Below are 144,179 nucleotides of genomic sequence, written 5' to 3' on the forward strand. Positions count from 1 at the left end.
TTCCTCAGTGCCTATTATAGTAAGACTTAAGTCGTTATTGAGTAGTTAATGGAGCGTTTTTGATAAGAGAAAGCAGAATTATCTTCAGGACTATGAACATGTATTGTTTGTATTTCCATGTTCCAGCATGTGCATACTAATATACTCAATTTTATTAAAGAAGTTTCTATAAATTTTGTAAAAATAAATGACACAGAAATGAATCACAAAATTATTAAAAGAAATACAGATGTCTATAGATATATATTTTATTTGGCAAAGAAGCTTGAAGGGGAACAAAAGAGAAAAAGTTTTCTGGATGAGAAAGGACTTTAGGTTGCAATTTAGTTTTGTCCTAAAAGTAAATGATTGTTTCAAAGTGGAAACAGCAGATAAGGACAAAACTAGAAGGTTAACATATGTCATATGAAGATTTGTAAAAGTTAAACCCGAAAGAAAGATGGTCTGGATTGACTGAGTTGGATGTAATGAAAGGTTATTCAAAATTCCTAAGGCCAAAATTCAACACACTGATGTAGAACTGAAGCCCAACTCTGTTTACAACAAGGCTCTTAAAGCACTGATCCTATCTTAGCAATGTTTGCAGAAAGAAAAGTTCCTTGAAGAACTAGGATTTAGTGTTTCATCTCTTCACCAAATGGACATTTAAGCCACAGCGATTGGCTTTTATCCAGGTGCAAGGGCTGTATGATTTCCCACTGGCTAAAGCTGCCAGCTCCTTACCAGTAAGGAGCTTTCTATTAGAAAAAAAAAATATTTCTACTTGGGCATTTCTTAAGGTTAAATAGTAATCATTAAACTTATTTTAGTAAATAAATATTTATTATATTTTTACTGACAAATTTTTAGTATATTACATCCTGATCACAACTTTCTCCTTCCATTTCCTCCTAAACCTTCATACCCTCCCACCCCTCCACCCCGCAATTCCATGCATTTTCTTTCCCTTTCTTTTAGAAAACAAACAGGCAAATAAAAAAATAAAAAAGATATAAGAACACAAGAAACACACAGACACACAAACACACACAGACACACAGTCACACACATACGCGGAAAACCCATAAAAATACAAAATCAGAAACCAGAATAGTAGTAGGGGGGGAAAGCCCCCAAAAATGATATGAGAGAAAATTATCTCCAAATGTACTATCAAGGTAATTTTTTAAAATAATACTTTTTTAATTAGGTATTTTCTTCATTTACATTTCCAGTGCTATCCCAAAAGTCTCCCATACCCCCCCCCCCACTCCCCCACCCACCCACTCCCACTTCTTGGCCCTGGTGTTCCCCTGTACTGAGGCATATAAAGTTTGCATGACCAATGGGCCTCTCTTTCCACTGATGGCCGACTAGACCATCTTCTGCTACATATGCAGCTAGAGACACGAGCTCTGGGGGGTACTGGTTAATTCATATTGTTGTTCCATCTATAGGGTTGCAGATCCCTTTTAGCTCCTTGGGTATTTTCTCTAGCTCCTCCACTGGGGGTCCTGTGGCCATCTAGACGTGGGGCCTGTCCTGAAGTCTGGTTTGTATATACCTTGAGACTCCATTGTAGAAAATTAATTTTTCTTTTGCAGGCAGTTGTGAATTGGTGATGGCTTCTTGATAGAGATGAGAGCTCAGGTCCACTGCCCCTCTAAGCACTGGGACCCCCATCTTGCTTGAACCTCTATAGGCCCCCTGCACATGTTGCCACAGTCTCTGTGAGTGCATATGTACACCAGTCCTGTTGTGTCTGGAAGACGGTTTCCTTGGCAGCAATCATTTCTGGCTTAAACAGTCTATCTGCCTTCTCTTCTATAGAATTCTTTAACTCCCGAGGGAAGGGGTTTAATGAAGACATTTCATTTAGGACTGAATGCTCCAAAATGTTCTCACTGTCTGGAAGTTGTCCAATAGTGAGTCTCTATATAAGTCTAATCTACTTCTAGACAAAGCTGCTCTAGAGGAATGAGTAAATCCTGATTTATGGCTATAGCAAAATGAACAGACAAATATTGAGCTCTGATTTAAAAATCTACCTTGTAATTCTATGAATTGGTGGTTAAATAATCAAATATTGCATACTTTTTAAAGTCACCAATAAATAAATGTTTGTTTCCTAAGCCAAACACAGTTGGATTGGTTTTTTCTAAATCTAAGATCCACCCCTTTTAGAAAAAAAATTATTTATGTTCGTATAATTACAGAGTATGCTAGGAAAATTGAGCAAGGTACTGTTGAAAACTCTCTGTTAAAAGAAAATATTACTTAAATAAGGATAACACTTATTTTTATTATTGAAAAAGTGATAATTAAAAATTCAGAATTGTTCTAGGATATTTCTGTAGTGGGCTCCTGGGAAGATGGACAAACAACACCTCAACCAAAAAAAAAACCAAACAGACAATAAAACAACACCCCCAATAAACAACAAAGCTAAACGAATAAATACTAAAACCAGGTGATTTTGCAATTAGAAAAGAAAATTAGGCCAAAGCTTCCTCTTGAACCCCATGCAAAGAACACTAGTACGTGCTTGTAAGAAACTTCTGTGCTGTGACTCTTCAGTAGGTAGAACCTTCCATCTGTATTTATCACTCTGAACTCATGCTGATGTCTGAGGATATGACCAAGTAGACTTTGGAAAATCTGGGCCATCCTCATCTTCAGTTACAGCTAAGGACCCCAAGTAACAAAACTCAAAGCCCTCTGCTAAAATGTCTACTTATTATCTCTCCTTTATGGGTTTAAAATCCTGTCAGATTTGGAAATGTAAAAACTGTTTGAGATACTGGGAATTTCATTGGGACATTTCCCATATAATGATGGTCTTGATTACAGTGAAACTCAAACAAAGATTGCATGATATCCTCTAACTAACCATGTTTTTATACTAACTGCTTACTTACTAGGTCTTTTACTTTACCTGGTAAAGTCTTCATGTTTAAGACAATTCAAATGTCAATATGCTCACAGGACAATTTTCTCATTATTTAGCATAATTTTGATAAAAATACTGGTTTAAATTGATGAAGACATATCTTACTTTACCCCAAAGGAAGTCTATTTGAGGGAAAGAGGGTTACCTCTACTTTAAGTTCAAATTCCCAGGGTACCAAAACAGTAAAACTTCTTCCTACCAAAAAAAAAATTAGCTGAATTAAATTAATTGAATTAATATACTGGTATTGGTATTGAACATGTTACTATATAGTATACTGGGCTTGCTCCTGATCCTGAAGCTCTTCAGCAGCCCACGACTTCACGTTCGCTGTCTCTCTCCACTGTAGAATGGGGCGGGTGCCGAGCATCCTGGAACTGTTGTATGATGGTGCTGTCCCTATACTCCTGGCTGGGCTTTGAGGTCCTATGCAGATACCAACACCTCTGGAATACAAGCTGCAGTTGCGGCCTGCTGTAATCATTGGGATCGTGAAAGACAGTGGAAACCAACCACCAGCTCTGGTTCCCCGAATAGGCCAGTGCATATTCAAAGAGATTCCTCTCCTGAAGCAGCTCTTTCAGGTTCTCATCAGCATACTCAAGAATTTCTTTGGTGAGAATGTTAAGAAGGGAAGTGTAAATGTCACGTGTTTCCTCGCCGCTGTGAGCGTGGAGCAACCAGAGATGCTGGGGAAGGTGTCCAGAGGGCTATGGATGCATGTTTGGTCTCGAGAATCACGGAGTCCCAGAACATTCTGGCTGCAGTAGAGAAGGCCGGGATATCCACAGCGCAAGCCCAACACTTTCTGGAGAAGATCTCCGCAGAGCAGGTAAAGAACAAACTCAGGGAGACCGCTGAGACAGCCTGCAAATATGGAGCCTTTGGGCTGCCCACATGGTTGCCCATGTGGATGGTAAAACCTACACGTCCTCATGTGGATCTGACCATATAGAGTTGCTAGCTTACCTCCTGGGAGAGAAATGGATGGGTCCTGTGCCCCCAACCCTGAATGCCAGACTTTAAGACTGCCTTAGAAAGTAATCTTTGATTTCTCCGTCTGATGTGGCCCTGGGAGCTGGAGCAAGATCACCTTTAGCTGTGGCTACTTTTACTTCTGTGCCTAACAAGTGCCTTTTGGAAAGCCTTAAGTTCTGTGTTCCCATAAAATGAACCTGATGCCACTAGAAAAAAAGAATACTATACATAGAGTATACTGAAGTTTCAGGGAAGCCTGCGACACACTTAGACCACGGGGTATCTGTGGCAGCTTTGACTCAATTGACTCTTTGGCTCTTTAAATTTCTTTCTTTCTTTCTTTCTTTCTTTCTTTCTTTCTTTCTTTCTTTCTTTCTTTCTTTCTTTCTTTCTTTCTTTCTTTCTTCTTTCTTTCTTTTTTTAAGAAGGAGTTTCCTGTTTTTGCAAAAATATTTATTTATTTATTTATTTATTTATTTATTTATTTAATATGATTACATTGTAGCTGTCTTCAGACAGACCAGAAGAGGGCATTGGATCCCATTACAGATGGTTGTGAGCTACCATGTGGTTGCTGGGATTTGAACTTAAGACCTCTGGAAGAGCAGTCAGTGCTCTTAACCACTGAGTCCTAGATTTACTATCCAGCCTCATCTCTTTAAATCTCAATCATATAAAACCAATACACTTCCAATGACAACACCAGTGACATTTGTTTTTAAAGAACCAGTGTTTCCTGGTTAAATATGATTTTAATTGTCAATCATTTCCTTTATGACTGCACTTCTGTCTCCTCAACTTTAGACCTTAAGAAGTCTATTGCTTACTGAGCGGCATACAATATTTGGCCTCCAAATGCACAAAAGATGATATTTGGCCAACAGAGAGAAATGTGGACTAGATTCCTGAAAACCACACCTACATTAAAGATTCTACAGGGCCACCCAAACACTTAGAACTTCACTAATTGCAGAGTTGGAATGTTACAGATCCAAAGATGAATTATCTTGTTCTGCCTTTGGTTTTTAAATAGCCATTCACTCCCACCCCTGTATCTATATCAGATACAGTCTTTCAGGATGATCTTAGAAGATCAGTAGCTTCCACCAGCCCAAAAACTAAGAATGCCATAAGCAAGAATAACATCAAAAATTCACAGCAGAAATTTCTGTTTGGTGAATCCTACCTATGTGGTATCCCCACCAAGATATCTAAAAAGTGCCTTAACTTATGAGTTCAGTTCTGTAACTATAAGTACACGAAGGTTGGTATTCTCATTGGAATTTGTTATTAGGGTAATCTGAATCTGTGTTCTTAGGCCAGGAGCAGGCATATTTCACTCAATAGAAGTTTTTGTGTTCCACTGCAGGTGAGCATTATGCGTCTTATTTGCTAATATCTAAATATTTGTGTTCAAATACAGGTGAGCTTTTTATCTATCCCTTAGAACAAAAGACTCTTCACCAGCGAGGCTTCTTGAAAATCTTGCAGTTCCAGTTGCAGCATAAATGCATATTTGTTTTATTGCAAAAGTAAAATACAATAGATATTTGTGAAAGCTATTAGCTAAAAAAAAAAACAATCTCTATTTGCATTTGCTTACTTAAATTCGTTCCCACGTTTGAAATTTTTTCAGACCTAGCTAGATCTGTGACCACAGTTCCAATGGTCTTCCAGATTGTGGTTTTACACATTAGCAACTTGTTGAGTTCCTAAGCATGAAGTCACATCTAGTCTTGTAGCTGCACTTGCAAGCTTGTGGGCTACATATTTGTTTTATGTGTTTTATGCACCCACTCACACGTTACAGACATTTACCCGAAGAGCCCAGATTTCAGGTTTGTAAGCATCAGAAAAGTCCGAGGAGTCACTGAATTAGTGTAGAGCATCCGGATCAGCGAGCAAATGAGGGACAGCAGATTCTCATCTGCTAGGCCTGGTTTAAGCTCAGGTAGAAGGTTTCCTCTGAAGCACCTTGGGGCATTGGAACCCCTAGGCAGCTGTCAGACCACTGAAATAGCTCTTGGCCCATTTCAGCCTGGTACAGCCACTGCTGGGGGTGATGCACCTTCACACCAGCTGGAAATCTTCCCAATACAAAACTGCTAAGTTAGAATCTCTGGGGTAGGGCACACTCACCTGCAGAGTAGCAAGTGTTCCTTGGGAATCTGGTTGAGAGCTACTGCAAGGCCACACTGCCAGGGACCTCTGTTCCTTATTCTAGTCTGTTTTCCCTTAACACCTCTCTTTTAACTTAACACTGTCATGTGCTTGACAATCCTTCCCTCAGGTCTTTCTTTCTTATTGACTTTCCTCTTTCTGGTAACATTCAAACCAAACAAACTAAACTTCAGCATTGCTGAGTTCTTGTAATTTTCCCCCTATAAAACTAGTTGTTTATTTAATGAAAAAAAGAACTGGTTACTGTCAACCTACAGTGTTCTGTTTTGATCTGGGTTTAAAGAACACATCAATGGACTGCTTTGGATCTGAGCTGTGTTTCTGCAGTTACTGAATGTGTACATTATGGTTAATGTGTACTCAATATACAATTTGATCTATCATGATTATTAATGTACTTTGTGCTCTGTGTTTGTCCTTGCTTAGTGGATTAGATTTCACTGCCTGAAATAAGCACTTGAGGTGGAAATGGGAGATGTTTTTCCCTCTGTTAGACAAGTTAGAGCTTGAATCTGGAGACCAGGGTGTCAGGGTAGATTCATAAAGTGGTTCCTTCCAATTTGCTGTCCCAGTATTTCTGAGGTACATTTGCCTCTCGGTCACTTGATAAGCAAAGGCTGCTACCGCTCTTCCTATCACATCAAGTAACACCGGATTCAAAATGGGGGTGGGGGAAGGGGGAGGGGAGATAGAGGAGGGGGGAGAAACATGATAAGAAAGGAATATGTTTGCTTGGAGGCTTTCCTGAAACTTGGAATTAGTTGACAAGAACCCACTCACATGTGCACATCTAAGTTCAAGGGAAAATTCAAACTGCCCACTTTCTTTAAGCTTCAGGTTCATACATGTGGAATTATCAAGGATAGCAGAAAGAGTGGTTATTGGAGAGGTAGCCATCAAGTTCCACATGTACTGATCCTATTTCATGCCTATGTCCTATGCATTCTCTCTCTCTCTCTGTCTCTCTCTTCCTGCCCCCTGCCTCTCTGCCATTCTTTGTCCCTCTGTCACTCTTCCTCCTTCTCCTGCCTCTGTGTGCATGTGCACACATACACACACAATTGTGTTGGTGATCTAGCCAATGGTTGTGCATGCAGAAGCCAGAGAAGGATAGGAACTGTCATTTCCTGCATGATTTCCATCTTTTTGGGTCTGCTTTTGCTACTAGAAAATATGCTTTAATTTAGTGTTCTAAACATTTAGCAAGCACATTAGAATGTTTGAATCTATCACTATTCCTTTCAAAGAGTCTAAAGGTTTTGAACCTTTCAGGTGGGTCCTTTTAAGCCCACTATGCATGGTAGAATCATCACTGTAAATTCTTGTTTCACTTTCAATCGTACTTTTCAGAATATTACAAATTATATCATTATTTATTTTATTACTATCTACTTTACTTATTCATTAAGGATGTCACACATGAATACTGTACTTAAACAATGTCCATTACTCTGTCACCTCTTTAAAACCTTTAATGTCCCTCCATTCCCTCTCAAATTCATGATTTCTTCTTATACATTATATATCTGTACTGCTTGTATGTACATTTGTTTAGGGTTGACTGCTTTGGATTAGATAACTCTCAGAGGGGCTTGTTGGTGGAGAACATAAATGGATCCTACCTCTCTTGGCAGTCATTAAGAGCCTTAGTTCTTCATCTAGCAGATGGAAATTTTCCCATTCCCTTTGGCATGTTGACTGATGTCATTTTGCAGTTCTTGTTTAGGTCTCCCTATTGTTGAGATTTCACCGGCACAGCTTTGCTGTCATGTGCAGAAGCAAATGTCCCAGTATTCCTGACCCCTATTCTATAATGTTGTCCGAGCTTGGGGTGTAGAGAATCCATTGTGAATGAACCAAATGGGGCTGTGTACCCAATTGCTTGTTGTTTTTCTCTTTTTAGACTAGTTTTAGATTTCTGTAAATGCACAGTTAAGCAGCTCTTGGTTTTTATAAATAGGACTCTATTTGCTCAGGAATTAAGGCAAGCCACTAAAACTGGGGCACCCTAAAGCTTAAAGATGATGTAAAACAGGGGAAACCACCAACCAAGTGCAAAGGAAGGCTGCTAAGTGAGAGAGAATCTTTTCCAGCTATACCATATGACAGGATTGATATTTTAATATCTCCAATATATAAAGAATTCAAAAACAGAACAAAAAAAAACCACTAAAAACTTAAATCACCCAATTTAAAAATTGCTACAGATCTAAACAGGGCTCTCAAAAGAAAAAATAGAAATGGCTAAGAAATGACTCAAAGTACTCATGCTTCTTAGCAATTATGAGAATGCAAATGAAACTGCTAAAAATTTCATCTCCTCTAGGTCAACAAAGCAACCATCAACACATCCTGGGAAGACTGGGGAAAGGGAGCCCCCATTCACTGTTGGTGAAATGCAAAATGGTGCAGCCACTCTGGAACTCATTAGAGAACCCTTACTAACTAAAGTAAATCCACCGCATGACCTATATGGTCTATCTCACTTTGGCACATGCTGAAGTGGGCATCCTATTTCACACATGCTTGTTCAGCTGTGTGCATTCATGCTTTATTCACACACAAGAGCTAGGAAATAGAAATAACTTAAACGTCCATCAACTGATAAATAGAAACTATTATTTTCCCCTCCAATTAAAGAATCCTGTTACTTTACTTCATTTCCTGATCCCATTGTCCAGAAAGTTCAGTGAAACAGTAAAGAGAATTGTTCAAGGCTAAAATAATCATGTTGTTTCTGATTATAGATAATGCCTTTAGTCTTTCACTGTTGCAATAGTGAGTGCTGGGTTTTTTTAAAAAAAAAATTAATTTTCCTCATTCTTTTGTTTTTATCATCTTTAATCTTTTTTTTTTTTTCAGCCCAGTCATTATCCCCGTCCTGTTCTGCTCTCTGGCAGTTTCTTATCCCATTCCCAAATGAATGACCTCACACACCACCAAGCCTCCCCGTTTTCTGGGGCCTCAAGTCTCTCAAGGTTTAGGTGCATCTTCTCTCAATGAGGCCATACCAGTTAGTCCCCTGCTGTATGTGTATCACTAGCCTCGGACCAGCTAGCGTATGCTGTCTGGTTGGTGGCTCAGTGTCTGAGAGATCTCTGGGGTCCAGGTTTGTTGAGACTGCAGGTTTTCCTATGGGGTCACCCTCCTCCTCAGCTTCTTCCAGCTATTCCCTATTCGACCACAGGGCTCTCCGATTTTAGACCATCAGTTAGGAGTAAATGTATGCTTCTGTCTCAGTCAGCTGCTTGTTGGGCCTCTTGGAGGGCAGCCATGCTAGGCTCTGTAAGAGCATCATAGCATTAGTAACAGTGTCAGGCCTTGGAGACTCCTCTTGAGGTGGGTCCCAATTTGGGCCAGTCACTGGACCTCTTTTCTCTCAGTCTCTTCTCCATTTTTATCTCTGCAGTTCTTTTAGACTAGAACAATTCTGGGTCAGAGTTTTTGACTGGGGCATGGTAACCCCATCCTTCCACTTGATGCCCTGTCTTTCTACTGGAAGTTGATTCTACAAGTTACCCCTCCCCTCTGTTGGGCATTTCATCTAAGGTCCCTCCCTTTGAGTCTTGATATTCTCTCACCTCCCTGATCTGGTACATTCTAGAGCCCCCTACCCCACCTCCCACATCCAGAGGTTATATATTTCCATTCATTCTGTTGGCCCTTGGGGCTAAACTCCTGGTTTCTCCTGATCATCTCCCCCTTTTCCCCTGTTCCTCCCTGTCCTCTCTCTTCCCCAGTTTCCTCCCTCCCTCTGCCCTCTTATTTCATTCGAGACTTAATTGTAAATATGTCCAAGTGTTTATCTTTCATATAGTTAAGTTATAGTGAATTACACTAATCCAAAGTCCTAGTAATCTTCCACTTCTAGGAAAAATTACTCTTTGTCATAAAGTAATAGCCATTATTGTACTTTAATAATTTGTTTGATGACATTTAATAAGGATTTCTACACATCATTTTAAAATGCCATGATTTTTCCATGCCAATGGCTTTGTCCAGGTGTGTTTTGCTTTCTCTTCCTTTCCTTTGAGCTTCCTTTGTTTTCTCCCTTTTCTGTTCCGACCATCTCCCATCTTTCTTGCTTCATGAGTAATGTATTCTAGCTTAGCAGCTACTTTGTTTGGAACATTGTATGTAACCTTCCCAGTGCCATCCTTTGCTACCCTCCTGGCATCAGCTGCCAAACCAATACTTGGTCTTTTAAAGGAATTTTGTCTACTGTGGTTTGTTCTTCTTATGGGTTTTTTCTATTCTCTTTCTTATGTCTTTAAAACAAACAAACAAACAAACAAACAAACAACAAACAAACAAACAAAGTTAACTGAGATATCCCTAAAATTGGATTTCCCATTTTTTTTCCGGTCTTGCTTCAAGGTCACAGCACCTCTTGAATCTTTCATTTGTCCACTCCTGTAGAAAAACATTCTCAGCTACAATTTCTGCACAATGACTCTGCTGCTTCTCGCATTTCTGTTTTGTCTTAGAATATGTCCCCGTGTTTTATTAGTCGTTCATCCTGTTCTCTCTATCTTTTGTTTATTTTTTCCTTCCCTAACTAGTTTATCAATTCTACTTCCTAAAGTGTTCACATTTTTATATATAAAAAAATTGAACACTGAAGTGTTTATAAGCTATCATTTTTAGTTTCCAAATGTTTCTATGTGTTTTCAACTCTCCAGGAATGGTCTCAAAGTTTGTCATTGTCTTTTTAACATTAGCATTTTAAGGGTTGTTTCTGATAATCCCAACCAGATGTGTTTGTATTTTCTATAGTTTACCCAAGGTTATGTTGATGTTTTCCTTTCCTCTTACTTTGCCAAAAAAAAAAAATATTAGAAATGGAGCTTAAAACTGTTTTAATGGAAGTAAGCAGAGACCTAAGATGGTGTGGTCTTCCTGTATTTGATGCTGTCAAAGCTTTTGGTGTCTCCAATCTTATCAAACAACTGTGAAACCTTATGTTTTGAAGTCAAATTCGGGGATACACTTTGGTGCTATCCTATACTATCTTCATGTTCTAGGCTAAGTACAAGGAGGTTGAGAACTTTACAGTGTGGCCTGACAGATGCTCAGCTATCAGAAAATGCCCCAAACCTGAAACTGCTCTTAACAGACCTATGCAGCTGCAGAATCTGGTCTGATTGTATGTCACTATCTAATTTGCAATTTATAGATCTAAGAGGTGTGTGTGTGTGTGTGTGTGTGTGTGTGTGTGTGTGTGTGCCTGTGTGCGCACGCACGCGAATGTATATGTGTTCTGCTTTTTCTAGTTGATTAGTTGTCCTTCAGTGAGGGAACCTGTCCAAACTTTTGGTTCTCTCACTATCAGAATCAGAAATTAAGGCAACCCTTTCTTTTATTCTGGAATTTTATCTAATAAAGGATTTGAGTAAAATGATAATCTTTCATATTGTTAGCTTGATTTTTTTTCTCAGTGATTTTCAAGTATTCCTTTTGTCTATGTTTTTCACCTTTTTTTTAACTTTTTAAAATTTTTTTTTTACTTTTTTGTCTTTTCTTCTCTTCTGTATTTATCTTGATACTTAGCTAAGTTTCATGAGCTTTGCTAGTTTTTCAGATTTCCAGTTTTTCTTTTCATTAGTTGTGGGGCCTTTTCAATTGAAACTCTTTCCTTCTATTGAAAACTCTCGTAAAACCTCTTGTCAGCCTGCCTCTTTTCTGTCTCCCGATGAAGTTCCCAAGTCTCTAGTTAACTCATCTTCATCTAGTCTCATCATCCTGCTGCTTAGCTCATCTGCTGAATTTTTTATTACAATGGTTTTTCTACACATGTTTTTATAGACCTTCAGTTATTTATAATGTTATATTTGCTACTGCTTTTAAATAAGATAAATAATGTGATTGTTTAACTAAAGGATTTGGGAGAACTATGGAATGTACTATATCTTTATGCATACATGGTAACGAAGAACGTCTAAAGTTCTCCTCTGGACCAACATTAATGAAAACTCCAAAGTGTCTGTTTAGACAGTGGAATTGGCAAAGCCCATGCCGGCTCATATGGAAGAGGATATGTTTCACAAGACAAAGCAATGACAACTTCTAAAGTCTGAATGCCTTTAAAAGGCTCATGTGTTTAAATAACACATCCAGAGATGTTTTAGGAAGCTGCACAGGACTATACAGATCCAGACAAACCTCCATGTGGGCAAGGAGATTGGAAAGGAGATTTTCAAGGTGTTCTTCACTTAGACTTTATCAGAGCAAAATTTAAGATATGGATTGTAGCTGCTGCTGGCGGGCTGCACAGGAAGAAGGAGAATTTCATCCTTAACTTCCTGGCATCGCTTTCTTGGCATTTGGGCTTTACCACAGTGTTGTCTGGAACACCAGGAACACTGACAAGGAAATTTGACTTTGTTTATCATATGTCAAGAAAGGAAGAGTCTTTTTCCACCAGTGTTGGCTGAAGCTGTGGCCACACCCCTATCCAATGGTTCAGAGAGTGTGTTTTCCTATTGCATTCTTCAGAGGGTGGAGGTCATGGAAAGCTGTGGATCTCAGACCTCCCTCTTCCCTAAGACTTCCAGGATCGCTTTGCTAGCTGCATAAACCTTGGTCCCTCCAGGCTGACAACCTGAAGGGAAGAAACAGCCTGAGTTTCCTCAAGATTTCATATCCTTCTGTTCCCCCTTGGCTTCTGGAGGGTTCTCAACCTTTCTCATTGGGCAAATTGCATATTTATCACTCTTACGTTGCATTTTTAATTTTACAATATTTGGTCTGAGTTGAATTTTCATGCCATCTAGCCTGCTATAATGAACGAAATGATTTTTTTTTTTAATTAGAAGAGGAAAATCACAGTCATTGAAAACCACTCAACTCGTGCATGGAATCGCAATGCTTTCATGATTTTCTTTTCATTTTTCAGTCTTACCCGTTTTAAGAAGCATTTTCTTACGAATAGCAATTAATTTCTTGGAATCTTTTTACTCTTCTCCTTTATGAATTGTTTAAAAACTCATGTTTGGAAATGTGTTTCCTGATTACAACCCATTTCCTCTCTCCCCTTTCCCTTTCATAGACTCTCTTGATTAACTTTATCTTAAAAGTTATTGCTTAATGCTATTTGCTTCCATATAAATTCTATGTTACTATGTAGACTTTCAAATTAAGCTAAATCAAGATAAAAATCCATGAGTGCTCAGACACCTCTGAATGTGTCTGAAGAAAATGAGTGCTATTCATCAGGAGCAGGTTGGCAAGAAGGCTTAAGACCTTGGCCAATAAGCTCTGTGAGTGCAAAGGGAAGCACCAGGTAAAGCTGTGTCAGGCGAAGCCTTTGTTCTCAGATGTAAAGGTTCAACCTGATCACTGACATTCACTCCTGACCTTTGCCTCTGACCCAGGCTCCTCCCCTTACACGTTGTCTTCAATCACACTGGCAGCGACAGTAAAATTAACTAGAGAAAAGTCCTTAATTAAGTTTCACTTTTTCACATGGCACAGAGCCATTCAAGGAGTACTTAATTTATCTTTGTTACCAACATGATACAGGCGAATGAAAAGGGACAGAGACAGACACATCACCTCACAGAGGCTTAGGGATATGAGCACCCTCAGGAGTGCAGAGTCATAGCTGTTATCTGAAGCTCAAGTTCATTGTATACCATGCTTATCTGCAGAGATAGAGCACAGCAAAGATACCTGATCAGGCTTTCAGGTCAATAAAAAAGCAGGAAGGCTGCAGACAGACACTGGCAGTTTAGCAAGGGAGATGGTGTTCTTAGCCCTAGAATACTTAATGGTGTTGGATAAGGCAGCAGAGAAACAGTTTCAGGTGAGGTCATGGGCAGCGACGGTACCTGTCAGAACAGTCACATTAAAGGAGAAGAATCAAAAATAAATAAATAAATAAATAAATAAATAAATAAATAAAAATAAAGGAGAAGAATCAAGAAAGGGGAAGAGGACATGAAGAGAAACTACATAGAGATGAGATTTACTTTGAGTTATAAGAAACATTTTCCAGCTAGATAAGGGTAGTGGTGGACCACTTTGTGAATATAGAAAATGTGTGTGAACGGATTGCACCAAAAATGTTTCAGTTTTATTCCTAAAAATTTACCATTTAGAATGTGCAGGGTTCATTGCAATAAACCATTTCTAAAATACAATGGGAGACACAAAGAAACCCATGTGTGACAATGCCTGAGATGTCAGATCTCATACAAACAATGGCTGGTTCTTTAACAGGTTAGCAGACTCTACCACATCAGGGATAGTTAAGGGCTAAGGAACATGCTCTATTTTACAAGTGAGTAATATGTTTTGATACTTTCAAGCTGAGCCAACAATAGATGCCCCGTGGAGATCTGAGTTTGACACTATTTGTGATGTTTTTCTACAGTGACCTCCTATTTCATCTGCGGTTCTTAGATGCTGTGACAGTACAAACAGCCACTGGCATGTGCTGGACAGCACATCAAAAAAGGTCCACATGGGCCAGCTTTTGTGTATTTTTCTTGTTGTTTCTGAACATTTCTGAAGCGACAGTTTCCTTCAAGTTTTCTTTTTATCAAAGATCAAACCCAAAGTGGGTGTGAATCCAAAATGGCTGTAAGCTATCCTGATTACTTATGAAAAAGGTTTGCACAGTGTCATCACTGTCAAAATTCATTTGTCCCTTTAGTGAGGTAACAATAGCTCACAACACAGAAACAGAAATTCAGCACATGGACTTTAAGCGTTTTTGAAACAAATGGTGTGTGAACATAGAAAACAGTTCCTCTCGGGAGATCACACTGTGTTTCTTCCTGGGCCCAGATTTCTTTTTTTTTTTTTTTTTTTTTTTTTTTGGTTTTTCAAGACAGGGTTTCTCTGTGTAGCCTTGGCTGTCCTGGAACTCACTCTGTAGACCAGGCTGGCCTCGAACTCAGAAATCCGCCTGCCTCTGCCTCCCGAGTGCTGGGATTAAAGGCGTGTGCCACCACGCCCAGCTTGGGCCCAGATTTCAAAGGCTGCTTCTCAACCAAGAGCAGTGGGTTTTACTAGGAAATAAAAGCCCCCAAATGCAGCAGTGTATCCACACATGTTTCTTCTTCATGTTGCCATGAAGACCAGTTCCTCAAATGCAGGGGTCATACATTTTAAAAGCACATACAGTCAAATAAAATACAACCTCTCAAAAGAAATTGGTTTCCACCTTTCAAAGTCTTCAAAGGACTCTGGCAAGTGCATTTAGCAATAGCATTTTTGGTTGTTGTGTTTTCTTTTCTCAAATATGAAGTAATCTCTGTAATTTGATCTCTCCAAACTAACAATTTCTAAGGAAGAGTTGATGCCTAAAATAGTCATATTGGGTCTTCAAAACTGTGCACATAGAACAATGATTCTCCAATGCAGGGCAATTGAAATGGACTTCCTCAAAATATCTTCTTTTAATGACCATTTGAGTCTGTTTAAAAAAAAAACAAAACAAAACTGAATCTCATAGAATCACTTTTTTACATGTTTGATTTTGGGGTTTTCTTTAATAGAGCCAAAAGAACATTTAAAATTCATTTATCTATATTACTTATTTATTTAAAATTTGGTCAGCACATAGAAAGAGGGTCTTTGAGGTCTCCTTCCATAAGGCCAACACAAAATTCAAAGACCAGAGTAAATAAAATTATTGTTGCTTAATATTGAAGTAAGGTCAGAAAATTTTGGTACCTTCTGATGTCTTTTAGCTTCTGGCATAGGAAATTCTTTTCCTTAGTAAGTGTGTGCTACATTCTGCATCCACACAAATGAAATGTCCAGCAGCTAAGATTCTAGTGCTGGTCGTCTATCATTGTTCTCAAATGTTAAAATATTGTTACTTGTTCAGATCAGACTTCTGAAGAATCGTGCTGAATGACAGAAATACAGCTGTAAAGATGCCAAGAGGGAGTTGTGGTTATTATGACCATGATTCTGCTCTAACACTAAAAAAAAAAAAAAAAATCTAACTGGGAACCACTTCTAGTTTCCTCATGTACCGAAGGAATTGATCAGATGTGATGAGGTCAGAGTCATCTCTGAGAATATTGCTGTCTGTCATTTTTGTTTGTTTTGTTTTGTTTTGTTTTGTTTTGTTTTGTTTTGTTTTGTTTTGTTTTGTTTTGTTTTGTTTTTGAGACAGGGTTTCTCTCTGTAGTCCTGGCTGGCCTGGAACTCACTTTGTAGACCAGGCTGGCCTCGAACTCAGAAATCTGCCTGCCTCTGCCTCCAGAGTGCTGGGATTAAAGGCCTGCGCCACCACACCCAGCTGCTGTCTGTCTTTTTAATGCTTCCCTGCATTTGAGATCTCTCTAAGTCATTTGAATTTCCTATAATCTATGGGTATTTTCTAATAGTACCCTGATCTCTAATGATCTGTCTTACTCAACCCCTGGCCAAATGAGATCCAGAGAGAAGAATATGTTTCTTGGCATACATTTTACATTTACTAAATGGTTAATAGTAATACTGAAAGAAAGAACCCAGCATCAAGTATCTTGTACTAACTGACTCTATTTTAACTTGACACACACTAGGGACATATGGGAAGAAGGAATTCTAATTGAGAAAACGCATCTACAGGATTGGCTTGTAGGCAAGTCTATAGAGCATTATGTTGATCATTGATTGATGTGGGAGGGCTCAATAAAATATGGGTGGCACCATTGCTTCACAGATGGTCCTGGATGGTATAAGAAAGCAAACTGAGCAAGCCACGGGAAAAATCCAGTGATCCTTAATGACCTTCACATCAGTCTCTGTTTCTAGGTTCCTTTCCTGTTTGAGTTCCTGTCTTGACTCCCCTTAGTGATGGACTGTGTAGTGTGGGAAAATAAGCTCAAATAAACCCTTTCCTCCTCAAATTCCTTTTAGATGTCGATTCACAGCAACAGAAACCCTAAGTAAGACATATGGATTGCTAATAGGCCATTGCTTCCAGACCCTTGGGTCATGGTTCAGTCTTAAGATGGCAAAGAAATAGCTCACACCGAAGAGACCCAGAATCTCCAGTAGAATGTCTAGCACAAGAATTATTAAAAAAAAAAAAAACTTACATTTACATTTTCCACAGCAAAGTACCCTAATCACAGATTTCCATCTTTCAACTTAGGGAGAAACCTGTGAAGGAAGAGAGTCCTGCTACTTTTTTTGGTTAATGTTTAAGGTCACTTCCCAGGAAATTTGCCTTGTGAAGTAGAGACACCAGACACATGATTTTGGTAGCATTATTATCTTGTTAGATGCTCAAATTTCTACGTAGTCTTTGTTGTTATTGTTGCTGTTGCCTTACGTTACTATTTCTGTGGTAATATGCCTTTCTCCTAATTTAGATGGAATTTCTCATATCCAAATAAATAAACACATAAAAGGCTCAGTGACTACAAAATATTACCTTCCTTCCTCTAATTCTGGGTGAAAGGGAAGGCTCTCTACATAATTCCTACAATTCAGTTTTAAAAGTAGAAAGCCATGAAGAATTTTGATGACTTTTTTCCCAAACACACATCTTGAATGTGTGAGTTTTTCATGTCTACATTTAGACATGAAATCTTTATATCATCTTTATATCTCTGTAAGGCTGGCAAAGGTGGTATCCTTCTGCTAGGTAGGCATCTGTAATCCCACAAGACGGAGAGCCTGTCCATCAGAACCCATCACAACCATCTTCCCTGACAGCAGCAGTGAGATCATGCATGGCTCTCAGCACACTTGCCTTGGAGTTCAGCTGGACACTGACTTAAAAACCCAAATATAGCATTTCCCTCTTCCCAGTTATGTTCTTACTTCACAAACAGTAGCATGAGTTTATGTCCATCTTTAGGTGTCTTCCAAAAAACGGGAACTTCCTTATATTTGTGAATTCAACTAACTGTATAAGTTTTATCTTATGGGGAAGGTGAAGTATATAATTTGACTGATTGCTTCACCCGACACCAGTATAACCATACATCTAGGTTCTCTTTTAAAAACTTGCCAAGCTTATCACTCACAGTTAAGGACTGATTTAGCTGAAATTGATTGTCATCCAGACAGCATATCTATAAGAGAACTCCTTTGGTCCATCATTCATAGTCAGAGACTCAATGCAAGCATTACCTTGTCTCCTTATTTGATTTAACTTAGTCCCTGTCTGAATGTATAGATATAAAGTCAGAAGCCAGACTGACCCTAGCCTTTCTCAGAGGCCTTGATAAAAGGACAAACGGAACTTTAGTTCTGTGTCCTTGTCCAGGAATAGACTTAGCAAGGTCAGTCTGAGGCTGGAGCCAGGGATTCGTAGCAGTCAAGGTCATGGCTTCTAGTGTTCCCCTGGATTTAAGCAGCTCAGGCAGCTGTGTCTGAGGTATCCTGTATTTTCTTTGCCAACATTGTCTAATTTAAGTCTCTAATGACTTGGGCCATTTTCTACCTTGATAATAGTATATATGATGCAGTACTTCTTAATAAACTTGCTTGGCATAAGTCATCAGCTTATGAAAGAAGTCATTGTTCCAGCTATTGCTTTTGTCTCCTTTTATTCTCATTTCTTTATTTCTTAACCTTTGTCTACATACTCAGCACCTCAATGTTCAGGAACTTTATATTTGTGAGTTCAGTTTGCATAATTTTTATATTTGTGTGTGTGTGTGTGTGTGTGTGTGTGCACATGCATGCTAAATATTGAACTTAGCGTATTTTGCATACTACCTTATCCATCTTGAGCCTTCCCCTGTTCCTCACACGTCATTCCAGGAGGAAAATCTGCCTGAACATTTAACTTGAAATGTTGTTCTTTTCTAGTTGCAGTCTCTGGCTCAGAGGCCCATTATGTCTACGAAGCTGCTGCCACTTGTACCTCTGTGAACTGCAGATTGAATTACTGTCATTCTCAGTGTTATTGGTAGAGATCATCCTTAAAGAGGAGGAATTAGATTTCATCTCATTCACAAGAGTGATGGGCACGGCAGCTAAGTATAGAGAATCCCCCTAACTTTACTGTGTTGCTAAGCTTGGCTAGCCTCAGTAGACAGTGTTTCACACTAGATAAAGGAACATCAAATTTCGACATGATGCCTATACATGGGCACTGCTCTTTCACACTGGCTATCCATCACCATATCAGAAACTAAAAGGGTGCATTTACTCACACATCTAATGAGGCACTAACTATATGGGGAATTGCAGGATGGTATCCAGTCGAGCTGATGTCTGAACCCCGATGGTCATAATTCACCTACATGACATGGTAGGTGTTCCCTTATTCTCCTGGAACTCTAGCCCCTGCCTAAGGTACCACCCACCATAGCCCCCACAAGAGAAGCATGGTCAGTAGTCACAGAAGCAAAGGCCCAAGCTTCTGACCTTCAGGCTAAACTCCTCCCCAGTTACCTAGCAACAGTGAAGACCATAAAAAGGGGTGCTCAGCCCCCACCAAGCTCTCTTACTCTCACTCCTTTGTCCCCTTACCTCTCACTTCTCTCTCCTCTTCCCTTTCTCTTTGTCTTCTCCTCTCTCTTTCTCTAGCCTCTGTCCTCTCCCCCCTCTCTTTCTCTCTTTCTACCTTCTCTCTTTCCCCTGCATTTCTATAATAAAGCTCTTAAACCATAGAGAGTCTCTGCTCCTTCAAGTTCTGCTTCACACTCTGGTCAATGTTGGGAACTTCTTCCCCTATCCCCTCTCTCCTGCAACCCTGGGGCTTTAGCAAGATAGCTCTGGGGGAAAGGAAGGGGGTCCCTGGTCGGGGACTGCCCCTTTCTCTATCTCCTGCCATGTGGGTCAGGTATGCTCACCTGGGGCCAAGTGGAAAAGCACCTGGCAGTCTCCCCACATCCATCTACCAGATTACAGGAACTCTGGCTGAATGTGGCATATTTTTCCTCCCCACTTTTTCCCAGGGCCCCCAGCCCCCCCCCCCCCTTTATTTTGTTCCAACAGCCCTAAGCCTTCATTACTATGGACACCACTGCCCTTTAGTTCCATTGTCACTCCTGAAGACTCCTCCAAAGGCCTTTAAGCATGCCCTCTTTGAATTTTTATTCCTTATCTTTTACATTTTATTTTTATGCTCTATCACAACATCTTTAGCAGCAAACACAAACCTCCCTGCAAAACATCTTAAGAAAACACCATAAAATGTAGAGAAATTATGGAATCAAGCATTTATAATATTTGTAGCTTGACTCAGAAGTTCAGATTACACCATTGAAATTCTGTCTTTTCCCATTGTCAGCTATGCTATTCTTTTATATAGACCTGGAAATCTTGTTTGTCATCTCATTCATGTTGATTTATAATGTGACAATATACCTGTTTCTTATCATATATTGGAACTAATCAAGGCTAGCCATCACTTCTTAGTCATCTTTATTTTCTTTTCTCCAGACTATACTGCCCCTGACTGAAGCCCCCCAAAATACAGTTATTGACTTAATTCATAGTGTGATATCAAGCCCCAGATTTTTGTATTAAAAGATTTTTTTTAAAATTACATCCCCATTCTCTGATTGAGTATAGTTTCTTAAAGAATAATTCATCCTGAAGAAATTCATCTAGTAATATAGCTGAACAGAATGGTAGAAACATACTGGCACAACTCTTTTATATGTGATGCAAGGACAGTTTGCAGTTTGGAACCATTTTCAATAGTGGAGGGGAAAGATTGCATAAGAATCCAAGAGATTAGAGACCCAAGAAATGAGTCATGTTTAACAGTCTTACCTTCTGGCACTTGGATATCCTGAATCCCATCCAAGACTGTGTTTCTATATACATAAATGTGAAGATTTACTTTGAATCTCAATTACTCATATTTTAGATAAACTGGGATAGAAGTTCTTGAAATAATAAATCTGTGATATAACAAGTTCTCAAAATAATACATCTCTTATGCCATTCTCATATGCGTTGTGATGTTTCCTTATCGTGAATATCCACAAATGATTCTTAATGAATGGAGGCATCTGTCATTATAAGACTTGGGCTATTACGATCAAATATACTCACAGCCACTTCACCAGGAGGCTTCTTCCAAGAACAAGACACGATTTGTCCTCCTCAAATCCTACTAAAGTCTGATAGTCTCTGGGACACCCAGTGGAAAGTGGTCCCTGTCAAAAAAAGCCAGGTTCTGTGTTATCTTCTGACAAACAATTAGAGCATGGATGGAAATGGAAATAAACACAGTTTATTAAGAAATGGATTCCACTTGCAAGCATCAGAATGAAACAGTGAGCTGAGGAAAAACTATGCATTCAAGAGAAGTAAGCCAGAGGCCTTGTTATGCAGCTTCTCTCTTCCATGTTGTATAGTGTGTGATTTTTACAGTCAAGCTTTGCTCTCGGCATGAAGCCTGGGTAGAGACCTTTCAGTGAGCTCCTGCTACTGGCTTTCTAATTGTGATGGAGCATTCTCCAGCTTCTATTCTTCTGCCACAAAAACAATCATTATTTCCATGAAGACCAGGACATTGGAGGCACAGAACTCAGAAGCTAGATTCACATGAGAGACACTGCGGCTACATATGTCATTCTTCTGTGTGTACTGGGTTTTGATGTGCATTAGTTAAGCTTGAATTAAAGTTGGTGTAAACAGCAACGCCTACCACAAAAATGCTCTTGTGGGCACTGCCACAGAAACCAAATACAAACAAGACTTCAGGTGTATACCCAGGGAGTATCCCATGTTATATAAGCCCAAACATAAGGGCCTTTCAGTTTTAAAGAGGTGGAAGGTTAAGAGAATATCATGAGAAATTATAAAACTGTAGATTTCAATTTCCTGGTTACTTAACAATAGATAAGACACTCAGTTTATATTTGCTCTCAGAAACCAAATTGCTGACTCACTGGGCAAGAAACAATGCTGACTCACTGGGCAAGAAACAATGCTGACTCACTGGGCAAGAAGTAATGCTAACTCCCTTTGAAAGAAATAAAAGCCAAATTCTAAATGGAGAGCAAATTCACATAGTGTCAGGAAAAAAAAGATGAATTAATTGACAGATGTATGAAACCATATACAAATTTGTCATGCTTTTTAAAACATATTTTCTTTTTACATGTAATGTGTATCTGTCTCTCAGTGTGTATGTGTAGGTATGTACTGATGCCTGTGGAGTATTCCCAAAAGGAAGTGGGGTTGTTTGGAGAAAAAGTTACAGGGATATGTGGCTAACCTTATGTAGGTGCTGGGAACTGAACTCTGTAGGACAAAGAAGTGGGTGTGAAAGCTGAGCCATTTCTCCAGCCTGTGGCTTTTATTTAACATGCTACATGAGCCACCCAGAGGGTAGAAACATTCAGAGCTCCGTACACTCCTTTGAGAAATAATACAGCTTTGTTTTTATAAAGATTTAAGGTTGAAAAGCACCTTTGAGATAATTCATTTTGTTTCTTTTTTTCGCATTAAAGTAGTAATAGAGAAATATTCAGTAGAATCACAAATCACACACTATACAACATGGAAGAGAGAAGCTGCATAACAAGGCCTCTGGCTTACTTCTCTTGAATGCATAGTTTTTCCTCAGCTCACTGTTTCATTCTGATGCTCGCAAGTGGGTTCCCTTTCTTAATAAACTGTGTTTATTTCCATTTCCATCCATGCTCTAGTTGTTTGTCAGAAGACAATGCAGAACCTGGCAGAATACCAGGGAAAACACCAAACAGTAATGATTTGTATGTATGTAATAATAAAGATAAAACTGTAGACCTTAGTTTTATGGGTAACAGTAGATAAGACTATCAGTTTATATTCTTTATCTGAACCCAAAGTATTGACTCACAGTGCAAGTAATGATAGCATTTGCTATTGGCAGCTGAGCCATTTCTGATTCTTATTGGTCACTCAGATGGTTGAAACATTTAATTTTCCATACAATTGTATCAGAAATGACAGTTCAGATGTGTTAACATATATACACACATACATATATCTTCAAATGTCTGGATTTATCCTTCCTAACGGCTTTGTTTTATAAAATGTTAAGGTTGAGAAGTGTCTTTGAGATCAGCCTTGGCACCAGCATTATTGGCTGCTAACTTAAATACATAAGTCAATAAAAATGGCTTCTCATTATACCCAGTTTGCCTAAACCGGTGAAGGTATCAGGGTTTGGATACAATTTTCAGAAAGTTTTCCTTTCTTATTTAGTAGTGTAAATTTTCTACGAAGATGTATAATTCTCAGAAAGGGTGAACAGCTGATCATCAGCCTGGCAATGCTGCTGTGAGAGAGCTGAAATGGTCTGCAGGTATCCAATAGACACAGAGCGTTTTGGCAGGGGTTCGCTTTTTTAGCTGCACGTGACTGGTTTTCTCTTCTTTTTCTCTCCACTTACTAGAAAGATACCTATCTGCTTACCATCAGCTTCATATCCTGAGTCAATCTGAAAGAAGAATCTAATCTATGTTGTTTAGCTCTTTAAATTACTAGATTTTTTTTTCTTTTTTGATACAGGTTCAAGTGTTGGTTCTTTGATCTTCTACCGGAGCCTGCTACACACAGAGTGTGTTATTGTGAGGGCTAGGTTTGGAGAGAAAGTGAGCTTTGAAAAACCTACTCTTGTACTGTACTGTTCAGATCATTATCTTACGTCCCTTAGTATTTTGTAAGTCCCTTTCAGCTGTTGCCAGTATTACTGGCTGCTAGCTTAGTATATAAAGGGGTATGTGTTTATGAATAATGAGGAGTGCCATTTGCTTTTAGCTTGTCATAGTGAATGACTTTAAAAAAAAATAATTAGCCTAAAATGTTTTTGGAAAGACATAGAAAGGAGCAAAATAAAGGGGAAAGGAGATGCCAATTCTGGACAAATCCAGAGCCTTGAAAAATGCATCACTAGCATCAGAGTCTCCCCAGAGAAATCCACTTTGATTCGAGGAACTGTAGATTTGTCTCTCCAAGTCCCCTTTCTACTAGGAATATGGAAGACCACTTTTCCCTCTCTGGCACTAATTCTTCCCATTTGTACAGGTTAGATTCGACAGAGAATTTTACATAGGAAGAATAAAGCGAAAATGATTAGACAAAACACCTGATGTATTTCTCCCAGGAAAAAAATTCATCCCGACTAGGAATAATAGTCTATTTCCCTAAAGCCCCAATGGTTAGGACAACCTTAACACTGTGCAAAGATTTTCAGGCAGGGTCAAGCATCAGGCTACTGACTGAGAGTATGGAATAATTGGATAATTCACCACATATACTTAAACAGGCAATTTGGCTTTTGATCTTGAAGTTATTAAACTCTAGGCTCCCAGCATTGCTAATTTCACAGGCTTCTTGTACTTTCTTGTCCAATAGTCCAAACCTTTGCTGAAGTGGAGACCACACCCTTTAGAAACTCTGACACTCCAGTTGCCTACTGATCATACTAGGCAATAATAAAAGGAGAAGACCCTGTAGTGCTGTTCAGTGAGGATTTGGGCTCCTGAGCTGGTGGCTGATCAGAGCATGTCCTCCTACAAACTGTTGTCATGTTATAGGCGAGTAATTTTAAATTGTCGAAGAATCTCTCTATTACTTCTCTAAAACTTGTTGACAAAATTCTGTTGCTTACAGGTTAAAGCCTCATATTTTTCAGATTTACCATTTCATAAAATATAATATACTTGATTCTTTATTTTTAATTTCAAAATCAAATAAACAATTCAAGTGATTACCAGAGAAAAATTTTCTATCAAAGGGTCAAGCCTTATAGGTTAAAATCATCACTTTGAAAACTAACATACAGTAGCATATAATATCCAGGTAAGCACTGCACGTACTATAGGTTAATATTATTTTATGAACTTTTCTTCAAATATACTTTGTGGTAAAATTATATGTGTTTCTATGTCATTATAAATATGTACTGTATTAAATTTGTCATACAATTATAACACCTCATACATTAGCTCAGTAAGTATTTGTTAGAAATAAAGTTTCTGGAAGTAATAGCTTTTGAAAATTGTCATGATGTTTGACATGACAGAGTATAATTTAGAAGAGAAATTATAGAATCCACTGAAAGGAATTAACTTCTAGGAAGGAATTTCAGGGCTCTGCAGTCAGGAACGTGTTTTGGAATGTTTTTAAGTCTTCAGTCATGGCAACAGGTGAGTAGCAATTTGTTGAGTCTACAAATCTCACAGTTAAAATATTTGATGTAGAGGATTATACTTCAATGTTGTGATCATCTAGGATCAGGCTGAGCTTCAGAATCAAAAGCTTCTTTTGTAGTTTCTCTACCAGGGTGATGCTGTAGAGCATCAGCATTCACAGGTGACTTTCCCAGGCTTCTGTGTGTTCTCAGGTACTGTACTATTGCTAATGAACTCAGGCTGGGTTTTGTTTGTTTTTCTTTTACGTTCTTTGAAAGAAATAGACATGTCTGATTTAGAATAGTCGTCCTTGACATAGTTTTCTTCTGCAGATTAAAAGAGTCTGCACAGAAAACCTCTGTTAATATTTCATTGGAATTACTAACCAATCAGATAATAGTGCACAAAAAATTATGCAAGAATAGCCGATGATTAAGAATTACTCTTAGAGCTTTTGTAAAAGTAAGGGTGAGTTGAGTTTACTGATCAGGGAATACAACTGTACTTCTGATAAATGGATACACACACTGTGGAAAGTTCACATTATTACTGAAACTGATAACCACACGAGCCATTACCAGTCAGGGTACCTTCTATAGAGGGTGATGGCCATAATAAGGGACCAGAATGCAAATGGTTTCCCTAGGTGTTTGATGATTTGTAGTTCTTGTGACTATGGTTCCTTTAATAATTTTATTTTCTGAAAGTTAATTAAAATATAAAGTGGCTACTGATTTTATGTTTATTTTTCTTTTAAATGTGAAAAAATAAAATTTGACCTTATGGATAACACAACATAGCACATCTACATAATTAATTACTTATGATTGAAATTATTGCATCTGTCACTGGATTCTGGAACTGAGATTCAATTGCATGCAGATAATGCAAACCATTAAGGAGATCAAAATACAGCAACAATTTGGGAGTGGGGTCTGTTATTTGGTTATTTCTACAATTTCTTGGAAAACATTTTTAGTATATATTCTTTCTTTGAACTTTTAAATTTTTCCTTCTACTAAAAATTTCTTTTTTTCTCATATTATGTATATGATTATAGCTTCCCTTCCATTTCCTCCTCTCAGTTGCTGTTCACCTCAAGCCCTATCTGGATCCACTTCCTTCTGTCTCAAATTAGAAAAGAATAGGCTTCTAAGGGATAATAATAAAATATAGTAGGTTGGGATAAACTAAAACTAATATCAAAATAGGACAAAAAACAAAAAGAAGAAGAAGAAGAAGAAGAAGAAGAAGAAGAAGAAGAAGAAGAAGGAGGAGGAGGAGGAGGAGGAGGAGGAGGAGGAGGAGGAGGAGGAGGAGGAGGAGGAGGAGGAGGAGGAGGAGGAAAAGAGCCCAGGAAAAGGTACATGAATCATATGCAGATCCAGATACCCATTTACTTGCACTTACACTCAGGAATCTTATAAAACTCTAAACTGAAAACCATAATATACACCCAAAGAACCTGTAAGACAAAAGGAGTGTGTGTGTGTGTGTGTGTGTGTGTGTGTGTGTGTGTGTGTGTGTGTGTATGGGGGGGAGTGTTTGAGGTCTTTAGGTTTTGAAATTTACAAAATCACATTACTTACAAATGAGAATAATGATCTGACTTCTTCCTTTTCTGTCAGAAACTCTTCATTGATTTCCCTAGTTGATGAGTTGATGATCCAGATAGGATTTCTAGTACTACCAAGTTGAGAAGAGTGGGAGTCTGTAGTTTTCTGTTTGATGTTTGATTTTATATTGAGAGAGAGAGAGAGAGAGAGAGAGAGAGAGAGAGAGAAGATAGGGGAGGAAGGGAGAATCTGGGAGTAGTTGTGGTAAGATTATAATAGAGTAGTTTAAATGGATATCAGATCTAATGGAAAAGATTCATTTGTCCTTTTTCTCTTTGTGTGATATTTTATGTGTACTGCTTGTGTATGTTGAAACATCACTGAAATTAGTAGTTCAAATCTCTGTATCAAGTGAATAGTATCTTGATACAAGTCAAACGCTAGTGTTCTTGTATGAACTGCCCCACAGCAGAAAATGTGGGGCTGGAAAAGTGACGGTTGGGACTACTTTATTGCTTTGTGCTTTCAGTTATACTCAGTCCTTCATGATGAGGCTCCTGTTTTTTTTATCTGCTCAATATTTGTTTCCACAGTGACATCACACGCTCAAAATGCTTAGTAGGTACTAATTTACATATAGTAATATACAGTAAGTAGACTTCAGTTATATTTTTAGAAATCCCAAATTAAACACTGATGTACACTTTTTCATCTGAAAAACAAAATGTCTTAAATGATTGTCAATGCAAAACGGTTTTAGCATCACAAGGGAACAAACCTTTGGTCCTGGCTCTGTGGGATTTCCTAGATTAGGGTAATTGATGTAGGACGATCCACTCTGAATGTTGATCACAGCATCCCATGGGCTGGGGTCCTAAAGCTGAATATAAAGGACAAAGAGTGAGTAGCAGCATTCCTCAGTCTGTATCCTGACTGTGGATATAGTGTGAGCAGCTGCATCAATCTTTTTCTGACATCATGTTTCCTCCACGATGAACTGTACCCTTGAACTACAAGCCAAAAAAAACCAACCAACCAAACAAACAAACAAAAAACCAACTTGTCCTAAGGTATTTTTTGCCATTTCCCCCCACAGCAATGAGTAAGTAACTAATACATGTCTAAATGCTTCCAATTCAATCAGTTCCCATATTTAATATGCTGCAGACAGCTGACCGAATCTGTATCTCCACCCCTGTATATTGTTTACCTCCTTCTTGCTTGTATTGTTAAAAATAATCGAAGTTAAGCACTTTTCAGCTTTTCATGAACAAAAGAATTAGGTAGCAGGTGGTTTTCACTTGCTGGTACTGTGGGCAGTGAATCTGGGGTTGAACCCTTCTGTGATTGGGCATCATGCCAGTGTGGTACTGTGAGATAGAAAATGACTGGGAAGCTGATTGACTCAAAGTCCTACTACCTGATAACAGGGTTGGTTGCTTAAGCGAAAACCTTGCTTTAGCATACCATGAAGTAATCTAGCACTCAAAGTGTCTTCAAATTGACTGGGGTCATGGTCGTTTGATGCTAAAGTCCACAGTTAAATAAAACAATATCTTTTCAAACACTCCCTTCTCCACTCCTTCTGAATGGATACTGATGGGATACAATTATATAACCAAAGTTCTTTTTTTTTTTTAATTTGCATTTAGTCTAAAAGAATACTAAAGATATTCAGAAATTTCCTAGCCTTGTATTGCTTTTTCATACTAGGCTAAAGAAGTTATTTAAAGCCATAGTTTCCTCAGATACTTCTTTAACACTTAACATGGAAGATATTTATAGGGACAAGAAGATGCAGTGACAGGTCAGTGAACATGCTCCTCATCTTCCCTCATTCAGTCTTTCTTCACAAAATGGAAGGAACTCTGTGAAGTGCAGATCCCTTGACGGTTCAATGGCTCAGACTGCTCGTTGGAAGATTGACAGTAAGTTTCTTGGTAGGCTATGTTCAGTCTGCTTGGTGGGAGTCCAGGCTCACCTCAGATTCATTTCTCTCCCTCTTCCTCTATAAATGCTGAGCTTCGGGTCACTTCAAGAAATATAAGTCTCTGTCTTGAGTACAAGAATTAGACTATGGTGTCTTCCTGTGTGTAAAACTTCCCATGCTTCTTCTCATTTCTTCCCTTCACCCTTCTCTTCCTCTCTCGATTCCTCTGTTCTCCCAGGGATTGTAGGAATGAGATCCCGTGCCCATTTCTTCCCTCCATCCTTCTCTTCCTCTCTCGATTCCTCTGTTCTCCCAGGGATTGTAGGAATGAGATCCCTCGCCCCACAGTGATCCCTAATCATTCCGATGGTTTTTGGTTTGGTTGTTTGGTTTGGTTTGGTTTTTGTCCACTTTTCTTTACCTTGTTAGTTACTACTTCCTATCTCAGTTTTGATATGACTTTAGTCCAGGAAATCTTTCAGAACCCCTTTCATCTGTGTTTTAGTCAATTCAGTCAATATGACGCCTTCAAGCTCTGACGGAATTGAATGATGCTGAACTATGGACATTGTCCACATTTGAGTGACTATGAACTATTACTTCAACTTAGCTGTTAGGTAACTGAGCCCCAGAAGCTAACAGAAGGTATGTAAACTCGACAGTAAAGAAATCCTAAACACATGAGTCCCATGCATCACAGTTCTAAGGAAGCACTGCCTTTTATGTACTGAGTTTACAACTCATTTTAAAGATGTTTCTTTATCCATTCCTTTGTTGAGGGGCATCTGGGTTCTTTCCAGCTTCTGGCTATTATAAATAAGGCTACTATGAACATAGTGGAGCATGTGTTCTTATTACCAGTTGGAACTTCTTCTGGGTATATGCCCAGGAGAGGTATTTCTGATCTTCCAGTAGTACTATGTCCAATTTTCTGAGGAACCGCTAGACTGATTTCCAGAGTGGTTGTACCAGCTTGCAATCCCACCAGCAATGGAGGAGAGTTCCTCTTTCTCCACATCCTAGCCAGCATCTGTTGTCACATGAATTTTTGGTCTTAGCCATTCTGACTGGTGTGAGGTGGAATCTCAGGGTTGTTTTGATTTGCATTTCCCTGATGATTAAGGATGTTGAACATTTTTTCAGGTGCTTCTCAGCCATTTGATAATCCTCAGTTGAGAATTCTTTGCTTAGCTCTGTGCCCCATTTTTAATGGGGTTATTTGATTTTCTGGAGTCCACCTTCTTGAGTACTTTATATATATTGGATATTAGGCCCTTATCTGATTTAGGATTGGTAAAGATCCTTTCTCAGTCTGTTGGTGGACTTTTTGTCTTATTGACAGTGTCTTTTGCCTTACAGAAGCTTTGCAATTTTATGAGGTCCTATTTGTCAATTCTTGCTCTTGCAGCACAAGCCATTGCCGTTCTATTCAGGAGATTTTCCCCTGTGCCCATATCTTCAAGGCTCTTCCCCACTTTCTCTTCTACAAGTTTCAGTGTCTCTGGTTTTATGTGGAGAAAATGTGGTACATTTACACAATGGAGTACTACTCAGCTATTAAAAACAATGAATTTATGAAATTCCTAGGCAAATGGATGGATCTGGAGGGTATCATCCTGAATGAGGTAGCTCAATCACAAAAGAAGTCACTTGATATGTACTCACTGATAAGTGGATATTAGCCCAGAAACTTAGAATACCCAAGGTACAATTTGCAAAACACATGAAATTCAAGAAGAATGAAGACCAAAGTGTGGACACTTTGCCCTTTCTTAGAATTGGGAACAAAACACCCATGGAAGGAGTTACAGAGGCAAAGTTTGGAGCTGAGATGAAAGGATGGACCATCCAGAGACTGCCCGGGGATCCATCCCATAATCAGCCACCAAATGAAGACACTATTGATTATGCCAGCAAGATTTTGCTGGAAGGACCCTGATATAGCTGTCTCTTGTGAGGCTATGCCAGTGCCTGGCAAACACAGAAATGGATGCTCAGAGTCAGCTATTGGATGGAACACAGGGCCCCCAATTGAGGAGTTAGAGAAAGTACCCAAGGAGCTTAAGGGGTCTGCAACCCTATAGGGGAAACAACAATACGAACCAACCAGTACCCCCAGAGCTCGTGTCTCTAGCTGTATATGTAGCAGAAGATGGCATAGTTGGCCATCATTGGGAAGAGAGGCTCCTTGGTCTTGCAAAGTTTATATGCTCCAGTACAGGGGAACACCAGGGCCAAGAAGTGGGATTGGGTGGGTAGGGGAGCAGGGATGGGGAGGGTATAGGGGATTTTTGGGATAGCATTTGAAATGTAAATGAAGAAAATACCTAGTAAAAATTGGAAAAGGAAAAAAAAGTCAAAGAAAACAGAAAAAAAAAAGATGTTTCTTATGAAGGCAGAGCACACGGAATGGTTAGTTATGATTTCAGACATCTAAAATGTGCATGAAGAGAACTGTGGGGCACCAAGATATAGTATAATATAGACTCCATGACAGTATCTTTGTCAATGTGAAGTTTATTTAAAATGACTGTAAATACTCATGAGGAATAGAGCTATAAAAAGGAACTGTGCTTCCATTTTTAGACACATCCCTTCATTGGTCTATGTGGCCCAAGCACATAGTGTCTCTTGCTTTGCAGCCTGGTTAGAGTTACATCCACTGCCTGGCATTTCATTCCCTTGAGTATTTATATAATCCTTCTGGCTGTGGCTATCAATTTACAGAGCAGGACTCCCATCATGAGTGCTTGACGGCACATACTTGGCTGCATCACAAATGAGTTTTACCTGGATTATTCCTGGCAGTGCAAGCCCCCAGGTGATTACAATTTCAGTGGACTAGATAGAGAATCCCCCTAGAGATGGTGGGGGTAGTCACCTCATATTTGGTGAAATCAAAATCTGCTAAGCAAAGGCCACTTTTGACAAGTTGCCTTCTTTCAACGACCTCTTTCTTTAGAAGGACATTTTAATATACAGAGCACTGATCATCACTGTCTAGAGCCAGAGAATGATCCCTGCACCAGCTCCTTTGAAATTTCACACTCTGAGAAACTGCCTTTCAGAGAAAAGATGGTACAGGTTTTTGTTTTTACCTTTGTATCAAAATGACAAAGATTACTGATATATTTTAAGCATGGTAGGAAAAGAAAGTACCATGGTAAGCTTTTTAATGTATCAAATAAAAATTCATGTTAGTTACTAGATGCAAATTATCGAACCAGTTAGTCTGTGAGCAGAGAGAATACAGCAAATCTTGACTGCAAGTAGTAAAACCATTATGATGTTGCTCATTCTTCATTCTGCATGTGTACATTTATAGGCTATAAAAACTAGAATATTGATGCCTATAATAATTTCAAGTGCCAAGAAACCTGCATATGGTTTTATCGGTGTTCTTAGCTGATATCAAAATGAAAAGAAGGGAGAAAACCATTTGAATACACCAGTGTCCTTCAGTGTTGATGTTGTCCTTCCAAAGAACTTTTTCTTTACTAACAGAAGCACTGAAGCCACTCACAAAGATTCTGCTCGGTGCTTTAGATATTCATATTTGCCATTTGTAGATGATTCACAGAAATGAAAACTAAGAAGATTCTGAGCGCCACTATCTACAAGTGAACCTCCATGCAGAGCCATATTTAAAGATATGTTTATTCATTTGTTAATTCTCATTTTTGTATCATCAAATCAGTCTTTCTGTGTTGGCACAAATTTCCTCAATTTAAGTAAACTTCTAGAGAAATTTTGTTTTCTGTATTATTCAAACAGTTAGGTACAATGCAAGAGGAGCCCAATATCCTCAAATCTTGGAAAACTGGTTTTAAGTGGGGAGTTGGGACACCATGTGTTCTCCACCAATTGTGCACTGGACTGTGTGATGTGAGGTAATTCTGCATTTGCGTTTGCTATGAGAGTAGTGCTCGAATTCGGCATTACTTGTTCACTTGGTAAAATACAAATTGCTGCTTTCTAAACCCTTTTTAATTTAGTAGGTCCTCGTAGAACAAAAGAATTTGACTTTCTAAAATGTTCCAAGATAGCATAGATTTTGTTATAGAATGTGTGAAAACGCAAAACACATATTTCTATCTCTGACTTTTTAATTAAGAGAGAAACAGAGAGATTATTAGCAGGAATCCAGCATAAGTATGTAGATTTTCTATGACAAGTTAAGGTACCTGGCTATTTTTATGGAAAGTCACAATGCTTCCTATGTCAGCAAAGGGAGAAGACTGAGTACTCATCTCAATTCAGTTTGCAATGAGAGAGGACTCAGTACTGCTCTGAACCACAGTTCAAATGGAAGGGATACAGATATCTCACTTGAACCAAGCTCCCAATTTTCCTAGGCAATTTTAGATAAAAAAATAGGTGAGGTATGCTTTGCTGTCTATGTAAAAGCACAAGGAATGCAGAGAACACGAACAATTATGTGAACTGCATAAAAGGTTCAAGCATATTTTTAGGTCTCCAGCTCTGTTCTTGACCATATAATATTCTAAACTCCCAAAGTCTGAAATAATACACAGATATAGAGAGAAAAAGCTGCCTTCCAGTTATGGAATTTATAGGGATACAAAGTTCGTAGACAAAGTGTCAGCATTCATTAGCTCTGTGCTCACAGGAGACCAAGGTTGAATAAAATTTTCAAATAATGGTGCAACAATGAGTAACTGTAATTATGTTTAATTATAACATGAGTTGACATGTTCTTTGGGATCCATATAAGCAAACATTCACATTTACATGGTTGGATATGGCATCATATACTTATAAAAAAATTTTCCAGTATGCATAATGAAATGTAAAAGTGAGAAAAAGTTATTTAGCTTATAACGTGGCAACAGAAATCAAAGGAGTTATTTTTTATATTCTGAATCACAAATCCCACTGTAAATGCTGTCATTAAATAAAACTATGTGCAACAATGATATTCTGTGCTTCCAATGTTGTATTTCATATTACACACAATAAAACTCTAGCACAAGATTATCAAGTGTATTAACAGGCTTCCTGAAATGGACTTTGTCTTCCAAGACCTATTCTCTTTTTAAAGCATGGTTCTGCATGCTTCTTTTATTACCACATCATTTTCTGCATAAAGCAATCCTTTATGATTGCAGTTTGCGGCCTCTTTTATCAAGTCACTGGATAATCCAGTTTGTTAAAAAAAAAAGTGCAAGGGTATGCTGTAATTTTCAATGGGAAATAGAATTTATGAATAAAGTAATCCCTGTGAGGTTATCTAAACTCACACCAAAAGCAGACACAAGGGCTTCCATACAGCACAAAGCAAACTTTGCAAACAGTGATTCAATAAGGAAGTCATCCAATTTTTGTGACTAGATTTCCCCACCTAGATTTCCCCACCTTCTCACTGCTTGGTCTTGGGTAAGGAAATTCATATAAAACATTTTGATAGTGAGAGCATTTAGTCTAATTTTATCTTTCAATGAGTGATTGAAAAATTGTAAATGTCTTTTATAAGTCATATGTGCTAATTTCCCTTAACATCAAAGTCTTAAACATAAGACAACGGCTTGGAGACATTGAGAATATTGGCATAGAGGACTTAATGTAATGAATTCAGAAATAATAAAAATATAAAATTTCTGAAATATTTTATAATGAATTAATGTAAAGTTTAAAGATAATTACTTATCCATTCATTTAGGAATATGTTGTTATATTCGGTTTTATTTGCCATTCAGTGATAATTAATGTTGTTTCAAATAACATAATCTCCTGTTATTATTATTTGTAATCAAGAACAGCTTATGTCTAAAGGAAAGTTATTCTGTAAAACAGATAAAAAGGTTAAAGAAGGAGAAAAGTAATGTAGTACAGCTTGAAGTAAGTATCGTGTTTTAAAAATGTTTAGTAGACCTTTCAACAACATGTTTTGTTTCCTTGGAACTAGAAAAGTAAGTGGTAGACTGTGAATATTTGATTATTTCATTTTCCAATTTGTAACTGTATAGAATGTACACACACATTCACACACACACACATACACAAACACACACCATCCAAGTTGTCTTCTACAAATTATTATTAACATCTAAATGAACTGACTTTTCCTCTTCTGCAAAATTCAAACATAAAGGTCAATATTAATGTTAATAATATATAACAAATAACATGTATTTGGGGGAGGTAATTGACCCTAACTTTTAGGAAGTAATTTTTCGTTATATTCAATTAAAACATATTTTTGTTAATAATACACAATATTTTCATACTATTTTTGAAGAATGTAAAACAACGTGGCTGCTGCTTCTGTGAATCACAGCTGTGAGGAAAATGTGTTTGGGATAAGTCCTTAATATCCCTCTTGAAAACATGTTTGTTGTTTCTTATTCAATGTAGATTTCTTAAGCAGCTGACATTTATTTTCTTTCCTACCACCTGATCTGGGTTCCTTAAAAATCTGTTTTCCATTTATTTTGCATTTATTCATGGGTCTAATGGCTCCCAGTGACTTTCAATTAGAAATTTTAAGGGGCGAACTTTAAGATTTTTTTAATGTAATTGTTGTTAATAATACTTATGCATTAACAAGCCTCTCTTTGCTGATTTCAATGACTCATTAATGTTGAGTCTTTATTTGTCCCTATTTTACACATTAAATTAGATTATATAGTTCACTAGATGACTACATGATGTTATAAAAGTAGTTATTATACCCAATAAACAATCTGTACACTGAAATTCAGAGCAGCCTACACAACATTAATTTTGAAGAATGAAATGTGTTCCTTTATTACAAAAGTTGATCTTGGAAACTCTATGCTCACAGCAAAGTTTGACTCTGGGCTACCAGCTTGGATTACAGCTTCTGGATTGTACAGGTTTTGAATGTTACAGAACCACAAAAATGTTGTTTTTCTTTTCTCATGATCATAAAATCATGGTGGTGGTGGTGACCCAAAGAGATCACTCAGACATGGATATCAGCCACATAGGATTATAGGGAGATTTTAATAAAACATGCCAGAAAGGAGTTTCAGCTAAAAGTACAAAGGAGTGTTCACCCCAAACAGTCCCCTGCTACTCATTCCTCAAGTCATGTAATAGGCTCTGTCATTTTGACATATAGCATGTTTCTTTTCCTCCATCACCTTCAAGTTAACTGGATTGTATGAGGAATGGGGAAAAAAATAAAAGGGATTGACAGGAGATTAGGATTTCCGGTGGCCTCTGCTACTGTTTGTATCATTGAAACATTTTGAAATCAGTAGATGTTAATTTAATAAGAGAAGTCCCACTGGCTTTGTGTCTCCTACAAACAATAAAAGGGTGTGCCTGCGTCTGTACCTCTCTTCGATCATTCTTGTACAACACAAAATGAGAACAAATGGCAAAGACCCCAATTAACTCAATTTAAACTAAGGAGAGCGATGAAAACATTCTGCAGCATGTTTAAAGCTTCAAAGACACCACGGACAACAAAGCAAATGTTAAAAGGACAAATTGGACTACAGCAAAAACAGCAGCCACCAGTCCATGGCTTTAATCCATGAACTGAGTGCTCCCAGCTTTTTATAAGAAAGCATTTTATCCTTTAATGCAAACCGAGGGTTTGGGATAGCCTTAAGCCTTTGCTATTGCTTGGTTCTCCATTTGCTGTTAGCTTAGAAATGGGGAGGATAGTGGATAAACCTATCGAAGTTACTTATGTAAAAATGTGTGCATGGGGAAAATATTTTATTTTAGTCATGAAAGCACCCAAAATATGGAAAGCCTTATGACAGCATTTTATCAAATATACTGTATAAAATATGTATATGAAAACTTTTACTGTTATTTTGTCATATAAGAAAACCAACTATTAAAAAAATCAACTCCTCATTCAAAGGCTTACATTTTGTATTTTCTCATGATTTGGTCCTCGAGGAATGATACAATGAGCTCTTAACTTCCACTTTGGCTTCTAATTCTCTCTACGTTTTGAACTTTCATATATTATGAAATTACACTTGTAAAGATCACTTCCAGGATTACTAAAATTACCCTACTGCAGGATTGCTATTTGAATTTGTTTATATTTCTAGCCCTTGTGGCTACATAAAACATGTGATATACCCAAATCTTTTATGATAAAATGAAGAGTAATTATCTAAATTTAAAAATAAAGACCTCATAAAGAAGAAAGATAGAGTTGAAGTCTTTTGGATTAGCCTCAAGGACATTTAATCGACATGAAAAATACATTGGAGTCTTCGAAGGTCAATGTAAAAGATCTACCTGACTCTCACTGACTAAGATGCAATGTCATTAGTTCCTGAAAAGAAGTGATGTTTGAAAAGGACGTTTTTGTTTTAACACACTCAATAAAAATGTCTTCAGAGTCTGTGGCTTGATATAGAAGGTTGCCACATTTACTAGGGCTATTTGAATTAGGAACAATAAAATAGAAGAATTTTGGTGTAATGACGTCACCGGGCTCTTGTGGTAAGTTCTGTCATCTCTACATTATAGCTGCTGAGAGCTCCGAGTTGCTTTCTCAACACACTAAGAGGAATGCTATGCAAAGCAACTTTTAGATACAACCCAACATGCATAACTCCTTCTAACCAAGTAGAAGAACATTCAACCTATGTATTATTTAATACCAGGTGAAATTCATGATCTCCGTAAGAATCCCGAGGCCTGCATGATGGTAGTCTTGAGGAAGGATTAGTAAACCATCTAGTCATAATAGGACAGTTTCCCATCACACCTGTGTCACGGGAATGATCATGAAGCTTAGGAATAAAGCACGTTTGGGCTGGTAATCAGAGCCTACCACATCAGGTCCTGACACCCTCTAGCAATGAGCACATGACTATTAACCTGTTAGTTTTGAAATCAGAACTGAAACATTAGAAGTCATTGTGGTGTTTATTTCTTAGTTCTGGGATGCTGATCAGGCTTTTTCAAATGCTTTTGACAAACCTCATAAAGATATTCCTTATTGGTATACTTCAAAAATTAACTTCTCTAGCTGTGGAATTAACTTACCTACCCACATACCATATGGCTCCTTACAGAAGCATTTAAAATAAATTGTAGAGAACATAGAGTTGTTATAATATATCTCTGAAATGATTTAACAGTGTCCCAAAATGTTTATATTAGCATTTCTCCCCAATATCTGCTATAAAAATATCTCCTATAAAAAACCAATTAATTTATAAAAATAAAAACACTCTTCTTTAAGTTCCTTATGCATAGAGTTTTAGGTTGAAAATTACTTGATTTTTTCCAAATTATGCTTAGATATTTTAGTTTGTAGACAGAAACTTTGAAATCTAGAATATGAAAGTGAGTAGTCTGTCATCACATTGAAGACTGAAGGGGCACCCTGTCCAGGACAGCATTCAGAGTTCCACAGCACTCCAAAGCTTCTGGTTGTTGTTGGGGCTTTGCAGCATGGATTGACTTTTTAAAATGTTTTATGCTTGTTTGTTTTTAAAGGCTGTCTGCCATGGCTCCAGGATAGTATGCAAGAGAAATGCACTTAAATTCCTTTACTTCATTCTCTCTTAATTTGTCAGTAAAACATTTTAAACATATTCAGTTAAACCACGTAGAAACAACTTAAAAGTTATGGACCAAATTGTTTACCTGTATATTAAGTACCATTTTTTTGTTTTTTTGTTTGGTTGGTTTTTTTGGTTTTTTAAATAGAGTTATGTGTTAGCCTGTGCTTCACTAAAATTATAAATGCTCAAAACATAATAAATTTATTCTGAAATATAAATGGAAAATCTTGTTTCCATCTGAAAATGGAACAGTGAGGACGGACATCTTCCAGGGCCTGGGGAGTTGCCTGGCAACAGAGTTAGCATCTCTAGGCTTTTCCTCTGCCTTAGATGCCATGGGTGAAGCCTTAGGTGCCATGCCAGCCTTCTGCTCTGAGCTTGTGTCCTTTCCTTCTCATCCCAGCTGACTAGGAATCCTCTGTTCTGCTTTTCATTGCTCATCTGTCATCTTATTATTGTGTCTTCTGCATGTCTAACTCCATGCTTCTCCCCCAAAGCCAAAACCTATGGAAAGTCAGAAGGCCACTGTTATTATTCCTTGTAGGTTCACTCCAAGAACAGCACTAGATATGAAGCAAATTCTTGTAAAAAATCTCTTTAAAATGGGAATGGATACCAGTGTGATGGGAAAAAAAAACATTACCATCTGTTTTTCAGGATTGTTGTGATGATGAAAACTACTAAGGTGTATCCATCAAGTCAAAGTATTAAAACAAATACCATGTTGTTTTTCTCAGCAACACAAGCTTTAATAAATGATTGAGAAATTGCACTGAGTCAAACATTTTAAAATTGTCATATATGTTGGTCTAAGACATGTAACTAGTAAATTCTGGCAATGCATAGAGTGACTCTAAATCTCCCTATCTATTAAGTTCTTGATTGGCCCAGGCCTTGATGGGGTTAATAAGACTGTGGGTATCTCAGACTAAGGAGACATGACAGGAAAAGCCCACAGTAACTGTTGTCTGCCTTGGGCTTTTTGTGATCTGAGCCTAACAAGGTAGGCCAGTCTCTGGGTTCTTTGGAGGTGAAATGAAGCGATGGGTGGATGCAGGGCATAGGAGTCTCGGGGTCCTGACAGGCTAAAGTGCGACCTGCTAAATCCTAACTGCTGCAGACATTTTAGGACAAGTGAGTGGCCAAGATAAGGAGCTATGTGCAGAGCCCACGGAGACAAGGGAAAGAAAGGGCAAGGGCGATTCCTGGTCATCTGGTCTCTCTGATCACAGGCAAGGCAAAACGGCAAACACAACAGCAAACACAACTCTGGGCATTATTTCTCCAAAGCGTATTTACCATGTGCCGACTTGCTTAGATCTGAAGACTCGGTTAAACATGAATTTGTAATAATGTTTCTCACTTTCTTACCTTCTGTTGTAACTCTTGCTGTTTCTGTACCTTCTTTTTTTATAACTTTTAAAAACTTATTACCTGCATTGACACTGTAACTCTGACTCTCAAGAAGAAATAAGGGGAAAGAGGAGAACACTTCATTTAAAAAAATAGAATTTTCAATGAAAAACAACTGAAACTAAGGATTTAATTATATAGTCAATGTATATTATTATGTGTAGCATGTTATTAAGTACAACACATAATTAGATATATATTAAATTTTATATGTACATATAATTATACATGTTATTCCTCATTTTAAAATACTATTTAGAAAAGATTAGGCAATTCTTTTAACTTAAGGCTTCTCTGGGGGCCTTTTATGAGACATGGTCTCAGTGTGTAGTCAAGATGGCCTAGGAGTCTCTTTGTAGGCAGGCTGATCCTGGTGGCACTGGCCTTTCCTTTACAAACAAAACAAAATAAAAACAGCAAGAATAACAAAAAGTGTCAGTAGTAAGGTTAAATTTTATTTTGTTTTGTGACTAAGGCATACAAACATTTATCATTTTACCTGATTATCAAGGAGTATTTAAAAGTTATTTTAAAAAAAAAATACACATGACATTTTATGTGGTTTTCTTGTAGCAATTTCTTTGCACTTTATTCCAGTTCTTTACCTGCATGGCTTTTGCCCCAGTTAAATAGGAATTGCAATTTGTTACCCTGTAAAGGTTCGATATGAGAGATATATTCGGGCCATAACAGATTCTTAAAGTTGTACTGTGACTTATACATGGAAACAGTTAGATACATTGCCCCTCTGCTGTGAACAACCTATGCCTTTCTGATGGGGATATTAAAGGTCCAGCCTTCCTAGTGGACTCCTCTGTTGCTAATTTAAATTCTGTCTAGCTGAGATTCATATTTGTGGAACCCTATTTTCAGGTGCATTTCTCATTCCCTGAGGGCAGTGATTCCTACAGCATTATCCAGTGTCTCTCTTGACAACTGATAATTTGTCTATGTACACAGTGCTTGAAATTAATACTATTTCCACTTTGAGAATAAATGATTGTCTCTTTCCTTCCAGAACCATTATCAAGTGTTAGCTCTGTGGCACCAGAATCCCCATACTTTCAGATTGATGGAAATGCAGGGCCAGTGAGTGCTTCCTCTCATTGAAATGCATGAATTTGTATGCTAAGCTTACTTGACTTTATTCCTCCACATAAGAATTCCCACAGACTGAGAGAAGGCTATGGAATATTAGATGGTAAAAGACAATGAAGGTCAAATACTTGAAACACCTCATATTCATCTCTAACTGAGTGATTAGCTGTTCATTTAAACAAATGGCTTGTTGGGTTAGGGAACACCCAGTTTACAAAGAATGGCTAGGTGCAAGGTCAGTGTGAGGGTCCAAGTGGGAGAATTCACTCTCAAATAAGGTCAAAAGGAAAAAAAGAAAGAAATAAGATATGCCAAATCTACATAGATTTGTCCCCAAACACTAATCTCCTGCCAATAGCAACTCAACAGTTTGTGGGATGATCTATTACCAGTGTTTACCGTAGGCTCTTGGGATCTTTGAGGGGAACTGTTCTAGATCCGCAGAGGGAAGAGCAGCCTTCTCAGCAGCCTGAATTTGCAGCAGAAAATTCTCCTCCTTTAAACTTCACTTGTCCTAGTTTGTGTCTCCATTGTTGTGATAAAACACTGACCCATAACAACTTGAGAGAGATGAGGATTTATCTGGCTTACAGGTTATAGTCCATCACCATGAGCACAAGGCTGGAACTGTATGCAGATATTGAAGCAGAGACCACAGGGGAACAGTTGCTTGCTGGCTTGCTCGAGGTGGCTTGCTCAGCTTGCTTTCTCATTGTACCCAGCCACACCTGTCCAGGGTTGGCACTGCAAACAATGGACCGGGCCTTCCTAAGTCAATTAGCAATTAAGAAAATGAGCCCCACCACATGCCCATAGGACAGTCTGATGGAGAAATTTCCTCAAATGAGGATCAACCTTTCCAGGGCTGTCAAGCAGTGTTGTTTGTATTGCCCTTCATGCTTTAATTTTGCCAAAATTACAATCTGTTCTGTGCATCTTTGTAACCAGTTGTTACATATGATCTAATATATTCTTACTCTCTTCCATAGATACATGCAAGTAAATTTTTTTTACTTCTTTCTTTTGAAAAATGTCTAATGCATTTGTTAACACATTAATAATATTGGGATACATATTTTAACTGAAAACTCTTCATAAAAACCTAACTTGCTAAATTTGGAAGTATATATTTTTAATATACACTTCACTCTTAGCAAGTTCTATTTGAATCTAATAGATATATACTCTATAAGGATATGTAGCATCTATATGAATTCTTTGGAAGTTAATGATTACCACATAGAGAAAGTAATTCTCTGAATGGCAGTTTAATTATGAATTCCTTCCCCCTTTTCCCTCTCCAGTTGCCTCCCCTCCACCTCCTTCTTTCCTTCCTTCCATTTTTCTCTGGTTCCCTCCCTCCCTTTCCATTTCCTCTTTTAATCTCTCATCTGCTGATGATCAAACAGGGGAACCACTGTACTAGAGCAGTAGCTCACCTGTGAGCAGCATTTCCTGCTTTGGCACAGAACCTGAGGGATTCTATTCCCACATCAGATGCTCAACAGACACCTGAGCCTCCAGCTCCATGTGATCTGATACCCTCCTCCTTCTTGCAACCCCATGCACATGTGGGGCATGCAGTAGGACACACATAAATAAAAATAAAAAATAAGTTATTACTTGTGTTTTATACATGTTTTGCAGGAGCAGACATTCTAACTAAATCATCAGTGGGGAGAGATTTCCTTGAGTATGGGTAGAGACATAAACATCTGGGCTAGAGTCTGAAGGAAATGGTGAGAATATTAACCTTCACAGTTGGAACTCTTGAGCACATACATAAGACATTAACTGAGAATTTCTTGGACTAGAAAAATAAATTGGAATTAAATATATTCTTTCTTAACAAATATCAAATGTAAAATCTTAAAACCATCTGTGGTTTTTTTTTTTTTTTTTCTGAAAATTTGAAAGTTTAAGTTAGGTACATCAAAAAAAAATGTCTAGCATATTATCCTGTTGCCAGGCAACACTGATAATCTGAGATCTCACAAGCAGGCACCAGAAAGATGTTGAATGCAATGAATGTATCCCCAAAGCGAGTGAGTCAGCAATAGTTATTTCAAGAGCTGGCTTGACGGAGCCACAAAAATCCCCAGTGAGCATGAGACTATATTCAGACTTTGTTGCTTATCTTTGGCAATGCAAACTCTCATACCTCCTCTCAGTGGTCTCCAAATGAGATATAGTCAAGGAGCCAAGATGTATTCCGTTCCCTCCTACCGAGGTACTAACAGCGAAGCCAGCGCATCATTTCAGTGTACAGAGACTGGAGGACCACACCCTTATCCCCAGGGCAGAAGGCCGTGGTCCATGTCTCCCAGCTGGGAAACAGGTGTCTCCTCTGGATCACTTCAGATTACAGAGCAGGAGGAGGAAGAGAAAGCATGCCTGTGTTCCTGTTCCTGGAAATGCTCCATTTAAATTCAAGCATCACATTCCCTTCTTATAAAAATGCCAGGCTGATCTGCAGTGAGTTCTGACTTGCTTTGTTCTTTTGGTTTGTCCTCAGAGAACTGCTTTGAAATGGAATCTATTCAAGACAAGAAGTTTTCTTTCTCGGTTTAACAAGAGCATGTAAACTCTTATGGATCATAACAAAACTGCACGAACTGTGATTTGTGCCTCTGCCTCACACATGAAGATATGTTTGTTAAAGGGACTAGAACCTCAAGACTTGATTCCCTACCAGGTTAAGATGGATGACTGAGAGTCAAATAACCCTAACACACATTCTCTGACATTGGACTTGGCAAGAGCGAAGCTGCGCAGGGATGATTATATGTATTCATATCTGTGCATTGATTGAAATGTATTTTTTATTTGGTTGAAATGGCTATAGCTTTTTGAGCAGTCATTGAAGATGTCAGAATCAGTCAATTTCTGGTTTAGAGAGTTTAGAAGGGACTGAGATCAAGCAGGAAAGATCTAATCTAAGAACTAAATTAAATATGGCAAATACTTCAGGGTTTAAATTTTTCAGAAGGTAGGACTCTCACATTTTAAATGACTTTTGTCCTTGATATAATGTCTATAGTTATTTTCTTTACGGTGAGCTATGTTATTTAGGCTAGGTAAAAATATAGATATGCATATTGCTAACTTAGGTGAGGGAAATTTTCTTGCTTTGTTATTGTAATCAACATTATATCAAATTCTAGGAGTAATTTAACAGTCTGGGGATAGGTTGTGTCTACTGGAGAGTATTTGGTATAGGTATTCCTCTTACAGAAATATTTAGGTAGAAATGCTGTAAGTTTGATATTTATGTTATTAGGAGCACAGAACAAATTTAATACATGGATAAGTACACTTGGTATTACAACAGTCATGCAGTTTTCAGGATGTTTAGTTATTATATTCTGCACTTGCTAACAATCACAAACAAATTATTCTTTTGTGTAGAATTTTATAACACTATGTAATTGTCTAAAAAATCAGTAACTGGTAGTGATAAAGAATAGGGACCCATTAGAAATACTTCATAAAATATGTTAAACATAAGTGATTAGCTTCTTTAAAGTTTGGATCCATTATAAAATATCCTTTTTTTCCCCTAGTAATCATTTTTATGTTGCTTGTATTTTAGACCATAATTATATATTTTAAAGACAAAATATTTGTAAAATTCCATATATAAAATATTATTTTAAAAACACATCAGCATACAAAATATCAATATATTTTTATATTACATATCTGACTAAAATACTAACCATTAAACTTAAAGAAGTAATTGTTTCCTTTCCTTAGATGATTCTGATAATACAGTAGTTATTTGATAGCAGAAAACTTTGTCTATCACTTTTGTCAACAGTGAATAACTGTGATTTTTGGTAGTATGTAATTTGTCCCCATATGAATGACTTCATTTTTAAAAAGATCTCTAAAGATAGGTCTTAGTAATGCACCACTCAGTTCAAGAGCAGTTTCTAAACATTTTATTTTCTTTGGAAAAATAATATTTTTGTCTCATAATATAGTTGTATTAAAAATATGGGAAAATTCCAAGTTTTGACACAGTGAAATTTTGCATTTGATTATCTCCTGTTTTTTCTTATAAATTCTGTAAACAACCTTCTTCAAAAAAACTAAGTCACTTCAAATTGGTTTAAAACATCTGATGAAGAAACGTATTGTCTGAAATCAAAAAACCATTTCAGATCTGGAAAATGTATTTTGTCAACTTATGCTTTTAAAAATGTAACAGCTCTTGGTCTTGCAAACTTTATATGCCTCAGTACAGGGGAACATCAGGGCCAAGAAATGGGAGGGAGGGTAGGGGAGTGGGAGGGGTGAGGTAAGGGGGACTTTTGGGATAGCATTTGAAATGTAAATAAAGAAAATACCTAATTAAAAAAATAAATAAATAAGTGTAACAGCTTTAAATTCATGGACATTTTAAACCAAAATTCAATTCTTATGTACAATGTATTAAAAGGAGAATGACTTAAAATAATATGATCATAATAAATTAATATAATAGTAATAAATTAATATAATAATACTAAAACAATATGATAAAATAGTATAATAAGTCAGAAAAGTTCTGGATCTCAGAGCCTATTTAAAATACGATCTTGGTTAAATAATCACTGTCCCCTAGAGATGAATGTGAGCTTCTGAGAGCTGTGCTTTCACTGGTCTATGTGTATAATTAACTGATTATTATTTACTAATACTTAAAGTTTTTGTCCTATTTGGATTGGTTGTGATAATAAACCTGAGACTTGGGGAGATAAGATGATTTGAAGGAAGAGTGTCAGTCCATGTCCCCTCACAGTGAACCTTTAGTGCAGGGGTCCTCAGCCTTCCTAATGTGGCAACCCTTTAATACAGGTTCGCATGCTGTGGTGACCCTCAACCATAAAATTCTTTCTCTGTTACCACAGAACCATAATTTTACTTCTGTTATGAATCATAATGTAAGTGTCTGACATTCAGTATATTCAATAGGCTACCCGAGTAAAAGGGTTGTTTGAGTCCAAAGAGGTCACAACTCACAGTCTAATAACTGCTGCTTTAATCAATTAGAAGCACTCTGTGAATGGTGCAGAAATTAGCATAAAAGTATAGAATTTGGATCAGACTGGTTCTGCCTTGGTTGTTCATAAGGTGTGGGATCCTGGAACAGTCACTGTTTCCCTTTGTGCTTTAACTTTTTCTCATATATAAAATGGAAATACCAGAACATTTCTTCTGGAATTAGATGAGTTTAAATATTGAAAGCACTGTGCAGTGTCTCTAATGCTGAGTGAGCCCTACGATGATATAAGCTGATATGCTCACTGCGCTTTACTTCACATATTCTAAGTGCATTTATAGGGATGATAAAAGCACCTTGAAACAGCTGTCAAGACACCACAGTGAGAAATGTACAGTGTTACTAGGCAATTTCTTTCAAGGTCATTTTGTTAGTATGGTATGGGTACATACTCATATTGTGTATATCTGTATTGCAAGCATGCCTGCACATGTGTGTAGAAACTAGAGATGGATGTCGCTGAATCTCCCTTCATCTGATCTTCTGAGACATGGCCCCTCGTGGAACCTGTCACTCGTTAATTGGTTAGCCTGGGTGAATCTCCACTTCACCTCCCCATCAGTCAGATCACAGGCATGAACTGCTGTGCCCAGATTTTCACATGGGTGCTAGGGATCTCACATGACTATGTGTCAAGTACTTTACCAACAAAACGCACTCTCCAACTTCTATGTTGACTTTGTTTTATATAAATATTCCATTATCAGTATGGTTATAGTTCTCTGTATCTTCCAATATACGATTAACAAATCTTTACTAAACTATAACTTTGGAAAGTAACTTAATTACTCTTTGACATAGTTTTCACATCTGTAAGGGGAGAAAATAGTAATAGAAACTATCACAGGATTATTATAAATAATTGTGTCCCATAAATAATGTCACTGCCATCATCATCATTGTTGTCATCATCATCATCATCATCTTTATGAGGTATAAAGTTTCAATTCAGTGGTAACAATTATACAATGAATGTAAAAATGAATTAGGTACTATAATGCAAAGAAGGCTACAAGCAAAAAGAGAAAAATATCTTCAAAAACCACATCAAATACTAAATGCTGTCTATGTTCAACAGTTGCTATCACAGGGTCTGTCTTAGTTAGGCTTTTATAAGGACAACATTTAATTGGGGCTGGCTTACGTGTTCAGAGATTCAGTCCATTATCATTAAGGCCAGAGCATGGCAGCATCCAGGCAGGCAAGGTGCAGGCAAAGCTGAGAGTTCAACATCTTGATCTGAAGGCTGCTAGTGGAAGACTGACTTCCAGGCAGCCAGGATGAGGGTCTTAAAACCCACTCCCAGTTGTGCCAGCACCATTTGTTGAAAATACTGTCTTTTTTCCACTGGATGGTTTTAGCTCCCTTGTCAAAGATCAAATGACCATAGGTGTGTGGGTTCATCTCTGGGTCTTCAATTCTGTTCCATTGGTCTACTTGTCTGTTGCTATACCATTACCATGCAGTTTTTATCACAATTGCTCTGTAGTACAGCTTTAGGTCAGGCATGGTGATTCCACCAGAGGTTCTTTTATCCTTGAGAAGAGTTTTTGCTATCCTAGGTTTTTTGTTATTCCAGATGAATTTGCAGATTGCTCTTTCTAATTCATTGAAGAATTGAGTGGGCCTAGCAAACACAGAAGTGGATACTCACAGTCAGCTATTGGATGGATCACAGGGCCCCCAATGGAGGAGCTAGAGAAAGTACCCAAGGAGGTCAAGGGATCTGCAACCCTATAGGTGGAACAACATTATGAACTAACCAGTACCCCTGAGCTCTTAACTCTAGCTGCATATGTATCAAAAGATGGCCTAGTCGGCCATCACTGGAAAGAGAGGCCCATTGAAATTGCAAACTTTATATGCCCCAGTACAGGGGAATGCCCGGGCCAAAAAGTGGGAGTGGGTGGGTAGGGGAGTGGGAGGGAGGGTATGGGGGACTTTTGGGATAGCATTGGAAATGTAAATGAAGAAAATACCTAATAAAAATATAAAAAAAAAACCCACTCCCACAGTGACATACCTACTCCAACAAGGCCACATCTCCAAATAGTGCCACTCTGTGGGCCAAGCCTATTCAAACATGACTGAGTCTAGTTATATCACTGATCAAGAAGAAAGAGTAACACAGGACACACAGAGAAATGCTGTTATAAGGAAAATCAGGTCGTCACTGAGAATAAGCAACTGCCCTTTAAACTAATAGTCAATATGACTATTTCAGACTATCAACCACAATTTGGAAAGTCTGAAAAGGAACAAAAGATTCAAACTCAGAGCATAGAGGTTTTCCATTGGGCTAAAGAGGTCCTTTCTAAAAAGGTGACATTTAAATCAGCGCCTAAATATAAGGCTTAGTAAGACTGATTTGTACATAAGGGGAGAAAGAAATGCCAGGCATGAGTGACAAAATGAGAAGACAGAAAAGCTTTCTATGAGGTTGAAACTTAACTACAATCCAGCTCACCAGCACCTTAATCTTGGATTCTTAACCTTCCGAACTGGAAAAATATTTGTCTGATGTCCTCTGAAAGGACAACGACAGTGGCTTCACACACACACACACACACACACACACACACACACACACACACACATTCACACACACATACACTTGCCCAGTAGTAAGATTTGCAAATTAAATAGAATCACAATAAAAGTGCTATTTATGTCTAGGATATGTGTATTTTACAGGCCTGGCTCCTTCAGTTGGGAGTTGTTACAAAGATAACATAGAAGGTATGTATGCCCCTCATTTAGATCTTGATTTTGGACCCTTTTGGAGAGATTGAAGAAAATTGGGCACTAACTAGAAATTATATCATACTTACTATATTAATTCTATTAGACCTGTAAAAATCTGTGTAGAAAATAGTTGCTTATGAAAACAATGAGATATTTCGGTGGGACAAGTGGGCCAGTGCTACCAGATAGGAGAACTGATAAGATTGAGTGAGTTCAAATACTGGAAATCTCAGAGACTTGAACGACTTCCTACTCATTTCTGTATCTGCTCTGGAACACATAACCACAACACCCCACTGGGAGGACCACAACACCCCACTGGAAGGACCACAACACCCCACTGGGAGGACCACAACACCCCACTGGGAGGACCACAACACCCCACTGGGAGGACCACAACACCCCACTGAGAGGACCACAACACCCCACTGGGAGGACCACAACACCCCACTGGGAGGACCACAACACCCCACTGGGAGGACCACAACACCCCACTGGGAGGACCATGGTGATTAGTCACTTACAGAAAAATATCTGTAGTCCTTCCCCATGCAAATAGAGCATTTCGGGGCCCTGGTTGTGTGGGAAGAGGGGTATGTATAGGAGAGAGTGCCCGGATCCCACCAGAGTTCCTGTGCTCTGGCGGGGCAGATGCGGGAGGACTGACGGACACTTTCCACGCGGCGGGTAATGGACAAGGGGCAGCCCCAGGTACCAGGCTTTCAGTCTCCGGCATCCCACATTAGATACTCAGAGGAGCAGAGAACAGAATAGAGGCCCCAGGGGTGACACTAGGCCCCTAAGATAAGGGAAGAGGGCAGAGGGAGAGGGAGTCACTGGGTGGTTTCCACACAGGCGAGAGTCATTAGTCTGGTCTATGGCTGTAGCATAGGAAGGCCTTCTGTCGGGAGATTAGACAGAGCTCGTTAGGAAAAAGCCTATCCCATCATTCAAGCACGGTGGCCGGCCTCGATGAACAGAGACAGTCTATGGTTTTAGAGCTTTATTGTAGAAAGGCAGGGGGAGAGAAGGTAGAAAGAGAGACTGGCCATGGCCAAAAGGAGAGTAGGGGAAAAGAGAGAGAGAAGAAAGGCTAGAGAGTAAGAGAGGTAAAAAAGCTTAAGAGTAAGAAAGGTGAAAGCTTAAGAGAGCGAGGAGGGGCCAAGCAGCCCCTCTTATAGTGGGATGCTATTTTGCTGTTGCTAGGTAACTATGGGAAGGAGTCTAGCCAGAATGCCAAAAGCTTGGGACATTGTCTACATGACTGTTAGCCACATACCTCTCTTGAGGGGGCTGTGGAGATGGTAACTTTGACAGGAGCCAGGGGTCCAGGAGACATGATCAAACGCCTTCTGTCCCATTAAGTGGAAATTATCACCCATTTGGGTCCAGGGTTCAAGACCTCAGCTCGACTGGAGACCAAGCTGTCTGTGCATTGCCCCCACAGAGCATCACTAACATCTCAAATTTAGCCAATAGGAATCACCTACCCCTAAATCCCATGCTACTCCTCAATGTTTAGAGTCCCTCTCCACATAGAATAATGTGCACAAGGTATTTTATAGAGGACCATCTGAGAGTGGCTGTTTTACTGAGCTGTAACACTTAGGGAAGAGTTCTTTCTCCTGAAACATTCATTTACTGCTGAACCTTGGACCCACCTAGCTGGCCAGGTTCATGCCTCTGCCAGATGCTGGAGTGGTTTTCATAGGGGGACCTCATGTACCTGCCCTGTGCAGGCTGCCCTAACCTCCTTACTTCTCTTCTAAGAGCTATATCACTTCCAGCTTTCCCAGCAGAACTGAGACATGTAAAACCTATTCATCCTTGTTTTGTTTGGCTTCACCATTCAGGCAGAGAGAGAATGACATGTCTATATTTGATATTTTATATACTTTAATTAATTTTTAGTATTTAAGTATACAGTGCATAGGAAAGACTAGAATCTGAATCTCTCCGGATTCTAAAAATATCTGCTAAGAACTTTGTAGGGAATGTTTGCAAATCCAGTCCAGCTGCTTTCTTCCCACTTGCTGTGACGAAACACCATGACTAAGGAAATGCTATTTGGAGGAAAGGTTATTTGGCTTATACTTCCATATTGCTGTTGATCATTGAAGGAAGTCAGGGCAGGAACTCACACAGGGCAGAAACCTGAAGCCAGGAGCTGGTGCAGAGGCCATGGGAGATGCTTACTCCTTACTGGCTTGCTCTCCATGGCTTGCTCAGCCTGTTTTTTTAGAGAGATCAAGACCTCCAGCCCAAGAATGGAACCACCAACAATTGGTTGGGCCTGCCCCCATCAATAACTAATTAAGAAAATGCTTTATAGTCAGATCTTATGGAGGCATTTTCTCAATTAAATCTCCTTCCATCCAGATAACTCTAGCTTGGGGGTCAAGTTGACATAAGACTAGCCAGCAATCTTCATATCCTCTCTTTGGTTGAGTACACACAAAAGGATCAAATGAAATCAAGAATTAAGTTAATAGTGACTTTAGACTAGTAATAAAGAAATGGAACTTCCTACATTTAACAGCTGTAGAGACTGGGTAAAATACAAGCTAGCACAGAGATCCTGCAGACGAAACCAGGCAGGTACTAGAAGTCATACATGGATTCGAAGAGCATGGGTAGAGTCTAGCACTCTAAATGTGCCAGGTGGCCTCTGCTGTATCAGTAGGTGAATGTGTCCCAGCTAAGATCCAAGAAAAAAGCAGGCTGGCTTTCATCCTAGAGGAATGGGAAAGAGATTACAGCAACTGGAGACACTAGAGAGGGCAAAGAAAATTACACAAACACAGTCAAAAGAGGTGGCATTCTGTGTAGAAACTTTGCCCAGGTTTCCCATTGTTCTGTGAGCTTTGCATGCCAGGAGAAGGCTGAAAGGAGGCCTAAGAAAGAACTGAGCTGTCACTCATCCCACTCAAAGGGAGACTTTGATATGCTTTCAGTCAAGGGAACTTTTTGGTATGCTATAAGAAGAATCAAGTCAAACCACATAGAAGTAGAGAGCACATTGCACACCACACAGCACCAAGAGAAATCTACAATGTTGTGTTTGCTTGCAAACCCCTCAGGATTTCATTGCTTCAGATCTGGTGTGGAATAAGTGCTTTGGGATAGAGTATTCCTAGTACTGTTCGTTATCTAAGACATCTAGTTGTTGTTTTATGTTTAACTCAAAAGTTTAGTTAAACTAGGGATTTAGGTAGTTCAATTCAAACTAGTTCATTCTAGTGTCTAGGGATTCAAGTTTTTATGTAAGCACAAATTTCTACCGGGAAAACCATTACTAGAATTTCTTGTTAATTGTACTTGATGTTTCACATGAGACCTTTAACGTTAATGTATGTGACCCTTTCTTTAATGCATGCTTTCATCCACACTGGTTTTCTTTGAGGTGAAAAACTGTTTTGCCCAGCAGAGCCAGACTCAGACATTGGAGTATGTGTTCTATAAAGCTGTAGTGATGTGTTTTGTTCTTAATTAATCTCCTTGAAAGAAAATATGCCTTTATGACCTAGTGATTATAATATCCTTTAATGCATTCTAAAATTCTATATAACAAAACAATCTTCTGTATTTAAATGGTGCAAAAAATCTTTTCCCTAGAGGAACTCAGGGACCTAGGGAACACACTGTACATTTTAAAAATTTGTTAGTTATTTTATTAATCAGTGGACATATTTGGATCGAGAACATTCTGTATCTTAGTCAAATAAATGGTTTTGTGGTTTGGCTTTGCCAGATCTTTATATAACTTAAGTTACTAAAGGGTTACTGACCTAAAGAATTGAATGTTACCAGCACAGAGGATTCTGAGCCAGGCATAGATCTCTCTCTCTCTCTCTCTCTCTCTCTCTCTCTCTCTCTCTCTCTCTCTCCCTCTTTCTCTCTCTGGAGTGTTTTGCCATCTTGATGTGGTTAGACACTAATTTAAAGTCACTCTGCTTTCTTTTTTTTTAATTTTTTTTATTTATTTTATTTATTTTTTTATTTTTTTCCAGGAATACAAACATTTTATTTATAGGAAGTTTCTCTTTTTTTTAATATTTTTTATTACATATTTTCCTCAATTACATTTCCAATGCTATCCCAAAAGTCCCCCATACCACCCCCCACTTCCCTACCCACCCATTCCCATTCTTTTGGCCCTGGAATTCCCCTATATTGGGGCATATAAAGTTTGCAAGTCCAATGGGCCTCTCTTTCCAGTGATGGCCGACTAGGCCATTTTTCGGTACATATGCAGCTAGAGACAAGAGCTCCGGGGTACTGGTTAGTTCATCATGTTCCAACTATAGGGTTGCAGATCCCTTTAGCTCCTTGGGTACTTTCTCTAGCTTCTCCATTGGGAGCCCTGTGATACATCCAATAGCTGACTGTGAGCATCCACTCCTGTGTTTGCTAGGCCCCGGCATAGTCTCACAAGAGACAGCTATATTTGGGTCCTCTCAGCAAAATCTTGCTAGTGTATGCAATGGTGTCAACGTTTGGAAGCTGATTATGGGATGGATCCCTGGATATGGCAGTCTCTAGATGATCCATCCTTTCATCACAGCTCGAAACTTTGTCTCTGTAACTTCTTCCATGGGTGTTTTGTTCCCAATTCTAAGAAGGGGCATATTGTCCACACTTTGGTCTTCATTCTTCTTGAGTTTCATGCGTTTAGCAAATTGTATCTTATATCTTGGGTATCCTGAGTTTTGGGCTAATATCCACTTATCAGTGAATACATATTGTGTGAGTTCCTTTGTGATTGTGTTACCTCACTCAAGATGATGCCCTCCAGGTCCATCCATTTGGCTAGGAATTTCATAAATTCATGAACACTCCTCCATTGTTGGTGGGATTGCAAGCTTGTACAACCACTCTGGAAATCAGTCTGGCGGTTCCTCAGAAAACTGGACATAGTACTACTGGAGGATCCAGCAATACCTCTCCTGGGCATATATCCAGAAGATGTCCCAACCGGTAAGAAGGACACATGCTCCACTATGTTCATAGCAGCCCTATTTATAATAGCCAGAAGCTGGAAAGAACCCAGATGCCCCTCAACAGAGGAATGGATACAGAAATTATGGTACATTTACACAATGGAGTACTACTCAGCTATTAAAAAGAATGAATTTATGAAATTCCACTTTGCTTTCTTAACTAGGAAAATCTACTGAAGTAAAACATTACTAACCACATGGTAAAAACTAAGCATAGTGATCCCTCCTCTGCTTATGAAACTTGTAGGAAATGTAAAAAAAAAAAAAAAAAAAGGATCATCTATTGAAGACAAGAACCTGTGTCCCGATGGCAAGCTATGGCCACCTGAGGACACATGCAGAAACTCAGACACTTTTGACTTTCTCTAATGAGTGCCCAGGCACTAGATCCCAGTATTTCTTTATCACTTCACACATCCTTATGGCTCCTAAGAAGGTTGGAGATGTTGCTTTAAGCCCCAGGTTATAAGTGTTGATGCTTCTCTTTTTCTAATCTAGCTGAACTCAGATCCAGGGGAGCTGTAGTGAGGGGAGCCACCGGTATTGACCAATGAACCAAATCTACCAATATTCTAAAAATGGGTTCCAGTGTTTGTCTTATTTTGAATTGTTTGAATTATTATTGAGTTCATCTTTCTTCATGTCGTTCTCTTTTTCCTCCCTCTTAAACTCATTACTCCCCAAATTACTAAGAACTCTGGTTTCTACAAGTAGTCTTACAGGAACCAGCATGATTTTTATATTGAAATCTTTTAACTCTCACTGATATTTAACTCAAGGATCAAAGTTCCAATAAATTTTATACTTTGTCCAATATGTTGACGTCATTAAAAACCAGGATTTGATATAATTTAGAATTTTCCTATTCCAGAGTTTGTTTCCCAAAATGTTTTTAAAGATGTTGGGGCTTGTAGAATATGTCAGAACTAAGGATTTTCCAGCTTGTTGTCATTGGAGATTCAGGGAGCAACAAGAACCGTTGTCAGAGATGAGTGGATTTTTCTGCTCCAGATGATCCACCTGGCAAAAAGTTCAGGCCACTTACAAGTACTAAAGGAAGGAGAACCTCTTCTCATTCACCTTTATTCTCTTGATATTTATAAACATCAGTGCCTTACTCAGCCATTGTTGGAGAAGCTTCCTCCTGCAGCAGATGAGAACCAATACAGAGACCCACAGCCACAGCCAGACATTCTGAGAGTGAGAACATTTGGAATGCTTAGCCCTAAATGGGATGTCTCCATCAAATCCCTCCCCTCAGAGCTCAAGGGACCATGGGAAGCAGAGTTGGAAAGATGGAAAGTGGGTAAGAGCCAGAACTGATGAAGGGTGTCAAAAGCAAAAACAAATGAAACGGAAGAAAACAAGGCTCTCTAAGTCAACATGATCAGCATGCGCACATGAACTCACAGAGACGAGGTAGCACAGGTTTGCATCAAGTTCCCTATGCTCAGATTAGGGATGCCAGTTTCGTATTTTGGTGGGATTTCTAAGTGTACAAACAAGTAGGCTCTGATTTTTGTGCCGTTTCCTGGGTTCTTTTCCTTCTGTTAGTTTGCCTTTTCTACCTTCAATGTGACATTTTTTGTTTTACCTTATATTTTACCTGGCTCTTTTGGGTTGTTACTTCTTAGAAGTCTGTTCTTTTCTAATGAGAGACAGAAAGAGAACGGATCTAGATGGGAGAGGTGGTGGGGAGAACTTGGAGGAGTAGAGGGAGGCAAAAATTATAATCAGGATATATTATGTGAGACAGAATCTATTTTCAATTCAAGGGAAAAAGAAAAGATATTTACTTGTTTGAAATACGAAGTGGTATTTAGACAGTTGCATACATTACAGAATGAGTCTATCTAGGAAATTAGCACATCTATCACCTTCTATGCTTTTATTTTGTACTAAGAGCATTAAAACATATTATTTAAGCAAATTAAAAACAGACAATGCATTATTGAGATGTCTATATTAAATCCCTCCCCTCATAACTCAGGGAACCCTGAACAAGGGGAGTTGGAATGAGTATAGGAGTCAGAGGAGATGGAGGACATTAATAAAAGGCAGTCTATATCACCATGATCAGAGCACACATGAACTCCCAGTGATAAGTAGCATTATTATTGACTATGCTTTCACTGGTATGCAACAAACCACCATAACCTTTCTAATCCCAAATAAAGGAGCTCTACAATGGCACTTTTCTCCTTATTTCAAGTTACTGGGATTTAGTAATCATAATTCTACTTCCAATTCATGGACATTTTTAGAATCTAGACTGTGAAGTATGTCTCTATTAGTATTTAGATTATTTCACTTAGCTGAGTGTTTTCTATATCAATTATATTATAAACAACAGAATCTTCATTGTTTTAAGGTTAAATAGTACTCCATTTTGGATATGTATTGTTTTTTTTTAAAGTTAAGATCTCACTATATAGCCTAGGATAGCCTAAAGGTTTTTATGTAGTGCAGTGTTGTACACCTATTTACTCTGAATTGAAACACTCCTTGAAGGTTGGCACTTGAAGGATCAGAATGCACACCAAGCAAATATGAACAAACTCTCACAATTCTCAGGAAGTTCCTGAAGCTTATAAGATTTATAAGACACAGCCTCCCCAAGGCTATATAAGCAGTCACAATTGCTAAGTATCAGGAAAATTGCCCACGAGTCATAGAGGGAGATTAAGGATGCAACTTTTATGTGTTGTAATCTATGCTGGGATGGGAGTATAGGTTAACACTCCTGTAAATAACCTACCATTAATATTCTGGCAAATTCATTCAGCTAGACTGTAGTGGTATATTTTCTTTGGCCTGTCATCCATGGTTCAACTCAGATGAATGAATATTTGTTCATATATCCTCAAGAACAGTCATACAGTACCCTAGCTGGCTTCATGCCTCAGCATCATGAGGAATGAGATTATGGCATGTCCACCACAGGTAGCGTATACTCGTCTTGTCTTTTATTATCATCCAGATAGAAAGTATTTCTCCAAAAGGCTCCTGTATTTCAGCTTGGTTCCTATCTGGTAGTACTACTGATAAGTGATTTGAGGGTGCTAACCCTGCCAATACATTAGTCCATGGATGAGCACACTACTGAATCGACTGTTATTAGTGGGAGATAGTAGGTCCCTGGGAGCATGGCTGTGACGGGAACACAGTATGCCTATCATCCTCTGTTTTCCTTCCTTGCTACTCTGAGGACAGTGGCTTTCTTACCTTGTGACTTTCTGTAATGATGCTTCAGCTTTGTCACCGGATTAACACTGATGGACACAGTCTCTCTTGACTGAAAACTTTGGAAATTATTCCTTCCTCTTTTGAATCATTCCCCCCTCCCCCACAGGGATCTAAAACTAATAGGCTGTTTATCTGTGGTTGTGCTACTTGACTACTGTGAATAATACTATACTGAACTTGGATATTCAGACTTTTCTTTAACATGCTGGTTTTATTTTATTTTATTTTATTTTGTGAACATGCCAAGAAATAGGATCACCTGATCATATATAGTTTAGTTTTTTAGTTTTTTGAAGAAAGCCCGTGCTTTTTCCATATGGATACAGTAACAGATAGTTTAATGTGTGTTTGTTTTCACTGACTTTCACTTGTTAGTTAACTCCCATTTTAGATAAACAGCCACTTATTATTTGGAATACTAATTATTAGATTTTGCTTTTTTTTTTATTATTATTCCCAGTCTCTGTAGAGCGAAGGATCAGGAAATGTTTTCAAACGAAATATCCAGTGTAAATTTATATGGCTAATGAAAAACATTCCAAAATTATCTGATGTTATTCTAGAAGCAGGTTTTTTTTTAAACCCAGGTTAGCTTGGAACTTATCGTGTATCCCACGATATCTTCAAACTGATTATCCTTCCATTTCAATTTTCCAGGTTCTGGAAATACAGGTGTTTGGGGCTTTTGATTTTGTTTTTGTTTTTGTTTCTGTTTTTTTTATACCTATCTTTTAGGAGCTTTTTATTAAAAGACAAGGGAAATATCCAGAAGACAACTATTCAAGTACTTAAAACATTGAAGACATTCTACTGACTGTGAATTAATAGTGAGCAGAAGCACAGTTTCAAAAGGTCTATATCAAAACCTACCCTTAAGCTAGGCAGATGAACAAGTGGCTTAACTGATCGCCATGTAGGCATGAAAACCTGAGTTCGATCCTCAGCACCAACAGAGAAATCTGGACATAGAAATGCACATCTGAATCCCAGATGCAGTGAAGAGACAGAAAGATCCCTGGTGCTAAAAGAATAGCCAGACTCGCTAAACTAGTGAGTTCCATGTTCAGGAAGAGACATTCTTGAAAATATAAGGTAGAGAGTGATTGAGGGATACATGTACATTTAACCTTTAGCCTGCATACACACGTCTCACATGTTTAAAAGAAACCTTATGCAATTTTACATGAATATACATAAGCACAGACACACACACACACACAATCTCTATTAAGGTTAGAGTAGGCTAATATAAAGAGGGTTACCACATTTCAGATTTGAAGGCATGTGTAATATTTCTTCTAAAAACGAGGAAAAGTACGTTGCTAATTAGTATTTAACATTCACAACTTATTGCCATGACATAGTAAGTAAAAGAATGTGCCAAGTTTGAGGTTTCCTTTGTTATGAATAGAAACCAATAATATCATCAGATTTATGATCACCTGTAATCATCTCAAAAGATTCTTTCACACCTTTTGCCCTGGTTCCAATACTTGTGACCTTTGCAGAGTTAGATGTTGAACCCTGTGCCCCAGAAGTGGGGCTCTGGGAGATACCTTAATACAAGGGCTTGGCGAGCTAGTATGAGATATTCCTGGTGTGAGGCTATAGCCTTTATTTCTTTTAATATCTGAAAATGCAGAACAAGTTCTCTTTAGACTCTGAATCTGCTTTTGCTATACTGTTGAACTTCCCGGGCTCCTGGATTCTGAGAAAATATTTCTGCTGTTTCTAAATTACCCACTCTGTGCTATTGTGTTATAAAAAACTAGGCTATGACAACTGAGTTTTCTAAGTATATGACATTACTAAATTTTCAAATTTCTGTTGTCTAAAGCAATACATCTGGGAAGGAAAGAAATTCCATGGACTTGAGAGGAGACTGGTGACTAGGCTGTCACCTTAATGACTCTATGTCATTTCAAACACTAGGCCTTGAGAACTTCATTTCAGATCTGTCTTAGGATACCTGCTTTCTAAATCCAATTTCACATTGCAAAGCCATGGAAAGACTATCAGAAGTGTCTTATTTCAGATATGACACTTGAATCTTCAGTTTATACCCATCGCCCATTACCAAAGACCTGGCATGGGGGTGAATAAGACTTCAAATGATTTTAACCTTTGAGCTCTGATTATTTCTCCTGGTCTCCAAACACCATAGACTTGAGAAAATCTGACAGTGTATCTTGACAAATTTTCTAACGAAGACCAAGACAGATAACAAATGATGTTGCCCTTTAAACTACTGAGTTTTGAAAAATATCACTATGCAACTTAAACCCAGACTTAGGAAACAATTGCAACTGGTTGCTGATCTGGGTAAAGGTTGTTTTCTGTGTATAATCATCAGTCAGAAAAACACTCTGGGGACTCACAAGTTATGAGGATTCAAATAAGAGCAATAGTGAGGTTATATAACTGTTCAAGATATTTATTTGTTGGAAGGATATCTGCTTTCTTTCCCTAAATAGAAAACTGGCTAGTATGGACTATTTGTATTGAAATACATTTATTTTCTAATGAGGAAAGCGTGGTCATGTGTGTGTGTATATGTATGTGTGTGTATGTGTGTGTGTGTGTGTGTGTGTGTGTGTGTGAGAGAGAGAGAGAGAGAGAGAGAGAGAGAGAGAGAGAGAGAGAGAGAGAGAGATTAATCATGAGAAACATAAGTAAGGGGATATAAACACTAGTCACAGGCAGAAGGAATTTCTCGCCCATGAGATCTAAAGGCTCTATAGGACATTCCATTTTTTCATGCAAAATGAATAGGACTTCCTGATGGTTTTAGTTTATGTCCACAATCTTAGAAGCTAATTTTTTTCCAGTGAAATTTTTTTATTAGATATTTTCTTCATTTACATTTCAAATGCTATCCCAAAAGTCCCCTATACCCTCCCCCTGCCCTGCTTCCTAACCCACCTACTTCCACTTTCTGGCCCTGGCATTCCCCTGTACTGGGGCATATAATCTTGCCTATAATCCCATTGATGGTCCACTAGGCCATCTTCTGCTACATATGCAGCTAGAGACACGAACTCTGGGGGTACAGGTTAGTTCAAATTGTTGTTCCTCCTATAAGGTTTCAGGCTCCTTCATCTCCTTGGGTACTTTCTCTAGATTTTGCTGACAGGACCCTGACATAGCTATCTCTTGTGAGGCTATGCCAGTGCCTGGCAAATACAGAAGTGGATGCTCACAGTCATCTATTGGATGGAATACAGAGAGAGTTAGAAGCTAATTATTTTCTAACAAAGAAAGTTCTAGAACTATGGGAAAGTAGTACATCTTTGGGGAAATGATAAAAAGGGTTTACTAGGGCAAAGCAAAAGAGGCACAGCAGTACTGAAGATTAGATTGTCCTTGTGTTCTGAGTCCTGTTATCACTGAGGGATTTTTTTTTTTTTTTTTTGGTTTTTCGAGACAGGGTTTCTCTGTATAGCCCTGGCTGTCCTGGAACTCACTTTGTAGACCAGGCTGGCCTCGAACTCAGAAATCCGCCTGCCTCTGCCTCCCAAGTGCTGGGATTAAAGGCGTGCGCCACCACCGCCCGGCCACTGAGGGATTTTTGTTCTCAGAAACACATTTCTCATTCTCTTTCTGTCTCTCAATCTCTCTCCCAATTTCTCTATCACTCTGTCTCTTTCTCATTATGAAACATATGATAATATTTACATATTTTAGCGTATAAATTAAGCTTTATTTAAGCTCATAATGGTGTAGCGCTTTAGGTTGCTTTAGTAGAGAGGAGGTGTTAGTCACGGCTTGACCTGGAGACAAATTACTGCTTTGAATAGCCTTAGATAAGATCAAAGCTCTTTCACAAATGGAAGGACAAAATGACTTCCTGGAACCCACTGTCTTTGGGCTTCATTGATCCCAGAAGAATTTGGGGAAATCAGAGTGCTTCATGTCCCTGCAAGGCACGCAACTCCTGTTTCACTATATTAATATATAATCTCCACGGCACAGAGGGCACTGCCTGTGCTTGTGTCTGCCTTCAGCCTGCAGCTTCTGTCCGGCTCCTTCCCCACAATCTTTGCATGTGCCATGCAAGTTTCATAGGCAGTTTTGCTCTTTTCCAAAATCCAGTTGTTGAATTCCTTTGTTGTGAAAGGAGAGATGTTCTTGGCAAAATTATTAAAACTATGCAGAGAGGCCATGGCTTTTGGAAGGGATTTTGAAAGCTGCTGTGCTTTTTTTCTCTTCTGTGTGGGTATGGTCGTGAGTACAGGCTGAAGAATGCCAGGCATTTCTCAGTAAGTAAGGGATGCTGTTTATCTAAGTTCATAATTCAGTAAGTAACACCACATGACTTTACAACTAGGACAAAATGAAAAATGAAAAACAAAATGTTCTTTCTTAGAATTCCGCTATCTGCACATCCGCAATCCCCCTGCCTAGAAATAGGCTTGTACACTTAGACTTAGGAAAGAGACTTGGTGTGAAAAGCCTCCGGAATACCCTGCTCCTCACTGAGGTGCCTCACTCTAAGAAGGATAGCTATTTCTAAAATCCAGGAGCTATTGCAATACCTTAATACTGTTAAAGGCTGACAAGGTCCTGGCAGCAAGAATATGATGTTTCCCTTCTGAACATAATTTCAGGAAAAGACAAATGCACACAAAACACTCTGACTTTGATAGAACAAGACAGCAACCCAGAATGCTCTGCCATCACATCCCTGCAAACAAAAGCAAGCACATTATCCCAACCACACCAAAAAGACCAAATATCTTTTCATCAATTCCAGCTTTGGCGGCATTTCGTTCTTTTCTACTTCGTGGATGATGATTAGTAAATAGCCTAGTCATAGGGGTGCCCTTACTTCCTGACCACAGCAGTCAATTCAGAACAATAGCACTGCTTCTTTGAAATCTACTCACTGTTGCTAAATGTAAATTCCAAACCCTTAAATCCCATTTTTGGTGACTCTTTTTGTCTGCCCTTATGCTTTGTCAGAGCTTGGAGTTGATAGCTTCATTCATTGGAACAAGTGGACAAGAGCAATTGTGCTCTATTGCAGTACCAAAGATCTTTGACTGGAGTGATCAGATCGATCTATTAGTCTGAGCTTACCATGTAAGGTAGCCATGTGCAAAGGACAAAGTCAGCAGAAGCAACAAAGAGAGGTTTGAGGAGTGAGAGGAGAGAGAAAGACCACAAAACAACTTTTGAAGAAAGGGATTAAGAATTAATCGTCATGAATCATAGGAAGAGCTGGTGAGCAGAGGATAAACATCTATGCAATCTCACAATCCAGTAAATCAACTAGGAATTACCAAGAGTCAGATATGTGCCTAGCATGGCAGACAGAAGGCTGGAGTGGCAGACACAGGAAGCACTATTATTTCCTTTAGTCACCTCAGTCTTCTGGTAGCAGATAGAGAGAATGAAATTTTACCAAATAATTCCAGAGTTAGAACGTGTCACTATACCTGGTGCTGTTGATTCATGAAGGTCTGAGAAACCAGGCTAAAAAGACAAAGACTAGTGATGACCTTCCTGGGAAAGAGACGCCAAGATGAGAGCTGAGTGGAGAAAAGTGAGGAACATCAGGAGAATAGAAGTACACTCATGGTTTTATCAACCCTTCCCATTGAAATAGACAAGAGAAAAGACCTGTTACACCTTGTAACAGGATCTACTGAGTCAGAAGCTTCCTGAGCCCAAACCAGGCAAATACTACGAGAAACTGTACATCAATATCCCTGGTCGGTACTCACGCAAAAACAATCAGCCACCAATTTATAATGTAAGGAGAATGGAACAGTCAAGGGGATTATAAACCAACTGTCAATTAGGATTCATTATTGGACTTGTCATATTTGTAATAGCTTGGAGTTGGTAGTCTCATTTATTACAAACAGTCGATAAAAGCAACTGTATTGTATTACAGTACTACAGATATTTGACTGGAGTGATTTCATCCATGTATTGGTCAGAGCTTGGCATGGAACATTGCCATGTGCAAAGGGCAAAGTCAACAGCAGCATTTTAGCATATTGAATGATCCAGCAATAAGGATTCAACATATAAAACCAGCCAACGTAATACACCATATAAACAGAATGAAGGAGAAATCTGATGGACCATATCAGTTAGTATGGAAAAGGCATGTAACACTGGTTTATGATATCTTGTGATAAAACTATCAACAGACTAAGAATGGGGGAGTGACTCAACATGTTAACAACATATATGAAAACTTCCCAGCTGTTAAGACACTCACTAGTGAAAGACGGAAAATTCTCCCACCAAGATGAGGAACAAGATAAGCATGTTTTAGTTCTATCTACCTATAAGAGTAAAATTTCTTTCAACAGGCAAGGGAAAAGCCCCTATTCGTGTGAGTGAAGAAGAATGGATATATATTATTGTGCATGTAAAAAATAATCTACAGAGTCTACCCCCAAAGCTATAAGAAGTAATCATAAATTCAGTTAGTAGCAGAATAGGAAATCAACAGGGAGCAATAAACTGAATTTCTGTGTACTGACAAATAATAAAAAAGATTAAGAAAATAAATTAATATGGAAGAGCATTAACAACAAAATACTGTTAGAATAAACCTAAAATAACATAAAAGAATTGTATGCTAGAAAAACAAAGAATTTTGATGATTAAAAACTAAAGAGGATACAAATGGAGAGGCAATTCATGTTAGCTCAAACTACATAAAAAAACTTACATGTAAGAGCTGGAGCTTATATAAATGCGCACGTGTGTGCATGTGTGTGTGCATGTGCGTGTGCCTGTCTGTGTCTGTGTGTGTATATGGGGAAAATCTCATGAGATTTTTCTTATGATACCAGAAGATCAGGATACAGAAGAAAAATGTAAATTGTCTATTTCATTCTGGAATAGGTTTGTTGTTGGTGGTGGTGGTGGTGCTGCTGCTGGTGATAGATATTTTATGGGGATCTCATGTATTTATTGGAAATAAGTCTATCCAAGCATTTTTAATCTTCCTGGTTCAGGTAAAATGGCACTCTGCTTTTAGGAATTTCTGTCATTTCATTTAAATTGTCAATCATTTTGACATATGTAACTTATATATTATTTTTATATCCAAGTCATCACCATTTTTAAAGTATTGCCATGTTGGTTGGACATGAGCAGGCCAATGACATTTTATCTAAGCTCAGGTGCAGTCACCCTAACCATTAGGCATACACTCATTCTGAAGAATAGATCACCACAGACTATATACTTCAGAGCAGAAAGTTGGTTGTAGAGATGGAAACAAATTACTTTTTTGAGAAGTATTCAAGGTGTAAAAGCAGTTTTCCATGATGAGTATCCATATCATATATATGAAATGAAAGAAGTGGTGTCAGAGCAGACAATTGAAGGCTCTGCTTCATATAACTATAGGGAAAATAGTGCCATTTACTAAGGGAAGGATTCTGGAAAAAAGAACACTGTTTTGGTATTTGTTTTTTTTCTCAAGGATTTTGAGTTTTATTTGAGTATGTTAATTCTGAAATTTCTAAGACTTCAAAGATGAGAGATACTAGACACTTTAAAATACAGTCTGGAAACAAAATTCTCTCTCTCTCTTTCTGTCTCTCTCTCTCTGTCTCTTTATATATATATAATATTTATATTATTATATAATATACACTTATATATTTATTTTTATAAAATTTATTTTTTTATAAAATATATAAATTATATGTTTATATATTTATATAGTATACATAAAATATTATACTTATGAATTTGGATTTTGATCTTCATTACATCCTTGTATTGGTTCTAAATTCATAATCCATAAGAAGATAGAACCTACATAATTATACTGAAAATGCTGAATTCGAGTACTTCCCAGTAGTGCTCACTAGAATCTCCTCAACCCGAGATGTGGATACTAGAGAATGATGCATATTCCTCTCAAATAATAACCAAGTATATACAGAATATTGGTTTGGTTCCTCTTGAGTTCAGAACCATCCAAGTGTATATAAATATAGGCAGAGCCTTTCACAGATACGTAATCTAGTCATATAAACTGGTTCTCCACCCGAGGGAGAAATGGCTGGCTAGAGGATTGCCATGAATTATTCAGACATAATTGTTCTTTATGTTTGGAGATTGAATGATAATTATCATTAATTCAAGTATAATTTTCTTTCCATATTAGTGCTAATAAGTTTCACTTAATAACTTTTTAATTTTTAAATTTATGCATATTTTCCTGAAACCAAATGCCACAGGATTCAACATAAGATAAAAGTCAGAGGCCCTCTAAAAGGAATCTCATCCTCTACTTTCTTCATATTTCTTATGTATCATGGATAATATAAATCTACAGAGTTTTATAGAAATATTTGTGCGCTCTCTCTCTCTCTCTGTCGTGTGTGTGTGTGTCTGTGTCTGTGTGTATATGTGTATATGTGTGTGTGTGTGTGTGTGTGTGTGTGTGTGTGTGTGTGTGTGTGTATGTGTGAAAGATTTCCAAATCATTTGCAAAGGGGCCTGAAAAAAAGGATTCTTCAGATAGGAACAGACCCAATTAAATAGGCAAGAAAGAAAGACAAGTCCCAATACTGCTGAATTTTTGTATTTATGAAAAAAGATCAAGTGAGTGTAGTTGCAATTAGATTATGCAATCTTTTTCAAATGCTTTAGAGTTTATTTTGTTGTTTTTATACGTGGATTGTTAATGTATGTGTTTGAATAGAGAAATTAGAAGAACAGGATTTCATGACATTTAATTCCTCAAACTACAAGTTTTCCTTAAGTGACTACAAATTTAAACTTTATGGAAAAGCAATTATATTTAAAAATGCACCAGGTTAATCTGTCTTTTCTTATTCTCTTACTTTTTTTTTTTTTTTTTTTTTTTTTTTTTTTTGGTTTTTCGAGACAGGGTTTCTCTGTGTAGCCCTGGCTGTCCTGCCACTCACTTTGTAGACCAGGCTGGCCTCGAACTCAGAAATCCGCCTGCCTCTGCCTCCCGAGTGCTGGGATTAAAGGCATGCGCCACCACGCCCGGCTTACTTTTTTCTTATAACTTATTCTACTTGGCTTATGCCTCTTTGCCTGATTCTGTGATGGTACATCTCACTGTCTACAAAGTCTATGAGTGAACCACTGTTGGCTTTGTTTTAGAAGTATGGCTCAAATTCCCAAGAGAACACAATTGACAAGCACATGATAGACAGTTGATAAATATTGTGCATTAGTATCCTAAACTAATGCTTATAAAAAAGACAAGAGGCTTAAGGCAAAGTGATTAATTTCTCCCTATTAAGGTAATACATTTTGACATTGAGTAAAGGAGTAAAAAGAAGATGAAGAACCAAGGCGTTCAGGCTGGGGAGATACCTCAGCCGTTAAAGGTTAGGCTCACATCCAAAAATATAAGAAGCAAGGCATTCAACACTCAGAAGAATGGAAAACCCTGACCTGAAACCCTCTGAAGATGTCCGCTGAGGAAAAAAGAGCAACAAACCTGCTGAGGATTCAAAGTGAGGTGTGTGGGATGAGAAGGACAGCATCTCCAAACAAGGGGCATTCATCCGAAAAGCATGCCTTGGCAGATGAGAGATTACGCTCTGGCAGAGACACAGAGCTGAGGGCTAGCTTAAGGATAGATGAGAGTTCAGGCGACAGGGCAGTGTTAGGGACTTTTCTTTTTAGAAGCGTTAATAGATGAAGTGCTAGGTTTGAATAAGATCTCTTTCCAGATAAATTTCAAACCCCCAAGGAAGAATGCAGAGAGTTGAACCTTGAAGTTGCTGAAACCCTTGTTGACCAAAAGGATGTCATTTCATTTGGTCTTATCTTTTTTTCATTGAAGTTAGTTGCTGTCGAGTTGTTCTGATTTTCTTATACATTCACCTCTAGTCTAAACTACAGCTTGAAAGTATTTCCTATCATACAATAATTTTACTGGTCATTCTGTTATTATATCCTTTGATGAGTAAATTCTTAGTCAAAATAATGTCATTTGTCCCTGTTTGCTTTTGTTGCCAGTGGCATTGGGAGCGTAGCTAAAACAGCACTGTTGGTACTAATGTCATGCCACAGTTCTCTGTTCTTAGTATTTTCATAGAATTTCAATATTTTCATAGTATTTTTGTTGAAGTCTTCAATACACTCATTCTTCTGCACGTACTTATCCATTGTTTACTGAAGCAATTCTGCTTTCCTGTTGTGCTCTTGGGACACTGTAAAGTACCAGTTGGCTGTACGTGTACTGATACAGCCCTGGCCCTCTCTTTACTCTCTATGTTCTGTGGGAATTTTCTCTTGTCAGTGCCCTGGTATTTTTGGTTACTATCATTTGTAGTTTATTTTAACACCAGGTCCTTTGATATCTCTACTTTTGTTTCCATTGGTATTTGGGGATATTTCATGTTTCTGTATGCTTGTGAGGATTTAATCTTTTCTCTATATCTATGAAGACAAGTATTTGAAATTATGTTGTGAGGATCTCACTGAATCTCAGACCCTTAGGATACTCTGAGTCTATGGACATCTTAATAGCATCAGTTCTTCTAGTCTATGAAGAAAGGGAGCATTACTATTTATTTGTAGGTTATTCGATTCCTTAGACATTTCTGAGAGTTGGGAGAGGGAGGAAGGGAGGGAAAGGGAGGGGAAGGAAGAGGGAGAGGGGGAGGGAGAGAGAAAGAGAGGCAGAGGGAGGGAGGGAGAGGGGGCAGGGGAGAGGGGGAGGGAGGAAAGGGAAACACAGATTCTTGAAAAAAGCACATTCAACTTTGTAAAACAAATGCAAGTCAGAACTGTACTACAATAAATATCACGTCATGAAGTAAAGAGTAAGGAATGCTGGTGAAAATGCAGAGAGAATGGAGCACATCCACGGTGGGTCAGAATGAGAAGGAGGAGCTCATTATGAATACACTATAAGGATTCCACAAATCGTTGAACTATCGCATAGTCCAGCCATCCTACTGTTCCCAAAAGGGAACCAGATGTCAAACAAACATCTGCACTCCACGTTTATCTCAGTACTATTTACAGTAACCAATATTTGGAGTTAACATAAATGACCATCAGTGGCTGAATGAACAAAGAGAATGTGGCAAGTTTACACAACAAAAGCTATTCAGCTTTATGAAGATGTCACACCAGGGCACTTTGGTCTAAATGAGGTAAGTCATGCAGAGAAAGACAAATTGGGCATGCCCGGGCTAACACGTGGAATCCAAACCCATTGATCTTATAGTTAAGAACAGAATAGTGTGGTTGCTAGCGATGGGAGGGAAAAGGAAATCATGTATCAATCAAAAATAAATGCAAAGTAGGAAAGAACCAACCTTGGGAATTCTGGATCATTATATTTTTATTTATTCTACACATATGCATTAAATCTTTAATAATAAACATAGCATGAAGATTCCAAGAACTCTCAATGCTAGGGGGAGACAAAACAGACAGAAAATATTTATACACCAGTTTATATAAATAAGCCACCAATGATTCAGTCAGCTGTATACCTGAACTTGCCATATCTGATCATCTTTCTGACAAGTTTAATTTTTATACAAGAATCTGAGAATTTATTATACCTAGATACAAAACATTGACTTAAATGTACTGGCCAATTAAAACAGCTTTGCTTGCCAGATTTAACTAGTAGCTACCCACATGGTCATATCAATCAAGAGAAGGCAGTTTGTCATTCCTAGAATGTGAATTACACAGTTTCTGTGAGCATTGTGTTAGTTCTATGAGAAGCAGACTAAACAATTTATAAAGTTATTTATACTTATTACACAATTTATAAAAGAGGGGAATTCCAGAGATGTCCTTGTATACTGCAGACCACTCTGGCTTGTAGGTCCTTTATTCATGTGGCAGACAAAGGCACAGACTCTGTGATGGGATTCATGAAAACTCAGTGTAGAGGGGTGAGTTTATCACCTAGGAAGGATGGGTGTTTCAAGTGTTCCCTCGCAAGAAAAGGCTTGAGATCACTGCCAATGAAAGGAGAAGATCTGGTATCTAGTACAACTAGTCTGCTATTTGGAAATGCTTTAGAATGTATGGGAATGTTACTATTGGGAGAAATTATTTATAGAAAAGCTTTCACCTGTATATTGCTGGGAAGATGGAGCAGGCATGGTCAATGTAGTACTGAAAATAATTCATAGGAAGAAGAAGATATATCACTCTTTCATATGTGGGAAATAGCAGCTAAAAGCAGGAGACTACTAAGTGAAAATCAGCAACTTTTAAGTTTTCTTAGCCACATTATAATAAAGAAATTATTTGTCTTCTCCATACTGCATCATAAACTTTGTAGAATTTTTCTAAGCTTTTAAAAATAGTAACTTTTACTTATTTATTTTCACTGTGCATAGTTACCTGTCTTTGTTTAAGAGTACAACATGCATGATAGGTTACTGCTGAGGCCAAAAAGAGAAATCTGACCTTTTGCAAGAAGTGCTATAAGCAGTTTTGAGCCACCATTTCAGGGCTAGGAATCAAACCAGGCCCTCTGTAAGAGCCATAGATGAGCTTAGCTCCTGAGCCATCTCTGCAGCCCCTGTTGATAAGTTTTTAAGCACATGCTGATTAAAGGAGAAATTACTTTTAAAAACCTACATTTTTACATCTTTTTTGGCTATATTTGTAATTCCAGATACAAGCAGTTATCCAAAATGTCATTCAAAATTTCCCACTCCACCGTCTGGGCAGGTTATATTTATAGCTTAGTGAAAAGAACATGGAATATGAGAAAAGAGCTAGAGAGGGAGCCCAAGTGGTTACAGCTTTGGCCTGTTTTACTTAACTATAATTTGAATTGACTAAAAACTCAGCTACTTGTAACAAGGTTAGGCTATACATCAAGCTAGGTTACTGTTCACTAATATAACGTAACATTTTTTTAGCCCAAACTTGCTAAGGTTTATATAGCCAGCTTTACATAAAACAGCATGTGGAAACTTGAGATACTTTCTACTCTGTTTTATTTAATTTTAAATCCACTAATAACAGCCACTAGTGAGAAAACTCCATGTATTTGGAGGCAGTAAACTCCCCATGACATTGCTTCTCAGTCTTTGCTTCTCAAATGTCCATGTGTTTTCTGGGACTCACTGCTGAGCATGCGTAGTAATCTCTGAGGTACACTCCTTTCCTCTATTATATTAAGTTGGTGGAAATGGCTCATGTCACTGCTTAGTGTCTCTAATGCAGTTCCACATTGTTGTAAGTTTCAATTTAGATGGTAACAGTAAGATTAGGAAAGTTATCCCTGAACAATTTTAGCTAACACTTACAAAGCAGAAGCAGGGGGATCTCTCTTTTGATGCTTGCCTAAGCTAGACAGTAACACTACGCCCCAAAAAAGACAGAACTAAAACCAAAAGCAAACAAATATTTAGCCAATTTATAGGATATTTTGAAAATATGTGTTTTAAATTTTTGTAGGTGTTTGTTTGTTTGTTTGTTTTGAGATAAGGTATTTCTGTGTAGCCTTGGCTTTTCTGGATCATACTCTGTAGACTAGGCTGAACTCAAATTTAGAGATCCACCTGCCTTGTAACTGTGACTGAGGTTTTCTGCTAGTCTAGTGGATTTTATAACATGTCAGGTAGTAGGGTACTATGTGAAAGGTGCCATCTTTGTAAAACTTTTAAGGGTCGAACTTTATTGAAACATTTGTGGTATGTTCTTTAAAAATTAGCTAATGTAAACTGAAATAACACTGTAGAAAAGTGATTTTTCGTATGCAAAATATATTAAGACAACGGTTTTTAAATGAGTAAAATAAAAGCAAATAATTGATGAGGAGATGGCTTAGCAGGTAAATGTATTGCCAAGCCTTAAAGCCTGAATTTGAGGCCTGAGACCCACATGATAGGATGAAAGAAGCAACTCAAGACAATAGTCTTCTGAACTCCAAGGCAGCACCATGGCATATGAATGTAGTGGGAAATGAATACATACGTGCATACACACACACAAACACAAAATAAATAAATATAATAAGAATTTTAATGCAGTAAAATGAGGAAACCTTAAATAGACAATTCAAGAAATCAAATTACATGTTGATAAGATTTTCCACCAATCCAAAGTTTTGAATCCTGTCTCCTGTGTAGTTTATAGCCATGCACCTTCTGTGGTAGACCTTGACTATAAGGCCATTGGTTTCTTCATTCTTACAACTTATGATGCAGAAACTTGAGTAAATCTTCAATACCAATATTTTCTAAATATATCTTATGACAATTTCCATAAATGTCTTTTAGTACAAATGAAAATTGAGGCTGTAGTCTTTGGCATCCTGATCAAAATTCAAAGTCTATGAGGAGTTTTGTTGCTTTATTAGAGCCTCATACATAACAATTGGATCATCCTGATGAACATAAATCATCAGAATGCAGTCAAAAGAAGTCACGAGGGGAAAATGTCCTTGATGGGACCCTTACACATAACTCACCACCATGACTCTGTAGAAGTGATATGCAAAGCAAGCAAACAAAAAAAGCTGTAGACCGTATCTAGACTGACAGAAACATGACAGAAACTAATGATGCCATGAGAAGCATATAGCCAGGAAGCATCAACTCATCATACTAATGCCAATTTCTTGATTTTACTAATTCTATGGAATTCTGGGTAAAACAGCAGACCAGTGGATGCTTCTGGGGAAGTCTGTGGAGGAGAAAATCAGGGAGGGAGGAAATAAACTTTAATCCAAGGAAGGAAATTTATAAGACACTTTGGAGACCCAGGAATAAAGTGAAAAACAGGAAAAAAATAGAGACAAAGAGGTGCCCTACATAGAACGGAGACCAACACAGCCTCAGTCCTCTTACTCCCTAGTTTAGGAGGAACTATAAACAGATTCCCAAGAGTAAGTCAGATGGAAACCAGATAGACATCTCCTCATAAAAAGCCACAGCTCTCAAAAGTCTCAATTAACTTTGACTTTTGACAAGAAAGTGGTTTCTCTGGGAGATAGGTTAGTGGCAGAATCCCCACTGAGTCACTGTGTGATTAGGAGGGAAGCAACTAAATACCGTCTTGAGACTCTGTTGTTAAAATAGAGCTGTCCTGGAGCCTAAGCTCACAGAAAAACATACAGAGGTCTGGGAACTTCAACTAGGATCACCACAGACCCTGTGTGAGAGATAGACCAGAAGGGCAGTTGTGGGGAGCAGGAGAGTCTTACAATGGTGACTCTAGTATATAGGCTGCAGAAGGCTGGCTTAGGTGTGGTCATACATAAGGAGAAAAAAACCCTGTTTACTGTGGCTTAGCACAGACCCCAACTGACAATTATCCTACAGTTTGATAACTCCAAGGCTGAGGCCAGAGGGCAGATCAAATTCTCAAACCAGCTAGCCATCATGTACTAACGTTGAGCCAAGAAACTCTAAATTCCAGGGGCATACATGGTACTCACAAATGCATCCCTCCAACATAGTGACTAATACCTGGGTCTTGAAAGTAGCCTCTCCATCCTTTATTCCCCAATAGACATTTAGAGTAACTGAGTTCTCTCTAGGGAATCTAAGGAGGGTATGCATGGCAAGCCTACAAGAAGGCAAAGATAGATGTGGTCAGCAGAGGCCCATGAAACCAAAGAAGGGCAATGGCCTCTGTGAAAAAAGCTCTGGTGAATATAGATACGTGCCTGTGGGCCTCAGCCTCAGTTCCAGGACTGCCAAGGCTGGACAAAGAAACCTTGTCTCAAAACAAAACAAAAACCAAGCAATAAACAAAAACAAGCAACCCTGCCCCAAACCAAACCAAAATGGAGACGCTATCTCCCCAAACTGCAGAAGAGGTACCTGAACTAACAAATGAGTATATAGTAAACAAAAATATCCAAAACATGAAAATATTTTAAATAAGAAATGTATAAAAACTTTTCCTTCCTTCCTTCCTTCCTTCCTTCCTTCCTTCCTTCCTTCCTTCCTTCCTTCCTTCCTTCCTTCCTTTCTCTTTCTTTCTTTCTTTCTTTCTTTCTTTTTTCTTTCTTTCTTTCTTTCTTTCTTTCTTTCTTTCTTTCTTTCTTTCTTTCTTTCTTTCTTTTTCAAGACAGGGTTTATCTGTATAGATCTGACTATCCTGGAACTCACTCTGTAGGTCAGGCTGGCCTCGAACTCAGAAACTGCCTGTCTCTGCCTCCCAAGTGTGGAGATTAAAGGCATGCACCACCACTGACCAGCTGAAGTTTTCTTAAATATAGAACAATAGAAATAAATCTTCATATCGTATAACACACACAAGTCAATAACAAGAACACTACACAATATGGACAATGCTTGAATTACTTACAGGTCATCAAGGAAAAAAGTTAAAAGTTCTCATAGAGCAATGAAATAAAATTATAGCTTACCAAATCTTTGGATATTTGGGATACAGATTAAGCATTTCTGAGAGGAAATTTTAGAGCTATGAATAAAGGAAAGAAAAAAGGAAAAGGAGGAGGGGGAAGAAAGGAAGGAAGGAAGGAAGGAAGGAAGGAAGGAAGGAAAGAGAGAGAGAGAGAGAGAGAGAGAGAGAGAGAGAGAGAGAGAAAGAAAGAAAGGAAAGAAAGAAAGAAAGAAAGAAAGAAAGAAAGAAAGAAAGAAAGAAAGAAAGAAAGAAAGAAAGAAAGAAAGAAAGAAAGAAAGAAAGGTTGGTTTCATTGACCTAATTGTGACCCTCAAGGACCTAGTTTAGAACAATCTAAACCCTATAACAGACAAGACGTATTAAGGAAGAGAATTAAAGGAAAACTAAAAGAGCAATACACTAAATTAATACAAGAATTGCTTTGTTGAAAAATAAGAAAAGTGTAAAAATGTTTTAAATAACCAAGTAAAAGAAAACTTTACTAATTTGAAATACTGAGTAGGTGTCTCAGGAATCCACTCAATATTTCACAGCAAATAGCCCCAGTAATTGACAGATGGGATTACACTGAAACAAGATATTTATATACAACTGTACAGCAAAGGAAACAACCATTAGTAAGATAATCCACAGAATGGGAAAAGTAATTTGTCAGCGACACAGCAGATATGGGATTAGCAACATAGTATATGAAGGACTTCAAAAATTTAATTAAAAGATCTACAGTTGTCCAATCAATAAATGAATGATAGAACATAATTATAACAGCCCACAAATAATTTAAAAACTGTTCAACAATGTTAGACTTTATCAGTTAAATACAAATTAAAACTCCTGTGAAATTACAGTTCATTCCACTCAAAATGAATATCAGCAGAAAAAGAAATTAGAACTTGGAGGCAGAGGGAGCAAAAGCAAAATATAATTAAGGTACATTGCTTGAAATTCTCAAAATATAATAACACAATAAAGCAGTTTACAGCAAGCACATTGCCAACATCAACCTTAATGTGGAGAAACTCAAAACCTTTCCAGTAAAATCAGGGAGAAGACAAGGTTGTCTGCTCTCTTCATACCTATTCAATACAGTCCTTGAAGTCTGAGCTAGAGAAATAAGGCAGTCACTCAAAGGGATAGAGAGAGAGAGAGAGAGAGAGAGAGAGAGAGAGAGAGAGAGAGAGAGAGAGAGAGAGGAAGGAAGGAAGGAAGGAAGGAAGGAAGGAAGGAAGGAAGGAAGGAAGGAAGGAAGGAAGGACGGAAGGAAGGAAGGAAAAGAAAAGAAAAGAAAAGAAAAGAAAGAGCTCAACATGATACAAATTGGAAAGGAAGAAATAAAAAAAATTGGTAAGGGACTTGGGTAGTGGGTGAGTATTCAGGTAAATCTCCCTATGGAAAGAAAATAGAATAGATACTTTTGGATGGATGGGGGTGGTTAGAAAAGGATGATCAAGTGAGGAGGAAGAGGGAAGATGTGGATGAGGAAGAAAATACATGGAGAGATGGCTAAAATTGAGGGTTGCATGGAAACCTAATATATAGAAGCTTCATACAATGCATACATATATGAAGGGAATCTCAATGATATTGTCAAACAACAGAAGAGACATAGTATCAACTGGCCATTTCTTGTCACCAAATGGAGCTTCCAGTACATGAATTGTGACATACCTATCTGAACTTTTGGCAAAAGGGGTCCCATGGGAATTTCCCTAACACCCAGGTTTTTGCTAAGGCTTTAGGTTGCTCTCCATGAACTGACAGCAAGCCCACATTGCTGAAGGCAACACCTACACACTCATTGAACATGGAGAAATCTATCCAGTGTTTATATAGAGCCTTTGTCCCTATGTGCTAGCATATTTGATACATGAAGATACTCTCCATGCTACCAAATGTGTATAAATACCAATCCAGCCATAAAACATTGGGTTGGCATGATGTCATGCCTGTAAGAAATGCTAGTACTGTTTTATAAAGGAACATCACCACAAAATGAGTCCTAAGTACATATTGCTATAATTACAGATCAGTGCTTTAATGAGACAACATCCTAGAAGCTTCCTCTTGTAGCTAATGGAAGTAACACACACCCACAAAATATTCAGAGAGTGAGACACCTTGGAATACTCACCCATAAATTGGACATCCCCATCAAATCTCTCCCTTCAGGGCTCAGGGAATCGTATAAAAGAGGATATAGAAAAAAATGAAAGAGCTGGAGGGAATGGAGGACACCAGCAAAACAAGGCCTCTAAAGCCACAGGATCCACAGTCGTGAACTCACAGAGACTGAGGGAGCATGCTCAGAGCCCCTGCTGAAGGGGTACAAGGGCTGAAAGGAGAAGCCAACATATGCCCCCATGCCTAACCCAAAAACAATCTCCAGTTGATAACCACATGAAAATTAAATTTTAGTTTCCACAGGGAATTGCACTGGGGAAACAAATGATTCTTAAAAGTAGGATTCATGATCAGCAGTAGATAGTCAATAGAAAATTAACTCAATGGCATTTTTGGAGATTCTCTGTCTCAAAATGTCATAGCAGGGGAACGCCAGGGCCATGAAGTGGGAGTGAGTGGGTAGGGGATTTGGGGGGGGGAGGATATGGGGGACTTTTGGGATAGCATTGGAAATGTAAATGAAGAACATACCTAATTAAAATAAAATAAAATTAAAAATTAAAAAAAATTTCTCTCTCTCTCTCTCTCTCTCACACACACACACACACACACACACTTACAAACACACTTACAAACACAGACACACACACTGGGTCCTATTGTTCATATATAAAATGGCTTCTAGGTTTGTGCTGTTATGGGATTCCTGGATGTGAGATTCAGTGGGTCTTTATATCTATATTCATTTCTTGTGCCTTCTCTTGGGTTCTTTTTACTTCTGGTTATTTCTTTTGTCCTATTCCAATGTGTTAGTTTTGTTTTATCTTATTATATTTCATTTTATTATCATAACTTAGAAGCTTGTTTAAGAGACAGAAAGGGGGGTGAATCCAGAAGGAAGGGGATATGGGAAGGAACTGGGAGGAACAGCGAGAGGAGAAACTATAATCAGGATAGATTATGTAAGGAGGGAAAAGCTATTTTTAATAAAAGGATAAAAAATGTACTACAGAATTTAAAAAAAAACTAACTTTCTGAACATAGTTTACTATTTATACCATATGCAAATATTCTGGACTCTGAGACTCACTCAGATTTTCCTTTTTGCTCTCTCTGGCTTTACTTTTGATACATATATTAAAATTTTCCACACTAGCAATATAAAACACATAAAGAAACAAATATTATGTAGTACTTGAGAAATTCCTTGGAGAAATGGAGACTTTTTAAGGGTTTGAAACATAGGAACGATCTTTAGAGTCTTGTTTTTAATACAACAAAGAATATGCCACAGTCCAAATGTTGTATGGATGAAGAAAAAACAATTGTGATTTAAGCTGTACTTCTAGGAATGAATGAAATGTGTTATATAAATCCTGTGTTAGAAAATGAGAATTTATTTTCATCTCATTCAAGACAAATATGCAAGAAAATATCCTCTGTTCTGGGCTACCTTGTCTGGCTTCAGTGGGAAAGGTTGCACCTACCCTTGTAGAAACAAGAAGTGCCAGGATGGAGGGATACCCAGGGGGACTCCACCCTCTCAGAGAAGGGGATAGGGGGTGGGGGTGGGGGAAGAATTGAGGGAGGGGTGACCAGGAGGGGTCAGTGAGTATGATGTAAAATGAATAAATAAAAATATAAAAATAAAAATAACAAAAAGCAAAACAAAATTAATCCTTTATTATAAAAGGTAAAGTGAAAGTTTGCTAATGCTTTTTTATTTTATGAAAAGAACTTTGTGTGTGTGTGTGTGTGTGTGTGTGTGTATGTGTGTGTGTAATGTAAAAGAAAAATTGTATTCTACTAAGTAGATTCTTTATTTTTGAGTGGCCATGTGAACAGAGTTCTCCATGCTTTGAACAGTAAATTTCCTGATAATGTAGCAACATCCAACTCTCGAAGCAAGCACTATTGGTTTGTGTTTTATAACTGGAGCCATTTACAACACCCTTAACACAGGCTGGCATTGTCAGAATCTATCCTGTATGCATTACTCCCAATCCCAAAGATGGGCTAGCATTTCAACCTTTGAGTATTCAAGACATGTTCAGGTGAACTTCAGCCTTCAAAATACCAGTGATAATATAAGGATAAATAAATAATAAGGATAATAAGGAAATAAATAGTGATCAATATAAATAAAGATAAATAAATACATATGGAAATATCGAAATGAAGAAAATGGTAAATTTTTATTTGTAAAACCATGATTTGATATTCAGTTAGGTTAACATTTTTATTAATGATGCAGTAAGCACCTGTTGTTATCAATACAAAAACCGTGAACACTGAAGTAGATAATAGATATCTCTATGAGCTTTATATGCCATCATATTTATGAATAGATGCATGCTTCAGAGTACATTTAATTTAATCAGAGTACTTCTTCTCATGCGTATAGTTGGGCATCTTCTCTTTAGGTTAGTAATACGGCAAGGTTATCTTCCATGGTTAAAGACAGTGATACTTTTATTTTTAAAGGCTGCGATGATTTAAGCTGCTTTTCCAGAATGTTCCAATGTATCTGGGGATTTAACATTATCTCTTGGTCACACTCATGTACAGCAGAGCACTGCATATAATGTTGGGGTGTGTGGTGTGGTGGTGTATGCATATGTGTGGGTATAGGAGAAATGATATTAAACACAGTAGGTCTTCTGTATTATGATGTAGGCAATAGTGTCTGGACTTGTAGCCTTAGGACAGACATTTTAATAAGGAAAACTGCATAAAATAGTTTTTGTCTTGGAGAGGAAAATTTTTCTTTGCTATAGCAGTCTCTACTCCAATTTTAAAGCATGGCTCAGTGGTCTGGTATGCTAAGAATTCAGACTTGCACAGAAAAACTGGCTGTCAAAATCCATTACCAATATCTCTAAAAAGCCAACACTGACCAGAGATTATATGGTTTATTACAAATTTCAACTGACTTGAGTTTAATTGCGTCTCCCAGAAACAGATTTGAATTAATATCTATATAGGCAGCTTGCTTAGAAGTCTCAGAAGATGAAATTGTGACCTAAGAAGAGCAAATTCCACAGAGCAAGGCCTTGATCCACAGTGCAAATGGAGCTGAAACAGGGGTAACCCTATCTGCCAGGTCCTGTGAACATTCTGTACTGCTCGAAGATGAGACTTTGTATATCTGTATTAGCCAAATAACAAGGAGAAGAGTCTGGATGGGGGAACTGTTCAGAAACCAAGGACAAAGTTATCCAGCAAGAGAAATTCCCAGCAGCTGATAAGATGCACGTATGAGCCATGAAGAGTAGATCTGAGGGAGACATCACAGTACTCATGCCAAAATCAAGAATGAAAGAAAGGGAGCTAGCACTGTCAAGTTCATGGAAAGAAATGCATTTTTAAGGTTACATGGGAATATTTGGGTACACAATGTAGATTGAAAGGGATGAACAAAGCAAAAGGAATGGAAAGTACTAAAGATACTGCACTCGTTGTCGCTACTGTTGTTGTTTGGGTTCTGTTGTGTCTTGTTTTGAGAAAGGGTTTCTCTGTATATCCCTGGCTGTCTTGGAACTTGCTTTGTAGACCAGGCTGGCCTCCAATGCATTAAGATCCACCTACCTCTGCTGGGGCCACTGCCCAGCTAACATACTGCACTTTAACACTTAAAATTTGGGACAGAATTCTCTGTCCATATTGACTAACAAGAAGAGACAATCAAAGCAGCTGTAAGCAAACTCTAAGATTCCCCTCTGCCTACTGAGTCTGGAAAGTCAGGCAAGTGTCACAAATGGTACTGATGTCTGATGTGCAAGGTTAATGCACGAGAGACACCAGGTATTTACATTTGAAAGATAATGATAATCAGAGCAGGCAGAGAGACAGGACTTCAGATGTAAAGCCTGATGTGGCATTAGCCATTGACACCATCAACAAACCCAGAGTTCTTACTCACTGCTTTTCCTTTGCAGTGGCAGTAGGGCAGGCTGAAGACTCCCATCTGTGATTGTAATGAGATTTAAGCAGAGGCATGTGGGTGACTTCTAGGAAATCATACTTCATGAATTGTAGAATAGTACATATGTGGCTTTCATATTTTTCCTTGTTTTAATTATAGATGTAATGGTTAAAAACACTATAGTCATACAGTGATCAAAAGGAATCCTAAAGAGTAGCAGAAACATATCCCCAATGTCACAGGAGCACAGTGCCAGTGGAAACAGTCACTTACCAACAGGCATTTGGTCAAGTTAAAATATAAACTTCAATACTTAAGCAATTTAAGATGCACTGCTCTTATAATTAATGATTTCTGAAAACAATGATAACTAATATAGAAAACTAGTGATATGGTTTGGGAACTATTTCATGGGGATCACACAGAGTGAGGAAATGACAGGTGGGAGCAGAGAGCCCAAACATGTAAAATTTGCCAATGGTAGACTCTCCAGGGCCAAGGGGACATAGGAGGGATTGAAGAATGGGGAGGTCATTCTTGGGTCTCAGCTCTTGAAGAGTCCATTCTTATGGCTGATCCCTTCCTACTCATATCTCACTTGTTAATCATGAACTTATTTTAATCCTCCTCATCTTTACCAGTGTGTGTTTTGTAGCTTTTCATTCCTATTCTTGTGAGGTAACCCCATGTCCCTACTTTCAATATATTTTAAATATCATGTTTTTTTCAAAGCCTCCTCTCAACTCTTAAGCACTCAAAATAGAATATTCTTTTTATTTTTAGAAAAAAAAAGACATATTTTTTTCTGGATTATTTTGTAACAAGTGGGTGTTTTAGATATATTGTCAGTTTTAGTTTTAACTGCCTGGGGTAAGTATCCAAGAAGCTTCACTTTTCTCAAGTCACCAATGCTTACCTTTGTTTCATTATGTTTGGTATTTGAGCCTTTTGTTTGAGGACATACTATATCCAAACTACACAATTCTACCATCACACCTTATATTCATATACATCTTACAGTGGAAAAAAATGCATCCTGTCAACATTAAAGAGCTTCTATCATCTTAAAAGTTCTATCACTTTTCAAGATTCCAAGTCTGTAGCCTATTCTGAGACCCGCGACAAACTCTTAGCTATGGAGTCACATAAAATTGAAAACAGCAAGGTGCCTACTTCCAACATGCACATCAATGACACAGGGTAAAAGTCATGATTGAGAAGTGAGGAAAAGGAGCCTAGAAATATGGAATGGGGCAAAGCAATATGGAAACCCGACAGGGCAAGCATGAGACCCTGTGGTCAGGTGTCTGACAACCAGGAAACATGGGAAGCAGCATGGGATGTGCGTCAATGGTTTGGTCAGCCTTATTCATGAGTCCAGGCAATCTGCAGCCTGTATAGAATCTCCCATTGTGGACTCAGCTCACCATGTGCTCATTTCCATAGCAGACTTTCCACAGCCTTGGAAGCTTTTCCTGGGAGCAGTTGCTTTTTCAGCAATTTCCTGGGAGTTTCTACTCCAGGTTTGGCTTCAATCCCAAAACTTCATGCCTCATCCTATCCTTTTCATGTGGACAGTATACATTATCTGCTACAATTTTTACTGAAGAATTTGTGTTCTTCTTAAACAAAGGGAATGCAAGGCAATTCTCATTGCCTTCTCCTAACAAATTTTACTTCCTCGGGCAGCCATTACTGGAATATCAGTATAGGTATCTGTACGTGCTGATTGCTATGCCTCCTTGATGTACATCAGTTAATTTGCTGTTGAGCAAATTGTATCAAGAAGAGACTTAACTGAAAAAAAATATTAGGGGTGAAATTTTTTTCTTTAGTGAAATATGACAAGGATACAATGACAGTTGTAAAAGCTTCTGGCAATTGGTCAGACTTCAAGGGTCTATAATCCCTGCTCAGACTCTTTGAATGATTAACTTACAGTGTTTAGATATCTAGGAACCTATGAGGTTTGACAACTATGGCAAACTAAGTCGGATTCTGAAGCTTACCAGTGCGGTGATTTGTCAATTTCACATTCGTTTTGGAGACTTCCTTTCTGTTCTGGGTGAGAGTGTTTGAGCTCCTGAAGACCACTTGGAGGCACTGTTATTAAAAGTTGACTTTGAAACTTCAAATACACACCATTCCCCAAACTCCAACCTTAGAAAAGAAAAAAATAAATAAAAGAAAAGAAAAGAAAAGTCCATCATGTAAGTTTCAGCTGCCTTGACAGGAAGACAGTAAAACCTCACAGGTCATTTACTTGGTCATATCTTGATAACACAAAATCTATCCGGATAGGCTCAAAGTACTTCTTACCATGATGGAGATGATTTCTTAATCCAAAGCCTGGACTCTTATACTCATGATTTAAATGTTTTAATTTTAAAGATACAGGTTCTCCCAGTTGATGTAAACCCCTGAGGAATTTACTAATATAGCTGAGAGCATAGAGGCCATCTTCCTTCTCTGTCACATGCAGAGACCACAGAAGGATAGTTTGCCTGCAAGGGACTGTATCCAGAGTGACTGGAGCTCAGAGCGAACAGCCATCTTGGACCTGCTCTTGCCACTCCCCTTTCTGGCTCCTGCTCTGAGCTTCTCAACTCTGTTTATAATCTCCAGCTAATTAAAGACGATTTCATTTTTTAATCTCCTCTCCCCTTGCTGCCAATTCTTTTCTCCAGATATCATACCTTTCTTTGGCTCCATTCATGGGGGCATTTCCCAGATTTATTCTGGTTGTAAAATCCACTCTGTCCCTCTTTCCTGCTTCCGAATTCACCAGTCAGCACCAGACTCCTCCCCACACAGTTCTATCCACCCCTCAGCTTGTCTTCCAGGCCTGGATGTTCTTTTTGGCTGTTCCCCCAGGCAGGCTCACTTCTGGGCTCTGTCTCTGCTGTGAGAGAGATAGTTCCAGTTTCTTAGGACATACTCAGCTTTGCCAAAATTCTCTGCCTTTAGATGACTTCTCCAGTTTCCCCACTGAGTCAGATGACATTTCTGGGCCTAAGTTTTTCAAAGTCAGGCTGAGCAGGTCGTTTAAAACTGATGATCGGCCTTTGAAGTTGCTTTTCCTTTGAGAAAGTCTTCCACCTGGAATGTCCTGTCACATTGAGAAGGTGTGAAAATGCATCCATTCCTAGAGAATTAGATGTGGATGGTCTTTGTGGACATTGGAGTTATTTAGCTCCTCACAAGACAGATCTGATGTATGTGTCTAGGTTTTTGAACCAGAGCAGACACTGCCACCCTATTTGTTCTTACATGCCTTCTTTCTGAAGGAGTTAAGATTTGTGTTAGTTTTCGTCCCTTGTCCTCAGCCATAGTTCATCCCACACTGGCAGAGACAGAGTATGCCTTCATAGCTTTCCAAGACAGTTGCAGAGAAGGCTGGCAATAAAACAATGCCTGGTAGACTGCCAATGAAAGGTTGATAAAGGGAATTAGAAAGGCTCAGACTAAGGGCAGCATTGCCAGCTGAATGATCCTGGAGACCAAGGGACGTAACAGTAGACAAGTATCCTGAATGCCATAGTCTGGCTTTTGTCCTGTCTTTCCTTTTACCTGTGATTGCAGAAAAATGGAGTTGGACTTGAAAATCTTCTAGTAATTGGGAACCCGAGGCAGAATAGATTGTTACTAAATAAATAAATAAAAAAGTTCCTGTATGAAGAGAGAAATGTGATGTGGGAAAAAGTAAAATTCCTAATAAGACAATGTCCTTCTCATGAAACACACACAAACACACATACATGCACATGTGCACATGCACACAGATGAATACATGTAAACACATGCACACATTCATACACATGTACATACACATATACACATACATATATTTGTATCCACATATACACAGACACAAACATACATACACCAACACATGCATATACATACTCCTCTACAGACACACACAAACACATATGTGCACACATACAAGCAAACATACACACACACTCAAGCGTCAGATTCTGCATACTCTGCTTTGGATATGTACTTGGGTACCACCGTACCACCACTGTACAAGGTATATATCCATTTTATTTTCAGTATTATTTAAAAAGCAGGAAGAATCATTTTACCTACGTTTCAGTAAGTGTAGCTCTTTCCCTCATCAAAGAAGCTTCGTTTTGAAGCAGACAAAGGCCACTCAGGAAAACCTCACTGGTCAAAATGCAGAGAACAAGAGGCAATGGGGAGCTCACTCCCAGGTGACAGATACAAAATAACACTCCCCCCCATATCTGTCTTAAGGAATGTCTCAGGTGAGAAAGCAGAGAGAATATAAAGAAAACAAAACCAGAAATTCAGATGTGAGGTGGTGCCTTCAGTATATAACTGGAAAGATGCACCCATGAAGTCTCAAAATTATAGTTAAGTGCGAAGATCTGAACAGTGATCATCCCTTCTCCAAGGACAAGACTGCAATCCCAAGCTATTGTGATAAATTCTTACCCCAATAAGCCCATATAAAAACACACAACTCAGTTATTTATAAACTATATGTCTAGATTGGGTAGGTCTGTCACTGTTCTAATTTATTCCCCAGATATGAGACACCTTGCTACTTGTGGCTTCTCCAGGCCATGTGGCTCTGCTCTATTTTCCTTCCTCTCTGAGATACCCCATTCTATATTTCTCTTCCATTGATGAATCATGTGCCTTTATGTGACCAGTCAGAACGGGGAGAAGGTGAGGTCCCCTGAATAGGTGCTCTACTTGAAGAAGCAGGATTAACATCAAAAGTCAAACTGCACTAGGGCAACCCACAATACCAAGCAGTCAACCCTAAATATATACACGTAAGATCAACAGTAAATGGACTTTGCGATCTCTCTCTCTCTCTCTCTCTCTCTCTCTCTCTCTCTGTATGTGTGTGTGTGTGTGATAACAGTTAAAGAAAAAGGGGTCATGAATTTTAGCGGGAATGAGCGGGACATGGGAGAAGTTAGAAGGAAGAGGAAGGAATAATGACAAATGTTAAAGTAAATTTAATTGATAGCATACTTCAAAGATCTTATGTTCCTTATACAGGATATGAGCATAGTTTGAATTTTTAAAATGAATTTTAATAACTATAAATCACAATATAGCTAATCCCCAATCCCTGAAATCTTGAACTACGAAGTATAGTTTCACTAGCATTATTTCTGTGCTTATATGCAAAAAATGAGAATAGCTAGATGTATATAATTATAAGACTAAAAGAAATTTGGAAAGCTGGCTAAACATGACTTCACCTCTTTGTGATGACTTAGTGTTCACAAGAATGTGAGTTTTGCAAGTCAGAACTGAGTAGTGAATTTGGTACATGGGAGAGTCCAGTCAGGGTAGTGACTGTTATTACTGTAGACCATGAAATATGCTCAAGTCTTAACTCTCTCGGAGCAGAGAGAAGAAAGATTTGGAAAACTAAAGCTGTTCTATTGATTACTCAGGTTTTTAGTTTCTATGTACACCTGAGTTCTGTTTATTCTCCTGGTAAATACTGCTAATAAAACAGATAAACATATATATATATATATGTATGTGTGTGTGTGTGTGTGTGTGTGTATATATATACATATATATATATATATATATATATATATATATATATATATATCAATGAGATAAAAGAGAGGACTCAGAAATAATCCCATGCAGCTATCTAAATTTTGACAGGTGGCAAAAATATTCATTAGAAACAAAATAGCCTTAATACATGTTGGAGCATCTTCTGGGTATATACCTAGGAGTGGTATAGATGGGTCCTCAGGTAGTAGTACCATGTCCAATTTTCTGAAGAACCGCCAAACTGATTTCCAGAGTGATTGTACCAGCTTGCAATCCCACCAGCAGTGGAGGAGTATTTCTTTTTCTCCAAATCCTTGCCATCATCTGCTGTCACCTGAGTTTTTTATTTTAGCCATTCTGACTGGTGTGAGGTGGAATCTCAGGGTTGTTTTGACTTACATTTTCGTGATGACTAAGGATGTTGAACATTAATTACTTTAGGTGCTTCTCTGCCCATCAATATTCCTCAGTTGAAAATTTTTGTTTAGTTCTGTACCCCATTTTAATAGGATTATTTGATTCTTTGAAGTCTAAGTTCTTGAGTTCTTTTTATATATTGGATATTAGCCCTCTATCAAATATAGGATTGGTAAAGATCTTTACCCAATCTGTTGGTTGCTTTTTTTGTCCTATTGACAATATCCTTTGCCTTACAGAAATTTTGCAATTTTATGAGGTCCCATTTGTCGATTCTTGATCTTAGAGCATAAGTCATTCCTGTTCTGTTCAGGAAATTTTCTCCTGTGTCGATGTGTTCTAGATTCTTTCCCACTTTTTCTTCTATTAGATTCAGTGTATCTGGTTTTATGTGGAGGTCCTTGATCCACTTGGACTTGAGCTTTGTACAAGGAGATAAGAATGGATCAGAGAAACTTGAAGCAATCACACTAAAATCAGGGACAGGACAAGGTTGCCCACTCTCTCATTATCTATTCAATGTTTTAGCCAGACCAATTAAACAACAAGAGGAGGTCAAAGAGATACAAAGGAAGAACTCAAGATATCCCTATTTGATAGGATGGTATACTTAAGTGATCCCAATAATTCTACCAGAGAGCTCCTACAGCTGATAAATAACTTTAGCAAAGTGGCCAGATATAAAATTATATCGGGAGCCTTCCTCTACTCAAAGAATAAGCTGGAAAAAAAAAGAAATTAGGGAAATGACACCCTTTACAATAGTGACAAATGACATAAAACATCTTGGTGTGACAATAACCAAGCAAGTAAAGGATCTGTATCACAAGAATCTCTATAGAAAGAAATCAAAGAAGACCTCAGAAGATGGAATGATCTCCCATGCTCAATTCAATCCTGGCAGGATTGTACCGGCTGATTTTGTGTCAACTTGGCACAAGCTGAGGTTATCACAGAGAAAGGAGATTCAGTTGAGGAAATGTCTCCATAAGATCCAGTTGCAAAGCATTTTCTCAATTAGTGATCAAGGGGGAAGGTTCCCTTGTGGGTGGTACCACCTCTGTGCTGGTAGTCTTGGGTTCTATAAAAAGGCAAGCTGGGCAAGCCAGGGGAAGCAAGCCAGTAAGTAACATCCCTCCATGGACTCTGCATCAGCTCCTGCTTCCTGATCTGCTTGAGGTCCAGTCCTGACTTCCTTTGGTGATCAATGGCAATGTGGAAGTGTAAGCTGAATAAACCCTTTCCTCCTCAACTTGCTTCTTGGTCATGATGTTCGTGCAGGAATAGGAATCTTGACAAAGACAAATTGGTACCAGCATAGTGGGATATTCCTGTGAAAACCTGACCATGATTTGGGGAGGACTGTGGAAGAACTTTGGAACTTTGGGCTAGAAGATCCATTCAGTTTTAATAGCTCTGTGGGATGTCCTGTAGGAGCTTGGAAGATAATGTTGAGAACAGTGCAGAAGATAGAGGCCTGGCTTGTGAAATTTCAGAGGGAAGATGAAAGACTTTTATCAGGGCCATTGCTATTTTGATTGTGAAGATTCTGTAGTTTTTGTTAGCTGGGGCTGAAGAATCAGCTGTAATTAACAAGATAACAGAATTACTAAAGCAAAAACTTTGCATTACTGGGTCTACTGATTCTGGTTAGCTGGAGCTAAGAAATTAGGAGTGATTAAGAAGAGACCAGCATCATTGAGGCAAAATCTTCTGGGAATTGTTTCCTGAGAGCACAGAGGCTGTGTTCCAGAGATAGCCATGGTTGTACCTTAGCTGTGGCTGGACTTGGTAATGTGTAAGAGTCACCCAGGTGGTACTGGTTTTGAAAGCATGAAGAGGTCATGAAGAACAGCTGAGGCTCAGCACTGTGAGAGGTCATGGAAGGCCATTGGTGAAGGTGCAGCCTCGGTTGTAGTTGATGGACCAAGACTGAAGGGGTCATACATATGAGTTGAGGCTTGGCACCATAAAGAGTACCTATTAGAGGGTATTGGTGAAGCCTAGTTACAGCAGAAGACAGCAGTATTTTGGAGATGCCAGTACCATGAATGAACACCAAGAACAGCAGCAGCAGTGGAATACAGGCATCTGGAACCGAAAGGATGAGGTGTGTGCTACAAAGGACAGAGCTGGAGAAGTGACTTTTGGAGGAATCCAGAAGATCATGAGTGGAACACAGACATTGGACAGTTAGAGTTTTATTTTGGTCTTGATTGTGACTGTGCACTGATATTTTTCCCTCTTGAAGGAAGTATTTTAGTCGAGCCTACAGTTAAGAAACTTAATTGTAAAAAGACTTTGAATTTTAAAAGAGGTTGAGATTTTAAGAATTTGCAAAGACTGTAGGACTTTTAAAGTTATTTAGATCTTGGGGATGAATTAGAAAGTAAGGGTTGAGGCTTAATAGTGATGTGTTTGTGTGTCAAGTTGACAAGGGGTCAATTGTACTGGCTGGTTTTGTGTCAACTTGACACAAGATGCAGTTATCACAGAGAAAGGAGCTTCAGTTGAGGAAATGTCTCCATGAGATCCAGCTGTAAGGCATTTTCTTAATTAGTGATCAATGGGGGAGGTTCCCTTTTCGGTGGTACCATCTCTGTGCTGGTAGTCTTGGGTTCTATAAGAAAGCAAGCTGAGCAAGCCAGGGGAAGCAAGCCAGTAAGAAATATTCCTCCATGGCCTCAGCATCAGCTCCTGCTTCCTGACCTGCTTGAGTTCCAGTCCTGACTTCCTTTGGTGATCAATGGCAATGTGGAAATGTAAGCTAAATAAATCCTTTCCTCCTCAACTTGCTTCTTGGTCATGATGTTTGTGCAGGAATAGAAACCTTGACTAAGACAGCAGGTTTAACATAGTAAAAGTTGCCATGTTACCAATAGCAATCTATAGATTCAATGTAATCCCCATCAAAATTCCCATTCAATTTTTCACAGAGATATAAAGAACAATTCTCAAATTCAGACAAGTAGATCAATGGAATAGAATTGAAGACCCAGAAAAAAAAACCCACATACATTTGGTCACCTGATCTTTGGCAAAGAAACCAAAACCATCCAGTGGAAAAAAGACAATATTTTAAACAAATGGTGTTGGTTCAAGTGGTCAGCATGTGGAAAATTTGCTTTTCTTTTTGCAATCTACTGATGGGCATGTATCCTACCCTAAGTCGTACTTTGTTTCCCCGGTGAGACTCCCCTAGAGAAAAACTAAATTTTCATTTGCAAATGATTATTAATTGGAAATAGCTTTCTAGGTTAGGGATGAAAGCATGTGTCTTCTTCTTCTTCTGTAGGATGCCATCTGTTATCCCAGTCTCTGTGAGTTCATAAGTGTAAGAATCCTGTTGATTCAGAAGGCCTTGTTTCTTGGGTGTCATCCATTCTCTCAGGTTCTCACATTCTTTTTGCTACTTTTCTATATAAGGTTCCGTGAGCCATGGAGGGAATGATTTGATGGAGGCCTTCTCCATGTAGGGATGAGTGTACTAAAGTACTCTCACTGTCTGCTTAATGTTTAACTGTGGGTCTATGTATTTGTTCTGCTATTGGGGAAGGTTCTCTGATGATGGCTGAGCAAGCTATTGATCTCCATGTTAAATGAGTTGGGTAGATGTTATTTCAGCAATGGGACCTTGCTGTCTCTCAGTTTGTGGAAATCAATCTGTATAGCCTTTACAACACCTTGTGCTATTAGGAGTTTCTATGAAACCCCTTTGCCCAGAACTCAATTATACATAACCCATCCAAGTATTTAAGTTTTATTTGGTGATAAGAGATAAACAGTTAGGGCTTTGTCTCTCCCATTATTTGACAATTAATTTAGATCACCTTCATATATGCATATCATTTAGGAAGCTTCTACAGTATTAGGTTTCCATATGACCCCCAAATGGTTCTTATTTAGCTGTCCCTCCCATATTACTTCCTCATCCTCTATTGTGGCCTCCCTTCCCCCAGCCTGGAACCTGCTTGCTCAAGGGTGGAGCTAACTGCTCATTCGTCCTGCCACGCCTACTGCTGGAACCTGCCTTTGCTGCCTGGAGGCACACACGTGTTCGTCCTGCTACTGGACCCTGAGTTACTTGGCGGGATATTGGGTTCCCTCCCCCTTCCTTTATAACTGAGTGTCTGAAAATAGTAAAATTGAGCCTTGATCAGAATGTTTGTTGTCTTGGCTCCATTGTTTCTTCCGCCCCGTCTAGATTCTGCCATTCTCAGTTGAACCGTTCGTGTTGTGGACTTCGGGCAGGCCGCAACAGTTGGCGCCAGAACTGGGACCTGAAGAATGGCAGAGGGATGCTAAGAGAAACGACTGCTGTGTGGAGCTCCACAAGAAAGGAAAGGATCTTCGTATCGGAGGAGCATCGGAGCAACGGACAGGTACACATGCTAGCGCTAGCCTAAAATTTCAGTTTTGTAAAGTGTTGCTGAGGATGCAGTAGGATACGAATCAAGTTTGAATCAGTGCTAACCCAACACTGTTTCTGCTTGGGGTCAGTAGTTTGTTAATCGGAACTAGATACGGAGACAGGCGGTGTGCCGCAGCTTTTTAGAAAGCTGTTTAGGTGGAAGAAGGAAGGGTTTAAAGTCATGGATCAGGCGGTTGTTTTTAGTTTTCAGGAGTTGCTTCAGGCCAGAGGAGTAAGGCTTGAAGTACAATTAGTAAGAAATTTTTTAGATAAGATAGATAGCTGTTGTCCATGGTTCAAAGAAGAAGAAACGATAGATTGTGGAACCTGGGAGAAAATTGGTGAGGCCCTGAATATTGCTCAGACAGATAATTTTACCCTAGGTCTCTGGGCGCTTTTAAATGATGCTATAAAAGATGCAACTTTTCCAGTGCTAAATTGCCCTCAGGCGGAGCTTGTGGTATCTCAGGAGGAGTGCCTATCAGAGAAGGCCTCCTCAGAAAAAGATCTTCTTAACTCAAAAATTGATAAATGTGGTTCCTATCCTAAATAGTAAAATTTAAGATAAGATATAAAGCAATGCCTCTTTATTAAAGCGTTAAAGCTTGCTTTAATTGGTATTCATAGGTATTAATCGATATCCAAACTTCATAATATGATAGTAATGCTTCTAATATTGATTTTAACAGTGATAAATTGTTTTAAACATAGGTTTTGCTTTCCCAAAGTTGTAGATATTATCCTAACCTTGCACAAAAACTTAAAAATTATGGTTAAAACTGCCATTGTTCCATTGACTGCAGCTTGCAGTTTGATTGCAAATTTAAGATTAATGCTCAGATTAAAAAGTATTTTACCTTTGAGTCAATACAGGGCTCTGGGCAGCCCCAGAGCGGCTTGTGGCCCTTTCTTTTGTTTTGCAAACAATGCCTAAAAAAGTTTTTCCCTGTGTTCAAGAAAATTTCTTTTTAACAGTGTTACAGATCTATTCAGATGTTTAAAATAATGCTTAAATTCAAAGATTTTTGCTTCTAGTAAACTGGTAATCACTAGAAAATTTTGCCTCTACGTATGGCTAATATAGCTTTACATTATGTAAGAAAAATGTTTATTGTTTCTGCTTCTTTACAAGAAGCCAAAAGTTTTAATCTTTCAGTATATATTGTTTCCTAAGTGGAAAGTATTTTATTAACTAATGCTTCTCAAGGGAAGTTTACCTTAAATCCTTGCTTGTCATTTTTCCAGTTTAGACTAGCTTCTAGCCTTTTAACTTTATGGCAATAATACATCAGAGACTGTATATTCAGACTTAGTAAAATTAGTCATTTAATAGAGTCATAATGATTTTTCACTCTTCTTCAGTGTGACCAGCCATTCTAACTCAATCTTAGACTGGTCTAATATTCAGTTCAATTATTAGAGATTCCTATATTCTAAATTACCTAGCAAAGTTAATTCAGAGCATTTCCCACAAGGTCACCAAAGGCTCATCTTGCCTTCACCTTATTTGTCCTAAACTTTTTGCAAACTGACATTAAAGGTCAGTCTGCAGCGGAACGCCACTGGCACCCAGTTACTTCTAATTCTTATGCATTGGTAAAATGGAAGGACGCCCTGACTAATAAATGGAAGGGTCCAGATCCAGTTCTAATCTGGGGAAGAGGCTCGGTTTGTGTTTTTTCACGAGATGAAGATGAAGCACGGTGGCTACCAGAGAGATTAATTCGTCAGGTAAACACAGATTCTGTCTCTTCTCATAAGTATCATTCTAAAGACTAAAATTCCTCTTGTGCTTAGAGTTCAGCTGGGAGTCAAAAAAAAAAAACAAAAAAAAACTGTTTTCCTCTGAGCCAATTCCCCTACAGGAGGCCGGAGATTAGCTTTAGTTTTACAATTTGCATCTAAATAAAGTACCTTGACTTCTCCAAACAGAAAATTTACAGTGCTACACTCTCATTGTTTAGGGTGGTTTCTCCTAAGCTCACTCTCTTGACTTGCATGTGGTCTCCATATTCCTCTGTATTCCGATGGACCTTTTCCTTGTATAAATATCTAATGGTTCATCTTATAATGACACAAGGTCTTTATATCAAGATCCTTATTCAAATTTCATCACCTCTCAACAGACCATGTCCAAATATAACATTCATATTTTGAGCTACACATGACATATAGTGATATATGCATGTTTCTGCAGGGGAATGGATACACAAATTTCGCTCATATTAGATATTCTGGTAGAAATGCAATTGCTTATGAGCTACACAACTAAGTACTGCATCCTATATACTCCCCCAATTTGCCAATGAGTCAAGGTACAAAAACAACCTTAAAACAGGCAGAGATAAACTTGCATTTCGGGCTATGACTCTAGTGTACTGTTATCTTAGACAGGACTTAGAATTCATCTTAGAGTCAAGAGCACAGCTGGAAGAACAGCTGGGAAGGAGGTGTGGCCCTTCAAACAACCTTTGGCAAGCCAGGAATTGGCAGAGGAAGCAGAGGCATTAAGCAATTCAGAAACATTTTTTAATCAGTCAGAATTTGGTTGAAATTCCAAACACAAAGTCAACATTTTCCTTAAAAAGAAATGAATTGAATTACTTGTGCTCTCTGAAAAGCCTTTGGAAATTGTTTATGTTATTTCACACAGTTTTTAATAGGACAGTTGTCAAATTTTCTGTAGGCTCAGCAGCAGTGGAGGCGAGTAAAGTACCACAAGGCATCTTGACATCTGCTTGCCTGGTGTTTTCCCAAAATACTGGTATTTTTATTAACTAAACAAAGGCACTTCTAAATTTTAACACTGATTCTAAAATATAATTTGTACATTCATGGTGTTTTTAAGACATAACTAGGTAATATACTTTTGGGCTTTTCCTATAATTAATGTTTATATTTTACATTTATATAAAAATATAGTTGGGCGCAGAGTTGGCGGACACCCCTAAGGCCCCCTAGAGGACTCTCCACGCGATCTTAGGACCACCTGTGAGTGGAACACAACTTCTGTTCCAATCCAATCTCAAGGGACCTGAGACAGCATTAGGAAAGAAGGAAACCCAGCCTGACCAGGGTCACAAGTCCCTTCCAGTTGGTGCCAGCACTGGTTCACCTGGGTGCAGAGTCAGCGGACACCCCCAAGGTCCCTAGAGGACAGCTTCTGAGACAGCCCCCGTTTCGGGCTCCAGACATCTGGGCACCTTCCCTGCCAGAGGAGAGGTGTCCGCCCTGCCCGGGAGGGCTTTGCTAGAGCACCTGAGGGAGCCATCTTGGTTCCAGGATCACTCTGAGACTAGTTGTGCAGGTGAGAGTATGGACTACAAAAGCTAACAGCTTCTGTGACAGGCTGAAGCAACACAGCTTCTGGGACAGGTCCTGTTTCAGGCCTTCATCTTCTGCCAGGAGGGAGGCTGAACGCCAGATATCTGTGCACCTTCCCTGTAAGAGGAGAGCTTGCCTGCAGAAAGTGCTCTGAGCAGGAGAGCAAGCTCACTCTGAGCAAGCTCACTCAGAGGAGAGATCTAGTCTCCCAGGTCTTCTGATAGAGGCTAACAGAATCATGAGAGGAACAAGCTCTAACCAGAGACAACTATAAAAACTAACTCCAGAGATTACCAGGTGGCAAAAAGCAAACATAAGGATCTTACTAACAGAAACCAAGACAACTGACCATCATCAGAATGCAGCACTCATACCTCACCCAGTCCTGGGCACCCCAACACACCCAAAAAGCTAGACCCGGATTTAAAAGCATATCTCATGATGATGGTAGAGGACATCAAGAAGGACTTTAATAACTCACTTAAAGAAATACAGGAGAACACTGCTAAAGAGTTACAAGTCCTTAAAGAAAAACAGGAAAACACAACCAAACAGGTAGAAGTCTTTAAAGAAAAACAGGAAACCACATCCAAACAGGTTATGGAAATGAACAAAACAATACTAAACCTAAAAAGGGAAGTAGACACAATAAAGAAAACCCAAAGTGAGGCAATGCTGGAGATAGAAACCCTAGGAAAGAAATCTGGAACCATAGATGCAAGCATCAGCAATGGAATATAAGAGATGGAAAAGAGAATCTCAGGTACAGAAGATTCCATTAGAAAACATTAGCACAACAATCAAAGAAAATGCAAAATGCAAAAATATCCTAACTGAAAACATCCAGAAAATCCAGGACACAATAAGAAGACCAAACCTATGGATAATAGGAGTAGATGAGAATGAAGATTTTCAACTTAAAGGGCCAGCAAATATCTTCAACAAAATTATAGAAGAAAACTTCCCAAACCTAAAGAAAAAGATGCCCACGACCATACAAGAAGCCTACAGAACTCCAAATAGACTGGACCAGAAAAGAAATTCCTCCCGACACATAATAATCAGAACAACAAATGCACTAAGTAAAGATAGAATACTAAAAGCAATAAGGCAAAAGGTCAAGTAACATATAAAGGCAAGCCTATCAGAATTACACCAGACTTTTCACCAGAGACTATTGAAAACCAGAAGATACTGGACAGATGTTATACAGACACTAAGAGAACACAAATGACAGCCCAGGCTACTATACCCAGCCAAACTCTCAATTACCAAATTCACACATTATCTTTCCACGAATCCAGCCCTTCAAAGGATAATAACAGAAAAAAACCAATACAAGTACAGAAACCACGTCCTAGAAAAAGCAAGATAATAATCCTTCAACAAACCTAAAAGAAGACAGTTACAAGAACAGAATGCCAACTTCAACAACAAAAATAAAAGGAAGCAACAATTACTTTTCCTTAATATCTCTTAATATCAATGGACTCAATTCCCCAATAAAAAGACATAGACTAACAGACTGGCTAAACAAACAGGACCCAACATTTTTCTGCTTACAGGAAACCCATGTCAGGGAAAAAGAAAGATACTACCTCAGAATGAAAGGCTGGAAAACAATTTTCCAAGCCAATGGTCTGAAAAAACAAGATGGAGTAGCCATTCTAATATCTAATAAAATCGACATCCAAACCAAAGTTATCAAAAAAGACAAGGAGGGACACTTCATACTCATCACAGGTAAAATCTTCCAAGAGGAACTCTCAATTCTGAATATCTATGCTCCAAATGCAAGGGCAGCCACATTCATTAAAGAAACTTTAGTAAAGCTCAAAGCACACATTGCACCTCACACAATAATAGTAGGAGACTTCAACATACCACTTTTATCAATGGACAAATCATGGAAACAGAAACTAAACAGGGACACAGTGAAATTAACAGAACTTATGAAACAAATGGATTTAACAGATATCTACAGGATATTTTATCCTAAAACAAAAGGATATACCTTCTTCTCAGCACCTCATGGTACCTTCTCCAAAATTGACCATAGAATTGGTCACAAAACAGGCCTCAACAGATACAAAAATATAGAAACTGTCCCATGCATACTATCAGATCACCATGGACTAAGGCTGATCTTAAATAACAGCATAAATAATATAAAACCAACATTCACGTGGAAACAGAACAACATTCTTCTCAATGATACCTTGGTCAAGAAAGGAATAAAGAAAGAAATTAAAGACTTTTTAGAGTTTAATAAAAATGAAGCCACAACATACCCAAACATATGGGACACAATGAAAGCATTTCTAACAGGAAAACTCATAGCTCTGAGTGCCTCCAAAAAGATACTAGAGAGAGCAGACACTAGCAGCTTGACAACACACCTAAAAGCTCTAGAACAAAGGGAAGCAAATTACCCCAAGAGGAGTAGACAGCAGGAAATAATCAAACTCAGGAGCTAAATCAATCAAGTGGAACAAGAAGAACTATTCAAAGAACCAACCAAACAAGGAGCTGGTTCTTTGAGAAAATCAACAAGATAGATAAACCCTTAGCCAGACTCACTAGAGGGCACAGGGATAGTATCCTAGTCCTAAAATCAGAAATGAAAAGGGAGACATAACAACAGATCCTGAAGAAATCCAAAACACCATCAGATCCTTCTACAAAAGGCTATACTTAACAAAACTGGAAAACCTGGATGAAATGGACAAATTTCTAGACAGATACCAGGTACCAAAGTTAAATCAGGATCAGGTTAATGTTCTAAACAGTCCTATATCCCCTAAAGAAATAGAAGCAGTCATTAATAGTCTCCCAACCAAAATAAGGTCAGGACCAGATGGGTTTAGGTGAGAGTTCTCTCAGACCTTCAAAGAAGATCCAATTTCAGTTTTTCACAAACTATTCCACAAAATAGAAGTAGAAGGTACTCTACCCAACTCATTCTATGAAGCCACAATTACTCTGATACCTAAACCACAGAAAGACCCAACAAAGATAGAGAACTTCAGACCAATTTCCCTTATGAATATTAATAAAAAATACTCAATAAAATTCTCACTAATGGAATCCAAGAACACATCAAAACAATCATCCATCCTGAACAGGTAGGTTTAATTCCAGGGATCCAGGGATGGTTTAATATACAGAAATCCATCAACGTAATCCACTATATAAACACACTCAAAGACAAAAACCACATGATCATCTCGTTAGATGGGGAGAAAGCATTTGACAAAATCCAACACCCATTCATGATAAAAGTCTTGGAAAGATCAAGAATTCAAGGCCCATACATAAACATGATAAAAGCAATCTACAGCAAACCAGTAGCTAACATCAAAGTAAATGGTAAGAAGCTGAAAGCAATCCCACTAAAATCAGGGACTAGACAAGGCTGTCCACTTTCTCCCTACCTATTCAACATAGTACTTGAAGTCCTAGTCAGAGCAATTTGACAAAAAAAGGAGATCAAGGGGATACAAATTGGAAAGGAAGAAGTCAAAATATCACTTTTTGCAGATGATATGATAGTATATATAAGTGACCCTAAAAATTCCACCAGAGAACTCCTAAACCTGATAAACAGCTTCAGTAAAGTAGCTAGATATAAAATTAACTCAAACAAGTCAATGGCCTTTCTCTACACAAAGGATAAACAGGTTGAGAAAGAAAAAAGGGAAACAACACCCTTCACAATAGTCACAAATAATATAAAATACCTTGGTGTGACTCTAACTAAGTAAGTGCAAGATCTGTATGATAAGAACTTCAAGTCTCTGAAGAAAGAAATTAAAGAAGATCTCAGAAGATGGAAAGATCTCCCATGCTCATGGATTGGCAGAATCAACATTGTAAAAATGGCTATCTTGCCAAAAGCAATGTACAGATTCAATGCAATCCCCATCACAATTCCAATTCAATTCTTCAACAAATTAGAAAGGGCAATCTGCAAATTCATCTGGAATAACAAAAAACCTAGGGTAGCAAAAACTCTTCTCAAGGATAAGAGAACCTCTGGTGGAATCACCATGCCTGACCTAAAGCTGTACTACAGAGCAATTGTGATAAACACTGCATGGTACTGGTATAGCAACAGACAAGTAGACCAATAGAATAGAATTGAAGACCCAGAAATGAACCCACAAACCTATAGTCACTTTTTCTTTGACAAGGGAGCTAAAACCATCCAGTGGAAAAAAAGACAGCATTTTCAACAAATGGTGCTGGCACAACTCGGGGATATCATGTAGAAGAATGTGAATTGATCCATTCCTATCTCCTTGTACTAAGGTGAAATCTAAGTGGATTAAGGAATTCCATGTAAAACCAGAGACAGTGAAACTTATAAAGGAGAAAGTGGGGAAAAGCCTCGAAGATATGGGCACAGGGGAAAAAATTCCTGAATAGAACAGCGATGGCTTGTGCTGTAGAATAGAGAATAGACAAATGGGACCTCATAAAATTGCAAAGCTTCTGTAAGACAAAATACACCATCAATAAGACAAAAAGGCCACCAACAGATTGGGAAAGGATCTTTACCTATTCTAAATCAGATAGGAGCCTAATATCCAATATATACAAAGAGCTCAAGAAACTGGACTCCAGAAAATCAAATAACCCCATTAAAAATGGGGCTCAGAGTTATACAAAGAATTCTCACCTGAGGAATTCGGAATGGCTGAGAAGCACCTGAAAAAATGTTCAGCATCCTTAATTATCAGGGAAATGCCAATCAAAGCAACCCTGAGATTCCACCTCACACCAGTCAGAATGGCTAAGATCAAAAACTCATGTGACAGCATATGCTGGTCAGGATGTGGAGAAAGAGGAACACTCCTCCATTGTTGGAGAGATTTCAAGATTGTACAACCACTCTGGAAATCCATCTGGTGGTTCCTCAGAAAATTGGACATAGTACTAGTGGAGGATCCAGCAATACCTCTCCTGGGCATATATCCAGAAGATGTTCCAATTGGTAAGAAGTACACATGCTCCACTATGTTCATAGCAGCCTTATTTATAATAACCAGAAGCTGGAATAACCCAGATGTCCCTCAACAGAGGAATGGATAGAGAAAATGTGGTACATTTACACAATGGAGTACTACTCAGCTATTAAAAAGAATGAATTTATGAAATTCGTAGGCAAATGGATGGATCTGGAGGGCATCATCCTGAGTGAGGTAACCCAATCACAAAAGAACTCACATGATATGTACTCACTGATAAGTGGATATTAGCCCAGAATCTTAGAATACCCAAGATACAAGATACAATCTGTAAAACACACGAAACTGAAAAAGAAAGAAGACCAAAATGTGGACCCTTTGCCCCTTCTTAGAATTGGGAACAAAACACCCATGGGCAAAGTTACAGAGACAAAGTTTGGAGCTGTGATGAAAGGATGGACCATCTAGAGACTGCCATACCCAGGCATCCATCCCATAATCAGCTTCCAAAGGCTGACACTATTGCCTACACTAGCAAGATTTTGCTGAAAGAACCCAGATATAGCAGTCTCCTGTGAGGCTCTTCTTGGGCCTAGCAAACACAGAAGTGGATGCTCACAGTCAGCTATTGGATGGATCACAGGGCCCCCAATGGAGGAGCTACAGAAAGTACGCAAGGAGCTAAATGGGTCTGCATCCCTATAGGTGGAACAACAATATGAACTAACCAGTACCCCTCCCCCCCCCCCCAGAGCTCGTGTTTCTAGCTGAATATGTATCAGAAGATGGCCTAGTAGGCCATCCTTGGAAAGAGAGGCCCATCAGTCTTGCAAACTTTATATGCCTCAGTACAGGGGAACACCAGGGCCAAGAAGTGGGAGTGGGGGTGGGGAGGGGAGTGGGGGTGCCAATATGGGGGGAGTTTTGGGATAGCATTGGAAATGTAAATGAAGAAAATACCTAATTAAAAAAAAGAATCAAATGGGTCTGGAGAGATTGCTCAGCAGTTAAGTGGTCTGACTGCTCTTCCAGAGGTTCTTAGTTCAATTCCCAGCAACCACATGGTGGCTCACAACCACCTGTAATAGGATTCGATGCTCTCTTCAGGTGTGTCTGAAGACAGCTACAGTGTACTCATATATATTTATTAAATAAATAAATAAATAAATAAATAAATAAATAAATAAAACATAGAGGATTTTAGAATACATAGATAAGAATAAAACTAGAAAATAAAGCATAAAGAGAATCAGAAGAACTTTGCTTTGTCATTTGGTGTATAAATTGTGGAGAGCCGTGCGGGGAGCAATCACCATTATAAGATGGCACTGGCCTCCGCTGTGCCTTACTAGTAAACAAGCCTTGTATGCAGGTGCGAGAGTGAACTCACGCCTAGTCACTGCTCATCTCGGGGCATAATAGTGGGGTGATGGGCGAGCAACAAATCAGGAGCTGACATGCCACATCAGGTGCTGAAACGCCCTTGCTGAGGGCTATATAAGCAACACCATTTTCTGGGATCGGGGTCTTCCCTCTTGAAGAAGCAATAAAGCTTTTGCCGCAGAAGATTCCGTTGTCCCGAGTGTGTTCTTGCCGGCGGGGACAAAAGCTCGGGATAATAAATGAATAAATTTATATTATATGCATTATATTTCATTCTTAAGTAATAAATTATTTTATGAAATATATTCTGAGGCAAAATAATGTGACAAAATGTTCTATCAAACCCACATATTGCCATAAATATATTAATAAGTAGAGACAAAGAATTCCTATAACTTTAGAGTTGATAATCTATGTAAATATACTTAGCTGACCATTCAAGCTGAGCGAAGTTTTTTAAGTCATAATATGTAAGACACGAAGACAGATGCAGGGTCTAAATATTCATATACATTGTGACACACAGCTACTTCTGTCTCTAAGCCTTTCTTAGAGCAACCTACGAGAGTTTTTGGTAACATCAGGAAAACGAAGACATTATTCATTCCAAGACTAGTGAAAAACATTAGTCATTCCACGATGAACATGGGCTTAAAATCTTCCTAGTCCCTATGTTTTCCAAATATATTTTTACCCTAATTTTAGTTTAAGACCCTTTCATATATTGTACTCTCCACTTTTCAAGTAGAGCTTAACATTTAGATGTGAAGTCAACCCAAATAAAAATGAGAAGAGATAAGAACCATTTTCAAAAGGAAGACAAAAGAGATCTTTAAGCATTTTTATTACATAATTCTTTTACTGTAAAATCTACAATGTTTTCAGGACTCTGAATATGTGGTTATACACTTTTATTCACATGCGACTTCCCCGAAAGTTTAAGAGTCAAACTTTAAACAAGCAATCAAATACACATAGCAAACTGAAATGCAAATAGCAAAAGTAGTTTTTTATAACTCAACAGACTATGTCAACAAATGCCACAGGGTGCATCTCACCACAAACATAAGACACAGGATGAGGATATGACTGAGGGGTACAGAAGATGTCTGACACCAGGAACAACAAATATGAGAATCATATAATCTATAGTTCTTTTCTTCTTGAAGTTGTTTTCAGAGAGTACTGGCTAACTTGACCCCATGGAAATAAGGATCCTGCATGGCAAGGTGTCAAATGGAAGGAGCAGGAATGAAGAATAAAGAAGATAAGAAATAAGACAAATACAATATCTGGAACTGAGGGGTCTTTCATAAACTGAAGACATAGCCAAGCAAATTTTAACTCAGAATTGTTCCTGTCTAAAGAAAATACAGGGACTGAGTAGAGCAGAGACTGAAGGAAAGGCCATCCAGAGACTGCCCTACCTAGGGATGCATCCCATCTGCAGACACCAAATCCAGACACTATTGCTGATGCCAAGAAGTGCTTGCTGACAGGAGCCTGGTATAGTGGTCCCCTAGAGGCTCTGCAAGAGCCTGACAAATACTGATGTGAATGCTCTCAGCCAACCATCAGGCTGAGAATAGGGACCCCAAATGAAGAGTTAGGGGTAAGGACTGGAGGTGTTGAAGGGGTTTGCAACCCCATAGGAAGAACAATAATATTAACTAACTGGACCCCCAGAGCTCCCAGGGACTAAACCACCAACCAAAGAGTACACAAGGAGGGACCCATTGCTCCAGTCACTTATGTAGCAGAAGATTGCCTTATCTGGCATCAATGGGAGGGGAGCCCCTTGGTCCTGTGGAGGCTCCATGACCCAGCATAGGGGGGTGCTAGGGCGGTGAGGTAGGAGTGGGTGGGTGCATGGGGGAGAACCCTCATAGAGGCAGGGGAGGGGGAGGGGATGGGGGCTTGCAGAGGTGACACTGGGAAGGGAGACAACATTAGAAATATAAACAAATAAAATAACCAAGTTAAAACAAAACAAAACAAAACAAAGCAAAACAAGTATACTGCATAGTATTTGCAGGGTAGAAAACAGAAAAAGTCAGCAGAAAACTAAGACAATGTTGGCAAAAAGAACACAGGATACCTCAGACACGGCTACCTTATGACTGGTTACCACATCCCAGGGAGATGAATCAGGTGCCCAGAAGCCACAGCCTCGACTCATGGCAGGCACTGGCTATGGCCTTTGACCAGACTTGCCCAGTTGGACAAGAACACAGACCTAAAGCTCTATTTATCCTTTCCTCGGGGCTTCTGAGAAGGCTTGGGTCTCTATGACTCCCCACAAACAGTGTCTCCCCCCACCTCTCTCCTCCATATTACTACCCATATAGTCCAGCTCACCTAATAGTCATGCATAAAGGCTTTCCCCCCTATCTCTGCGTAGTACAGATGCATTCTACAGAAAAGTATGACGGGCAAGTTTCAGAGTGTTTGCTTTGCTTGACTCATTGTAAAAATGCTCACATATTTAAAATGCCATTACTAAAAATACTGTTCTCTTTTTCATGTTTTACAGTGCTATTTATCTTGATAAGCCACTGAGATGAGTTTGACACATCTGTTACTTTCCTGGTCACATTCTGCATCTCTGCCTAGTATGAGGACCATTCATTGTCCAAAACCAATGCCCTTTCTTATTCTTTAAGCTGCATCAGTGAAAGGCCAAGTCTGCATTTCTTCATAGTATATCCAGTGTCAATCAGTAGTTCAGTCAGGCAGTAGATGTCCAATGAAGCCAACTAAAATCATTCAGCAATAGATTTCACAGCTCAAGCATGTATACAGCAAAATCCCCAATACTGTCTGATAGCACTGTCAGTAAATAACAAAATTAATGAGTGAATGAATGAATATATGAGAAGAATAAAATATTTACATAAAAGGTGCTTTTAAGACACCCTTGTCCTAAGTCCATGTCTTACTAAGTAAAACATTAACTACTTAGAAAGTTCATTTTTATAACATAGGATCTTAATTTTATGACAATTTTATGGAATTAACTTTTTACCTGTCTCCTTCAGGATATGCTTAGAGAACATCTCAGGATTTAGGAAATTTTGGACAGAGAATATTATCCTTAGTGCATTCCCAAAAATATCACAAAGATTTCTTCCCCAATCTTCAAGTTCTGCCATCAGAGTCGATTCAGTTATTGACTCTGACACATGTTCCAAGAGAATCCTTTGTATTCTGACAGCATCTGTCATTTTTTTATCACCTTCCTGGAAAGATGGGCTCATTGCTTTCATTATAAAGGCAGTTTGTACCCACAGAAGAATATGCTAAGATTTGGTTAGCTTTCAATGGGATAAAAGAGTTATCTGTAAGTTGAAAAGTATTTGAGGCTATTGGAAATACCATCTGAAAAGAAACCTTGACACACTTCCTCCATGGTCTCATTCTATACCAGTTCTCTTTTATTCCCAGTATAGTTCCTACTCCCACTAGTTCCCATTTGAAATGCCTACTCTGGCTTACAAACACCTTAGGGTTCATGAGAAGTCAACCCACATTTTCTCAGCCTTGAAGAGGCTTATCTTCTGACCTTGGTTCCATTCCTATCTCCCAAGCCTTCCTCCCTAGGATTTTTTGAACTAACCACTGAAGGCTGGTCTCACAAATACTCAGAATTAGTATCCAGGATGTCTAGCCTTGCTTACCAGCATCTTGTTACACTGAAACTAAACAATTATGCACTATAATATATTCCAGTTTTCTCAAACTGTGCCATTTATTTTCAGTGACAAAGAAAAGTGTATGACAATATTGGTAGTAGAGAGTTCCAAATTCTTAATTGTGGAAAAATGTTGAAAATTATATATACATATAGATATAATAACTCTTCAGAAAACATCATGTAAATATTGAGCAACAGGTCCAATCAATATCACACCATGTATTAAAATTTAATGCAATATTAAAATATGTATAAAGATTAATTCTAGGCTTGTACATTTCCCATGAAGGCAGTGAGTTCTAGAATATATGCCCAAGCTCTTGAAAAACTTTGGCAGTATCTTAATATATTTATACAAGTTTGTTTTCTACCTGATGTAGATAGGGAGCCTAGAACCCTGATCCTTTGTTGTCTTTCCCACTGACCTCTGCAGTAAATATCCAGGGGCAGTATCAGTCAGCAGCATGTGTGTGGGGAAATTCCCATTATCTATAAAGGAGTAATTGAACTAAACTTCCAAAATGTTCATTTCAGAAAGAAAATTTCAAGCAGAAATCAAGGCTTGATTGAGTAAAACCATATTGCTTAGAAGATATTTCCTAAACAAGAAAGAGATACTATTTAATTAAGGAACAAAACACAGTCCATACGAATAAGAGTCACTTCAAATGTTGCCATTTTGGATTACTGCTTAATGAAATATTAATGACTGGAAACAAAAACAAGCCAAGTAGGGGGAAACACATTAATGACACGTGTAATTGAAAGAGGAATAGAATCTCCAATTAACAATAGTTTTATTTAAATTAATAAAAAGTTAAAAGGTTAAAGCCATGAAAATGGGGGAATAATCTGTGATCGCTAATTATAGATTCTCTTCTCTGAAATTCATGATGGAATTTGTTCTAAATGATGACATATTACCGTGAGTGACATTAAGGTGATTACCGTTCTGCCTTGATACCTGCTTTAAACGAGATATGCAATTAATAGACTAATGAGGTCTCTCAAGAAAGAGCTTTACTTAAAGTAATTTTCACGTTTTCTCTTTCACTAGTTTTGTCACTTAATTTGTCCCTTTGCCACCTCAAGACTTTGCTAATTAGAAGGCTATCCTTATAGGCAAGCCCCTTCAATCTTGGACTAAAACCACAATTTAAAACTAATTTCTCTCTTTATGTGTTACTCAATCTATGTTTCTGTGTTATTATACGTGGAAATGAGACTAAGAGAGTGACTTAAAGATTTAATCAATGTAAAATAGAATTTGATATATAATAGAATGAAAGGAATTTGAAATTTGGACAACACTATGAGTATTTGAAGAAATAAGAACTTATATTAAATCTTTTTAGTTATATAAATGTGTAAATGAGTGTATAAATTTTCTAGATCAGAATGGCCTATAGGACAATCTCGATTATACAAATTGAGGTGGTTTGAAGTATGTAAGAGTAGAGAAAGCCGGCTGAGTGCACACATAAATACATTCATTCTTCTCTGTTTCTTGATGTAATGTGACTACTTCATGGTCCTACTGCCTTTGGTCCCCAGAATTATATTCTGTAACTAGGAACCATAAGCTCAAATAAATCCTTCCTAACCCTAAAGAGTTTTGTCAGTGTGTTTATGAGAATAATAGAAAACAAAGACAAAATGTTTCATTGATGTCACGCTTAGTTCACAGCACAGCATGGTGAGTTGATGACTATTTATCACGCTTTTCATTCTATTTTCCTATAAGATTGAGATATGTGAAACAAAAAGTATAATATAAAAAATAAGTAGGCATTGCAAGTGATCACTATTGCAGCTATTTATTTGTTTATAAAATATGTATATTGCCATGGGGTTAATTCACACACACACACACACACACACACACACACACGTATTTAAATGCTATGGAATATGGTGTATTGATTTAATTGACTTTGTTGAAAACCCAAGTTATTAAGGCAATATCTTCTACTTAGGATGTTTACAATCGCAAATCTCTTTTTTTCCCCAGGTGAATTTAAGCTTATATTCCAAATGTAGCATTATTTGGGTTTACTACTGCATGTAAACTATAAACAAAGGCTTAAAGGTGGTGAACATCTAGTCCTAAGATTTTCAGTCTTTCAGAGAAGAACTCAGAGCTGTGAATAAAGGCCCCAGGTTGTTAAAGTTTTGCATCTATTAATTTAAAACAAAGGGTGGTGACTGAGAATAAAAGAAGGCAAAACTGTGAACATAAAGCCTTAGAAGTTCTAGTTTATCCACTACTAGTCAAGGAGAATCACACCTTAACAGTTTATTTAGTAATACTAGGAAATTCTCATGTAACCTTCTAACCCAGGCTCTTTCAACAGCAGACCCAAAAGAGTTCATTAGAATGAGATTGCTAATTGTTCTCTAGGGTAGAGACAAATGAGGAAACAAGTTTATATGCATATATTTATATCCACATATCTGTGTGCATGTCAATAAAATTCATAGCCTATGTGCTTGTGTTATCTAGTTATTCAATTGTATATCTTTAGCTTTTGTTTATAAATGCTCGTGAAAGTTCAAGATTTAGCCTAACTTTCTCATATATTCAAGTCAGATGTATACTTGAGACTTCCTTTGTAGTATGTTTGCAGTATGATTCTGACATGGGGAAATATCTTTGTTGGTCAGAGACACTAGGATAGCTTTAATATTCTGCATCCTTACTTAACTCTTACTCTTCCAGAACATTCATTCCTTGGCTCCTCATAGCGCCTTGTTCTCCTATGACCTATATCATAGTATTATGTATCAGTTGTCATTATAGCATCAGCATATATCTTGATATTATTCCTGACTTAGGGGTGGAGAATTTGGGTACTAAAAATTGGAGCCTCCACTCTCCACTTCCTAGACACATGCTCTACCACTATGCCACATTCTGTCTTTGTGGCAGTCTCACCTCTATGTAATTGCTTAGCATCATGGTAGATTTTGTCATCTCAGAGGCCATTTTGTCATGCTAATAGGCCAGTTAGAAATCTGGTAGAGTAAGAGGAGGTTGTAACATCATTAAAAGGTAGAACCAAGATGGCTCCTGCCCATGCTGAGGGAATATATAAAGAACTCAAGAAGGTGGACTCCAGAAAATCAAATAACCCCATTAAAAAATGGGGCTCAGAGCTGAACAAAGAATTCTTACCTGAGAAATACCGAATGGCAGAGAAGCACCTGAAAAAATGTTCAACATCCTTAATCATCAGGGAAATGCAAATCAAAACAACCCTGAGATTCCACCTCACACCAGTCAGAATGGCTAAGATCAAAAATTCAGGTGACAGCAGATGCTGGCGAGGATGTGGAGAAAGAGGAACACTCCTCCATTGTTGGTGGGATTGCAAGCTTGTACAACCACTCTGGAAATCAATCTGGTAAATTGGACATAGTACTACCAGAAGATCCAGCAATACCTCTCCTGGGCATATATCCAGAAGATGTTCCAGCTGGTAAGAAGGACACATGCTCCACTATGCTCATAGCAGCCTTATTTATAATAGCCAGAAGCTGGAAAGAACCCAGATGCCCCTCAACAGAGGAATGGATACAGAAATTATGGTACATTTACACAATGGAGTACTACTCAGCTATTAAAAAGAATGAATTCATGAAATCCCTAGGCAAATGGATGGACCTGGAGGGCATCATCCTGAGTGAGGTAACCCAATCACAAAGGAACTCACATGATATGTACTCACTGATAAGTGGATATTAGCCCAGAAACTTAGAATACCCAAGATACAGGATACAATCTGTAAAACACATGAAACTCAAGAAGAATGAAGACCAAAATGTGGACCATTGGCCCCTTCTTAGAATTGGGAACAAAACACCTGTGGAAGGAGTTACAGAGACAAAGTTTGGAGCTGTGATGAAAGGATGGACCATCTAGAGAGTGCCATATCCAGGGATCCATCCCATAATCAGCTTCCAAACGCTGACACCATTGCATACACTAGCAAGATTTTGCTGAAAGGACCCAGATTTTGTGAGACTATGCCGGGGCCTAGCAAACACATAAGTGGATGCTCACAGTCAGCTATTGGATGGATCACAGGACCCCCAATGGAGGATCTAGAGAAAGTACTCAAGGAGCTAAAGGGGTCTGCAACCCTATAGGTGGAACAACATTATGAACTAACCAGTATCCCGGAGCTCTTGACTCTAGCTTCATATGTATCAAAAGATGGCCTAGCCAGCCATCACTGGAAAGAGAGGCCCATTGGACTTGCAAACTTTATATACCCCAGTACAGGGGAATGCCAGGGCCAAAAATTGGGAGTGGGTGGGTAGGGGAGTGGGGGGGAGGGTATGGGGGACTTTTGGGATAGCATTGGAAATGTAAGTGAGGAAAATACCTAATAAAAATATTAAAAAAAAGTAACGTCCCTAACAGCATAAATTTCCGATTTGAATTTCATGAACACACACACACACACAAAAGGTAGAACCATGTCACCTAATGTCTTAGTGGTGCCAAGATAAGTATCTGTAATGTAAAGCCAGTCAATATACACTCAGTATTCAAGGTACATACGGGCTTCACAGACCCTTTCTGGATCATAGATTAGTGGTTACAAAGGCTTTTCAAAGTTGAAAGTGCTGAGGCTGGGGTCTGACTTACAGGATGGTATATCCTGAGTTACTTCTTACCCTACATATTTTAGTAAACTTGGAAAATGGAGCCAGGCTCATGACAATTGTTCTCTGGAGCAGGATAGGAACAGTCTCCTGTTTAGAGAAAAAAACAAAGTGGTTGTTTTCATTGCTATTAGACAAGTTTTACACCAAGTCAACTGTACAAAGAAAATATTGTGTTTGGTTTACAGTTTGACATTTTTCAAAATAATTTTCTCCATTCAAAGAAAGTTAACTTGCTCATTTCTCCTTAGTACTTCCTGCTCCATGCTATAAACACATTATTTTTGGAAAAAGTATTTTATTAAAACATGATTTAAAGTGGGTATATTTTCACAATCCTTGTACCATCAGTACCCCTAAGTCAGGAATCCCTTCCAATGTCTGCTTTCTATGCCCCATGCTGCACCATCGTTCTAATCGCCATGGCTTGTTTTCTTTTGACTTTTCTAAGAACCAAACATACATTCTGTTGTTCTGGCTTCCTTTTAGACCACATTGCCTTTACTAGATGATCTGAGTTTTTTCAGTGTTTTCCATGTTGAATGTAGATGAATTTTATTCACTTTCAACTCTGAAAAGATCTTATTGTTACACATACCACAAGCAGGTAACTGAATCTGCTGATAAAAATCACTTTGGGATATTCCAGTTGGTGTCTGCTTTGAAAAGTGCCTGAGTCAAAAGTCTTGTACATATTATTTTGTGAACACATACATGCATCTCTGCTCTAACTTGCTGAGTCACACCAGCACTCATTCACACAGCTGTGGAACTACCAGTTATATTGGTGGTGTGCTAGGGACATTTTACACTGCAAGCAAGAATTTTAACATTCTCCAGTTTATCAATGTTTGACATTTTATATTAGTTTCTGTTCCTGACTATTTGACGCCAAATTCAAGTTTGTTAAGTAGGTACATCATCAGAAGCATCCTTGACCTGTTACCTTAGGTGAACTTGACCTTGGCAGTGCTCAATAATTTATTCTTTCATAATGACATGCATCTGGGACAGAGTGAGGTCACTACCAAAGCTTCAATAGTGAATAATTGCCCTTGATCCCCTGCTTCCTCAGGAGCACATGATCTTAGCACTCAGTTGCCATGGTCTCAGGATAGCAGGGTAGCCAAGACAATTTCACCCCCCAATTTCCTTTGGTAGAGATGCTACAGAATTTTCCCCATCAATTAGAGCAAATTCCACTCTTAAACTGTATTTTGGTTGCTATGATGCTTTTTGTTGTGGTTCATCCTTTATATCTAGTAAAGAAGAGGAGATTCACTTGTGCCGTGGCTCTTGCTAGTTTTCAGGATTGTCATTGCTCATTAGAGTTGTGGGAGCGGAGAGGCAGGATGTTTACTCATTGATACACATTTCTAGAATTCTCCCTTGGTCAACAGTGCAACTCTGTTGAAGCAGTTCTGTGTTTAGGGGACAGAAAACAAGAAGTCCAGGCAGAAGCACGATGAGATCCTATTAGCAACTCCCATTGCCATTCCTCCCTTTGCTCGGCTTCACTTTGTGATGGTTTTTTCTTTTACCTTTGAGATCACAATATAATTACACCATTCAACCCTTCCCTTTCCCCCTCCAAAACTTCCCGTATGCCCTTTCTTGCTCTTTTTTCAAATCCTTGATATATTTAAAATTAATTGCTATTATATGCATAATAAGTATACATATATGTTCTCCAATATAACCTACTCAGTTTGTATAATATTTATATTCATAGGATCGCTCATCTGATCATTTGGTATTGGATAACCAATTGCTATGCTTTTCCTTGGGGAAGAGCTGTCTGTCTGCTGTCAGCATTCACTTCATATCTTTTATACCAAATCTTTTTTTGCCATTTTTTTACTTGTTCTGAAATAAAGAACTGATGCATTTTTTCATATTCTGAGTATAATTTCATTAAAATTATTTTGTGGGTTAGATTTATGTTCACATTTTTATCAATGTGTATTAATAATACATAATAAGACATTTCCATGTAAATAATAGTGCATTCGGCTCATATTTATCTCACTTTACCATGTTTGGCTCCCTCCTCTCCCACTGATTGTCTTCCTCTTGTCTACTCCTCCTGCTAGTGTGTGTGTGTGTGTGTGTGTGTGTGTGTGTGTGTGTGTGTGTGTGCGTGTGTGTGTGTGTGTGTGTGAGAGAGAGAGAGAGAGAGAGAGAGAGAGAGAGAGAGAGAGAGAGAGAAAGAGAGAGAGAGAAAGAGAGAGAGAGAAAGAGAGAGAGTCTGGAAGGGCTTCGTTAGGTTGTTTACAGTAGCATGGGTACCTTTCCAATGTGTGGCAACCCCGCTAACAAAAACATAATACATTTGAATTGTGCTATTTTAGGCTTTTGCTTAAAAAGGTTTGAGAGTTTCCTTACTAGTATATATTCAGTGAGGTTGGTCTATGAATTCTCCAAGTAGATTTTATACTCAATGACCTAGTTCTAAATCAGAACAGCAATTAATTCTAAATACAATGGAATTTTTTCACAACAATTTACAGCTTTGAGTATCTTTTTTTGTTGTTGTTACATGACTTTTGGCATGTAAAAATGCTCATCATTTTCTAAAACCAAATGGATTTAGGTTTTTTCTTTATAATTTCTGAGGCTCTTGTCATGACATAAAGGAATTTCTTCCTCCCACTTTATATAATCTTTTCCTTGACTCTCTCCTAATGTTTTCCCTCTTTTTTTTTTTTATGTTCATGTGTGTGGTGTAGTCATGTGTGTGCTCATGTGCACATGGAATTCAAATATCCTCAGTCACTCTTGAAATTACTGTTTGAACAGATTCCCTTAGTGAACCTGAAAGTCACCAATCTCTCTAGCCTGCCCTGACTGCTGCCTCATCAATGAATTAACAAAAAAAGAGCTGGTAGTGCTCTTTTTTGAGGTGGGGTGGGGTGGAGGGTATTTTATTTGTTTCCATTTCAAATGTTATTCCTCCTTCCCAGTTTCCCCTCCATGCTTCTCTGAGGGTGCTCCTCTACCCACCCACCCACTCTTGCCTCACTGCCCTAGCATTCCCCTAAGCTGGGGCATCAAGCTTTCACAGGACCAAGGGCCTCCCCTTTCATTGATGCCAGATAAGGCTATCCTCTTCTACATATGCAGCTGGAGCCCTTAATCCCTCCATGTGTATTTTTTGGTTGGTGATTTAGTCTCTGGGAGCTTTGGAGGTTCTGGTTGGGTGACATTTTTCTTCCTATGAAGTTGCGAACCCCTTCAGTTCCTCCAGTCCTTCCCCTAACTCCTCCATTAGGGTCCCCGGGATCAATCCGAGGGTTCGTTGCAACCATCCGTGTTGTGTGAAATATAAAAAGCAGGCACCCACGCTACCGCTGGCTGTGTTCAAGTATGACGATTTCCCCACCCCCAGGGTCCCTATGGTTCCCATACAGAGGTCGCACAACTTGCTGCCCTTCTGTTGCTGTGTATCCTGCTCACATTCCCAGCCACCTGCCCCTCTGTGGTTAGCTGTGACAAATTCCCATAACCCGGTAAGATCAAAACTTGTATTTTATCAGTCAGATTTATATCAGTAAATTCTCAACCCACAAAATGCCCAAAGAACTTAAAACTCAATTGATACAAACACAAGCTGCACACTTAGATGGGGCAAAGGCACCCTACTTATTTACTCATCGATAAGAAATTTCCAATACTTAGAGCTCCCAGGACTGAGAGGTGGTTCTGGTTCCTCTTCCTCTCCTATAGGTTCCATCTTGTCTCCTCATCTTGGTTTCCATCTCCTTCTCCCTCTCCCACCCCCACTTCAAACTTTCTCCCTGCCTTGTTTTTCCATGGCCCAATCACAGGCTCTAACCTTATCTTGTGCCTGCCCTCACCTGCATATAGACAGCAATCCACTCATCCTCATCTGTATTGATCAGGACTTGGCAGAGCCATATATATATATATATATATATATATATATATATATATATATACATATATATATATATATTCTTTGATGCAGAGCCATATATATATATATATATATATATATATATATATATATATATATCTTTTTTGTCTGATATATATATATCAGACTCCTGTCAGCAAGCACTTCTTGGCAACAGCAATAGTGTCTGGGTTTGGTGGCTGCATGTGGGATGGATTTCCAGGTGGGGCAGTTTCTGGATGGCCTTTCCTTCAGTCTCTGCTCCACTCTTTGTCCCTGTATTTCCTTTAGACAGGAGCAATTCTGGGTTAAAATTTTCAAGATGAGTCGGTGGCCCCATCCCTCAACTGAGGGCCACACTTAACCTTTGGATATGGTCTCTGTAGGTTCTCTCTCGCCTTTGTGGGGTATGTCAGCTAATGTCATCCCTGTTGGGTCCTGGGAGACTTTTGTTTTCCTGGCATCAGGGACTTTCCAGTGGCTATACCCAGTTACCCACCCCCCCATTGCTACACACCTCTATTCAATTTCCTGACCCTCTGTATACCTCCCCCCCCCATCTCCTGCCCCTTGCTTTTTGATGTGGGAACAAGGGACCAAATTAAGTTGTTCATGGATGTGCTGACTCAGCCATCTCCCCAGCCTTCCTGTGTTTTACTTAAAAAAAAAAATGCAAGGAAGCCATGCTTGGTCATACATGCCTAACATCCCTCATTAACAGGCTGGAAGACCATGAGTTTGAGGACAGCTTGGGTAACAGAGTGGGTACCATGCTTTGGGGAGTCCAAGAGGTGCATCAAAGAATCAAATTGTTTTCTTGACATTTATTTGGACAAATAAATCCTGTTTCTTTTTAAATAATTTAAACATTACCACACACTTTATTATATTAACTCATTTTTCTTGCTGAGTTATAGTTACAACCACATACATATTGACTCTTTATGTGGATGTTCAACCTACTGTAACTAAACTATGTATATATTCCTGTGCCAATGCTGTGTACTGTTGATAACAGCAAGTTTATATTTAGGTGTCTGGAAGAATATCTCACGTTTCCCCTTTCCCAATATTCAGTATTTATAGATTTATTGAAGATTCTCAGATATTTGTCTCTCCATAGCTTATGAGGGTTCTTCGGAGAAATAGTAATTAATAAGTTCACATAGACATTTTAAATAAGATTTATTAAATTGAAGTTGCACAGTGAAAGATTGAAGGTTAGAAGCCTTCCTGAAGAATCACTGGTTTAAATCTCTTCCCAAAGTCTGGAGAATATGAAGTATGGTGTCTATGGGAACAGAGAAAACTATTCACTCTAAGGAAAACTGGATCAGGCCTTGAGGATCATGAGTCTAAGACTAGCTTAGATTGCATAGAAAATTCCAGGGTATCCTGGGATACATAATATAACTGTGATATTTTACATTGGTTGACAACTTAACTAGATCTAGAGATTGGGTCTAAAATGGAAGTTCCTAGAAGGTTTCACCAAGTAAGACTCTTCCAGAGTGGCTAGCACTTCTTGTGGAAGCCCAGCTATAAAGAGGTGAGAATGAAAGCTTACTGCTCTGGCCTGCCGACCTTAATTCCTTGCTGTTGAATACATCTACTCCTTCTTTTTCTTATTCTTTTTCTCCTTCTCCTGCCTCCTTCCCTTCCTCTTACTCCTTCTTTACTACCTCCTCCCTCTCTTCCTCTTCTGTTGCTGCCACCATATCTCCCTAACATTGGAACCTTATTTGTACCATCTTCAAAGATGAAGTGAAGACTTGCAGCCTGGCAGGAATGCTCCGGGCCTTAAGGATCATACTGAGACTTCAGAGACACTCAGCTGCACAGACTGAGCAGATACTGGGTCATCAGCCTGTATAGTACGCACATAGTCATTGTTGGATTATCCTGCTCATATTGTGTAAGCTAATTCAATAACCTCTTGTTAATGTGTGTGAATTCTATCAGTTTTCTTTCTCTACAGAACTCTGAATAGTTCATCCTGACCTAATTTTTTAAGTCACCTTTTCCTTTTCCTATCTTTTGTTCTGTATTTGTGGTGGACCTTCCCCCTTAATTCATTGACCCCCATGTCTGTTATTTCTGAAAATACTCAAGGACACATTGAGAAGTGTACTTTACCAGCTTTCTAGATTGTCTCTCAATGACCACCAGTCACAAAAGAGTAATCCAACATATGTATATTCTAGAATCACTTTCATAGATCCATATAAAATCCCATTAAAGTTCATTTGATTTACATAGCTGTTATATATTAATAATTGAAATACTAAAATAACCATGATCATTCATGTCATTAACATTGTTTTTGTATTTTATTTAGATTTAATACTTGAACTTTTACAAATGTACTATTGCTGTTGTTAGGTTGAATATTATACTTTGCCTCTATTACAAATATATTATTTTTCCAGTTTCCTTTCAACTTTGTTATAGCTAGGTGAGAGACACAGTAAATGAAGTCACAACTATAGCCTGTCCTAGATGTTTGGTAGGGACTACTAGAGGAGGTTTCATTTTTTCTTGGAACAGAGATTTTGGCCAATTCCTTGCCATCAGGAGCAACATGAAGGACATTAAGATTGAGACACAGGCATAGAGACAGTGGGATTTCTGCAGCTATTATTTTCAAAGCAGATTGAACACATTTTCAACTGTCTACAGTCACTCAAGAGACTAAATGTATCTTCTTCATCTAAATTAAATAAGATTAGAAAAATCTTAGTTGTCTTCATTTTTCAAAAGATATAGAAATAAGTATTTGAATTTGGCCTTCCCAAGTAATTCTCATGCTGACAATCTTCATGGAAACTTGATACTCTTATTTCTTATCATCAAGAATATATAAAAAATAACTTTTAATGAGAGAGAGAGAGAAAGAGAGAGAGAGAGCGCATGAGTTGTTGAAATGTTATCTATGGCATGTAGGATAAATCTTAAATCGATTCATTAGTGCATCTCTAAGAGACTCAATAAAAAGGATAGACCACTACAAATAAGAACTGTAAGATGAAGAAGTAGGTGTGTGAGGGCATAATGAATGATGAAATTTTGATATATTAATAGTTTCTTTCCCAAACTTAGAAAGTCACTAGATAGCCATTTTATTCAAGGAAAGTTATTAATTAAGAACAAACTATTATATCATACATGGCATAAAATCTGCCTCTTCTCCCTCACATTCAGCTTCCCAAGCAGTTAATTCTGCATTTCTCTTCTAATTTTAAAGTTATATCAACACCTTTCATAGTCTATCGAACAGTTGATTATGCTTAGATTATATTTAGGAAATTCCTTTGTTTCCTATTGAAAAGTGTGAGGCCTAACTAGGATCAGGAAGATCATTGTATTATCAAGAACTCCAATGCATAAATTCTATGTCATTAGTCAATTATTTGCTTGTTCTTCCAGATCCCTCCCTGCATGTTGGACAGATGAGACTATGACAAAGTCAGTTTTATAGACATAGATGACACATCACTGGAAAAATACAGACAATATTCTTGCTGTCACTAAACTTAGATTCTAAGAAGGAATGAGATCAGATAAATCTATAGAGAGTGTTAGTATTATGAAATAATATGAAGTACTGGGAATGAATTAGGCTGCATGTTCAGCTGGTAGCAATATCTGTTTGGATAAGGTGACATTTACAAAGAGAGTTGTAGTGAATATCTAAGAAGTACACGCCACACAACTGACAGATGCTGAGTCAGAGGCCGGATAGTCAACTTATGGTGTAGCAAGGAAACCTGAATGTCTAGGAGAGTAGAAAGGGAGTGGTAAGTGACCAGATCCTGGGATAAATGATACTTGCTTGGAAAATTTGCTTATTTGCTTTCCCAACTACGGTATAAAATGCCCATTGAAAGAGCTCTTATAAGGAAACAGGATTACTTAGGAATTAGCTTAATTTGATTTCATGGATCATGGGTTAAAAGAAGAGAATAAGCCTATAGAGACAAAAAGAAGACATCTAGGATGAAACTGAAGATAGGGCTTGAGCAACAGAACTGCATGAAAAGAGGAAGGACGGAGGTGCAAAGAGTCAGGGAGGGATGAAGAGAGAGAGGGAGGGAGGGAGGGAGGGAGGTGCAAAGAGGTAAGGAGGGATGGAGGGAGAGATGGAGGGAGGGAAGGAAGAAGAAAGGGAGGGAGGGGAGGAGGGAGAGAGGAAGGAAAGTGCAAAGAGGCAGGGAAGGATGGAGGGAGAATGGAGGGAGAGAGGGATAGATGGAGAGAGGGAGGGAGGGGAGGAAGGAAGAAGGAAGGAGTGAGGAAGGGAGAATAGAGGGAGGAAAAGGAATGGGTTGTGAGAAAGAGAAGAGAGAAAGGAAAGAAAACAAAATTTAATGTGGCAAGTAGGAAGTAGATGTAAGAAAAATGTATAAATCAGGAGTATCCAGATGAAGGTGGAAATGGAGATGTAATGTGAACTGAGAAAGTCACTATAGATAGTTTGCATTCGAATCTACATGGCCACAGTGTCCACAGAAGGAGACAATCATATAGAAACCAAGAGACAGAAGCAGGTAGGACAGCGATTTTCTCTTCCTAAGGGAGGAGGGCATTACATATGCCAAAAGTTGTTGATAGTTGAAACAATTATTTCTGAGAATAGTATTGAACATTTCAGGGTAGTGATTATCAATAACCTTAGTAAAAACAAAACAAAGCAAAACAAAACAAAACACAAAAACAATGCTCCCCTAACTAGACCCTCTTGTCTGGCCTCAGTGGGAGAGGATGTTCCTAGTCCTGCAATGAATTGAGGTACCAGAGTAGATTGAATTCCCCCGGAGGGAAGTGAAGGGGAGGGGCGATGGAGGGAAAGACAGAGTAAGCAAGGACAGGGAGAAAAGGGGGACTCAGATCAGGATGTAAAGTGGTTAACTATATAAATTAATGTGAAAACAAACAGACAAATAAATAAATAACCACGTTTCAGTAAATATTAAACATTCCCTGGTGATGCTTCTGAATTATGGGACTCTAACCTTCTTCACTGTGATAATGCAATTTTTTACCTGTAAGAATGATGTGTGGATGATCTTTTGGATTGTCTTGCTGCCCTTGAATCCACATTTGAAAATTGTCTCAGAGCATTGGCTCCTCCCTTAAGTTTTCCTTTGTCTCCTGTGAGTTTCTCCTAATTGACGTTTCTTCTGAACTAGGTTTAATATTCTGATTCTCTCATATTAGTAAAATGAATTTTAACATGCCTGTTTCTATACATCTAAAAAGGCTATGATTTCAGTTTTGTAAATGATATGTTAACATTATTTTGAGTGAAGTAGTGTAAACAAAGGACTGATCCGAAAGGCTTTATGGAAAGGGGTGGGGGTCATTTTTCAGTAAATTTTAGTTTCATTTTTAGTTTATAAAGTCACAACACAATTTATCAAACATTTTTTTCAAGTATTGTGATAAAGTAAGCCTTTATCCTGAGAGGAGAAAACTGTCCTAAAGCAAAGGGGAAAATAGATCTACAGGGGCTACAAGCAAATCAAATTCAAACCTGATAATTTTTAACAAAGTTGCCTACAGGTGGCATCCATCAAGAGCCAAGGTCTCATCCATGTAAACTCTTTGGTTGGTGGTTTAGTCCCTGGGAGCTCTGGGGGGATCCAGTTAGTTGCTATTGTTGATCTTCCTATGGGGTTGCAATCCCCTTCAGCTCCTTCAGTCCTTCCCCTGGCTCTTCCCATTGTGGTACCCAAGCTCAGTCTGATGAATGGCTTTGAGTATCTGTATCTAGCTTAGTCAGGTGCTGGCAAAGCCTCTCAGGGGACAGCTATACCAGGCTGTTGTCAGCAAGCACTTGGTATCAGCAACAGTGTCAGGGTTCGGTGTCTGCCTATGAGATGGATCCACACTACATATGTAGCATAGGATGGCCTTTTCTGACATCAGTAGGAAGGGAGCCCATGGTCCTGTGGAGGCTTGATGATCCAGTTGGGGATGCTAGAGTAGTGAGGCAAAAATGGGTGTGTGGGTAGAGGAGCACCCTCTTAGAGACAAAGAGGAGGGGTGATGGATTAGGAGGCTTGTGGAGGGGAGACCGGGAAGGGAGACAACATTTGAAATGTAAATAAATAAAATAACCAATTAAAAAGTAAAAAAAAAAATATGATATACATAAAGAGAGAGAGGGGGAAGAGAGAGAGAGAGAAAGAGAAAGAAAGAGAGCAAGTGCCAAGGTCTCCTGAGAAAAACCTGCATTTCTTTTAAAATGGAGCTGCATGGGTTATTTTTCTGTCCTAGGTCTAGTTTAGGTAAGGCAGAATAAAAGATGGAGGATCACTCACTGGGAATTCCCACCCATGTAAGGACACACCCCTTTTTTGTTTGAAGATCTGGGGAAAGGTGGGTGTGGAGGAAGTTCCAGGTTCAGTTAGCTCAAAGTCAAGGTCAAGTGAGTCAAGGTCCTTGTTTGTTTTCCTTGGGAGACTTATTTTCCATCCTCAGTTCATGGATGACAAAAGAGAGCAGGAGTTGTTATCGTCCCTAAAACACTATAGAGTTATGAAATCACTTGATAACAGTAAACGAGGTCAGATCTCATAGATGTGCCACCAAATGATGTTTAATTTTTACTGAAACATGGTGTTCTCAAATGTCCATTTTTTGCCAAGGCTATTAATGATTTGTCAGTCAGATATGGGATCTGTGATAAGAGTGAAAATCTTTTGTTCATCAGACCTCATATTCTCCCAGTGTAGAACACTTGAGACAGTACCTTCTTTATTTCCGTGGGTGCTTGAGTTAGGACAGTGCCTCTTGATTCCCACTCTGAAAGCCCCAATGTGATCCTTTGCTGAAGTGCACACATGGAGATAACATGATATTAAAATTCATCCTTTCCTTGATTCCCAGCTCATAGAATTACCACATAGTAAAGATATTTGTTTGAGTTTTTCTTTTAGTAGACATTGAAATTATAAATACTGGGTAGAATTTTTTAAGCAAACTAATTTTTCAGTTTAAATTTCATATAAGTCTGTCCAAATCTATTTAGGTGGTCTTGTACTCCAATTTAGACTAGGAAAAATGTTGTTTGATAGAACCTTGTTCATATTTTACCAATTTGATTACAGCTAAGATGCCTTTCTTAAACTTACAAGCGCCACTGAAATCTAAACACCTTTCGCTCTGTTTTCATCAAGAAAATACAGAATTAAACAGACTCACTGACATATGTATCTATAACTTTATATCTCTATGATGCATATATATATCTTATATCATATATGTGTGTGTGTTTAGATAATAATTAAATAAAATAGGGCCATAAGTTTTAAAAGGAATTGAGATGAGTCATTTATGGGTTTGGAGGGAGAAGAAAGAGGAAATTGTATAATTATAATTAAAAAACAATCAGATAGACTAGGCCAGGAATTGTGATGCTTGCCCATGAGTCTAGCATGTAGGCTACAGGAATAGGAAAATCTGTATGTCAAGAATAGTCTCAGCTATAAAAATGTTGGAGGCCAACTTGGACTAATCAATCTGTCCTCAATATGCCAATTCAAAGCAAATCAGAAATAATAGCATATCTTTCTTTCATGCCCCTAGTATAATTTCCTCTAGAATTGTAAGGAGGACAGACCATCCATAATGAATAGCCTTTGCATTCTAACAGAATAAACTTATAGAAGCTGTAAAACAGGAGGTTTTGGCTGCCTTCCCTTGCATGCACAGAGTAGAAGAAATTCATCAAGAACACATATCAATACCTCAATCTGACCTAGCGTCAAAAGAGTCTAGTAAGGCCTTGCCCAATGCCAACTATGCACTCAATTAGTTTGGGGTTCATTCTATGTTTTGTTCTGGTTTTTGCTGTGTCTAGAGAACAGCCATCCATCCAGGCTGCCTGGATGTTGGGATATGGATCTCTATCGCCATCTGCTGGGCAATGGCATATTAAATTCAAGGGAAAACCCATTTCCTTAGTTTTCTCTTTCCTTCTTTGCAGTCTTCTGCAAGATTTCTCTCCTTGCTAATCCTCTGCACATTTTCTTTATTTCACTTTCCATTCATAACTCTGCTGTCTTTCCATATAATTGATATCTTATACACAACATTGTAGAACATGCACAATAACAGTACTGCTTAAATCCCATCACAAGTACGTGTGTGTGTGTGTGTGTGTGTGTGTGTGTGTGTGTGTGTGTGTGTGTGTTGGGAGGAGGGATGGTTCACAAAATCCTATCCTATATGAGGAGATGTTGCGGATAGGAGGAAGAACCAGCTTTCTTCAGGAATGTAGTCCCAGAAAAGCTACTCATGCGCCAGAAGTTGGTACCACTCCATGAACATTCAGGAGTGACTTAGAGGAAATTTATAAAACAGTAATGGGGCTGGTGGAAGAGAGGGTGGATTTGTTCAAAACATGTTATCTCTCTGTCTGTCTGTCTCTCATATATATATATATATATATATATATATATATGTAGTTAAATAAGCCATTTTTAAAAGAACAAATTTGTATTGTGTTGTGTTACTAGAGACAGTGTTAAATAGTATGTGTGTATTGAGACAAGTTAATTTGGTAATTCGATAAAAGCATGCAGCAGCTTTCTGGTAGATAACATAATAGAAGTACCTGAAAAAGGAGAAGCTGTGACTCCAATGTACTGTTTGAATCTTCTAATAAAAGAAAGGTGATGATGTGCTAGGCACCATTGATAGAGATTGAATAAACACTAATGTTAATCACCTGTTAGGAAGAACTTTGCATATATTTAATGAGAACAGAGACAGGGTAACTACAAGACAAAGCCAAAAAATAACACGACGGTTTATGCACGTTATGATGTAAAGAAGTGATACAAATTACTAAAACATGAAATACGGTATCCTGTGACAGTGTTGATTAGAATCATGAAGTCACATATCACTTGATGATTTCCAAGTTTACTACAGAGTCATTTAAATTATGTTTAAATGGAAGAAGGGCTGAAAAGAAGACTCAGCCCTTTTGAGTATTTTGCTACTCTTTCAGAGAACCTGAGTTTAATTTCCAGTACCCACATAGTGACTCACAACCATCTAACTCCAGATCCAGGGTATCTGGCACCTTCTTTGGATTTCTACATAAGACATGCATACAGTGCACACATACACTTGTAGGTGAAAACCATATATAAAATCAAAACGAATAAATCTTTCTTGAAAAGGAACCAAGAAGCCCCACGGTTTCAAAATTCACCTCAGTGCAGGATATGTCAGAGAATTTCTAAGAATCCATGGGATGGGCTTTGAATTTTTAAACCTTCCCAGGTCTGTGGCTCACAAGCATTAACCTAAGCATATCCACCATAAGGGCATCTATAGGAGCAGAGGCACCTCTCTGTTCTTGCTGCAATCCATCCTGCAATAGGATGCAGAAAGCCACCGGTGCCTGTGACTTCCTTCAGACCTCTGGTTTAGCCCTTCCTACGGCAGTGGCTCTTGTAGCTCACTGAGGATGGCTTCTTCCCTTTCTCTTGAGTTTGTGTAGCTCAGTACGTGTGGGTTGTCTGCACAGCTCTGATAGCAGTGCCCTAATCACCCGGCTCCTTTCATTTTTGGCTGGACAGATGCAGAGTAGCAGCCCACAGAGATGCTGAACTGTGTCATTTCAAACCTCATTTACAAAGCAGGAGAACTCAAGTGAGCGATGATGACAGACTCCAAAGACACTTGAAAGAACACAAAGACGACTTAGGAACTTAAGTTCCAGGGAGCAGTAAATAAGATAACAAAGGAACTTCACGTTAAAACTGCGAGTGGAAGGTCATGATCCGAGACTCTTAACTAAGGAAGATAAAATCTACAAAGTCACTATAAAGTCTACACGTCAGTATTGCACCTTGCACATATCTATGTTTTTCTGCTATATTCTATCATTCATAAATCATTCTCTGCTACACACTGAGAGACCCTCAAGAAATTCCACAAAGCTACTATCCAGTGAAAGTTTACAGAGATGAATGAGTCATCCTTGCTTTCTGTGGCAGAACATCCTAACAGTAGCAACAACAAAAGAAAACGTGCATTGCCTATTTACTTCCTGGATGTGCTTTGTCAGGGTCTGACATGTCACATGCCACTCCACATTCCTGGCATTTGTCAGGTACATGTTTTCATATTCCCTCCTTAACATGAGAGGATGAGGAGGACAATCACATAACCATTCAATAGAAGGTTCACAATTCAGTGCACTTCTATAGACTTGGCGATATTAAGCATTACTGTTTGCTATGAAAGTAATGTAATTATAAGTTCAATTTTACATCATTAAAGGTAAAGATATTTGATAGGAAAATGGAATTGGGTTTGTAGTTGTTTGTTGTTGTTTTGTTTTGTTTATCACCAGCCTGTTCATATGGCATACAATTTTCAAACTTCTTTGGTTTTGTTTGTGTGTGTGAGTATGCATGCATGTATTCCAGCATATCTCTCTCTCTCTCTCTCTCTCTCACACTCTCTCTCTCTGTCTCTGTGTGTGTGTGTGTGTGTGTGTGTGTGTGAGAGAGAGAGAGAGAGAGAGAGAGAGAGAGAGAGAGAGAGAGAGAGAGAAAGGTGTGTGTGAGAAAGGTCAAGTGTTGGATGTCTTTCTCAGTTCTGTCCACCTTAGTTTTTGAGCCAGGCTCTCTCACTGAACCTAGAGTTTGTTGACTTGGTTGATTTGCTGATTAACAAGCCCAAGGGATTCTCTTGCCTCCACCTCCCTAGTACTAGGTTTAGAAGTGTGTACAGCTTCATCTAGTTTCTTCATGAGTGTTGTGAATTAAACTGTACTCTATAAATTTGCAATGAAATCATTGATCTCAATGAGACATCTCTCCAGCTACCATTAATTTGTATTTTAGAATGAGTTCTCATTATACAACTCAGGATTTTACAAATTTCACGTTGTAAGCAGGACTCACAGGACCTAATGTCATTTGAGTCCATTATAGGATCCTATGTTATATTGAATTTTCAGGATGTAGTCTCTCTCTCTCTCTCTCTCTCTCTCTCTCTCTCTCTCTCTCTCTCTCTCTCTCTCTCCCCAACATGCAAGCAATAACACTTTATTTTCTATTTGTGAAACACTTAAGTAGTGGTTTTCAATTTTTAGATAAATTCAAGAAGGTAATCTGGAACCATGAGCACTTATGTGAATCTGTGTGTACAATGCCTCATCCAGGCTATTTGAATTATGCACTGTCAGAAAACATTTTTCAAAAGACTTGTAAAGTTTTAATTGTCTTTGTCTCTGTATGGTGTGCACAAGCCTGCACACGTGCACATAATTGCAGGTGCCTCTGAAGGCCGAAAATGTTAGGTCCCCTGGAGGCAGTTACAGGTGATTACAATCCATTGAACAGGAGTGCTGGAAATGAAACTCAGCCATACACGCTTTTAACAGCAGCGTCTTCTCTCCACTCCCATAGCACAATGTTGCTTACATAAATGCTTTGTCAAAATACTCATATTTTAAAATAACTAGTAATCTCTGAAATACTTTACATTTTGCAGAATGTAACTATGTTTTTATAGTGTGATAAAACTCTGCTGTAGTACCCACTTTTCGAGAGTAGAAAATTTTTCAAAATTGAAACGGATAAGTGTTGTTTTAATAAGTAACTCAATGGTATTAAGATATACTTATTATTGACATTTTTAAAATAAAAGTCATTTTGACCATGGATGTCATTCAGTCACAAACTTATAAACTATAAAAGCTTTAGACTTCAGTACCCTATACTTAAGTAATTAGAGTCATAATGCTAACTCTTAAAAAAAAAAAGATCATTATCTTGATATTTACCATGGCCAACTTTGAAATAAAGAAAGAAAATAGAAAAAAATGGCATACACATTAAAATGGAATCCTGACATTTAAATGTTGATGAAGACATTCACAAAAACTATAAGATATGTCATAAACACTTTATATACAAAGTCAATAATAGCCAACATAATTACAACATTTGTTTTTAATGGCCTTTTAAGACTAGAGATTATAATCTTTTTTTTTTTCCTTCTAGGATTTGGAAGATAATTATCTGCTTTAATTAAAGGCCAATGAGAGATTTGGAACAGGGAGCCCACACATAAATTAAACCTATGATTAATTCAATGTGCTCATCAAATTTGCTCAGGACAGAATGCATTGCATTGATTGCAAAGAAGAGGACAAAAAAAGACTGTGTTAAAAGCCTTGCTTTGCTGCCCACCATTCTTTCTAATAAAAATATTGTTGTCTAGATAATCCCTCAATTCATGATGCTTCCGTTTTATTCTTATTTACTTTACAATGATGCAAAAATCAGTACGAATTCAATTTTTAAAGGCAATACTTCAAAGCTTGAATTCCGATTTTGTCTTGGCTGGCCTCATATGGTCCGATGTTTTCATTCCATGCTGGGTGATCAAAGAGCCACAGGTCCTGTTTGCAAGTGCCGTCATGAAGAAATAAGTAACCCTGCATAGTCTACTGCTCTATGACATTGGGCAGGAAAAGAACATTAAATTTTGAGTTACAACATTGTGTTTATATTGGGTTTTAAATCAAGGATTATTAGCACTCATGATTTTTCCTAATAAGCACTATATATAACTTAATAATTATTTGTGTGTGTGTGTGTGTGTGTGTGTGAAATAAATCATATATACATGCTAACAGGTTCACTGCTCTGGTCTACTCTGATTGGCAAGCCATTTGGTCAGTACCATGCATGAGACAACAAAGACAAGGAATACAAAAATCATCCTTGTTTTTTAGGTTCTTATCTTCAAAGATGCAAAAAGGAAGTTTCACTCATAGTCATCATGCTTTCTAAAGTTTTAATTAACATCGTTTCTTGAGAGCAATGCAATCTTCTTGGTTTACTTTCACTTTCTGAGTTTTCTTTGTTAGCTCTTCCTAATTTGGATAAAGCTTGTTTTATTTATAGCTTCTCCTTCTGTCACCGTGTTAATAATCTGAAAGAAAAATCAAGTTTAGTTTAAATTGAAGACTAACAATGTTTGGCCATTCAATCTAGAAGGTAGAGCCAACAAGATTGTGATACCATATGCTAAAATCAACACTAAAGTTTATCTATTTAAAAAGACAATTATAAAATACCAAATAAATTCTGAAACATGTTTTTGAAATATTATTTTAAAATACTCTAGAAATATTTTAGGAAATGATCTGGGGTTATAACCAAGGGTGTTTTGCTTTTATATATTTTAACCTTTTAAGGTAATGTGGTGCTTATTTGAAGGAGAAAATTTTTATAATTACTTTATATAGCACCACACACAGATTTTAAATATCAGGAAGTATATTCCAGAGGAGTTTATATTTGTTCTCTATATTGATGAAGTGAGACAAATATCAGAGAGCTTTTTTTTTTAAAGCCCCCTTCCTTGATGTCAACACTGACAAAATAAATGAATATGTAAGATCCCTGTCCATTTTGGGTAGCTGTGATATAATATATGATACGGTGCTATTCTGTTCTGGAGACTAAAAAGTGCAGTATCTAGGGACCAACATACTCAGCAAGGGGCTCCTTCATGGCAACCTGTGAAAATGAAAAATTACCCATCTGGCAAGCCTTTTTGTAATGTTTTTAATGGGTTAAACCTGCCCACAAATTCTTTAATGGCCTGATTGCCTTACCTCTCCATACCGTTATATTGCCAACTAAATCTCAGCTTGAGTTTAAAGGAGAGAAAGTCTCATATCAAACTTGAGTCCTTGAAAAACTCTGAATATTTTGATGGGCCAATGACAATTTTAGGACATTGTTTATTATTATTATTATTATTATTATTATTATTTGCAGATCTTAGATAACTCCAAGTATCATGAAACCAAAATAAATTTCAGATTTACAGTTGTGCTTTTCTCTTGACTTCTAACCCATGATTTTATTCAAATGAACATGATATTGTTTCAATAAATGTTGCACACATCACCAGACAATCAAAGCATTACTGTACATTCTAGTTGTATAGAAGGATGATACAGTCTATGTTAGTGATATTTTCAGTAATTGTCTTTATAGCCAACAAGGGTTTCAATGGTAGGCAAGTGTTCTACCCCTGAGTCCCATGCTCAGCCCAGTGGGATTATATTTTTATATTTTCTTTAATCACATATATTAACAACTATCATTTCACTATAGTAAATCCAACTGATTTTACTAGGTTGGTGAAATAGTAATTGTAGTTTGGGGTCATGAGTTTTAAATGATTATAACAGGTGTCAAACACATCCTTATTATCCAAAAGAGAATCCTAAGGATCATCACATATTTGCCAGTTAGTGATGTTTCTTTATTCGTGTAACATAAATGCCAGTGTTTTAGGAGTCAGTAAATCTTGGGAGCATTTTTAGCATCCTAATGGTTACAGAAGGTATTCCCCTTCAAACACTGGTCAAGGTGTTTGAAAACGTGGCATGTTTTAGTAAGAAGTTGGGTGACCATGGTGGATAAGCATCCTAACTGATTTTTTGTCAACTTAAGCAAATCTAGGCATATCTGGGAAGACAGAAACTTAATTATGAAAATGCCTCTGTAAGTGGCCTGTAGATAAATCTGTTGGGAATTTTCTTGATTAATGTCTGATGTGGGAAGCCCTCCTCATGGGGTGATGGTGTCTTCCCAGGACTGTTGATTTTGAACTGTATGAGAAAGTAGATTTAGCAGCCCCTGGTGAACATGCCAGTAAGCAACATGTACCTTCTGCTTCAGTTCCTGACTCTAGGCCTGCCCTGAATTCTTGCCCTGAATTTTCAGTGATGCAACATTACCAGGAGTTAAAAAAAAAAACCAAAAACCAAAAAACAACAACAAAAAACCCCCTATGTTTTATATAATCACAGAAAGAAATGTTAACTAATTCATAGTCAAAGTCACTCAACATTTGAAATATCAGTTTTGTAAATCATGGTCTTGTGTCACACAGAGAAGACTTGAGTCATTTTTGTTGACCATACCACCCGGAGGCATCACAATTTTGGAGCAATTTTGTTTCTTCACAGAGCATGCATCTCATGTGATGGTTTCAGTGGGATTCAGAAGCTGTAGGGGACAGGATGGGCAGCAAACCACCAACAGTGATCATGACATTATTGAGGTACAACTTTGCCAACTTTGGCTCTGTTGTTTCATTTTGTATTTTAAATTTTGGCTCTAATCATTAAGATGGCATATGTGAGATAACATAGTCATGCCACATTTTAATCACACAATACAATATGGTAGAGAAAATGATAGTTCTTTGTTGTACAGAATAAGAAAATACTGTAGTTCAAAACAATGGTTTTAAAATTTTTCAGTCATCTAAGCATTTACCCTGTTAATTGATTATTTTTTCCACTTTTCCTGTTTGATTCAAATGACAGATGATTATTTAATGGATAAAATATAATTATTTGAAAACCCCTAATCTTGTTGGAAAAAAGGTTAGCTTTAATGATTATTCTCTAGTTGTCCTTTTCAAAGTTAGAATAGGAGACATTACTCTCCTAATCTTCACATGGAAATACAAGAGAGCAGGGAGTTCCTAACAAAAAGGATGCTACTATATGTATAATACCACTTGATCTTCTGATACACCACAGAGCCATAGAAAAAAGATTATATAGTAATGGCAGACAAAAGCCATGTAGACCAATATAATAGGATGTAAACCTCATAGCTGTGGCTAATTTTTAAAAATAGCTGTCACAAACATAGACTGAAAATTCAACATCTAATTCAATAAATGGTGCTGTAAAAACTGGATATCCATATACAGAAGAATAAAAACATTCAAATCTGTCACTCTGCACAAAAATTGGTTAAATTGGTTTAAAAGCTGAACTACAATGAAAACACTTGAAATTTGTGTAGGTAAGAACTTTCTGAATAAGACTCCCATAGCAGAAAATACAGCCCCAAGGAGAGAGAGAAAGAGAGAGAGAGAGAGAGAGAGAGAGAGAGAGAGAGAGAGAGAGAGAGACTATCTGCTGAGAAAAAAAAACAGATAACTAAAATATAGGAGATAATCTATGGCAGTTATTAATCTGGCAGGAAGCAATACCTAGACTATATAAATAACTAGAAATATTAACACCAAAACAGAACACAAATGCAGGCAATAAATAGGGTAAATAGGCTAACCTATGAATTGAAATTTCTCAAAAGAGAAAACGCAATGTCCACTAGATACTTATAAAAGTATTCCAAATCATTAGCCATCATAGAAATGTCAGTAAAATGATTTTGAGATTGCATTTCAATCCAGTAACAATGGCTATCATCAAGAGATGAGACAAAGACAAGTGTTGGTGAGGTTTTAGAAAAGAGAAATTATTTATTGCTGGTGGGGGTGTAACCTAGTACAGCCACTATGAAAATCACTATGAAAGTTTTCCAAAAAAATTACAAACAGAACTGGCATATGACTCAGCTATACAACTGCTGGTCATATTTTCTAAAGACTAATGGATTAGAATAACCAACATTGTGGAAATGTCTCAACAAAAGCAACCTAAAAATTTAATACAACCCCATAAAATATTAAAAATGTAATGGAATTCTTCACAAATAGAAAAATAATCTTGAAACTCATTTGGAAGTATAGAAGTTACCCAATAGGCAAAGCAAACCTGAGCAAAATGAATAATGTTGGTAACATCACCATCTCTGATTCACCTTATATTACTAAGCCATCGAAACAAAGCAGCATGGAACTGACACAAAAACAGACAAATCAATCTAAAAGGAACAGACTAGAATATACAGATATAAGCCCAATAAGCTAAAGTCATTTTACTTCAAAGAAAATTGACAAAAATACACATTGCAGAAAGGACAGCCCCTTTAACAAATGACACATAGAAATTTGTATATTCATATTGGGATGAATGCAGCTAGAGCCTTAGCTCTGAAATTACACAATTATAAATGCTTGGAGAAGGATGGCAGCAGAGAATCTTGCCAGTTTCAGGGACTTTCTGAAGTTATTCAGTTGTTTATTTCCTGAGTTTAAGAAGCCTTTTTAAAGAATGGAGTGTTTGCTCTTTCCAGTATCTCATTGTTTTACATCCTGAATCTTAAAGCACTTCCCTTCAGGTTGAAATGTTTCACCTCCTCTTTCAGCATCCTGTGTTTTAACAAGCTTCTCTCTAAGATGGAAATTATTAGACAACAAATAGGTATTTTAAATGGGTAACATAGGCTTTCTAATTTTTACTACAGCAAAGACCAAACCAATGTTATAATGTTTGGAATAAAGTAGATACAAGAGAAGATATTCATATCAAGTGACAAAAATAACATGTGCCTTTTTATTTGTGGTTCTTAGACTTTATATAGTTATATGAAATCATATATGTACACATTGCCTGGAAGTAGAATCAGAATTGACTAGGGAAACACAGGGAGGGTCCCAGTGTTGGAGGTGGGAGAGATAAAAAAAGAAAAAGGCTAGGTCTATGTACAAGACCAAAGTACATTACTTACTTGTGTGAAATATCTTTATGTAGCCCAGTTCTGTGTTCAATGAATATATAGCCATGGAAAAAACTAAATTAAAACATATATAAAATATAAGTGTATACTATATAAAATATGTTGCTAGTCACAGGAATAAAAGAATATTTTACTTAAAATAGTTTAGGGTTAAATATTTGTAGAAGGTGGTTTTGATTCAGATTACCATGAAATTATTAATGAGGTATTCCCCAGTCTTCCTGAGATGTACATCACATATAGATTAGTCTGATATCGGATGGCTTGATTTGTTTTACAATGGTATGAAAGTCACAGATACTCTGGAGGAATCGTCCTTTCAATTTGCATTAATTCTAGAGCTAGCCAGATGCAGTAGTATGATGCTGTGTCTTGGGGTTGAGCAGTAGTTTGAGATTCAAGTTTCAATTAGCCACAGGATCATGAGAGGAAACAACCAATGAGCTGCAGCTTATCCTTTTACTAATCTGTGATGTCCACTGTAGATTAGATGTATTAAATGTCTTTCAATTGGAATATTGTCAACTATGCATGATATCAATGCCTAAACTATCACAGATTATATTTTTAAAAAAGCATACAAAGTGTTTGTGTGTATGTGTGTGTGTGTGTGTGAGTATGTGTGGTGTCTGCACATGAGTATGTGCTCATACCTGTGTATTTGTACAGAAACATTCCTTTAGCCTCCAAATAAAATAAGGAATTCTGAGATTCCCACAAACCAGCCTATAGGATCAATGAGCCCATTCACATAGGGTAAACTTTTAAGCTAACTCTCCCTCCATCTTTCAAGACAATTTTACAAACTGAATGACCAAGCAGGCATCGCCCCTCTTCCTTTCCCCTCATGTGTGTCTCTCCCAACAGATACTCCCGTTTGATTCAACCGAGAGATACTGAAGTTAGATAACAAGCATTTCCATTATCTGGGCCCACTTTCCCCTGATATTTTGCTATAGGACACAACATAAAGTCTACAACAAACAAAGAGCATTCTTAAAAAATTAAAATAACATTCTAGTTAACACTAATCCTAGTTCTCCTGGAGACTGGCATGCCTGCTTCATTCTTCCATGCCTGATCAAATGCTACTAAACTTAATCATCTTTCTGACAGGACTTATTTTTGAATGAGTTGTGGTTTGATTTTACTTTCTTTTTTCTTTTCCAAAATAGATTTGTGCTCTTTAGTTTTCTTCCTTTTCTTTTCACTTTCTTTTCTTTTCTTTTCTTTTCTTTTCTTTTCTTTTCTTTTCTTTTCTTTTCTTTTCTTTTCTTTTCTTTTCTTTTCTTTTCTTTGAGAGAGTCTCATTATGTATCCTAGGCTGGCCTCACCGGGACCAATATGCTTGGTCTACACGCCTTTTATTACTGCATTCTTAATAGTCCAGAGTTTCTCTTAAGATTCTTCTCTTATTTTCTAATCTAGAACCTAACATTCCACTTCATAAACTGTGGCTGAAAGGTGTGGATATCATATATGGAACCTAGAAATATAATTTTGGTTATGATATGGCAAGAGTACACATAATAGTCTTAATATCCCTCTCCAGGCTTCACTATGAAGGACAATGCATATGTTTCACTGCAGCGTTTTCTCTCTTTTGGCATTAAATAGGAGGATTTTTTTCTTCCATGAATGCTTTGTCTTTTATCAGAACCTGTAGATATTGGAAGAAGGTAGAAGAGCAGAAAATGCAATTTCCATCAGGATAATATCTCCTTTCTTATTTATACGACAGAAAAAAAAGATGCTTCAAAATCAACAGTAGTCTTAAAATTTTAAAGTGCACATGATATATATATATATATATATATATATATATATATATATATATCAAGCTAGAATATCCACTGAATAAATGTAGTCATGAAGAGCAGGCAGCTGTGGTTTGCAATCAAACTAGTTGGTGGCCAAAATGCACCATTCACTCATACCTTTATTCACTCATTTAAAGTATAGAGTGTGTGTGTGTGTGTGCGCGCGCGCGCGCATGCTCACACTCACACACGTGCACGCGCACGCGCGCATGCATGCATGTACGCACTTGTGCATTGCATGTCTGTATAGGTGAAGACATAACATGGCAGTGCAGGTACAGAGATCATATACCAACTTGCAGGAATCATTACTCTCCTTCTACTGTATGGGCCTCATCAGGCATAGGGAGCAGAAGCCCTGAGTTGTTGGACCATGAAAGGCAGTCTGTGTTCTGGTTGAGCAAGGCTTACTCAGAAGACCCAGTAGAAAAATCTACAAGGGACCAAACCGTAAGCTATGCCTCAGACACAGTGCCTGACACCACACCAACTCCTCAATTCCATAATCCTGTGACTATCAGCACATAGACAATGTCCCAAGCTCCTGTTATTCTGGCTACAGTCAGGTAAATTCCTCCCCACAGTTACCTGGCAACAACAAGGTAGCCCAACCCATTATAAAAGGGACTGCTTGGCCCCTCCTCTCTCTCTCTTAAGTTCTTGCTCTCTTCTTGTCTCTTACCTCTCGCTCTCCTTTTCTCCCTCTCTTCTCCTCTCTTTCCACATAGCCAGCCTCTCCTTCTCTTCTCTTCTCTTCTCTTCTCTTCTCTTCTCTTCTCTTCTCTTCTCTTCTCTTCTCTTCTCTTCTCTTCTCTTCTCTTCTCTTCTCTTCTTCTCTTCTCCCCTCCCCTCTCCCCTCCCCTCTTCCTTCCCCCCTCTTCCTTCCCCCCTCCTCCTCCCCCGCCCCTCCTCCCCCGCCCCTCCTCCTCCTCCTCCTCCTCCTCCTCCTCCTCCTCCTCTTCCTCTTCCTCTTCCTCTTCCTCTTCCTCTTCCTCTTCCTCTTCTCTTCTTCTTCTTCTTCTTCTTCTTCTTCTTCTTCTTCTTCTTCTTCTTCTTCTTCTTCTTCTTCTTCTTCTTCTTCTTCTCTCTTTCTCCCTCCCTTTCTACAACAAAGCTCCTAAACCGTGGCCTGTCTCTGCTCATCGAGATCTGCTGTACTGGAGCAGTAGAGCAGGCTTCCCTTTAAGGAGCTGCGTGTCTAACCTCCACCAGGAGGTGCACTCCAGCCATGGCCACCAGCCAATGCAAGCAGCCCAAAGAGCAAGCAGCCTGAGCTAGCCAGACTCTCACCCACGTGAGAACCACCCAGGGCCTTCTCCCCCTGCCCTCTTTTCCCTTTGGTGTAGGGCAGGCTTAGCAGTCCCCCGGGCCCTCCCCTTCTCAGCTCTTCTGTGGTGTACTGTGACATTCTGTGATGCCCAAGAACTAGAATCTGTTGTCCCTGGCTTCCGTGAAACCCAGGGACCCGGGACTGCTCCCTCTTCACGCCCTGCAGACTGGGGATCCTTGGCTTCGCACAGCCAGATGCCCACCCAGGCTTCATGGAGAGTGTGCGGTGGTGCCCTGCGTCCTCCTGCCCAGAGCCCTGGAGCTCTGGCGGGATGCGAGAGATCTTTCCCACCCCCTTTATTTCACAACGCACGGAACACCACATGAGTGAGTGAAATCCTAAATGACTGTATGTTAAGTGGTCATAGCCAGGGTGAGAACATGACATCCTTAAATCCATGGGTTAAATAAAAAAACTTACCCTGGGATGTAGTTCAGAGGTAAATGGAAAAGCCTTTCTTAGGGAACCAGACCAGATATTTATAGTGTGCTGGAAATTGTTCATTAAAGCCTTTCCCTTGGATGTGTATGGTTTGAAGACTGTTCCCAGCTGTATTCCACAAACCCTGTCTCTTTGTTTATCTGTATGGAATCAACCCTACTGCCTAGTGCAGCTGTTCAGAGTAACCCTACCTCCTTTTCAACTCTGTATAATATACACGCTGAGCTCCTGTAGCTGTGAATCTCCTCCCTTCCACGCTCAGACTACCTGATCCCAGCATTCCTTGTGACTGCCTGTTTGTCTGTTTGTCTGTTCTTCATTCTCTCACTCTCTCCACTCAGGGCCGAGTACCTCGATCCATGGCAATCTGCTTATCCAGAGACATACCATGGGCCATTGAATCAAGGAAACCTGAAAGTAAAATTCACAAATTTCACTTGCTTATGTCTCTGCTGCGTAAACTCCCCCTATTTACTATTTCTCTACCATTGTCTCTGTACAAACCACCCATATACACAAAACAAATTTACAAACATTTTTAATTAAGAAAAAAAAAAAAAAGACTAGCTAAACATGGGTCTCTGCTGCTTGCCACTGGAACACAGTCCACAGCCTGAAATCTTGGCATTTCTCTTACTGGAGAAAAATAGAATAACTGTTAAGGATGCTCAGCTCTGAGTGCACTTTTACAGTGGATTAGGGTAATAGAGGGCATGAGATCACACATACACACACACACACACACACACACACACTTAAGTTGCTTTGCTGTAATAAACACGATCCTCAAAGGAAATGGCCACCACACCATATCCTGTGACCAGTTTTTGAGATATTAAATGAGAGTTTCCTAACCCAGTTTTGGAGAGATTAACTTTTGGTTTCAAAAGCCTTATCTGACTAGTTTAACAACTGGGCCATGGCAGAAGGTCACCAGCAGAGGTCACACAAGCCCATGCCAGGGTCACTACAGCACCTTTTGTTCTGATTATCTTTCTTGCTCTTTCCAAACCTCTGGAGATTTTGAAAATTATGCATTACTTGGTATTTTTCCACCATTCTCTGTAAATGAGGGCTTGGGAAATGTCATGAAAATTGTGAGTCTTACGTGGGTGACTGGATGATCTTCCTGCTGGAAGTCTTTTATGTAGGCAAACCTGGCACTGACTTCCAGCTCATAAGCACCACTGATTATCACATTTTTCATATAACACTCTCTTAATTTCACAGTATCTCTCCCCTTGAATGTTTTCTGGACTCATTTGAAATCACCAGTGGAAATTAGAAAGAGAGCCTCGGGTTTGCTAAGGACCGGGATAAATGCTGTTTCTAAGCAGTGCTAAGGTATCTTGTCTAAATGTGGTATAGCTAGAGGTTCGTGTATCTAAACGTCATGGAGGAAATGATTCAGGCTCATTGGGAATTATGTAACATGTGCTGGAGACGAGTCATTCCAGAGCTAAGGAGAGCATTAGAGTATTGTCTTTATGAAGTCAGGAATCTTTCTTGTTTTCTTCATTTGGCACGGTACCTCCCATAAAGAGCACATTTCATTCACATTAGTTTAAGAGCTCAAGAAATAGTTTGAAAGGAAAAAAGAATGACTGAAAACCTTACTTGCATTTGAACTTCACATGGACATTATTTATTTCAGCAAACATCTTGCCTTGATAAATACAGTAATAGAGACTAAGAGTAAATGCAAGAATACCTTTGAACACATTATTTTTCTTCTTCTTCTTTTTTTTTTTTTTAGACCTTGTTGAGATTGCATGAAAGCAACAGAAATGAAGACTAAGGTGGGTTCTATGTAATTCTTTCTTTGTCTAGTTTTGCTCCCAATTAGAGATCTACAAAGCCCTTCCCAGAAAGTATTTTGAGGGATGTGGTTTGGCCTGCCACGCACAGGATCATGGATGCTTTTGGCCAGTAGGGGGAGCTATCACTCAGCACTACCAAAAGGTAAAACCTCTGTGAGGATTCTTGCATGGCTCAGTCCTGGTGTTTACTTCTGGAAAAGAAATATAGACTCCAATTGCTAACTATGTCAGTAGGGACATAGACAGACTTAGACCTTGTAATGTGTAACACAGGGAACATTATAATATACACTGTGGCTTTTAATAGAAAATCGATCAGAATGTCAGACACTAAATTGGATCAATTGTAAGTCCTGAGCACTTACATCAGACACTACCACAATGGAGCTGTTCACCACCATTCCTCTGTCCTTCCCTTCTTATGAAGCCCATTGTTTGATTATATCCTTGTGTCTAGGCTGCATTTGCTGCATGTCCTTTGTCCATGCCAAAAATTAATTAATTAATTAAAAAGTAGAAGCTCAAATGGTTACATAATAAAATTTAGGGTAGGCCTGGGTCTGAGGTCAACACCAAGTGCATGGTATACATATCTTCCAGGTTTGCTATTTGCTGTACACAAGCCAAAATACAGATTTATCTGTGCCTACGACCATGCAGCAGGGATGACGAACAGCATTATAACTCACAAAATGCGGACCACAACGGGTGTGTCTCGTTTGATCTCAGGGAGTTTATGCTGTGATAGAGTTCTGCTCTGCTTGCTGCCCTCACTTCCCTCTTCCATCTAAGAACTGTATAAAAATTCTAAGGGTCTTCCAGCCCCTCACTGGGCAATATCTCTGGCACTCAAAATAACAGTGCTCGATCTCTTTTCAGACATTGCTGCTAGAGTAAATTAACGATTCAATCACCACCCTAGGAAAGAATTTAGGTTGTAAATTTGTAATCTACAAACTAGATATAGATTGTGAGCTATGACCACCACCCTTAGAAAGCATTTTGGAAAATTAAAATTGTTAGTGAGACTAGGTTAAGATATTTTGACTACTGGCTCTGATGTAGAAAATCTTAGGAAAAAAATGTGAAGTTTGGAAAGGCACACTCTTATTAGTTAAGGTAGGACTTTTAAGGTCAGGGAACAAGAACAATACTAACATTGACTGATGTGACTATCACTGAGGCTGGACTGGTGATAATTGATTTCTTATACCCATTTTTTTTTTCTCTCAGCTTCCTGATCCAGTATAGAAAGAATTGCTGGTAAGTAGATATGCATTTTTGAGGATTTAAAGAAGATATGACTGATTTTATATAAAAGTTTAGATTTGTAATTCTTTTAGATTCTTATCATATTATTTTTAAAGATGATAATAAAATAATTAACCCTTTCTTTGTAGCTGCAAATCGCTGCCTGTCAGTAAGAGAAACTGGCTGAATAAACCACCTTGCTTCTTCATACTTTGTTAATCTATAACAAGCTGCTTAGTTGAGAATGTATGTGGGTTCTTGGGAATAATTTTTTTTATAGTCATTTACTAGAAGAAAACTTGGCTGTAATTATAGTGGTTTGTTGGTTTGGTTTTTTGAGACAGGGTTTCTCTGTATAGCCCTGGCTGTCCTGGAACTCACTTTGTAGACCAGGCTGGCCTTGAACTCAGAAATCCGCCTGCCTCTGCCTCCCGAGTTCTGGGATTAAAAGTGTGTGCCACCACACCTGGCTGATCTCTTTTGTTTTTGACAGGAGATCTAGCTTGTGTTGGCTGGACAAAAGCTAGAGTCACCTAAGAGGAGGGAACCTCAGTAGAGAAAAAGCCTCCATAACATTGAAATGTAGGCAACCCTATAGGACATTTTCTTAATTAGTGATTGATATGGGAGGGCACAGCCTATTGTGGGTAGGGTTACCCCTCGGCTGCTGGTTCTGGGTTCTATGTGAAAGCTGACTGAGTAAGCCTGGAAGAGCAAACCAGAAAGCAGTATTCTTCCACAGCCTCTGCATCAGCTCCTGTCTCCAAGTCCCTGAACTGTTTAAAGTTTCTGCCCTGACTTCCTTCAGTGATAAACAGCTATGTGGGAGCATAATTCAAGTAAATCTTTGCTTCCTCAAGTGGTTTTTGGTTGCAGTGTTTCGTTACAGCAATAGTAACCCTAACTGAGACAGCTGGAGTGACACAAAACAAGCAAGTTTGTAAGATGATGAATTTAAGGATGGAAATGTAATCTCAGGAATTCCATCCCTAAGGCTGAGTCTCTTGGGTGTTTTATTCACAGGTTAATTCCTAAAGTTCCCAAGGTCATGCAGTGACAGTACTGTACATTGTCTAAGAGCACAGAACTCAGTCAGGTGACTTGAGTTCAAATCCCATTTCCAGAGACTTCATCCTAAAACCTTGAGATTACTTAAAGCATCTGTTGGCTCAGGTATGATGAGAGCATACAGCACCATGGTTCTCAGTTACTGACATTACAACCGTGCTGTAAGAAGAGAGTACCTGGAACTTCACTTGGCTCAAAACAAAATATTTGTACTCATTATTAGTATTGGAATGAAGTTCAGTATTTTGGTCTTTTAAAAGTTCCGAGGAGCTTGGATATTTATTCAACATTTCAGGGGTAAACCTACCCACAATGCTCTGGGCCCTCCCAATGGAGACCTTGTCCATGAAAAGAAGCCAGAGATAACTGACTTTAGCACCTTTCATACTCTCACTGTGAACTTCTCAAAGTTCCAAGTTGCAAAATAATTCATAATAATAATAATAATAATAATAATGAGGAGGAGGAGGAGGAAGGAGAGGAAGAGGAGAAGGAGGAAGAGAAGAAAAGAAAAAAGAAAAAGAGGAAGAGGAGGAGGAAGAGGAGAAGAAGAAGAAGAAGAAGAAGAAGAAGAAGAAGGAGAAGGAGAAGGAGAAGGAGAAGGAGAAGGAGAAGGAGAAGCAGAAGGAGAAGGAGAAGGAGAAGCAGAAGGAGAAGGAGAAGCAGAAGGAGAAGGAGAAGGAGAAGGAGGAGAAGGAGAAGGAGAAGGAGAAGGAGAAGGAGAAAAGAAGAAGGAGAAGGAGAAGGAGAAGGAGAAGGAGAAGCAGAAGGAGAAGGAGAAGGAGAAGGAGAAAAGAAGAAGAAGAAGAAGAAGAAGAAGAAGAAGAAGAAGAAGAAGAAGAAGAAGAAGAAGAAGAAGAAGAAGAAGAAGAAGAAGAAGAAGAAGAAGAAATTAGTCCCACATCTTGGCTTTTTGATATGAATTGCTAATGTAGCTGGGTCCTTCACACCTCTGAACCAATTCTCCTTATGTCAAGTCAAACAAATTTTACATGTAATTCAGGGTCTGCTGCTGAAAGTGTAGTTAATGCCATATTTCCTACACTAAAGTCTAGAGAGCCTCACAATTGGTCAAATATTTAATAACATTAATCACTAATAATTATGATCAATAATATGTATCATAATTTCAAATAATTAAATTGAAAGGGAAAATTTATCTTAGTAACAAAATGGCAATAATATTATTACCATTAAGATTGTATGATTAATTACCTAAATACTGTCTCAAATGTTGCTAAAGCAAATGTGTGAGTGTGGGACAGGTGCTAGAGTTCTAACTGGCATGTGAGGGAAAGGAGAAATGACAGAAGTATATACACAAACACAGAGGTCAGGTAGGGAGGGTATACTCACTGGGATAGATTGTCATCACACATATTATACAACTGGAACTAGGCACTTTAGTGTGCAGGTGAGACTGATTACACGGCTGGCTTCTCAGCAGAAGCAGCTGAGAGAGGATGCTCTTACTGAGATAGACAAGGAGACTTAAAGTTACAGAGAGTTAGAGTCCATGATTATCATGATAGCATGCATGGCAGCAGGCAGGGGGCTAAAAAAAGCTGAGAACTTACATATTGAAACACAGCTACTAGGAGGGAGGGAGGGAAGGAGGGAGGGAGGGAGGGAGGGAGAGAGAGAGAGAGAGAGAGAGAGAGAGAGAGAGAGAGAGAGAGAGAGAGAGAGAGAGAGAGAGATGAATGGCATGGGAGTATGATGGTCTGCATGGCTGTTATTAACTTCCAATTCCAGGCTGGTGTAATGAAATTATGTATCAAACTAAAATAAAAATAAAAAGACACAGAGGCTTTGGGAAATGGGCAGTGTTGGTGCATAATTTTATCCCAGCATTTGAGAGGTTGAAGCGGATGGATTTCTCTGAGTTCAAGGCTAGCTGGAGCTATAAAGAGAAACCCTGTATCCAAAACAAAACAACAGCAGCAGCAACAATAAACAACAAAAAGGCTTTGTGGACTAGAGAGATAGGTCAGTGTTGAAGAGCCTTTGCTGCCCTTCCAGAGGCTTCAGGTTCAATCCCCAGCATACTAGGTGGTGCTATATCCTGTGCCAGTGTGGGATGAATCCTGGAAACCTAACTGGGGTATGAGAGATGGAGAATGGACAGAAACACATACACAAAAGCAGGGGTCAGGTGGAATGTGCATATTCTGGCACCAACTATCTCAACAACCTGGAAGCTAGGAGAGTTAATTATGTACAGCACAGAGGGAGGGGTTACTCGACAGTCGGTCTCTGTAAGCAGCAGTTTGAGGCTGGAATCATCTGGCAGGAGGAAGTAGCAGTTGCTGGCTTTTGCTCACATTGCTAACTTTTGCATTAGGACCAGATGGAGGCTTTGCCACGCCTCTGAGCCTCCCCCCTGGGGAAATTCACATGTGTCTGAGGCATTGGTCCTTGTAGGCTTAGATTTTTCAAAACCTACATTATTTCGGGTTCTTGAAGGCCTCAACCTCCCGTCTAGCCCACTGACCAGGGGTCGGGGAGAAAGAAGATTAATAGGAAAAGGGGGTTGTAGACATATTTAATTGTAGTCCCCTAGGGGCAATTCCACTTTTTATTATCGGGATACCCTCAGTCCACTTCAACAACAAACACCAATCAGTAGTGGTGGCTCGATCCAACAGAAATAGCAAGGCTTCCCCCAATTGGCAAAAGTCAGTGGAAGTGGCCAAAATCAGCCAGAATACCATGAAAATTTCTTTGACACATTTCTCTCTCTATGAATTAAGGACCATGAAAGAACAGGGAAGACCATTGAAGACCAGTAAAGACCACCAAATATCAGCCAATGGAAGAGCATCCTCTCACCGATTGCCCAAGGAGTTCCATTTATATTCTTTCTAAACATCACATACCCTCACAATTGTTTGTTTTCAGCAAAATATCGCATTGCCCTGTCACAAGACAGATCCTAGAAACATCATGTGACACAACTTAAATGGTCAAGAATTCAAAATTTTCTATGTCAAGTCCTTCACATGGCCTTGTCCATATCATTGTTACACATTCAATAGGGTTTTCTCCATTCCCCACAAAGTCATTCACCAGCCTATAACTATAGTTGTAGACACTCCCTTTCTGGTCTCTGCTAACACCAGCATGCCCTTGCACACGGGAATACACACACAGAGAGAGAGAGAGAGAGAGAGAGAGAGAGAGAGAGAGAGAGAGAGAGAGGGAGAGAAAGGGAGAGGGAGAGGGAGAGGGGGAGGGGGAGGGGGAGAGGGAGAGGCATGAATAAAAATTAAAGCCTATAAAAATAGCTTTGGACTGATGAAAATCTGTATTATTAGTGGCTCAATGTTTCTGAGTTTGCTCTTTGGATTGCTGATAACCTCCTCAGAGCATGTTTCCCCCTTATAAACTTCTAAATGCCATACCTGCTGCTAAGACTTCACAAACTTGGTGTGTGAGTGTGAAATTAAATTGTAGTAAAGACAGCAACTATTTATTAATCCCTCATGTGCCTATCATTTATATTGTTATTCATAGATGAGATAATATTCAGGGATTTTATTTTTGAAGTCTTATACTTACTGTAGGAGTTAATCAGCCCTATTTATCAAATTTACCTCTAGTATATCAGTATGTATATTCTTACCATCTTTATACTTTATCAGGAGAGTACAGAATAAAATTCACATTTTGAATACTACTCATTTAAAAGAAAACTGAGACATATTGTCTCAGTTACTTTTCTATTGCCATCAGGACCAAGGAAATTTACAGAAGAGTTTATTGGGGACTTATAGTTTCAGAGACTGAGTCTGTGATGATCATGGTGGGGACCATGACATCAGGCAGACAGGCATAGCGCTGAAGCTGTAGCTACAGTCTTAAGTGCAAATAGAAGATGAAGAAAGCTGAGAATGAATAGGCTTTTGAGAAGCCCAGACCACACCTCCTCCAACAAGGCCACACCTCCTAATCTTTCCCTAACCTCCACTAACTGGGATCTGCCCATTCAAATATATGAGCCTTTGCAACCATTCTCATTCAAACCCCCACATTCCCTTGCTTTTTCTTAGAATTATCAAAATGCGTGTGCTATCTAGTCTTCAATTTATTATCTAAGTTGATCTGAAGTGAATAAAAGTCAACATTGTTTTGTATGCAGTTGTAATTTTTCTTTTGTCTCTCCAGACAATGTGCCTACCACCCGTGAAAACAAAACCAACCAAACAAAAAGCCCTCTGGATCACTGCAAATCCATCCACAAAAGGCACTCCCACCTTCAAGTGTCAGGTTACTTCTAAATGAAAAGGACTCAGAGATGTGTGCCGGAAAGAGATCAAGTTCTAACCTGAAACTAACCTTGCCTGAGAGATTTGGTAATAATTTCTACCCAGAGGAAGATGAAAAACATTGGTTTTTTTGTTTGTTTTGTTTTGTTTGGTTTGGTTTGGTTTGGTTTTTCGAGACAGGGTTTCATTGTGTAGCCCTGGCTGTCCTGGAACTCACTTTGTAGACCAGGCTGGCCTTGAACTCAGAAATCTGCATTGTTAGAGATTCCACAATGTGGCTCAGGATGTTGCTGTTTTTCATGGTTCTTAAAATCTGCAGCATTTATTTGCACATCCTGAAGATGCATTCGGCTGGCAGGCAGCCTTGTTTATAGTGTCCATTCACGTCTCTACTGAGGTGAAAACCCCTCAATGTTTCCGATTTTCAGCATCCACATGAAAAACAGGAAAGAAAGGCTTCAGTCATGAGTAACGAAAAGCTGAACCCACAGTTATAGAATTCTATTTCCTGATGTATTTAGAGCTGATGATTATAAAACACTTCGGATATTATTAATAAAGTCCTTCATAACACCGTTTTTTTTGTTACTAATAGAGGTGATAGTCTATTTTGATATTTAAGCCAACTGGTTATTTTAGTGGTACAAATATATGCCAGATTCCTGATATTGATCATTTTAATGTAAAAGTAAAATGCTAATGTCGAAGCTTATTAATGGAAGGGATAAGTTATTCCTGAGGACCCTGATACTTCCTTATTCACTAGCTTATTTCAACTTGGTATTAAACAGCTTAGTTAGCAATATTTGAACACTAAGGTTATAAACAAGAAAACTTGAAAAACCAAAAATACAATCCTCTGTGGAATACGCATATATGTCTGTCATCGTTACTGTGCTATTATTGTAAAGAGACATCATGGCCAAGGTAATTCTTATAGAGGAAAACATTGAATTGGGGCTTGTTTACAGATTCAGAGTCTCAGCCCATTATCATCATGAAAGAGTGGCAGCATACATGGTGCTGGAAGAATAGTTGAGAGCTACATCCTAAACGAGAGAGAGAGAGAGAGAGAGAGAGAGAGAGAGAGAGAGAGAGAGAGAGAGAGAGAGAGAGAGAGAGAGAGAGAGAGAAAGAGAGATGGGGGGGAGGGAGAGGGAGAGGGAGAGGGAGAGGGAGAGGGAGAGGGAGAGGGAGAGGGAGAGGGAGAGGGAGAGGGAGAGGGAGAGGGAGAGGGAGAGGGAGAGGGAGAGGGAGAGGGAGAGGGAGAGGGAGGGAGAGGGAGAGGGAGAGGGAGAGGGAGAGGGAGAGAACTGGGGCTAGCATGAACTTTGAAGCCCCAAAGCCCATCCTCAGTGACAGATTTCCTCCAATACAGCCACACCTCCTGCCTCCTTGTCCTTCTCAAGCAGTGTCACATTTTGGTGTCTAAGCATTCAAATATATGAACCTATAGCGCCATTCTTATCCAAATGACCACAATGTCCAACTTAAATATTGACGTTCATAAATGCATCACTGTCTCCTGAGTCTCCTTCATTGGGTCAGCCTATGCTTCTTTCTTGGCTCCTAGATATAAAGACAAAGCCAGTTCTTATAACTAGAATATGAAGTACTAAAACCCTTTCCCACTTTAATATTGAAAGGGAGCATAGGCAATAAAGATGCTGGAACAGATTTCCTGCCCTTGGAGAACACATACAATAAATAATGTATTTAAAACACTTTTTAAAAAGAAGGGCAGTATTGAAATGAGCGTGGTGAGATGTGTCAGTCAAAAGAATAACAAATAACATAATAATAATAATAATAGTAATAGTAGTAGAGGTAATAATAGGAAGAATCATCTATAACCTGTTATTATAGATCTTATTTTGTGTTTTCCTATTGTCATAGAAAAGCATGTGTTATTAGCTATAGGTTTTCTAGAAAATTTAAACTTTCCATGCAAACTTAGATTTGGTTCCTCCTTCGTCCATTTCAGTACAAGATAATTTCTGGAAAACTCATATTTGACTGGAGAGGTCCCTTTATTTTTAATGAATTCCTTTCCAATGAAAATGTATATATGTAACAAACGATCCAACATTAAAATGTCTTTTCCTCTACCTGCCTCCAAACCATTCAGCACAGTAGAGCAGGTTAGTCACATCTGTTGCTCTTCCTCTCTTCTCCCACCCATCTTTCCTGCTCTGTCCTTTCACTTCTATGTTTTGCTTTTGCAGTGGCTCCTGACCAAGAGAAGCCAATACAAGGAGATGGGTCTGAGCTCCTGAATATTCAAAATATTAGTTTTTCCTTCCCACACATTACTCAGGAGACCAAGGACTCCATGGCCAAAACCAAACCAAACCAAACCAAACCAAACCAAACCAAACCAAACCAAACCAAACCAAACCAAACCAAACCAAACAAACAAAAAACAAAAGGTAAGAATTTGTGAATATTTGGCTGACATTTTTCTGAACGTTATGAAGGATCACACCTTTAAATGACTAACATGTTCAAAGGTATTGAAGAAATATAAACAGAATAGTCTCATGGCTGGTTACTTGAGAATAGACTGGTGTTTCCATATTCTTAAGACACACCTGAACTTCTTAGGTTGTTTTGGTTGTTGAAAGTTTCTGTTTGGGATAAACTGAAGACTACTGTAAATTTCAAATAGTACTTAGTCACATTATTTCCTGCTCTGGGTTCTAAAGGGGAGCATTTGGTGGCTCAGCGTTCTCTTTGTGGGTAATCTATGCTTAGCTCTAGCCAACTCCCCATTCATTTTGACTCACTGGCTGAGAGGGAAAAATGACTTCCTGAGTCATAAATGTGACGTCACACATCCTGACTGAAACCCAAGGTCTCAAGACGCAAAGAAAAGTATAAATGTAAACTTACAGTGTCCCTCCCCTAGCATGCCAAGGTCCCGTTGTTCAGACTTCACACTGACGGAGATATTTATGTCCCCTTAAGTAATTTAATATTATACAGAACATACATTCTGATATTAAGATAGTTTTAGAACCTTGCTGATGCTAGGAATATGTAATACAAAAATTTTCATGTCTCATAGATGGTGAGCCCCTTTCATTTATGGATATTTGAATATATAAGGAACAAATAATATTATTAGCAGTAAATTGTGTATTATGAAAATGAGATGCTGAGTCAAGAATTGGGGTGATTTATATGATTTACAACCTAAAAATATTTTCGTCTTGTGTCAAGTGTATATTGGTTTTAAAT

At 38.4% G+C, this 144,179-nt stretch overlaps 1 long non-coding RNA gene and 1 pseudogene across 2 annotated transcripts; one reads left to right on the forward strand and one right to left on the reverse strand.

Annotated features, from left to right (window-relative positions):
- Positions 1-3,279: 3,279 nt before the first annotated feature.
- Positions 3,280-3,955, forward strand: LOC110285201 (glutathione S-transferase kappa 1 pseudogene; annotated as a pseudogene).
- Positions 3,956-21,066: 17,111 nt separating this feature from the next.
- LOC110285883 (uncharacterized) lies at positions 21,067-81,885 on the reverse strand. 2 transcript variants are annotated; one of them, XR_003835598.1, is made up of 4 exons: positions 81,783-81,885; positions 81,096-81,246; positions 27,472-27,573; positions 21,067-21,165 (listed from the first exon to the last, which is right to left on the reverse strand). It is a non-coding gene; the product is annotated as an uncharacterized LOC110285883 (long non-coding RNA). The 2 variants fall into 2 exon arrangements; XR_015046203.1 differs by lacking the exon at positions 81,783-81,885 and adding an exon at positions 81,406-81,613.
- Between the last annotated feature and the right edge of the window lie 62,294 nt (positions 81,886-144,179).

Source organism: Mus caroli, unplaced genomic scaffold (genome assembly GCF_978045245.1).
Source record: "Mus caroli unplaced genomic scaffold, Mus_caroli_1 scaffold_20, whole genome shotgun sequence".
NCBI lineage: Eukaryota > Metazoa > Chordata > Mammalia > Rodentia > Muridae > Mus > Mus caroli.